The 144,179-nt window shown below is 41.7% G+C and overlaps 1 protein-coding gene across 1 annotated transcript; it reads left to right on the top strand.

Moving 5' to 3' along the window:
• Positions 1–69,712: 69,712 nt before the first annotated feature.
• On the top strand, positions 69,713–123,615 carry LOC115138279 (calcipressin-2-like). The gene is made up of 4 exons (XM_029674968.2): positions 69,713–70,026; positions 104,675–104,848; positions 118,489–118,660; positions 122,239–123,615. The coding sequence occupies exons 1-4, from the start codon at positions 69,940–69,942 to the stop codon at positions 122,403–122,405; spliced, it is 600 nt and encodes a 199-aa protein (XP_029530828.1). The 5' UTR covers positions 69,713–69,939; the 3' UTR covers positions 122,406–123,615.
• Positions 123,616–144,179: the final 20,564 nt, after the last annotated feature.

The following is a 144,179-nucleotide window of genomic DNA, read 5'->3' as shown; positions in this document are numbered from 1 at the left end:
AGAGGGTAGCAAGTTTTAAGTTCCTCGGCATACACATCACAGACAAACTGAATTGGTCCACTCACACTGACAGCGTCGTGAAGAAGGCGCAGCAGCGCCTCTTCAACCTCAGGAGGCTGAAGAAATTCGGCTTGTCACCAAAAGCACTCACAAACTTCTACAGATGCACAATCGAGAGCATCCTGGCGGGCTGTATCACCGCCTGGTACGGCAACGGCTCCGCCCTCAACCGTAAGGCTCTCCAGAGGGTAGTGAGGTCTGCACAACGCATCACCGGGGGCAAACTACCTGCCCTCCAGGACACCTACACCACCCGATGTTACAGGAAGGCCATAAAGATCATCAAGGACATCAACCACCCGAACCACTGCCTGTTCACCCCGCTATCATCCAGAAGGCGAGGTCAGTACTGGTGCATCAAAGCTGGGACCGAGAGACTGAAAAACAGCTTCTATCTCAAGGCCATCAGACTGTTAAACAGCAATCACTAACATTGAGTGGCTGCTGCCAACACACTGTCATTGACACTGACCCAACTCCAGCCACTTTAATAATGGGAATTGATGGGAAATGATGTAAATATATCACTAGCCACTTTAAACAATGCTACCTTATATAATGTTACTTACCCTACATTATTCATCTCATATGCATATGTATATACTGTACTCTAGATCATCGACTGCATTCTTATGTCACTAGCCACTTTAACTATGCCACTTTGTTTACTTTGTCTACATACTCATCTCATATGTATATACTGTACTCGATACCATCTACTGTATGCTGCTCTGTACCATCACTCATTCATATATCCTTATGTACATATTCCTTATCCCCTTACACTGTGTATAAGACAGTAGTTTTGGAATTGTTAGTTAGATTACTTGTTGGTTATCACTGCATTGTCGGAACTAGAAGCACAAGCATTTCGCTACACTCGCATTAACATCTGCTAACCATGTGTATGTGACAAATACAATTTGATTTGATTTGAAACAAAGCTAAAGTCTTCTCATGCTTTGTTGATTTCAAAAAAGACTTTGACCCAATTTGGCATGAGGGTCTGCCATACAAATTGATGGAAAGTGGTGTTGGGAGAAAAACATACAACATTATAAAATCCATGTACACAAACAACAAGTGTGCTGTTAAAATTGGCAAAAAACACACACATTTCTTTCCACAGGGTCGTGGGGTGTGACAGGGATTTGGACTAAGCCCCATCCTCTTCACCATATATATCAACAAATTTGGGAGGGCACCAGAACAGTCCGCAGCACCCGGCCTCACCCTACTAGAATCTGTTGTAAAATGTCTACTGTTTGCTGATGATCTGGTGCTTCTGTCACCAACCAAAGAGGGCCTACAGCAGCGCATAGATCTTCTGCACAGATTCAGCCAGACCTGGGCCCTGACAGTAAATCTCAGTAAGACAAAAATAATGGTGTTCAAAAAAGGTCCAGTCGCCAGGACCACAAATACAAATTCCATCTAGACACCGTTGCCCTAGAGCACACACAAAACTACACATAACTCGGCCTAAACATCAGCGCCACAGGTAACTTCCACAAAGCTCTGAACGAGCTGAGAGACAAGGCAAGAAGGGCCTTCTATGCAATCAACAGGAACATAAACTTCGACATAAATCTGACTAAAAAATACTTGAATCTGTTATAGAACCAATTGCCTTTGGGGTTTGTGAGGTCTGGGGTTCGCTCACCAACCAATAAATCACAAAATGGGACAAACACCAAATTGATACTCTGCATGCAGAATTCTGCAAAAATATCCTGTGTACAACGTAAAACACCAAATAATGCATGCAGAGCAGAATTAGGCCGATACCCGCTAATGATCAAAATCCAGAAAAAATACGTTAAATTCTACAATCACCTAAAAGGACGCGCTTCCCAAACCTTCGATAACCAAGCCATCACCTACAGAGAGATGAACCTGGAGAAGAGTCCCCTAAGCAAGCTCTGTTCACAAACACAAACAGACACACAGAGCCCCAGGACAGCAACACATTTAGACCCAACCAAATCATTAGAAACAAAAAGATAATTACTTGACACATTGGAAGGAAACTGAGCAATCTAGAATGCTATTTGGCCTTAAACAGAGAGTACACAGTGGCAGAATACCTGACCAGTGTGACTGACCCAAACTTAAGGAAAACTTTGACTATGTACAGACTCAGTGAGCATAGCCTTGCTATTGAGAAAGGCCGCCGTAGTCAGACCTGGCTCTCAAGAGAAGACAGGCTATGTGCACACTGCCCACAAAATGAGGTGGAAACTGAGATGCACTTCCTAACCTCCTGCCAAATGTATGACCATATTAGAGACACACATTTCCCTCAGATTACACAGATCCACAAAGAATTTGAAAACAAACCCAATTTTGACAAACTTCCATATCTACTGGGTGAAATACCACAGTGTGCCATCACAGCAGCAAGATTTGTGACCTGTTGCCACGAGGGCAACCAGTGAAGAACAATTGTAAATACAACCCATATTTATGTTTATTTATTTCCCCTTTTGTACTTTAACTATTTGCACATCGCTACAACACTGTATACAGACATAATATTCTTTTGGAACTTCTGTGACTTTAATGTTTACTGTTCATTTGTTATTGTTTATTTCACTTTTGTTTATTATTTATTTGACTTGCTTTGGCGATGTTAAAATATGTTTCCCATGCCAATACAGCCCTTGAATTGAATAGAGAGAGAGTGTTCCCTTTCTCTTGTTACAGGTTGAGGTGTTGAACAGGCCTCTGGCGGACCTACAGATATTTGTTCAACAATTCAACCTGTTACACACTCTGTTCGATGAAGATTAGAGTTGAGAAGAATCTTAGGAGACTTGAGTGCTCTGAGATAAAGCGGTAGGAACATTTGAAAGTGCTCCACAGTGACTGTCCATCATCCCAACCCTGGTAAAAAAAACGAATGAGTGGTGGTGTTATTCTCTGAGAGTGTGGAGGTGTTAACGGCCCCAATCAAGACACAGATCAAGTCTGCAGCTCAGCTCCACTACAGGGTGTGAATAGAAAAGGTGTGCTCCCCTTTCACGCCTTGAAACTGCACTACCAACTGTTCGGCGCCATCTGTCTATCCGTCTGTCCGACCTGCCTGCTTTACTTGCCTGTCTGTGTGTCTGTCTGGCGTATGTGTGCGCACACATGCGTATTTATGTGTGTGTGTGTGTGTGTGAGTGCAGTCATGCATGAGTACAAGCAAACAGACATGTCAGGGGGTGTCTCTACGCCCCACTTCCGCTGAGAAGGGGCTCTCTCATCGCCTTTCCCTCCCGCTCTATCTTCCCCTCTCTCAGTAACTCTTCCTTTCTCTTCCTTTCTTCAGTCCTTCCACTGCTAAAGACAACAAGCACCCACTCTCCCACTAAGCCTTGTCTGAAATGTAGAGCTAACCTCTAACCCTGTACTATTTATTATGAATGACATTTTTTACTTTAGTTTAGTTTTGAGTATTTTTTAACATTTTATGATATTTTGTGGAAAGCTGTACAGAGGCCTATAACTTCTTTTAGAACAGAACTCATATATTTTTCTAACAAATTAGGTATTGTATATGCGAATATGAAACACAATAATATACAAATAACTGAAAGAAAAACCTTTGCAAAGGTTAAAAGAGCGACATTCACATGTGGCATATTAAGCTATCTAAGGGGCTGGATTCAATCCGTATCGCGTAAGATCTGTGTTAAAATGTAAAGGTCATTTCCTTTTAAGCCGACATATGCACCGTTTAGCGTGAATGCGGTCTCATCGAACACGGGAACATTGCCTTTCAATTTCAATCCAGCTATAACGCAGATCTTCAACAACACTTCTGCGATACGGATTGAATCCAACCCTACCTCTCAATCAATTTTAAAGGGTAGCTTGTCAAGGAGGCATTTGTGCAGATAGTGGTGTACGACGCTAGAACCCTGGAGCATGTCATTCCCTCTGGTGAGGACAATGTGTGCACCTGTTACCTTAAGCTAAAGGAATTGACCTGAATACCAAAACTCCTTCTTTCCCTCTCTCCTTTCTTCTCTGCCCTTTTCTTAGTTATCAGCAGATCTGTGGTTATCAGTCCCTGTATCTATTCGACCCTCGCTTACAAGACAGTGGTAATCCAAAAAACGCCACCGCCCTGAATGCTGGACCCCGCTGCACCCCTTGGGGCCACCCACGGGGGTGTGTGTGTGTATGGAGAAGACAGGGGGTCTGCTATCGTGACCCCTGGCAGGTGCTTTTGGCACTACGGTGTGTGTGATTGTGTGCATGCACTCTCAGGTAGAGAGCTGTCTTGTCAATGTATTTGCTTTAGCCAAGCACAGAGTCCTGAGAGAGAAGACACGACAGACCCTACTAGCACCCCTCTCCAACCCCTGCTCTCCCTCCCAGGCTCCCAGCAACCCCACATGGGCTCCAGAGAGTTGGGGGAAGGATGAAGGATGGATGGATGGATGGATGGATATTTGGGGGGGGGGGGCTGCCACTTACCACTTCAACTCCCCAACCATTGCAACACATTATGGCTGTTGAGTATCCATGGGGAATGTATGTAGTTTAAATACAGTTGTTGGTGTTGCCCAATACTGCCACATGCATTTCTATTAGACTCATTGAAAATCAATGGAGAAAAGGGCCTATGACTCACCTTAGCGTTAGAACAGGATAGGCTTAGCCATGCCCCGCAGGCCTCTCGAACCAACCATTCTGTGACAGTGCTAGAAATACAGTCCATGACCAAAAGGATGTGGACACCTGCTCGTTGACCGTCTCATTCCAAAATCATGGGCATTAATATGGAGTTGGTCCCCCCCTTTGCTGCTATAACAGCCTCCACTCTTCTGGGAAGGCTTTTCACTAGATGTTGGGACATTTCTGCAGGGACTTGCTTCCATTCAGCCACAAGAGCATTAGTGAGGTCGGGCACTGATGTTGGGTGATTAGGCCTGGTTCGCAGTTGGCGTTCCAATTCATCCAGAAGGTGTTCGATGGGTTTGAGGTCAGAGCTCTGTGCAGGCAAGTCAAGTTCTTCCGCACCAGTCTCGACAAACCATTTCTGTCTGGACCTCGCCTTGTGCATGGGGGCATTGTCATGCTGAAAGAGGGGAAAGGGCCTTCCCCAAAGTTGGAAGCACAAAATCGTCAAGAATGTCATTGTATGTTGTAGCGTTAAGATTTCTCTTCACTAGAACTAAGGGGCCTAGCCCGAACCATGAAAAACAGCCCCAGACCATTCCGACGAACCGTTCTTGTGACGTGGCTTCCAGAGGCAATTTGGAACTCGGTAGTGAAAATTATGGCACCGAGCCTTTTTCTAAAATGTTTTATGAGTTGGAGAATACATTGCGAGGGATCGTAGAACAGTCGTCCATACAGAATCCTTCCAGATCCTTGATATCCTTTGTCTGTGCTTATGGACTGCCCTCTGCAATTCAACCACAGGTTTTCAATGGGTTTCATGTCCGGAGACTGAGATGGCCATTGCAAAATGTTGATTTCGTGGCAAATTAACAATTTCTTTGTGGATTTTGATGTGTGCTTGGTGCTGTCTTGCTGGAAGATCCATTTGCGGTCAAGTTTCAGCCTCCTGGCAGAGGCAACCAGATTTGGGCTACAATGTCCTGGTACTGGATAAAGTTAATGATGCCGTTGACTTTAACAAGGGCTCTAGGAACAGTGGAAGCAAAATAACCTCATAACATCAAAGATGCACCACCATTTTTTACACTAGGTAAGAGGTTCTTTTCTGCTTATGCATTCTCTTTTCGATGCCAAACCCACCACTGGTATGGATGGCCAGAGCACTATTTTAATGTCATCTGACTAAAGCACTGGTTCCAATCCAATTGCCAATGCCGTTTAGCAAACTCCAGGCATTTACATTTGTTGGATGACGTGACGATAGAGCACTTTGGCCACGCACACCCGTTATACACTTTTTTTGTTATACAAATTTATTTGTTTGTTTCTTTTTATTCTATGCTTGATATTATGTTTTTTTTATATAATGTTTCTGTGTTTTGCCTGCTTATATACACTACCGGTCAAAAGTTTTAGAACACCTACTCATTCAATGGTTTTTCTTTATTTTTACTATTTTCTACATTGTAGAATAATAGTGAAGACATCAAAACTATGAAATAACACATATGGAATCATGTAGTAACCAAAAAAGTGTTAAACAAATCAAACTATATTTTATATTTGAGATTCTTCAAATAGCCACCCTTTGCATTCTCTCAACCACCTTCACCTGGAATGCTTTTCCAACAGTCTTGAAGGAGTTCCCTCATATGCTGAGCACTCGTTGGCAGCTTTTCCTTCACTCTGTGGTCCAACTCATCCCAAACCATCTCTATTTGGTTGAGGTCGGGGGATTGTGGAGGCCAGGTTATCTGATGCAGAACTCCATCACCCTCCTTTTGGTAAAATAGCCCTTACACAGCCTGTAGGTGTGTTGGGTCATTGTCCTGTTGAAAAACAAATTATAGTCCCACTAAACCCAAACCAGATGGGAAGGCGTATCGCTGCAGAATGCTGTGGTAGCCATGCTGGTTGAGTGTGCCTTGAATTCTAAATTAATCACAGACAGTGTCACCAGCAAAGCACCCCCACATCATATTTTTATTTGATTAGATTATTTTACCTTTATTTAACTAGGCAAATAATTTAAGAACAAATTCTTATTTTCAATGATGGCCTAGGAACAGTGGGTTAATTGCCTTGTTTATAACACCTCCTCCTCCATGCTTTATGTTGGGAAATACACATGCGGAGATCATCTCACAAAGACACGGAGATTGGAACCAAAAATCTCCAATTTGGACTCCAGACCAAAGGACAAATTTCCACCGGTCTAATGTCCATTGCTCGTGTTTCTTGGCCCAAGAAAGTCTCTTCTTCTTATTGAAATCAAATCAAATCACACTTCATTTGTCACATGCGCCGAATACAACAAGTGTAGACTTTACCGTGAAATGCTTACTTACAAGCCCTTAACCAACAGTGCAGTTCAAGAAGAAGAAAATATTTACCAAGTAGACCAAAATGAAAAGTAACACAAGAATAACAATAACCAGGCTATATACAGGGGGCACCGGTACCGAGTCAGTGTGAGGGTGTACAGGCCAGTTGAGGTAATCTGTACATGTGAGTGGGGCGAAGTGACTATGCAGAGGTAACAAACATCGAGTAGCAGCAGTGTACAAAAGGGGGAGGTGGGGGGTGGTCAATGTAAATTGTCCGGTGGTGATTTTATGAATTGTTCAGCAGTCTTATGGCTTGGGGGTAGAAGTTGTTGAGGAGCCTTTTGGTCCTAGACTTAGCGTTCCGGTACCGCTTTCCGTGCGGTAGCAGAGAAAACAGTCTGTAACTTGGGTGACTGGAGTCTCTGACAATTTTATGGGCTTTCCTCTGACACCACCTAGTATATAGGTCCTGGATGGCAGGATGCTTGGCCCCTGTGATGCACTGGGCCGTTCACAATACCCTTACGGTCAGATGCCGAGCAGTTGCCATACCAGGCCGTGATGCAACCGATCAGGATGCTCTCGATGGTGCAGCTGTAGAGCCATTTGAGGATCTGGGGACCCATGCCAAATCTTTACAGTCTCCTGAGGGGGATAAGGTTTTGTCGTGCCCTCTTCACGACTGGTGTCCTTCAGTAGTGGTTTCTTTGCAGCAATTCGATCATGAAGGTCTGATTCACACAGTCTCCTCTGAACAGTTGATGTTGAGATGTGTCTGTTACTTGAACTCTGTGAAGTGTTTCTCTTTGCTTATTTGAGCTGTTCTTGCCATGGACTTGGTATTTTACCAAATAGGGCTATCTTCTGTATACCACCCCTACCTTGTCACATCACAACTGATTGCCTCAAATAAGAAGGAAAGAAATTCCACAAATTAACATTTAAGAAGGCACACCTGTTAATTGAAATGCATTCCAGGAGACTACCTCATGAAGCTGGTTGAGAGAATTCCAAGTGTTTGTAAAGCTGTCATCAAGGCAACGGGTGGCTATCTGAAATATCTGAAATATAAAATATATTTTGATTTGTTTGACACATTTTTGGTTATTACATGATTCCACATGTGTTATTTCATAGTTTTGATGTCTTCACTATTATTCTACAATGTAGAAAATAGTAAAAATAAAGAAAACCCCTTGAATGAGTAGGTGGTCTAAAACGTTTGACTGGTAGTGTATTTTGTAGGCTTACTATATACTTTTACTATATTTTTAAATTTTCCCCAGGTTGTTGCTGTAAATGAGAATGTATTCTCAAGTCAACTCAAGAGTGGAAGCTGAAACTTGGCTACAAGTGGACCTTCCAGCAAGACAACCCTAAGCACAACCCTAAATCCACAAAGAAATAGATAATTAGCCACAAAGCAAGAACCCCAAACAGATATAATATTTGACAAACACAGAATAATTTCAAACCCCAATTACATTGTGATATGATCACATATGCCTCCCTGAATTAAAATCACTTTGAGCTGATTTCCTGGTGCTCTAACAGTCTTTCATGTCCAACAGTGGAGGCTCCTCGGAGGAAGAAGGGGAGGACCATCCTCCTCACTGAATTTCATAAAAAATAAAAATGGTAAAACATTGAAAAAGATAAAACTATACTAAATATATTCAAGTCACCAAATAATTGATTAAAACACACTGTTTTACAATGAAGGTCTACAGTAGCGTCAAAAGCACTCTGTAGGGTACCACCATAGTGTAGCCAGTGGACAGCTAGCTTACATTGACTTCACTACAAAACCTAGGAGGCTCTTGGTTCTCACCCCCTTCCATAGACTTACACAGTAATTATGACAACTTCCAGAGGAAATCCTCCAACCTATCAGAGCTTTTGCAGCATGAACTGACATGTTGTCCACCCAATCAAGGATCAGACAATGAATCAAGTACGGGAAACATGAGCTACAGCTAACTAGCACTGCAGTGCATAAAATGGAGTGAGTAGTTGACTCAAAGAGAGAGTAAGACAATATTTGAACAGTTTTCAAAAAATGTATTTCTTCAAAAATGAAAGAGAAGCAAGAGAGAAAAAGAGTGTCATTTTTTATTAGCACTTTCATTTTCACTTATTTACAGTAGCTAGCAAATGCAGCTGGCTAGTTTAGCCTACTCAAACACCCGGCTCAAACAGAGGGATGCTATGTTAGCTAGCTGGCTATGACTATTCAACACAACACTGGAACTCTTCCAAGTCAAGGTAAGCTTTTGGTTTTATTAATTACAACATGCTCGTTCAAAGTAAACATTCTCCAGTGAATTCATTAGACCTTTACCAAACCCGCCTGCAAACCTAATCAATGGGATTTAGACTTAACACCCCTAATCTCTGAATATTTCAGAAAACACACACTTTTTAACAGCTTCGGGAGCGTTTGAGTCGGTCACACCCAGAGAGCGAAGCTTGATTAATCTCTCTGGCTGGTTTCAGTCCAGTGCAGAGCCATAGAGCCCTCCCTATTACAGCCCTAAAGGAACTTGGCTCCAGGCTGCAGTAGTTAACATGATCCAAGTCAGCAGCCTGCAGCCACAGGCCCAATCTGGCAACCCTGAGGGCAAAATGCTGTGATAGCACAGACAACTAGCTACAACAATTACTACCAATTTTCTGCTTGGTTTTGCAGCAGCAGATACTTAAAATATATTGTTCTCTAAGTGAAATGTGAGAGGGACAGCTGGTGTTTCAACACACACTCCACTGAGAAAAAATATAAAATTCCAACTACATGCAGGAATTTGGTGAAATGACCTTTTTGACAGTTGGCATGTTTGAAGCGTTAAAGGATATGGAAATGAATCGTCCGTGCATTTGTTTCCTGTTATGAGTTTAAAAAAAACATGCCTTGTGTGTGTGAGTACATGTGTATTTACATGTTTGTGCACAGAAAGGGAGATAAACAAAAACTTTACAAATGACCAGATGTGTTATGGAATAGACAGTGTAATCATCTTTCTGGGAAATGGCTGTAAATCAGGCGTGTGGGTGTGAGTGCTGTGTGAAACTCCTTATCACACTGTCAAATGGACCAAAAGCAAGACCCACTGATTCAGACATAGCGTGCAGTACTCTGCACTTCCTTCTCTCCCTCTTACGATAACCATCTCCCTCCTCCTTCTCTTCTTCTTCCCCCCTTCCCTCCCTCCACCCCTCCACTTTCTTTATGGATGACTTGCGATATTCCCGTGGGATAGTGAGGCCAGAGTGCTTTCCAGGCTTTCCATGGCCTCGTTGTTGCCTCATCCCAAATCACCTGCAGGGAACATGTTCAGTCAGACCACCTCGCCATCTGGAATAGTACAGTATCACTGCTCGAAACCGGGCCCTTACCTGGCCGTGGGACACAGGTGATCCCCTCCTCCTCCTCAAACAGACACTTTATACTCTCTCTCTTTCGCTCTATCGCGAGGGCTTCTTTCGAGATGCTCGCACCCAGTTTCAGTCTACGTGTCTCGTCTTGTCCTGAAGTCGAATGAGAAACACACTCCCTTTCTTCTCAATCTTGTTAAATAAATCTGTGTGTACGTGTGTGTGCGTATTAATCGTACTCCTGGGCCACAGTGGGGCGCGACATCTTCATTGTTCATTCACAAAAGCTGATGTCATTATTTACTATTTTCTACATTGTAGAATAATAGTGAAGACATCAACACTATGAAATAACACATATGGAATCATGTAGTAACCAAAAAAGTGATAAACTTCTTCGGGATCGCTGTTCCTTCCACGGGACGGTTGAGCTAACGTAGGCTTATGCAATTAGCACGAGGTTGTACAAGACAACAAGACAATTTCCCAGGACATAGACATATCTGATATTGTCAGAAAGCTTAAATTATTGTGTTAACTTTTTGGTGAAGGCGCAGTATTTTCACGACCGGATGAAATGCATGCCCAAATTCAACTGCCTGCTACTCACCCCCAGAAGATAAGACATGCATATCATTAGTAGATTTGGATAGAAAACACGCCAAAGTTTCTAAAACTGTTTGAATTATGTCTGTGAGTATAACAGAACTTATATAGCAGGCGAAACCCAGAGGAAAAACCATTCAGATTTTTTTTTATAGGTCACTCTCTTTTCAATGGGTTTCATTGGGAATCCAGATTTCTAAGGGACCTTCTTGCAGTTCCTACCGCTTCCACTGGATGTCACCAGTCTTTAGAAATTGGTTGAGGTTTTTCCTTTGTGTAATGAAGAAGTAGCCCTGTTCAAAACGAGGGTCACTTCAAGTGTACTGTTAGATAGAGGCACGTGACAAGAAAGGTAGCGTCAGTTTGTTTTCTTCCTGTATTGAACACAGATCATCCCGTCTTCAATTTGATCGATTATTTACTTTTAAAAATACCTAGAGTTGTATTACAAAAGTAGTTTGGAATGTTTTGGCAAAGTTTACAGGTAACCTTTGAGATATTTTGTAGTCACGTTGCGCGAGTTGGAACCGGTGATTTCTGGATCAAACTCGCCAAATAAATGGACATTTTGGATATATATCGACGGAATTAATCGAAGAAAAGACCATTTGTGTTGTTTATGGGACATATTGGAGTGCCAACAAAAGAAGCTTGTCAAAGGTAAGGCATGATTTATATTTTATTTCTACGTTTTGTGTCGCGCCTGCAGGGTTGAAATGTTTTCTCTTTGTTTACGGAGGTGCTACCCTCAGATAATAGCATCGTTTGCTTTCGCGGAAAAGCTTTTTTGAAATCTGACACGTTGGCTAGATTCACAACACGTGTAGCTTTAATTTGGTATCTTACATGTGCGATTTTATGAAAGTTAGATTTTTATAGTAATTTATTTGAATTTGGCGCTCTGCATTTTCACTGGCTTTTGGCCAGGTGGCGTCCCACATATCCCAGAGAGGTTAATCTAACTGCACTGTCCAATTTACAGTAGCTATTACAGTGAAATAATGCCATGCTATTGTTGGAGGAGAGTGCACAATTTTGAACATGAAGTTATTAATAAACAAATTATGCACATTTGGGCAGTATTGATACAATATTTTAAACAGAAATGCAACGGTTCATTGGATTAGTCTAAAACGTTGCACATACACAGCTGCCATATAGTGGCCAAAATCTAAATTGCACCTGGGCTGGAATAATACATGATGGCCTGTCACTTGCATTTCAAAGAGGATGGAACAAAAAAATACAAAATAACGTTTTTTTTCCTTTGTATTATCTTTTACCAGATCTATTGTGTTATATTCTCCTACATTCCATTCACATTTCCACAAACTTCAAAGTGTTTCCTTTCAAATGGCACCAAGAATATGCATATCCTTGCTTCAGGGCCTGAGCTACAAGCAGTTAGATTTGGGTATGTCATTTTAGGCGAAAATGGAAAAAGGGGCGTAAACAAGTCAAAATATATTTTAGATGATAGATTCTTCAAAGTAGCCACCCATTGCCTTGATAACAGCTTTGCACACTCTTGGCATTCTGTCAACCAGCTTCATGAGAAATGCTTTTCCAACAGTATTGAAGGAGTTCCCTCATATGCTGAGCACTTGTTGGCGGCTTTTCCTTTATTCTGCAGTCAACTCATCCCAAACCATCTCAATTGGGTTGAGGTCGGGTGATTGTGGAGGCCAGGTCATCTGATGCAGCACTCCATCACTCTTCTTCTTGGTCAAATAGCCCTTACACAGCCTGGAAGTGTGTAAGGGCTATTGGTAGTCAAATGGTATACCCATTAAGCACAGACCATATGGGATGGTGTATCGCTGCAGAATGCTGTGGTAGCCATGCTGGTTAAGTGTGCCTTGAATTCTAAATAAATCACAGAAAGTGTCACCAGCAACACCACCTCCTCCATGCTTCACGGTGGGAACCACACATGCGGAGATCATCCGTTCACCTACTCTGCATCTCTCACAAAGACAGCGGTTGGAACCAAACATCTCAAATTTGGACTCATCAGACCAAAGGACAGTTTTCCACCGGTTTAATGTCCATTGTTCTTGTTTCTTGTTCAAAGCAAGTCCCTTCTTCTTATTGGTGTCTTTTAGTAGTGGTTTCGTTGTAGCAATTCAACCATGAAGGCCCGATTCACAGTCTCCTCTGAACAGTTGATGTTGAGATGTCTCTGTTACTTGAACTCTGTGAAGCATTTATTTGGGCAGCAATCTGAAGTGTAGTTAACGCTAATTAACTTATTCTCTGCAGCAGAGGTAACTCTGGGTCTTCCTTTCAAAGTAGGAGCAGTCCTCATGAGAGACAGTTTCATAATAGTGCTTGATGGTTTTTGCAACTGCACTTGAAAAAACTTTCTGGAAATGTTCCGCATTGACTGACCTTCATTTCTTAAAGTAATGATGGACTGTTGTTTCTCTTTGCTTATTTGAGCTGTTCTTGCAATAATATGGACTTGGCCCAGATAGGGTTATCTTCTGTATACCACCCCTACCTTGTCACAACACAACTGACTGGCTCAAATGCATTAAGGAGGGAGAAAATTCCACAAATGAACTTTTAACAAGGCACACCTGTTAATTAAAATGCATTCCAGGTGACTACCACATGAAGCTGGTTGAGAGAATGCCAAGTGTGTGCAAAGCTGTTATCAAGGCAAAAGGTGGCTACTTTGAAAAATCTCAAATATATTGTCATTTGTTTAACACTTTTTTGGTTAATACATGATTCCATATGTGTTATGTCATAGTTTTGATGTCTTCACTATTATTCTACAATGTTGAAAATAGTCAAATAAAGAAAATCCCTTGAATGAGTAGGTGTGTCCAAACTTTTGACTGGAACTGTATATATTTGACAACTTTTACTTTACTACATTCCAAAATAAAATATTGCCCTTTTTACTTCTTACATTTTCCCTGACACCCCCAAAAACCTTTTTGAATGCTTAGCAGGACAGGTTAATGGTTCAATTCACAGTTATCAAGAGAACATCCCTGGTCATCTCTACTGCCTATAATCTGGCTAACTCACTAAACACAAATGCTGCGTTAGTAAATTATGTCTATAGTATGCCCATGGCAGTTGGAGTATACCCATGGCTATCCGTAATATAAAAATAAAAAATAAAATTGTGACATCTGGTTCGCTTAATATAAGGAATTTGAGATGATTTATACTTTTATTTTTGATACTTAAGTATATTTTTAGCAATAACATTTACTTTTGATACTTAAGTATATTTAAAACCAAATACTTTTATACTTTTACTCAAGTAGTACTTTCACTTTTATTTGAGTCATTTTCTATTAAGGTATCTTTACTTTTACTTAAGTATGACAAATTGTGTACTTTTTCCACCACTGCTTACATTTGACCTTTGACCTCCTGCAGATGGAAACACAGTCGTCACAAACAGGAACCAGTAGTTTCCATAAGCTGCTCTTGTCAACTGCTGAACGCATGGCTGACACAGGAAGCTCTCTTTTGATTCAATTGTTACTTTTCCCATTAGGGAACTTCTTTTTTGGATTGGTTCAATAAACAAAGAAAACAGAGTAGACCCACTAGGCACAAATAATAGTCTTACCAGACACATATAGCCTGCAGGCAGAGGTTACACATATAAACAGGACAGTACAATAATATCATCATAAACATTTGTAAGTGCAATATAAAGCAGGACTTCCCCAGCAGATTTCTGAATGAGCGATGTTGCTAGCCACGCCTCAGAATCATGACCATGCATTCGCTGCCCACATTTATAGTGGTAGTTCATAAAGTTCACACAGCAGCATTATGGAGATTATGTTTGGTTGGTTCATACCACAGGCATAGCCATGGTAGCCAAAGTAATGGGAAACTGGGCCTGCCCAGCATTTTCATACATGACCCTAAGCATTATGGAATTGTTAATAGCTTAGGAATTGCTCAGGAACCAAACCTTTGTGGAATCACCTACTTTCAATGTACTTTGTTTCCCTCATTTACTCAAGTGTTTCCTTTATTTTGGCAGTTACTTGTACATACAGTGGGATCCGGAATTATTGGATCCCTTGATAAAGAGGAGCAAAAGAGACTAGAAAATAAATAATACAAATACTGAGCTATATTGTATGTTCCAAAAATGTTTAAAAATGTTATTTTATACTAATATAAATTCTCAGAGAAAGAGATTTTTTTAACAAGTAAAAGATAGGGGTCAAATTATTGGATCCCTTATATTCAATACTCCAGCACCCTCTCCTTGCGAGGATGAGATTAGAGAACACATTGGGAGGGATCTTAGACAATTCTAAGCCTTCGAAAGAACAAGGCATATGTAGGAAATACCTCATCCCTAATGTAAAATATGGTGGTGGATCTTTGATGTTATGGGGCTATTTTGCTTCCACTGGTCTTGGGGCCCTTATTAAGGTCAACAGCATCATGAACTTTACCAAGAACCAGGACATTTTAGAACAAAACCTGATTGACTCTGCCAGGAAGCTGAAACTTGGCCGCAAGTGGATCTTCCAGCAAGACAGTAACCCCAAGCACACATCAAAATCCACAAAGAAATGGTTAATTGACCACAAAATCAACATTTTGCAATGGCCATCGCAGTCTGCGGACTTGAACCCCATTGAAAACTTGCGGTTTGAATTGCAGAGGGCAGTCCATAAGCACAGACAAAGGATATCAAGGATCTGGAAAGATTCTGTATGGAAGTTCCCTCCCAATGTGTTCTCCAATCTTATCAAACATTTTAGAAAAAGACTCAGTGTCGTTATCCTCGTAAAGTGGGTGCTGGATTATTGAAAACGGGATCCAATAATATTAACCCCCATCTTTTTTTCTTTTTTAAAAAAAAATAATTTGTTAAAACAAAATCTATTTCTCTAAGCAATTGTATTAGTATAAAATAATAGTAAAAAAAAGAATTGGTGGAGGATCCAATATGTCTTTTTTGCTCATCTTTATCAAGGGATCCAATAATTCGGGCCCCACTGTATTTCTCTATGGGAATGAAAGCATGCACCTCAGCTCAGCTTGAACAAAAAGGGAATCAGATGTTCAACTCGGGGACTATCTCAAAAAGCGTTTTATTTTTTTACACCAGGACATTTCAACAGGTGACTGTCCCGGAAAGAGTAACGAAAAAGGAGCACGCTGTGTCTGCATTTATTTACAGGACAAACAAACAGGCTTTGTTTTCTGTTGAAGTGTCTTCGGGGTAAGAAAATATTTTTGGGGATCGCTATTCGTACCAGAGGTACACATTTTATGTCATGTAAAAACTCTGACATGTAAGAATTTGACAACTTAATTAATAGAAATTGTTTTTATGTGTGGTAAATAATGTGAGGAGCATGTAGGTAACCTGAGTGGAGCAGCCAACACCAGCTGGCATAGGGTGACATCAGGCATGCACTTGCTATTGTGTGACTCAAGTACCTCCTGAATGAATGCACCTGTCAGGGAGAGAGGGAGGGAGAGGGATGGAGAGAAAAATAAGAAAAAAAAGGGAGGGGAGCGAGGGACTACTGCCTTCAAGACAAATGTGTCCTGTCATTATGTAAAACACCCCAAATCAAGATGGAGGCTGAATGAAAGTTTGGAGGAGATGGGAGGAGGACGACAGGGTGGGGGAGACTTGGAGGAGAGGAAGGAAGAGGGGTGTTCACTTGTCCTTTGCTCTGCAACAAGTTAAACCTGAATCTAAAACTAACAAAAGGCAGGGATTGTAAGGTGCTGAAAATATGAAGGAACAAGCAAACAAAACACACTTTTTAAAAACTTTTTTTTTTTTTTACAGTCTTTTGTTCACTCCGCTCTTCTCTTTCTTCTCAGGTTTCAGCTGAGGTTTTCTGTCCAGAAGCAGTGTCTTCAGTCCCCGAAACAAGTACAGATTGACAGGATAAAGTGTCACTGGCCGACCCTGACAAAGTTTATACAGCCATACTGGCAGCGGGCAACAAGCATGCAGGCGGCATCCGCACGTGCAGACACACACACACACACACACACACACACCACCGAATCCCGCTCCCTAACACCTACACTTAAATATACAGTCACTCGCTCACTTTGGTATATACATTCAAAACAGCCATACTAAATCAAGCACTAAGTAACACTCTACACACACAAACCCTGATACAAATGACCTTCTGCCCCATTATGAAAGTGTTATGAAGAAATGGCAAAATAGGAGTTTTCAGATTAGGATGTATGTACGGATAGGCTAAACACAATCCACAATGTATGAACACCTCCACTCCAAACATGTCTTAGAGGATGCTGCCAGAACCACATACAGGTGTTTAACATCTACGCTAAGGTCAAAAGGTAAGACGGCGAGTTTCTCTTCTCTTGTCATGGCTTGAACCCAGAGAGAACCCTATCCTTGATCTGTGCATTGTTTCGGATCAGGGCCCTCAAAACACTGTCATAGTGTTACAGTGGTACAGTTATGGCAACACCGTGCCGTTGCTACTGTGACAGACATCTGGACAGACACACACACGCGCACAAACACATGCAAACGCATGAGAACGCACACACACAGAAGACGCAAGACACATCCCTTAATTAAACCCCAAAATCTCACATTTGTACTCAGCCTAATTATAGTACTTATGCCATTAAGAATCTCCAGCCCGTTGACCCCTCTGTTCCTAATGAGCAGGTATGGCTGCATGAGCTCACTATCGCTACGCCAGAACAATACATTGTGGGGCTTATGGACCTGACAGGTTAACTAAGTGCAATAGCAGGAATTTGAGTGGTTTTGTCAAAGTCGTAATGGTTACAGTTTAGGGGACTAATGATCCATATCATGTTCTATGTGGCAGGGTGCTGGAATTGTGCTGCCTTTAGAAATATGTGTTTTGTGTGGGTTTGTTTGGTAACTCAATACGGTCAAGACAATTGGGTTTTATTATGAGGCAGGCCTGGCATTTGATAGGTAGTGTACTCTATTGTAGGGCCAGTGATATGGGGGCGTTGAGGTTGCACGTTTCTACTTATAATAGACTGTACTGGACTGGCATAGCAGCTATTGAGGAGTAGAAGGAATGTAATAATGAATTCTACATTCAAGACATCAAGGAAAATATGCTAGTTCGATAGTGAGCAGCATAGTGAGCAGCAACTGTCCTAAATGCTTGTGTAACGTCCACTCAATGGGACTTTTGACTCCTCAACCAGTAAAAGTTATGAGACCCAAAAATCCCAATTTAATTACTTGAGCGGTCTAATAATAATAATAACACATTTCAAAGAGTCAGTGGCACATACCACCGAAACCAATGTTCCCGATAGGTGCATGCCCAAAAAAACGAAATAATGATTCAATCAATAAAGTCACACTCAAGTCATAGGTATGCATCAAATCCCACCCAAATCACTCATCCAACGTTTCTGGACTTCCTCCTAACATTGTCACTGTCGCCGTCACCTTTATAAATCAAAGCCTCCATGTTCCCAAACGTGCAGGGAGACGAGCCTGGGCAGGTAGAGAGGACTGAAGAAAACGCCTGCTCTGCTCTGCCATGACCTAACCTCATAATGACACAACATTCTCCGCAGAAAGGAGTATCACCTCATTGCTCAAAAAGAAACTAACCAGCCTTCCTGAAAGAGTGACATGTAGACAGTAATAAAGCTTTCCTCTTGTTCTCCTAACGTATTATGCATTCTTGAGCCGTGATTAAGGGACGTATGTACTGGCCGCCCGCAGGCTTGTTTGCTTTTTGAAACTGGTTTGTCGGATACACTTTAGAGACACTTGTCATTAACACCAACGTTCGTGCATTCCTCTGGAGATGGTGGGCATCGCCCACGCATGGCAAGGAACTGACAGCCGTGGATGAGTGACTTACATGTAGTTCTACATGAGAAAATATGAATAATATGGAGAACACACACACACACCAGAGGCACGCGTACACTCACGCGCACACACACACTGCATGTCAAAGGTCATGACAATCACATGCTTTATTTCCCAAACATACCGAATAAAACACAATATGTCACCCCCCCAAAGATTGTGTTAAATAATAGATGCTCTGAAATAGACACACTCAAAGTTGCAAAAATCTGGTTTCTCCCTCTTGTAAATGAGAGGAATCCCACACATTTTCCCTGATCCCAACACTACTTTGACACTGCATCTGTCAAGTGCATAAGACCAAGACATTTATGCACCACATTTATGCACTACAACCATGACCCTGCGAGTCACAGCTTCAACTAGGGCTAAAGAAATGACACAGCCCTTCTCCAGCCCTCCCAATCAAACCCCCAGTCATAAAACCACCTGCAGCTTGCTTCTAACCTCAACCAGGAGGAAGTTGTTAGCATTTGAAGCTAATACAATGACAGGATATTGGAGGATTTTGGGGATTGGCGGATTGATGCATCCTTAGCCTAAGCCCCTGGAGGCTGCCATAAGCAAGTGCTGTAGAAATTCCAACGGTTATTATAGGTGGGCGGATACAGGTGGTGAACTGAACTGGTCGGTCCACTATGCAGTATGAATGAACCTCTAAGGCCCCCCGGGTAGGATGCACCCTCTCCCCTTTGGCGCATAGCCCCTGGACACCAACCCCTCCCAGCCACAAATTCATATATGCACACACACACACACCAGGTCTCAGTACGGAGACCAAGCCTCAAAGCTCCTCCTGGCTCTATGGAGATCAATGCCTGTGTTGTGCACCTGTAAACAACCTCTGAAGAACGCTGTCTCTTATCTCTCACCGGGATACATATCTGTGACCCATAATGATATGTTCCATTTGGGGCATTCACACAACTCATGTTAAGTGACAATATAGTTTGACAGGTGTGATTTGCTCAGGGGGAACAGCTTTGAAGTTTTGGAGGGAGATATTTGCATCACAGGAGGCTGCTAAGGGGAGGACAGCTCATAATAAAGGCTGGAACGGAGCAAATGGAATGGCATCAAACACATGCAGACCATGTGTTGGATGTATTTGATACCACTTCACTTATTCAGCTCCAGCCATTACGTTGAGCCCCTCCTCCCAAATGAAGGTGTCACCAACCTCCTGTGATTTGCATGATGTCTTTTGTGGGTCATTTTTAGCCAATCCCATGATTATTTCATATAGAGCAGGTATTCCCAAACTGGGAGTATGCCAACTAAAAACGCGATTCCCATTTCCTTTTTTAAATATATATATTTTAAACATTTTTTTCTTCACATTTTCAAACAGTCCATTAATATTTCATCACCTGTGTAGCCTTGTTCCACTGCCAAAAATTAAATTAAACCATCTAGTGTTCAGCGAAATAACAACACAATGTCAAATACAGGTAGTCTCGTCAAATAATTAACATCCAAATCACATGAACTGTTACTCTCTCACGGGAATTCCACTAATGGTCTGTATGCAGCCAAACGTAGCTGCTGCTCATGTTGGTACTGATGTACTGATGGCGCAAATACCATAACAGGGAGACATAGTGGAGTGGGTGCAAGCAGTTGCTCCCGACGTCACTTGGGTACACCGCAGCATCCACCGAGAGGCTCTTGCTGCCAAGGGAATGCCTGACAGCTTGAAAGACGTTTTGGACACTACAGTGAAAATGGTTAACTTTGTTAAAGCAAGGCCCCTGAACTCTTGTGTATTTTCTGCTCTATGCAATGATATGGGCAGCGATCATGTAACGCTTGTACAACATACAGAAGTGTGCTGGTTAGGGGCAAAGTATTGACATGTTTTTTTTTAATTGAGAGACGAGCTTAAAGTTTTCTTTACTGACCATCAGTCTGACCGCTTGCATGATGACGAGTTTCTCACACGTCTGGTGTTGTTTTTTCTCCCCTGAATGATCTGAATCGAGGATTACAGGGACTCTCCACAACTGTATTCAATGTGCGGGACAAAATTGAGGCTATGATTAAGAAGTTGGAGCTCTTCTCTGTTTGCATTAACAAGGACAACACACAGGTCTTTCCATCATTGTATGTTTTTTTTGTGTGCAAATTAACTCAAGCTTACGGACAACGTCAAATGTGATATAGCGAGGCACCTATGTGAGTAGGGTGCGCAATTACACAGGTACTTTCCCGAAACAGATGACACAAACAACTGGATTCGTTATCCCTGCTAGCCCTGCCTCCAGTCTACTTACCGATATCTGAACAAGAGAGCCTCATTGAAATTGCAACAAGAGGTTCTGTGAAATTTTAATTTAATCAGAAGCCACTGCCAGATTTCTGGATTGGGCTGCGCTCAGAGTATCCTGTTTTTGGCAAATCGCGCTGTTAAGACACTGATGCCCTTTGCAACCACGTACCTATGTGAGAGAGGATTCTCGGCCCACACTAGCATGGAAACTAAATACAGGCACAGTGTCACGACTTCTGCCGAAGTTGGTCCCTCTCCTTGTTCGGGCAGCGTTTGGCGGTCGTGTTTATAGAATTTCCTGAGTTTTCCCCGCATTCCCAGCATAAGGCGCTAGTAGAATCAGGTGCAGCTGAGAACTTTATTGACTGTTCATTTGCACATAGTTTAGGGATCCCCATTGTTTCTGTTGATATGCCCTTCCCTGTACACACCTTAGATAGTCAACCATTAGGGTCAGGGCTGATTAGGGAGGCCACCGCTCAACTATGCATGGTTACGCAGGAGGGTCATGAGGAGAGAATTATTCTCTTCCTTATTGATTCTCCTGCGTTTCCCATGGTGCTGGGCCTACCCTGGTTGGCCTATCATGACCCCACTATTTCGTGGTAACAGAGGGCTCTCAAGGGATGGTCACGAAAGTGCTCAGGGAGGTGTGTAGGTGTTTCCATCGGTGCGACTACGGTGGAGAGTCCAAACCAGGTCTCCACTGTGCACATCCCCTCAGAATATGCCGATTTGACTCTCGCCTTCTGTAAGAAGACTCAACTATCATCCCATCGACAGGGTCATTGTGCAATAAATCTCCTGGTAGACACAGCACTTCCCAGGAGTCACGTGTATCCTCTGTCACAGGAGGAGACGGTGGCTATGGAAACATATGTCTCCGAATATCTGGGGCAGGATACATTCGGCCTTCCACTTCACCTGCCTCCTCGAGTTTCTTTTTTGTGAAGAAGAAGGATAGAGGTCTGCGCCCGTGTCTTGACTATCGAGGTATCAATCAGATCACTGTGAGGTACAGGAGATTTCTCTGCCTCCTCTGGACATCGAGGGGGCTCCGGCGTATGCTGTTCGAGCCATCATGGACTCAAGGCTTCGGGCGAGAGGCCTTCAGTACCTCATGGAGTGGGAGGGGTACGGTCCAGAGGAGAGATGCTGGGTGCGGTGGAGGACATCCTGGACCCTTCGTTGCTGCGGGAGTTTCATGGTCTCCACCCGGATCGCCCTGCGCCTCGTCCTCCGGGTCTTCCCCGAGGCCGGTGTCGGGACGCAGCTGGAGCCGAATGTCAAGGGGTGGGTACTGTCACGACTTCTGCCAAAGTTGGTCCCTCTCCTTGTTCGGGCGGCGTTCGGTGGTCAACGTCACCGGTTTTCTAGCAGCCACCGATCCACTTTTCATTTTCCATTTGTTTTGTCTTCATTGTACTCACCCGGTTTCCATTCCCATAATTATATGTTCCTTATTTAACCCTCTGGTTCCCCCATGGTTTTGTTCATGTTTGTTCATTGTAAGTTTGTCTGTATTTGTGAGCTTGATTATTTTCCTTATTGGAATATTTGTTGTTTTCAGTAAAGTTACGTGCATTACTCATCTCTGTGTCCTGCGCCTGACTCCACCTTACCTGCTACACCTAGTCTGGGAAATTATTTAAGACAGACTCTTGCGAGCCGGATTGTGACAAAAACTCAATCATTCTTATGTTTAATACATGTATCGTATAGTGTGTGTGTGGCAGGCTTACAATGATGGTATAAAACAACATTTGAGAGTGCGCTGACCCTGATGCTACAGGGGGAACACAGCTGGAGGTTGAATGTTTGAAGGGGTACAGGGCTATAAAAAGTCTGGGAACCACTGATATATAGAGGGTTACCTACTGATCATAGCATATTTGTGTTCGAGACTATGTCCAATCTGATATCCCGAAGTTGTGGCCTTGGACTGATTCATGTAAATATCAGAAGTTTGATTTCATTTCAGACTTGGTTAAAAAATTATGTTCCATACTCTGATGTGTCTGAATGGTTCTAATGTTTATAGATCTGACAGAGCTGGCAGGGGTGGGAGTGTCACCATATGAATAAAGAACAACTACTGTGTGATTTGCTGTATGTATTACCACCTCTGTCCTCAAGCAATATGAATGTCTTGTCCTAAATGTAAGGCTTGGTAATTATCAGGTTTGAAGGTAAGACCCAGATGCAGACTGTGTTGGAGTGACAATGTTTATTACAGCAACAGGGCAGGAGATAGACAGTTCAAGGCAGGCAGGGGACAATAACCAGAGTAGTGGGGGAAAGGTACAGGAAGACAGGCAAGCTCAGGGTCAGGGTCAGGCAGAGTGATCAGGCAGGCGGGCTCAGAGACAGGACAGGCAAGGGTAAAAACCAGGAGGGCGAGAAAGAGGAAGACTGGGGAAAAGCAGGAGCTGAGACACAAAACGCTGGTTGACTTGACAAACAAGATGAACTGGCAACAGACAAACAGAGAACACAGGTATAAGTACCCAGGGGATAAAGGGGAAGATGGGCGACATCTGGAGGGGGGTGAAGACAAGCACAGGTGAAACAGATCAGGGAGTGACAGGTAATAATGCCCAACTAACTTTAGTGGGATTGCCCTCCCTCGGTCATCCCATTTGCTCTTTGCAAATTGTCTGACATGCAAAATCTGAATTACTAATATTGGGGGTTAACCTGAATTGGTTGATGCCAGTATCAGATCAACTGATCATCAGAGACATTTTAAAACTTTCAATGAGCAACATTTGCTGTATGATTGGGAGGGTGTGTCCTCTATCTCTGATTCGGATCAGGCTCCTAAATGTTTTACCGCTCTGTTTAACTCTATTGCAGTTAAGCATGACCCATATAAGAGATTAAGGGTAAAGGACAGATCTAACCGATGCTTCACACATGATTTGTCTGAAAGATTTCATGAAAATAATCGCAGTTGAGGCTAAGGCTAGATTGACTGATTCTACCTCTGATTGGCAGTCCTTCAAACATTTGAGAAATCAAATTCTATTTGTCGCGGAAAACAACAGCTATAGAACTTACGTGACATGCTTACTTCCAAACCCTTAAAACCTCTTAAGGATTGGCCCCTTTTTTTCAATTTTCACCTAAAATGATATGACCCAAATGACCCAAATCTAACTGCCTGTGTTCAGGCCCTGAAGCAAGGATATGCATATTCTTGCTACCATTTGAAAGGAAACACTTTGAAGTTTGTGGAACTGTGAAAGGAATGTAGGTTATTAGATCTGGTAAAAGATCATACAAATGTAAAAAAACATTTTGTTTTGTATTTTCTTGTACCATCATCTTTGAAATGCAAGAGAAAGGCCATATTGTATTATTCCAGCACAGAATAGAAATTAACCAACAATGCAAAAAAATAAATAAAGTAAGAACATGTTTATTAAAAAAATACAAAACTAAAAAAAAATTAAGAAAAAAATGAATACAATAAAATAATGAGGCTATATACAGGGGATACCGGTACGCAGTCAATGTGAGGGGGTACAGGTTAGTCAGTGTAATTGAGGTAATATGTAAATGTGGGTAGGGTTATTTATTGATAAGCTGTATGCATTGATAATAAACAGCGAGTAGCAGCAGCATAAAAAAGGAGGTCAATGCAAATAGTCTGGGTACTGTTTAGCAGTCTTATGGCTTGGTGGTAGAAGCTATTAATGATCCTTTTGGACCAAGACTTGGTGCTCTGGTACCGCGTGCGGTGCAGTAGCAGAGAGAACAGTCTATGACTATAAATTGCTTAGATCTCAGGAATCACTGTGCTGCCATATTTATAGACCTATCCAAGGCCTTTAATACTGTCAACCATCCCCTACTCATTCAAATGGGGCTCGACCAGGCATCTTGGAAGTGGTTTGGGGAATATATGTCAGACAGGACACAATGTGTGCTTTTTGATGATGATTTCAAGTCAAGTTACCTCGATGTTACTAAAGGTGTTCTGCAGGGGTCAATTTTGGGACCCATCCTCTTTACTATGTATATACAGTGTATTCGGAAAAGTATTCAGACCCCTTGATTTTTTCCCCCACATTTTGCCAAACTGACCAATCAGGGGAGAAGGGCCTTAGTCAGGGAGATGTGTCACGCTGCATGAGGCAAATCAAAAGGTTGGCTGGTCCTCATTAAAGTCCCGTAGATCACTTCATTACTCCCTTTTTGATTACAAAGCTCTACCACACACGCTTTCGACCTACCTCACTTCACTGTTAAAATGTCTAAATATCAGAGAGCAAACACTTTCACGGGGATGGTTAACTCTTAAGGTTCCACTAGTACGTACCAACCTAGGCAAATTCTAATTCAGTTTCAGTGACCCTCCCCCCCATTTGTTGTATTGTTGTCCTCAGGGAACCATTGTAAATGAGACCCTGATGTCAATGGGCTCCCCTGAATGAATTCAATTCAAATAAAATACATTAGAACGAGTGAAAAATTGACACGGGTCATGTATTTATAGAAACACTCTCTCTGGTACATATTGATCAAATTGAGTCCTAACTATACATTTAACTATGCATGCATCAAGTCATAAATATGCAGGCATCCATCCACCTCTCTCTCTCAAACTACCCACCTAACTACCCACCCAACCATCCATTCACATGGGCTTTAGAATTGGCTGTGGAAAGGAGGCATATAAAGTCCTGAAAGCCAAGGCAATCTTTTCACAAATCTTTTCCAAATTGTCAAATGTTGCCAATGCAAGGACATACGTCACTGCAATGACCCTGTGTATTGTCCTCAAAATGTCACAATAAATATGTGATTACCTAAGAAGCATTACCCATATTGAGAATAGGAGGGGACAGATGATGAATCCAGCCCATCAAATTATGCAGCTACCTACCTGAGGGTTGTCGGGATGATGTAACATCTGGGCTCTTTCTAGAAGAGATGGCATCTTTCATTTTTATTTATATTTCTTCAGATGTGTTGATTTCTATCCTCTGCATTGAGATGAAAAGACAAGGATTACTGACATTTTTTCATCCATGTCAGTATCCCAATTACACTGGGATACATATCTGGCAGGCTATGTATCCTGCTGTGGAAACAACAACAACATATTTCATCCATGTGAATATGCCAATTTTTGTGTTTTGTGGTTGTTATTCACTGTGTCTCATAGTATCATTGTCATGGGCTTTGTCAATCATTGTCAATACTGGCTTACATGTCCCCACTGACTGGAAGAGTCTATGGGCAATTTCTGTGTAAAAACTCTCTATGCAAAGTGATAGTACACTTCAAACTGCAAATTGAAAACGTATGACATCATCCCCATGTGAGCGAATAGCCTTCCTATGTTCTTGTTGTGCTAAACCCAAGACACAGGATAGTTTTGATTATTAGTATAAATAATTGTTTGCTTCAGAGGTGTTATTATCACTTAAACACATCACATTCTTTTTTATTTGTCTGTTCATTATGCATTTATAATGGTATTCAGCTACTCAAGTTAAGGAGGATACTTTCCATGATCAAATAGTCTACAAAATAAAGACCAGGAAAATAAACCATGTAGCTTCACTCCCTCTACTGGATCAAACAAATACTGAAGATATTGTGTGTGGTTGAAATTGAGGATGACAATGATCCGTTCTTTTTTTCCTCCTTTTTTTGTGATCAGCTTTTTACTTTATAGTCTCTTTTCAAGGGGGGCTTACAACTTTTTTTTTTTAAGTCAAAGAAATGCCTACAAAGATATCCCCAAACCATTCCCTCCCTCACTCCTTATCCACATCCCCGACCTGATGAAAGCATGCCTCCCACAGTTTCTCACCCAGAAACAGAGGTTGCCCATCAGTCCCCATCCTACCCATTCATTCTCGCTGTCAATAATTATAATGTGATAAGTTCCAATAGTAACTGTATCCACTTGTTAAATGGGAGAGTGAGGTTTTTTCCATCTTAGAGGCAAAAACTATTTGCAGCAGTAACCTTCTCTGACTGATTGAGAGATTCAAGGAGATGTCATCATTAAGTAACATAAGCATTGAATATTTAAGTACATACAGTTGAAGTTCGGAAGTATACATACACTTAGGTTGGACTCATTAAAACTCGTTTTTCAACCACTCCACAAATTTCTTGTCAACAAACTATGGTTTTGGCAAGTCGGTTAGGACATCTACTTTGTGCATGACACAAGTCATTTTTCCAACAATTGTTTACAGACAGATTATTTCACTTATAATTCACTGTATCACAACTCCGGTGGTTCAGAAAAAGTTGACTGTGCCTTTAAACAGCTTGGAAAATTCCAGAAAATGATGTCATGGCTGTAGAACATTCTGATAGTCTAATTGACATTATTTGAGTCAATTGGAGGTGTATCGGTGGATGTATTTCAAGGCCTACCTTCAAACTCAGTGCCTCTTTGCTTGACGTCAAGGGGAAATCAAAAGAAATCAGCCAAGACCTCAGAAAAAAAGGTGTAGAGCTCCACAAGTCTGGTTCATCCTTGGGAGCAATTTCCAAACGCCTGAAGGTACCACATTCATCTGTACAAACAATAGTACTTACAATAATAAGTATAAACACCATGGGACCACACAGCTGTCATACCGCTCAGGAAGGAGGTGAACGTACTTTGGTGTGAAAAGTGCAAATCAATCACAGAACAACAGCAAAGGACCTTGTGAAGATGCTGGAGGAAACGGGTACAAAAGTATCTATATCCACAGTAAAACGAGTCCTATATACACATAACCTGAAAGTCCGCTCAGCAAGGAAGAAGCCACTGCTCCAAAACTGCCATAAAAAAGACAGACTACGGTTCGCAACTGCACATGGGGACAAAGATCGTACTTTTTGGAGAAATGTCCTCTGCTCTGATGAAACAAAAATAGAACTGTTTGGCCATAATGACCATTGTTATTTTGGAGGAAAAAGATCATGTTGTGGGGGTGCTTTGCTGCAGGAGGGACTGGTGTGCTTCACTAAATAGATGGCATCATGAGGCTGGAAAATTATGTGGAAATATTGAAGCAATAACTCAAGACAACAATCAGGAAGTTAAAGCTTGGTCACAAATGGGTCTTCCAAATGGACAATGACCCCAAGCATACTTCCAAAGTTGTGGCAAAATGGCTTAAGGAAAACAAAGTCAAGGTATTGGAGTGGCCATCACAAAGCCCTGACCTCAATCCTATAGAACATTTGTGGGCAGAACTGAAAAAGCGTGTGCGAGCAAGGAGGCCTACAAACCTGACTCAGTTATACCAGCTCTGTCAGGAGGAATGGGCCACCTGAAACATTTGACCCAAGTTAAACAATTGAAATGCAACACTACCAGATACTAACTGAGTGTATGTAAACTTCTGAACCACTGAATGTTATGAAAGAAATAAAAGCTGAAATAAATCTCTCTACTATTATTGACATTTCACATTCTTAAAATAAAGTGGTGATTCTAACTGACCTACGACAGGGAATGTTTACTAGGATTTAAATGTCAGGAATTGTGAGAAACTGAGTTTAAATGTATTTGTGTAACGTACTGGGTGTAGCGGGTGAGAAGTCAGGCGCAGGAAGCAGAGTTCAGGGTAGTGCTATATTTAATGCACAAAACAGCGAACATAAGCCAACCCCACGAAAACACAGGGTGCACAACAAAACAAATGCCCCAAACACGGGGACTTAAACTGTCCAGCAAAACCCACAAAAAATGGGAACCATGTAACCCACAGACGTACACACAAGTTACACAAAACAATCCCGCACAAAGAGCAGGCGGGCCTACTGGTAAATAAAGCCTGACTAATCAGCCTAAAACACAAACAGGTGAAACCAATAAACAGAAAGGGGAAAAGGGATCAGTGGCAGCTAGTAGGCCGGTGACGACGACCGCCGAGCGCCACCCGAACAGGAAGGGGAGCCACCTTCGGTAGGAGTCGTGACAATTTGCCTAAGGTGTATGTAAACTTCCGACTTCAACTGTACATTTCTTAATTCATTTTGTAACTTTGCCCCAGAAATATTTTGCTGCACTCCCACATCATATGAAGGAATATGCCTACCTGATTTAGGGGACACACACAGTTGGGAGTTGTGGCCAATTTTATTGTACATGGTTTCCTTGGTGTTAAATGCAGTCGGTGAACAAACTTAAAATGTACAAGTTGATGGTTGGGATTATGGGATACCAAGGATTTTTCAAAATTCTGTTCCAGTTAAGGGGTTGTTCAGAATCAATTAGATATGTGGACCATACTTTAATAGCTAACTCAGAATATGAGCTTTCCAAAAGTAGTTTATATATTATAGAGATTAGTCCATTCAGGAGCCCAGATCATTTATTTATAAATCCCATCATTGGATGGTTCGGTAGTTGTATTTCCCAAGGGACTCCATAGGCCAGCATAGCTGACCTAAGTTGCAAATATAGAAATAAGGAGTGTCCTAGTAAAGTGTATGTATCTTTCAAATCTTGGAACGTTCTCAAACCACATTGGGACCATTGGGTGCATGCAAAAGGCCACCCTCCAGATCGCACGACATTACCGTGAAATATTAGAGTATGGGCATGCCATTTTGATACCCAGTTACATTGTTTTTCCAATGTTGTGCCAAATAGAAATTGTGTGACCAATCATAGGACCAAAGAATAGTTTACATTGTTTAAAAGTGATATATCAGTGAAGACCACCTCTCCAGGGGCAATAGGAGGCACCATATTTCTCTTTATACTCAGCCAGGGGGAAGAATAATTATGTCTAAACCAATTTAGGATGGGGCAAAATGCTGGTGGCTGGAAATACAATTTAGAGTTTGGTACGCATAGTCCACCTACGTCTTTCCCTCTTTGTAAATGGGTTAATTTTTTAATCCAGGATCATTTACCTTATCATATACATTTTGAAACCACACTATGAATTTTATCCCAATAGGCAGAAGGAGGGGCCATGGGAAACATTGAACTACAGCTATTTAGCCGTGGTAATATAACAGATATTCTGTTGGTTAAAGCAACTGGGACATTATTCCATCTACTGAGGTTGGATTTAATAGATTTTTTTCTGAAAAACTAAATATAGGTTACAACCTGAATATAATTTATTTGCTTATTCGCCACAATTAAACAAATACTACACCCTCACATTAAGCTCCCGCCTGTCTGTCTGAGATTCTGAATCTTATCATAATTGTGACATGAGTAGCCTATTGTATCTCCATCATTCATTGTTTTGGTGCTACTTTACCATGGCTTTTCTCCAATCCCCTGACAATGTATTTTTACTAAACAAACTTGTCCGTCACCATGACTAATCATATAGAACAAGTGGACTGGGGTGATCCCTGTGTGTTCTTAAAACAAGAGGACACAAATAGTTTTATCCTCTGTCATCAGCAGGCACAACACACCCTCCCCCCCTGACCTGCCTTAAAGCTACAATAGCAGGGAATGTGTATGGAACCAGTAGCTTTGACGCAATGCGGGGTCTGTCAAATGCCTGTAGGAGTGTATGACACAAAAGGAAAGCATTCGTTTCATTCAGCAAAGTTAGAGATGACTGATGGCATCAGATTATCATTATCTTTCTCCATTTTACCACCCAGTTTTTAATAATAGCTACCATGGAAAAGTACAACGCACAGGCAGAACACTGTGTCATACCATTCATTACAAGTCACAGGTATGTTGTGTGTGTGTGGATAGAAGAATTGGGATAACACTTTATGAACCTCTGGTTTGATAGGGTTTAGCTTTGGTGTTGTGGTTATGTCATTTGTTCTCCCATATTGATGAATATGGTTTTTATATAGGTAAAAACCTGGAGTACTTCATACTGTATATAATAAACGCACCTGCCTTCATTTAGGTCTACGGTAGCTCTCAAAAACCCAAGTGGGGTATACCCAGTTTACAGCCGCCTCCCCTTGGGTTCTCAGTTGATGTTACTGATTACAGCTGGCTCTCTCGTGAACTATAATCCCGACGCTCTGTTGAATCTCGACGCTCTGTCTAAACGTAAATACACTTCACTTGCGATACAGTTTTGGAAACCTTTGGAACTAACTTTTCATATAAGCGAGAAAATCTTTAAAACACAAAAGATACAGTACACTTACTGAGCTCAGTTAAGCAAAGTTGCACCCGTCTATTTTTCTTGAGGCAAGATTTCTTGAGTCTACCGCCTCTTCATAAGAGATTGGTTAGCAGTACTACTCCTAGTAGAAGTGGGAATTAGGGGAAGGAGTCTTCAACAAAGAGTTTGCCATTCAACGAGAGACGACTAGTTTTCATGCACATTTTGTCACTTGAGAAATACTGCACCAAACATCTTGGTTAGATGTAAAATTGCGCAACTAAGACCACCTCGGAAAAAAAAAAACGTAAAATTATATACTGTATGATTTATCTTCGATTAATTCATACTATTTTGATGAAGTGTTAAAGCGATGCAGTTACGGTGGCTCAAGAGAGACAAACAGCAGTAATATAGCACTTTGGAGTCTGGAAGGGCAAAGGGGCATATGCTCTGCACGGGTAGACTGCGTTTAGACAAGAAGCCCAATAATATTTATTTTTTTCACAAATTGCATGGTGTTTTGACCAATCTGATCAACCCCGTGAAAACATTGGATGTAATTGGTCAAAATACCAATTAATGGAGAAAAAAACATCTGAATTGGGCTGCCTGTGTGTTACGGATACAGTTATCCTGTGTGTGTGTTTCTTTTCTCTCCTTCTCCCCTCATAGGTGAAAATCATCACTCCCCAATCAATCATCAATCAGAAGACACACCTCCTCCTATTTCCTACCCTATCACAGTTCCTTCCCCATGGTTTAAAAACCCCATCATTTGTTTGCTCTAGCTCAATCTCTAGAGCAATCTCTCTGTAAATGCCATGTCTGTAGGTCTCTGTGTTTCACTCTCGCTTTGTGTCTTAACCTCTCTTTTGTTTAAGCACCTCATAGCACTTTGTCATCACCTGTGAGTATTGTTTTTGGTTATGGTGTTTGTTTGTTGCTGGTGGGAAAAGGGGGAAACCAAGACAAGTCGCCCATGGGCATACACTACCCGTAGGTGAACTTTGTTAAATACACTAGTTAGAACTGGGCGGACCACCAACTGTATTTTTGGTTAGTTAGCTGTTGTTAAAGTAGGCTAGTCTAGCTTAGGGGTGTTTTTGAATACTTATTGTTTCTTTTCTTGGGTCCAGCTCAGCCCCTTTTCCTGCTCCCCCCATTACCGTGTGTTTATAAATAATCCTGGAGTTTGACGGTAGATTTCTGTTGTCGTGGTTATTTCGTTCACACTTTTACTTTGTCACAATAATAATTTACATGAGTTATGTTACGGGTCTCATTTACCATCCCCCCTAGACTGTCGGGCCAAAGGGGATTCGTAACACTGTGTAAATGCAGCCAGCCATAGAGCCCTATCTGTGCATGTGCCTGGTTTAGACTGTCATGGTTCCACCTGTCACCAGAGGGCGGCAGAGACCTGTCATCTTTCACCTATCACTAGAGGGCGGCAGAGACTGTTTTAGACTTATGACAGGTGTTTTCTATTTAAGCAATAAGGCACGAAGGTGTGGTATATGGCCAACATACCGTGGCTAAGGGCTGTTCTTATGCATGATTCAATGCGGGGTGACTGGATACAGCCTGTAGCCATGGTATATTGGCCATATACCACAAACTTCAAAGGTGCCTTATTGCTATTATAAACTGGTTACCAACGTAATTAGAGCAGTACAATTACATGTTTTGTCATACCCATGATATACTGTCTGATATACCATGACTGTCAGCCAATCAGCATTCAGTGCACGAACCACCCAGTTTATAATACTAATTACCACCTGCGAAATATGACTTTAAAATGCCGACTTACTCTGTTTCATCTGCTGCGCAATCCACTGTCTCATCAGTCCAGCCAGGCACTTTATAAACGTGATCTCCACTATAAAAAGCATCTAGACATTATCTCACATTTCTTTTAGACTAACATTCTGTTTTCAACAGCGATTTGTATAAACCTTGCTGTCTATCTCTCTCTCTCTGACATTTGCAACATTGTTTCAATATACCAATTCGATCTCCAGCTGTCCCATAGTAATGGACGTGTCTGGACGAGACAGGCAGAGTTTCTCAGCCAGTCGAAATCATGAATCAGCTGGCATCTTTATGGATATACAAAGAAATGTCAATTGAAAAAAGGTCAAATGAAACAAAGTGCAGCTAGTTTGCAGTCTTTCCAGCTTCAGTTTGAAGTGATTGTGTTAGCTATGTTGTTGGCTAGCTCCTCTGAAGAACAGTGTCCTGAGGAGTGAGCAAATTTTCTATGCCAGGTGAAATCGTGCCTCATTAGCTCATTTTTATGGATGTATCCAAATAAATGTCACTAGAAAACAGCTTAAACAAATGTTCTTCGCTGTTATTCTGGCTCGACTTCGGCCTAACACTCGTGCCAATATATCCTCCAAACACCGGCTTCTCGGGCATTTTTACTTAATTATGATTCCCTTTTAAGAGAGGTGTGTTTCTCTTACCCTTTGAGGAAGCTTGATTCGTTTGCCGTGTGCGCTTATCTCCTGAGTACGTTTTCGAGTCCTAGTTGTTTCCCCAGTGTTTCTTTGTACCTTCTGTTTAACTGTTTTCCAGTAAAGTATTTATGTGTACCCTATACCAGTCAGGCGGCAGCCAGCGTTCTTGAATAGACGGTATAATGTTTAATAACAATTACTACCTATTTGAATGGGCTAGGTCTGGTTTCCTCCCTTTATGTAGCCTTTTTGTTGCCTATTCGAAGAAAGGGCGTGTTAGCGTGGCCTACTGTACGCCAACAGCATCTAATCATATCCTGCAAAATATACACCATAGGCAAGAACACAATGTGTTGTTCAATTATTGTCAATCCTTTCCATTAGCAATTACTTTCTTAAGTGAATTTGTCATCTTTATTTGCAAGCTGCACAAACAATTTGGGCATGCAACTTCAATCTGGTATAAGGTGCTGTAAGGCGATTTCACGACTTCTACGGAAGGTAGCTCCTCTCCCTGTTTGGGCGGAGGTCGGAGTCGCCCGGTCTACTAGCCATCACCGATCCCTTTTTCCTTTTCTGTTTTTTTTGTCTTTGGTTCTTTTTCACACCTGGTTTCATTTGCCTTAATTTATGTGTGTATAATAATCGTAACCTGTTGCCTGCCTAAATTTGTGCGGGATTAGTTGTTGATTGTGAGGTGCTCGGTTAAGTATTACCGTTTGTTTTCACGGGTTCTGAAGTATGAGTGTCGGAACTTTGTTTGTTGCGTGGAAAACGGAATGGGGTGGTGAAATAATTTTCTGTCATGGTCCATGACTATTTCTAATGTGTCCATAATATTTGTGATTTCCTTAAGGGCACGGGTGATAGTTTGTTGAGTGATTACCTTTACGGTCCATTGAGGTACTTAACACTGTGTTATAGTCTCCTACCATAATGATTAGATCATCTGTTGCCTGTAAATTCAATAAATTGTTGTTTTTGAAGAAGTGTGGAACATCCTAATTTGGACCATATAGATTAATGAGCCAAATCTCTTTTTCATCCACTTTCATATTCAAAGGGATCCACCTTCCTTGCGAATCATTCCTGACTCACATCTCCCTCACTAGCTTTAAGCACCAGCTGCCAGAGCAGCTTACAGATCACTGCACCTGTACATAGGCCATCTGTAAACAGCCCATCTATCTACCTACCTCATCCCCATACTGGTATTTATTTATTTAGCTCCTTTGCACCCCAGTATCTCTACCTGCACATTCATCTTCTGCCGATCTACCATTCCAGTGTTTAATTGCTATATTGTAATTACTTCTCCACCATGGCCTATTTATTTCCTTAACTTCTCATTTGCACTCACTGTATATATAATTTTTGTTTTCTTTTGTTCTACTGTATTATTGACTGTATGTTTTGTTTTTTCCAAGTGTAACTCTGTTGTATGTGTCGAATTGCTACGCTTTCTTGGCCATGTCGCAGTTGTAAATGAGAACTTGTTTTCAATCTAGCCTACCTGGTTAAATAAAGGTGAAATAAATAAAAAATAAACATTCAGATCAAGATTTTTGTTAATTAATATCATCAAACCCTTTGAGTTCCTTTGTCCATGACCCGTGCCCTTAAGGAAATCACAAATATTATGGACACATTAGAAATAGTAGATATTTGGAGACTAAAAAAACCCGACCTAGTGGCTATACTTACAAGGAGACCTAATCAAGCAAGTAGTCTTGACTACTTGTCTCGTTCTCTCTTCCATCAAAGGTTTAAAAAGTTTTAATAGGAGAAAGAATGCGATCGGATCATCATCTAATTGGCATTCACTTAACTCATAGATTTTCCACGTGGATGGGGATATTGGAAATTTAATCAAAGTTTACTGGAGGACAACTTATTTTTAACTAAGACAAAAGATTTTATAACTGAATTTTTCCAGTATAATATACAGTGGGGCAAAAAAAGTATTTAGTCAGCCACCAATTGTGCAAGTTCTCCCACTTAAAAAGATGAGAGGCCTGTAATTTTCATCATAGGTACACTTCAACTATGACTGACAAAATGAGAAAAAAAAAATCCAGAAAATCACATTGTAGGATTTTTAATGAATTTATTTGCAAATTATGGTGGAAAATAAGTATTTGGTCAATAACAAGTTTCTCAATACTTTGTTATATACCCTTAATTGGCAATAACAGAGGTCAAACGTTTTCTGTAAGTCTTCACAAGGTTTTCACACACTGTTGCTGGTATTTTGGCCCATTCCTCCATGCAGATCTCCTCTAGAGCAGTGATGTTTTGGGGCTGTTGCTGAGCAACACGGACTTTCAACTCCCTCCAAAGATTTTTTATGGGGTTGAGATCTGGAGACTGGCTAGGCCACTCCAGGACCTTGAAATGCTTCTTACGAAGCCCCTCCTTCGTTGCCCGGGCGGTGTGTTTTGGATCATTGTCATGCTGAAAGACCCAGCCACGTTTCATCTTCAATGCCCTTGCTGACCTAGCCAGTCTCCAGATCTCAACCCCATAGAAAATCTTTGGAGGGAGTTGAAAGTCCATGTTGCCCAGCAACAGCCCCAAAACATCACTGCTCTTGGTCTTCTTCTTCAGACGATCTTCACAATAATAGAACATCATGAAACATAAGAAGCCAGGAATGGTATTTATAGGGTTTTTTGAAAGGGCATTTGATGAAGAAAGACTGGATTTTATTCATAAATGCCTGGATTTTTTTCAAGTTTGGTAATTCTCTCATAAAATGGGCAAAAATAATGTATAGCAACCCCAGGTGTAAAATGGTAAATAACGGCTACTTCTCAGAGTTTTGAATTGTCAAGAGGAGTTAAACAAGAGTGTCCGCTGTCACCATATCTATTCGTTATGGACATCGAAATGCTAGCTATTCAAATCAGATCCAATAACAGCATTAGAGGATTAGAAATCCAAGGCTTAAAAACAAAGGTGCCCATGTATGCCAATGACTCAATTTTATATTAAGTCCGCAAGCTAGATTCTTGCAATGTCTCATTGAAGATAGGTTTTAGTCCAGAGAGTACAGAAAAGTTAATTATGATAAGTGTACAATATTACGTATTGGATCCTTAAAAAAATCTACTTTTACATTACCCTGCAGTTTAGCTATAAAATAGGCTGATGGTGAAGTAGACATACTCGGTATTGATATCACAAAATATATAAATAAGTTTTCCCCAATGAATTTCAATAGAAAACTTGTAAAAATAGACAAGATACTGCAACCATGGAGAGGTAAATACCTGTCTATTTATGGAAAAATTGCCCTGATTACTTAGTCATATCTCAGTTAACTCACTTACTTATGGCGCTGCCTACTCCTGGTGATTTGTTTTTCAAATCATATGAGCGAAAAATATTTAGCTTTATCTGGGACCCTAAACCAGACAACATAAAACGTGCTTATCTATATAATGAATATGAATTGGGTGCATTGAGATTAAATATAAAAGCACTCAAACTCTCTCTAAAAGCTTCACTCATTCAAAAGTTTTATTTGAACCCTAAATGGTTCTCAAAGATTACTAAGAAAAGCATTGTTTAAAATGGCCTTTTTGCCTTTGTGCAGATTGCCATGTCTCATTTTTGATTAATTGAAAATGACACTTTTTTTCAAAGTATCTCTCTTTTTCAAACAAGCATTGCAGAGCTGGCTACAATTAATTGTATCCCCCTGAAAAGGTAGAACAAACATTACAACAAATATTATGGCTGAACTCATGTGCTTGTTGATAAAATACCTGTATTTATGGGAAAGATGTTTGAAAGGGGTATTTTGTTCTTAAACTATATTGTAAATTGTAATGGTAGAGTCATGTCCTTCACGGAATTGTACGGGAAGGTCTGCTCAATCCATGAGTACAACCAATTGATTACAGCATTACCCCAAAAATGGAGGAGGTAGGTGGCAGCGGGAGGAGGTAGGGAACTGGTCTGTCTGCTCAATATAAAGGATCAACTTGCAGAGGAATAAAAAATAACATAAATGGGAAAGTATACCAGTTTAATTTGAGGACCAGAATGTTGACAACTCTGCCATACAGATTGCAAAATAGCTGGGAAGAGATTATTGATGTACCGATTCCATGGTACAGGGTGTATGAGTTGATATATAAAACAACCCAAGATTCAAGACTTTATGCTTTTCAGCTAAAACAATTATATAGAATTCTTGCAACCAACAAAATGTTGAATGTTTGGGGCAAACAATCATCGAAGCTCTGCAGATTTTTTTTTGTGAGGATACAGAATCAATAGACCATTTGCTTTGGTATGGGGAAGGCCAGCATGCCGGAGTTGCCTCTTCACTGTTGACGTTGAGACTGGTGTTTTGCGAGTACTATTTAATGAAGCTGCCAGTTGAGGACTAGTGAGGCGTCTATTTCTCAAACTAGACACTCTAATGTACTCGTCCTCTTGCTCAGTTGTGCACTCCTCCCACTCCTCTTTCTATTTTGGTTAGAGACAATTTGCGGTGTTCTGTGAAGGGAGTAGTACACAGCGTTGTACGAGATCTTCTGTTTCTTGGCAATTTCTCGCATGGAATAGCCTTAATTTCTCAGAACAAGAGTAGACTGACGAGTTTCAGAAGAAAGTTCTTTGTTTCTGGCCATTTTGAGCCTGTGATAGAAGCCACAAATGCTGATGCTCCAGATACTCAACTAGTCTAAAGAAGGCCAGTTTTATTGCTTCTTTAATCAGAACAACAGTTTTCAGCTGTGCTAACATAATTGTAAAAGTGTTTTTCTAATGATTAATTAGCTTTTTAAAATTATAAAATTGGATTAGCAAACACAACATGCCATTGGAACACAGGAGTGATGGTTACTGATAATGGGCCTCTGTACGCCTTAAAACTGCCGTTTCCAGCTACAATAGTCATTTACAACATTAACTATGTCTACACTGTATATCTGATCAATTTGATGTTATTTTAATGGACAAATAAATGTGCTTTTCTTTCAAAAACAAGGACATTTCTAAGTGACCTCAAACTTTTGAACGGTAGAGTATGGTAACGTAGAAATCCGAAGAGGGTGGCCAGCAGAGATAGATGGGATGTGCTGAGGGTTGGGATGTGGAATTGGAGACAAATGGGAGTGGAGTTTCTGGGCGGGGGACAGAATGATGGTCAAAATAAAAAAATCAAAATAAAATAAACAAACGGTAAGTTTAAATGGCACTGAGGGGGGAGTGTTTTACAGCTAATGCCGGTTTGCCTGAGGCTGATGCCGTGCAGGTGTTTGTACAAGTGTATATACACACACTCATTCAAATGCACACGTGCACATACATGGACACACACACACACACACATGTAAATAGTGCCATACATGCACTCAAACATATTCAGTTGACCTTGCTGTTATGATTTTTGTTTTTAGTTTTTTGCATTGTTTTCTGCTTTCCTTTGTCTCTTTTTTTCTCTTTTGTTAATTTTCTTGGTCATGGGGGGTGGGGAATGTTTATATTTTTCTCTGGGGGGGTCTCGGATGGTTGAGGGTCAGCTCTTGGGGAACTGTGTGTGTGTGGGGGGGGGATCTTGGAGGACTGGTAGCCTGGCGGTTGGGAGTTTGGGCTGATGGATCGCTGGTTCGGGTCCTTGTTTTTGACCTTGTGGGAGATCTATCGACGTGCCCTTGCGCAGGGTGTTGACCCTGGTTGCTTCTGTGTGTCGCTCTGGAGGGAGTCTGTTAGATGACTAATGTGATGTAGTTGTTGAGCGGCTTCACTGCAAGTATATTGTATATTTTAGATACTCAAACAACAACAAATAATTACCAAAAGGGTTATAAACTGTTATTTATCTTTTGTTTTAACATGTTTTGTTAACATGCTTGCATCGTCAGGTAGTAGTTGGCGATATGGTCTAAAATGCACAATGATTCAATGTGTGGGTTTTATTTAAAACTGAAGGAACTGGGGGAAGATGTACGTAGAATAAAGCCATATTTATTGGGTTTGAAAGCATAATATGATAACGGTTGAAAGGCTTTATTCGAGTGGTCTTGGTGTTGAGGATGGATTTGACACAATTTTCTGCTCTTTTAAAGTACAAATATTTAAGTAGGGATCTAGTTGCATTTGTTCTGTGGACTACTGGGCTATTGAACGTTTTGCGTTACATAGATATTATTACAATTTCTATGTATCGCTGTGCAAGCAAACCCAATATGAAAACAATTCTATGAGTAATTAGAGAGGTGAATTAGAATAGACTACAGACTTTACTGGTCAAAGCTTATTGTTTGGCAGAATTAGTCTTTTTTTCTCAAAAGAAAATCCAGTGGCACTGGCAGAACCATGAGCTCACAGAATCCCATTGTGTTTGCTTCTTTTAACCCTTAACCTCATTGCCATATTGCTGTTGTATTGTGTGCTGGGTAAAGCTAATAAATATTATACTACTGATGTTCATTCAAAAGATTAATGTATGACCATATAAAACATCAAATCTATGAGAGGTTTCCCAAATACAAAGATTATCCATTATATTGACCAGATACTTTAGTGGCCGCTCTAACAATGAAAATAAAAGACTTCAAAAATGGAATGCAGTCGGGAGGAGGCATGATCAGGTGGGACCATTCTAGCCAATGAGAGGGCACAACCGTTTCCACTAGTTACCACAGCTAGAAAGTCAAATTGGCCATTGAAAAAAAAAAAAAAAAATGAAGCTAACATTAGCTTTTTAGTCTTCATTTAATGTTATCGTTAGGTATAAGGTTAGTAGTGTGTTTAGGGTTATGTTTAAAATCACATTTAAAGAAGATCAATTGTAAAAATAGGCAGGGTTTATGACCTTGTGGCTGTGGTGACTAGTAACGATTTGGCCCAACTCCCATATAAAGTGTTTTTTATTACTTTTATAGATAACTTTGACACCTTCTGGAAACAGAAGATACTCTACAGGAATGACGGAGTACATCCAAATCATCTTGGCTCTTGGGCACATTTCAAGGCTGTGTTGAAACAATGACTTATCAATGACCCAAGACCAGCTCAGCTAATCCCTACCATTGTGACAATGAGTCGTCATAATGCTGCATTAAATGTGCATTATCCTAAGGGCGTTGGCAGACACAATGTAATTAACTTAATTTATGTCCCCCTAATTGCCCTGAATACCTTTGCTAATCCTACTGCTATTTGATGCAGTAATCATGAGCCAATGAACCAGAGTTACACTGTTAGCACTGTGCCCTAGTAGGTAAGACCACTTTGTGCAGCTCACCCTGCACTATCAAGTCTACTTCTGAGAAGCTTCCCAGTAAAGCATTAAAAACAATCAAACAACGCAGGAAAGTGCTAAAAGAATTGCCCATATTAACATATGCAGCCTGAGAAACAAGGTACATGAAATGAATAACTTGCTTGTAACAGATCTCTGACTATCTCTGAAATTCACTTAGATAATACATTTGATGATACAGTGGTAACAACACATGGTTATAACATCTACCGAAAAGACAGAAATGCCAACGGAGGCTGTGTTGCAGTCTATATTCAGAACCATATTCCTGTAAAGCTTAGAGCAGATCTAATGTTAAATACTGTTGAAGTAATATGGCTACAGGTTCATCTGCCTCACCTAAAGCCCATTCTTGTGGGAAGCTGCAATAGATCACCAAATGCTAACAGTCAGTATCTGGATAATATGTGTGAAATGCTTGATAATGTATGTGATATCAGTACAGGAATGAAATCATCTACATGTACTGATCACATCTTTGCTAATGCTTCAGATTTTTTCTTTAAAGCACTATCCAAATCCATAGGATGTAGTGATCAAAATATAATAGCCATATCTAAGAACCAAAGTTCCAGAGGCTGGGCCTCATAAGAGGTCAAACAATATAATTTGGAGTGATTCATATGATGTTTAGAATCTGTCGTGTGTAATGAGGAGCAACCAGACTCTACACTTGACACATTTATGAAATTGCTTATTCCAGTTACTAATAAGCACGCACCCATTAAAAAGGTATTCAGGATCGATGGGTCCGCCACGGGACGGTTGAGCTAACGTAGACTAATGCGATTAGCACAAGGTTGTAAGTAACAAGAACATTTCCCAGGACATAGCCATATCTGATATTGGCAGAAAGCTTAAATTCTTATCTAACTGCACTGTCCAATTTACAGTAGCTATTACAGTGAAAGAATACCATGCTATTGTTTGAGGAGAGTGCACAGTTATGAACTTGAAAAGTTATCAATAAACTAATTAGCCACATTTGGGCAGTCTTGATACAATATTTTGAACAGAAATGCAATGGTTCAATGGATCAGTCTATAACTTTGCACATACACTGCTGCCATTTAGTGGCCAAATTATAAATTACACCTGGGCTGGAATACAAAAAAAACTGTTATCTCCTACATTCATTTCACATTTCCACAAACTTCAAGTGTTTCCTTTCAAATGGTATCAATAATATGCATATCCTTTCTTCAATGCCTGAGCTACAGGAAGTTAGATTTGAGTATGTCATTTTAAGATAAACGTGGAAAACGTAAGCTCATTCGTAGCTCATTCACAGCCATATAAGGAGTCATTGGCATGAGGCGGTTTTAAAAAATGCGGCACTTCCTGATTGGATTTTTATCTGGGTTTTTCTGTAACATCAGTTCTGTGGCACTCACAGACAATATTTTTGCAGTTTTGGAAACGTCAGAGTGTTTTCTTTCCAAAGCTGTCAATTATATGCATAGTCGAGCATCTTTGACAAAATATCTTGTTTAAAACGGGAACGTTTTTCATCCAAAAATTAAAATAGCGCCCCCTAGTTATAAAATGTTAAGAAATCACGTGACTAAGCTAAATAAAAATAAACTAAACTATGAAACAAAGATGTAATGAATGATAGCCAAACCCTTCGGAGCACCTTAAATACATTTTTTTGGGGAAAAAAATCCAACTCGGTTCCATCATTCATTGAATCAGATGGCTCATTTATCACAAAACCCACTCATATTGCCAACTACTTTAATGGCTTTTCATTGACAAGATAAACAAACTTAGGGATGACATGCCAGTGACAAACGCTGACACCACACATCCAAGTATATCCGACCAAATTATGAAAGACAAGAATTGTACTTTTGAATTCCGTGAAGTCAGTGTGGTAGAGGTGAGAAATTATTGTTGTCTATCAACAATGACAAGCCACCGGGGTCTGACAATCTGGATGGAAAATTACTGAGGATAATAGCGAACAACATTGCCACTCCTATTTGCCACATCTTAGCCTACTAGAAAGTGTGTGCCCTCAGGCCTGAAGGGAAGCTAAAGTCATTCCGCTACCCAAGAATAGTAAAGCCCCCTTTACTGGCTCAAATAGCCGACCAATCAGCCTGTTACAAACCCCTAGTAAACATCTGTAAAAAATGGTGTTTTGCCAGATACAGTGCTATTTCACAGTAACCAAATTGGCAAAAGATTTTCAGCAAAGACACTCAACAAGCACAGCACTTACACAAATTACTGATGAGAGAAATTGATGATAAAATAATTGTGAAGGCTGTCTTGTAAACAGCTGCACTGAAGTCTAACATTATCGATCATAGTCTGCTGCTGGAAAAATGTATGTGTTATGGCTTTACACCCCCTGCTACAATGTGGAGGAAGAGTTACTTGTCTAACAGAACCCATAGGGTGTTCTTTAATGGAAGCCTCTCAAACATAATCCAAGTAGAAGCAGGAATTCCCCAGGGTAGCTGTTTAGGCCCCTTGCTTTATTCAAACTTTACTAACGACATGCCACTGGCTTTGATTAAGGCCAGTGTGTCTATGTATGCGGATGACTCAACACCATACACATCAGCTACAACAGCAACTGAAATGACTGCAACACTCAACAAAGAGCTGCAGTTAGCTTCAAAATGGGTAGAAAGGAATAAGTTAGTCCTAAATATTTCCAAAACTAAAAGCATTGTATTTGGGACAAATCATTCACTAAACCTTGAACCTCAACTACATCTCGTAATGAATAATGTGGAAATTGAGCAAGTTGAGATGTCATGGTCAAAACATATTGATGCAACAGTAGCTAAGATGGGGAAAAGTCTGTCCATAGTAAAGCGATTCTCTGCAATCTTAACAACACTATCAACAAGGCAGGTCCTACAGGCCCTAGTTTAGTTGCACCTTGACTACTGTTCAGTTGTGTGGTCAGGTGCCACAAAAAATTGCAATTGGCTAAGAACAGGGCAGCACGGCTGAACCTTGGATGTACACAGAGAGGTAATATTAATAATATACATGTCAATCGCTCCCTGGCTGAAAGTGGAAGAGATTGACTTCATCACTACTTTTATTTGAGAGTTATTGACATGTTGAATGCACCGAGCTGCCTGTCTAAACTACTGCTCGGACACCCATGCATACCCCACAAGAGGTCTCTTCACAGTCCCCAAGTCCAGAACAGACTATGGGAGGCACACAGTACTACATAGAGCCTTGACTACATGGAACTCTATTCCACATCAAGTAACTGACGCAAGCAGTAAAATAAGATAAAAAAAAACAGATAAAAAAAACACCTTATGGAACAGCGGGGACTGTGAAGCAACACAAACATTGGCACAGACCCATGCATACACACACACAAACACGATAACATACGCACTATACATACACATGGATTTAGTACTGTAGATGTGTGGTAGTAGTGGAGTAGGGGACTGAGGGCACACAGTGTGTTATGAAATCTGTGAATGTATTGTAATGTTTTTACATTTTATAAACTGCCTTCATTTTGCTGGACCCCAGGAAGAGTAGCGGCTGCTTTGGCAGCAGTTAATTGGGATCCATAATAAATACAAATACAAATAGGGTGAAGCATGGTGGTGGCAGCATCATGCTGTGGGGAGGTTTTTCAGCGGCAGGGACTGGGAGACTAGTCAGGTTCGAGGGAAAGATGAACGGAGCAAAGTAGAGATCCTTGATGAAAACCTGCTCCAGAGTGCTCAGGACCTAAGACTGAGATTAACGTTCACCTTCGAACAGGACAACGACCTTAAGCACACAGCCAAGACAATGCATGAGTGGCTTGGGGACAAGTCTCTGAATGTCCTTGAGTGGCCCAGCCAGAGCCCGGACTTGAACCCATTCTAACATCTCTGGAGAGACCTGAAAACCGCTGTGCAGCGATGCTCCCCATCGAAACTGACAGAGCTTGAGAGGAACTGCAGAGAAGAATAGGAGAAACTCCCCAAATACAAGTGTGCCAAGCTTGTAGTGTCATACCCAAGAAGACTAGAGGCTGTAATTGCTGCCAAAGGTGGTTCAACAGTCCTGAGTAAGTAAAGGGTCTGAATACTTGTGATATTTCATAAGAAAAATATATTTTTATTTTATTTCTAAAAACCTGTTTTTGCTTTGTCATTATGGGGTATTATGTATAGATTGAGGGGGGGAAACGATTTAATCCATTTTAGAATAATGCTGCAACATAACAAAATGTGCAAAAGTCAAAGGGGTCTGAATATTTTCCCGAATGCACTGTAGCACAGAACCATCCTGTCAGCTGGCCTCAGATCGACATAAGTCAAAGTTTGCGACTGGATGTGTAGTTCTGTATGATAGCTGCTAATGTGGCTAACTAGCATTTAATTTTGGGGGGATAATTACAGCCAAATATATTGATAAAAGTTACCTTCTCTGAGAGAGATTTGCACCGTTATCAAAACATCACGCCAGGGTAAGCCTACACCAAACACAGAATTTATATGGTTGGTTTTGGTTCAAAAATCCCAGACACAAAAGGGATGGTGAAAAAATGATTGGAACCACTTCCGTGTTTTACCGCTAGGTTTTATGGGTATTATGACTCACTCTGTGGTCCTCAATATGGCCGAGTCTAACCGAACTACAGACTGAATGGCAAACACTTCCAGCTGATTGCAAGGAAATGTGCTTCGGTTGACTACATTTGGCTATTGTTTACATATTGTAATGTAACAGGCAGCAAGCTCTGCTTGAACCCTCAACCTATCCCAAAGCCCAGTGCACCATCGACTGTGCCACAAAAGCATGCTTGAGTAGCAGAGTCGATATCCACGCTTATAAACCAGGGTCGCTACAATATTGTGCATCATGTGCAATGAATCGAGAGACAAGTGACAGAACCTACCAGCGGCGCAAAAAGTCAGGTAAGCAACACTTTTTAGGGGAGATCATTTTTTTGTGCCCACGCAGCTGAAACAGGACTAGTAAAGGCCCATTCTGATTTTTCAGGCTCAGCATCCCTACTTCCCGCGGCTGTCCACCTCCTACCACCAAAAGGAACAACAACATGTACAACCGGTAAAGTAACCTCAAATGCCATTTTATTCAACATTCTGGCTTGTTGAGACTATTGCAGCCTTTTTTTACAGCGACTTCTTTCAGACTGAAATCCATGGTGCAACCATGGTAACAGTCTGATGTTTAGACAAGGATAAAACGTGAACCACTTTCCTGATAGGACTATCAGTTATCACAAGTTGAAAATTTAACTCCTCAATCCTGTTTCGAAGTATATGGCTCAGAATGGCCCGGTTCCAAAATGAATACATTTTTCACCCCTCGCAAACTACGCCTACCTGGGCGCCAGGCCAGATTAATATAATCCCCTTGTGGATGGAGTTAACCTCCTTTTGTTTAAACTCAGCTCACATTAAACTTTTCTGGCAGCTCTGTAACAAAAAACGGTATACATTGTAGCTTTTAGAGAGAGATTACATTGTTACAGCATTGCGTTGTTGACATGCTGTGCAGTTTTGACAAGGCTACACAATATTGTTGTTGCCTATATAGGCTATATTCTGCGCTTTGGAAAGAAACGTACCAGTATGTCAGTTGTATTTAATCACACATTGTGTGATTAAATTGTATGAATTGTAAATACATAAGGACTAATCATGTATTCAGGCTGGGTAGTGTTTCAAATATATCTTATCATCCACCAGGGGTCACCCTATCCGACCACAGCGTTTGAAATGACCCTCTATTGACTTATTCATGAAGGGCTACACGCTTAGAAAAGAAGAGTTCCTCGGTTGTCCCCATCGGAGTACCCTTTTTGGTTCCAGGTAGAACCCACCCTTTTTGACTCCAGGTAGAACATCTACCTGAAACCAAAATAGTTATTCAAAGGGTTGTCCTATGGGGACAGTCGAATAACCCTCTAACCTTTTTGGGATAGGGGGCAGCATTTTCACTTTTGGATGAATAGCGTGCCCTGAGTGAACTGCCTCCTACTCTGTCCCAGATGCTAATATATGCATATTATTATTATTATTGGATAGAAAACACTCTGAAGTTTCTAAAACTGTTTGAATGATGTCTGAGTATAACAGAACTCATATGGCAGGCAAAAACCTGGAAAACAATCCAACCAGGAAGTGGGAAATCTGAGTTTTGTAGTTTTTCAACTCGGCCCCCATTGAAGATACAGGGTGATATTAGTTATGTTTCACTTCCCATGGCTTCCACTAGATGTTAACAGTATTTAGAACCTGTTTTGAGGATTCTACTCTAAAGGAGGGGCTCATAAGGGCTCTTTGAGTGAGTGGTCTGTCAGAGTGCCACAGCCTTGGTCTGGCGCGCTCATGTGAAAGGTAGCTATGTTCCACTTCATTTGTACAGACAAAGGAATTGTCCGGTTGGAACATTAATTACGTTTTTATGTAAAAAAACATCCTAAAGATTTATTCCATACTTAGTTTGGCATGTTTCTACGGACTGTAACGGAACTTTTTTAACTTTTCGTCCGGCGTTCGGCGCGACCTGAACGCTCTTTTGGATTTGTTTACCAAACGCCCTAACAAAAGCAGATATTTGGACATAACTGATGGACATTATCGAACAAATCAAACATGGTGGAACTGGGATTCCTTAGAGTGCATTCTGATGAAGATCATCAAAGGTAAGTGATTAATTAAAGTGCTATTTCTGAGTAATGTTGACTACCCAATATGGCGGGTATCTTTTTGGCTGCTTTGTTGTTTAGAGGCTGTACTCAGGTAATTGCATGGTTTGCTTTCACCGTAAAGTTTTTTTGAAATCTGACACAGCGGTTGCATTAAGGAGAAGTTTATCTAAAGTTCCATGTATAATAGCCGTATCTTTATCAATGTTTGTTTATTATGAGTATTTCTGTAAATTGATGTGGCTCTCTGCAATATCACAGCATGTTTTAGAACTACTGAACGTAATGCGCCAATGTAAACTCAGATTTTTTAAAATATGAACTTTATCAAACAACCGACATGTATTGTGTAACATGAAGTCCTATGAGTGTCATCTGATGAAGATCATCAAAGGATAGTGATTAATTTGATCTCTATTTCTGCTTTTTGTGACTCCTCTCTTAGGCTGGAAAAAATGGCTGTGTTTTTCTGTGACTTGGTGGTTACCTAACAATCGTTTGTGGTGCTTTAGCTGTAAATCATTTTTAAATCAGACATTGGCTGGAATAACGAATTTTATCTTTAAAATGGTGTGAAATAATTATGAGATTTTTGTTGTTTTGAACTTGGCGTCCTGCACGTTCACTGGCTGTTGCGGGGGGTTCCGCTAGAAAGGTTAACATTCTAGATAGCACTTTTTCCCCCTAAGAACGTAGTTTAAATGCTAGTGTTGAGGTCTTATAATGGGAAACATGTATACGGAAGAAAGGAATATCTGTAGCATTTGGTTCGATCAATATCCTCATCACTTGTTGTCTAGTAGGCCTACTGCCTGACTGACATAATAATAGATAGGTGATAAGGGAATTATATGCTTAATGGTAATGATTAAAATATTCCACCCTGAAACCATATAATTGTATTAAATGTATTAGAATCATAAAACTATAATCTGATGTGTGTAGTTTTAGTCAGAATTAGAACAAGGACTTTTTGTTCCTTTTTAGTATGTAAGCAGGGTGCAAGTGTGAAACAAATGATAAGAGGAGCTATCGACAGACAAGTGGTACTACTGTGTTCCTTACAGGACATTCTGTCTCCACCCGTGGAGGGGAATAACTGTTAGGCTTGCAGAAAATTATGAAATATGTTGCAGATTAAAGAAACAATGTATCTGTGTAGTGGAAAAACAGACTGCCTGAGCAAGGCGTAGCTTAAGATTTGAACTTGTTTGTGTGTGTGCTATAAATACCGTTCTGAAGTCCATAATACAAACATTCTCTGTTAGTTATTATCATTGTGATTGAAAATTCTCCTGACACTAGGTTAGAACAGTAAGACCATGCAAGGAGCAGGGAAATTACATCAATGTCATATAAATACATTTTTTGATTACTTAAAGAAAAAATCTATACTTTATTTCTGTATCTCTCTCTTTCTTTCTCTTGAGTCTTGTCCCTGCTAGTGCCCCAGTAGGGGGCCCTCTCCCACTAGCAGCTCACCTCTACCCCTCTGTTCCCTGTCCCTGGGCCTGGTTGGCCATGCTGCAGGAGGGGGCCAAAGCCTGGAGCAATGGCTCGGAGGCCTACAGCATAGACCCTGAAGAGACGGAGGAAGAGGACATGGTATGTGGGGAGGATGAAGATGAAGTGGAGTAGATGATGGACCTCAGTGACCTGCCCAAGCCCTGTTCGCCTTCAGGGTCCACACGGCCTTGTTCGAGGAGGACCACTACCTGGTGAGACTAGTGATGATGTCACTTCCTGTTTCAGATGTGCCACACCCCCTGGTTGAATTGTAGGCTAAACTAAATTAAGGCCGTTAGGAAGCAATTCACCCAAAATGTTGTTTTGATTTAGCGTGTGTGCATGCATGCATGCATGCGTGTGTTATGTATCTGACTATCCATGCATGTGTGTGTTACCTTACATGAGTTCTGTCCGTCTCCCAACCACAGATTCAGTTCTCCACAAATAGCATGATATCATTACCTATCGAGAAATTGCACCCCACACAGCCTATCCCCAGCCTGGCCAAATTCAGTCATCTCTCCCACAGTGGCTGCCAATGGCCCAGGAAGTACACCTGCTGCTACAAGGTTTATTTGTGACACATATGCCAGGAAACATCCCATGCTGGGGTCTGATATGACTCACACCCTATCCCGAGATGAGCCACTTGCCATATTCAGTCACATTCTATCATTGTATGCATGCACATGTGGTTAGCTTGGCCTTAGCAAGGCTCACACACAGGCACAATCAAGCACACACGCATTCAAGCACACAGACACACACACACCACCTAAGCTGAACCTATGGGCCCTATGGGACACAGTTGGTGGATCAAGGCCTGTCACATCTTTATCTACCAGGGATGAAACACAACCCAGGCTGTCTAAAAGAAAATACTTTTTAATTTTCTGCCCCTCTAATCCAATTAGGCTGTCCCAGCATCCATCCCTCCATCTGGCATGCCTCACATCCCTCTCTCTTTCTCACCCCCTCTCTCTCTTAATTCTTTACCTCTATATTTCACTCACCCAGTTCCCGCTCTTGTTACCTCACTCGCTCCTTTCAATTCCCCCTGCACTCTTTTTTTTTTCTTCTCTCAATCCAACATGCACTCTTTTTTTCTCTCATTTTCATTCTCTCGCCCTCTCTCTGTCTCCTTGGACAAATGATAACAAACACAAGCAGGCAACAACAAAAATGGCACACATAAATGAATCACTCTCACTTTGTGAATTTGGTTGCTTGTACACCCTTTGCTCCTTGCAGTTGAATCCGCCCCCCTTCCCTCCCCATCCTTTGATTCCTTTTAAGTAGAAATGCCACCCCCTCACACTTCAATTAACGGATATCAATACACCATACACTGCATTTGAATAGGCCTGACTAAAAAAAGAACCATTTCAACACTTATTTGAATATTTGTAAACTGGTAGCGAAATGAGAAGCCTTTCAAAGGTTAAGGAAAAAACTCTCGATGCCCCCACATGTGAATGTTGTAAGCAAGAGAGTAGGTGGTCATTTTTGGTCATTGTATCCATGAACACACAAAATCACACAGACGTGCATTAACATACAGTTCAAGCACACACACATAAACCCACACACATGCGCTGTATGTCCCAAATTTACAGTTGAAGTCAGAAGTTTACATTTACATTTAAGTCATTTAGCAGACGCTCTTATCCAGAGCGACTTACAAAGTTTACATACACTAAGGTTGGAATTATTAAAACTGTTTTTTCAGCCGCTCCACAAATTTCTTGTTTACAAACTATAGTTTTGGCAAGTCGGTTACTTTGTGCACCTACTTTGTGCATGACACAAGTCATTTTTCCAACAATTGTTTACAGACAGATTATTTCACTTATAATTCACTGTATCACAATTCCAGTCAGTCAGAAGTTCACATACACTAAGTTGTGCCTTTAAACAGCTTGGAAAATTCCAGAAAATTATGTAATGGATTTAGAAGCTTCTGATAAGCTAATTGACATAATTTGAGTCAATTGGAGGTGTACCTGTGGATGTATTTCAAGGCCGACCTTCAAACTCGGTGCCTCTTTGCTTGACATCATGGGAAAATCAAAAGAAATCAGCCAAGACCTTAGAAAAACATTTGTAGACCTCCACAAGTCTGGTTCATCCTTGGGATCAATTTCCAAACGTCTGACGGTACCACGTTCATCTGTACAAACAATAGTACGCAAGTATAAACACCATGGGACCACGCAGCCGTCATACCGCTCAGGAAGGAGACGTGTTCTTTCTCCTAGAGATGAAAGTACTTTGGTGCGAAAAGTGCAAATCAATCCCAGAACAACAGCAAAGGACCTTGTGAAGATGCTGGAGAAAACAAGTACAAATGTACAGTAAAACGAGTCCTATAAACGAGTCCTATATCGACATAACCTGAAAAGCCACTCAGCAAGGAAGAAGCCATTGCTCTAAAACCATTAAAAAAGCCAGACTACAGTTTGCAACTGCACATGGGGACAAAGATCGTACTTTTTGGAGAAATGTCCTCTGGTCTGATTAAATAAAAATAGAACTGCTTGGACATAATCACCATCGTTATGTTTGGAGGAAAAAGGTGGAGGCTTGCAAGCCCAAGACATCATCCCAACCATAAAGCATGGGGGTAGCAGCATGATGTTGAGGGGGTGCTTTGCTAAGGGAGGGACTGGTGCACTTCACAAAATAGATGGCATCATGAGGTAAGAAAATTATGTGGATATATTGAAGCAACATCTCAAGACATCAGTCAGGAAGTTAAAGCTTGGTCGCAAATGGGTCTTCCAAATGGACAATGACCCCAAGCATACTTCCAAAGTTGTGGCAAAATGGCTTGAGGACAACAAAGTCAAGGTATTGGAGTGGCCATCACAAAGCCCTGACCTCAATCCTATAGAAAATATGTGGGCAGAACTGAAAAAGTGTGTGAGAGCAAGGAGGCCTACAAACCTGACTCAGTTACACCAGCTCTGTCAGGAGGAATGGGCCAAAATTCACACAGCTTATTGTGGGAAGGTTGCAGAAGGCTACCTGAAACATTTGACCCAAGTTAAACAATTTAAAAGCAATGCTACAAAATACTAATTGAGTCTATGTAAACTTCTGTGATGAAAGAAATAAAAGCTGTTATTCTGACATTTCACATTCTTAAAATAAAGTGGTGATCGTAACTGACCTAAGACAGGGAATTTTTTACTAGGATTAAATGGCAGGAATTGTGAAAAACTGAGTTTAATGTATTTGGTAAAGGTGTAATTTTAGTGTAATTTAAATTTAATGTATTTGAATTCAACTGTAATATCTTTGTTGCTTCCATTCCCTGTTTAAATCTCTGGTACATTGATTCTTTCTCATCTGTAAGAACTCACATCCCAATCCCAGCCTTTCTCCTATTTACCAGCGAGACAACATTCTAGAGTCAGTCACACACCCCCCTTTCTTCTCCCCACACACACACACACACACGTGGCATGTGTGGGCTAGTCTGCCACTGTAATCAGGTACTGTAGGGCTCTGTAGTCGGAGCAAGACGTGCCATAGCTTTATCAAATGCTCTTAAGAACTGCTGGGACTGCAAAGAGCTCCCCCCCCCCCCCCCCCCCAGCTGCATTAGCAAAAGGAAAAACCTAGTGACACACTTTCTTTATCTGAATTATATTTCCGTGACCTACTCTCAGCAAAAATGGAAAGGACTTAAAAAAAAATAATCTAACGCTTCCTAATTCTACCTAGAAGTTATGGCGGCCCAGTCTTTCCTCCCCATCATTATGAAGTGATAGCCTCATGGTAGTTCTTTATTTTACAGCCCAATTTCAGCTGGTACTTACCTGATATTTACATACAAACTATGTGGGAATAATGTCTAGTGCTTACCTCAAAGAATTCAACACAATTGGTAACTACCAGTCCCAAATGGTACATAGAATAGAAAATAATAAAAATAGAGAATAGAATACATTAAGTAAGCAGTGGGCTGTAAAACAAAGCTCTACCCAACTCGTTTATTTAGTTTGTATTTTATATTAATTGCCCTCGATTTGCTGCACTTGTTATTACACCGATATAAATTTCTGTCGAGGGAAGGTCCCGCATGATGAGGCTATGCTGATGAGGGGTGTGTGAGGGATTTTTTTGGTTAGTAATGAGAGACAAGAATGGGAGGGGTGGTGGTGGAGGGCAGGAGGTAAAGGTCAGTGAGGCTATTAAGACTTCTCATTTCTTATACAGTCCATGCCAGCAGGCTAATCGGCCTACCGCAAGGTTTTCAGATGCTCTCAGTGCGGCTGACAGGAACGATACCAGTAGGTTCCTTTCACTCCCTATCATTTCACCTTTATTTAACCAGGTAAGCTAGTTGAGAACAAGTTCTCATTTGCAACTGCGACCTGGCCAAGAAAGCATAGCAGTTCGACACATACAACAACACAGTTAGTTACACATGGAATGAACAAAACATACAGTCAATAATACAGTAGAACAAAAAGAAAACAAAGTCTATATACAGTGAGTGCAAATAAGGTCAAATAAGGAAGTTAAGGCAATAAGTAGGCCATGGTGGCGAAGTAAATACAATATGGCAATTAAACACTTGAATGGTAGATATACTCTGGTGCAAAAGGAGCAAAATAAATACAGTATGGGAATGAGGTAGGTAGATGGGCTGTATACAGATGGGCTATGAACAGGTGCAGTGATCTGTGAGCTGCTCTGACAGCTGGTTCTTAAAGCTAGTGAGGGAGATGGCAATCTCCAGCTTCAGTGATTTTTGCAGTTCGTTCCAGTCAGTGGCAGCAGAGAACTGGAAGGAAAGGCGACCAAAAGAGGAATTGGCTTTGGGGGTGACCAGTGAAATATACCTGCTGGAGCGTGTGCTACGAGTGGGTGCTGCTATGGTGACCAGCGAGCTGAGATAGGGCGGGGCTTTACCTAGCAGAGACTTGTAGATAACCTGTAGCCAGTGGGTTTGGCGATTGAGGATGAAGCGAGGGCCAGCCAACGAGAGCGTACAGGTCGCAGTGGTGGGTAGTATATGGGGCTTTGGTGACAAAACAGATGGCACTGTGATAGACTACATCCAGTTTGCTGAGTAGTGTTGGAGGCTATTTTATAGATGACATCGCCGAAGTCAAGGATCGGTAGGATGGTCAGTTTTACGAGGGTATGTTTGGCAGCATGAGTGAAGGAAGCTTTTTTGCGAAATAGGAAGCCGATTCTAGATTTAATTTTTGATTGGAGATGCTTAATGAGAGTTTACAGTCTAGCCAAACACCTAGGTATTTGTAGTTATCCACGTATTCTAAGTCAGAGCCGTCCAGAGTAGTGATGCTGGATGGGCGGGCAGGTGCGGTTGAATAGCATGCATTTAGTTTTATTTGCGTTTAAGAGCAGTTGGAGGCCACGGAAGGAGAATTGTATGGCATTGAAGCTCGTCTGGAGGTTAGTTAACACAGTGTCCAAAGAAGGGCCAGAAGTATACAGAATGGTGTCGTCTGCGTAGAGGTGGATTAGAGAATCACCAGCAGCAAGAGTGACATCATTGATGTATACAGATAAGAGAGTCGGCCCGAGAATTGAACCCTGTGGCACCCCCATAGAGACTGCCAGAGGTCCGGACAACAGGCCCTCCGATTTGACACATTGAGATCTATCAGAGAAGTAGTTGTTGAACCAGGCGAGGCAATCATTTGAGAAACCAAGGCTGTTGAGTCTGCCAATAAGAATGTGGTGATTGACAGAGTCGAAAGCCTTGGCCAGGTCGATGAATACAGCTGCACAGTAATGTCTCTTATCAATGCCGGTTATGATATCGTTAAGGACCTTGAGCGTGTCCCAGAACTTTTTTGAGTTTGTACTGCAGGATGCACATTTCTGTTTAAAAAAGCTAGCCTTAACATTCCTAACTGCCTGTGTATATTGGTTCCTAACTTCCCTGAAAAGTTGCATATTCTGCTAATGCAGAACGCCACAGGATGTTTTTGTGCTGGTCAAGGGCAGACAGGTCTGGAGTGAACCAAGGACTATATCTATTCCTGGTTCTACATTTTTTTGAATGGGGCATGCCTATTTAAGATGGTGAGGAAGGCACTTTTAAAGAATAACCAGGCATCCTCTACTGTCGGGATGAGGTCAATGTCAATCATTCAGTGATTTAATCAATCATTTAATCATGAATCATGATTAAAGTAGAACCCCCATCCCAAAACCATAAGACAATGCTCTTTGTGGTACAGACATTGCAATGAAACAGTAGCGCAGCATTGGTAGTGCAAAAAAAAGTTATTTATTAGTATCTCCATACAATCTAGTGCTTTGAACACCAGGAAAATCCAATACATTGTAGTTATATTAAGCTTAACTATACTGAATACATTTTCCATCTGCACAAAAAGCTTATTTCTCTCAAATTTTGTCCACAAATTTGTTAACATCCCTGTTAATGAGCATTTCCTCTTTGTCAAGATAATCCATCCACCTGACAGGTGTGGCATATCTAGAAGCTGATTAAACAACATGAGCATTACACAGGTGCAGTAAAAGGCCACTCTAAAATGTGCAATTTTGTCACACAACGCCAGAGATTTCTCAAGTTTTGGGGGAGCGTGCAATTGGCATGCTGACAGCAGGAATGTCTACCAGAGCTGTTGTCAGATAATTTAATGTTCCTTTCTCTACCATAAGCCACCTCCAACATAATTTTTGAGCATTTGAGCAAACTGTCAGAAACAGTCTCAAGGAAGTCTTGACCTGACTGCAGTTCGATGTCGTAACTGACGTCAGTGGGCAAATGCTCACCTTCGATGGCCACTGGCATGCAGGAGAAGTGTGCTTTTCACTGATGAATCCCGGTTTCAACTGTACTTGGCAGATGGCAAACAGTGAGTATAGCGTCGTGTGCATGAACAATTTTCTGCTGTCAATGTTGTGAACGGAGTGCCACATGGTGGCGGTGCGGTTATGGGCAGGGATAAGCTAAGGACAATGAACACAATAGCATTTTATTGATTGCAATAGGAATACACAGAGATATCGTGATGCGATCCTGAGGGCCATTGTCGTGCCATTCATCCGCCCCGCCATCACCTCATGTTTGAGCATGATTATGCACGGCCCCATGTCACAAGGATCTGTACACAATTCCTGGAAGATGAAAATGTCCCAATTCTTCCTTGGCCTGCATACTCACCAGACATGTCACCCATTGAGCATGTTTGGAATGCTCTGGATCAACGTATAGTTTGGGATGCTCTGGATTGACGTGTACGACAGTGTGTTCCAGTTCCCACCAATATCCAGAAACTTTGCACAGCCATTGAAGAGGAGTGGGACAACATTCCACACGCCACAATCAACAGCCTGATCAACTCTATGCGAAGGAGATGTGTTGAGCTGTGCATGAGGCAAATGGTGATCACACCAGATATGGACTGTTTTCTGATCCACGCCACTACTTTTTTTTTTTAAGGTATCTGTGACCAACCGATGCGTATCTGTATTCCCAGTCATGTGAAATCCATAGATTATGGGCTCATTCATTTATTTCAAATGACTGATTTCCTTATATGAACTGTAACTCAGTAAAATCTTTGAAATTGTTGCATTTATATTTTCGTTCAGGAGTAACATCATCCCCCTGATGGCATTGTATTGTCATTGTGCACTGTGCCATGTAACCCTCAACTCCGAATTTACAATTGGTCAGAGTGGTTAGGGTCAATTCGAATTGAAAACAGTCAATTCAGGGAGTAAACTGAAATTCCAATTTAATAATTGAAAACATTGCTTCACAACAGACCGAAGAGGATAAACAATTACAAAAGTTCATTCATTATTTTTATTTCATCACTTCCCGATTTGATTGAAACCCTGCAATTCGTGCTATAGTACACTATGGTGAAAGCACAGCATTGACTGTTTGTACAGTTGGGGAGCAGCAGAGCAGAGGTTAGTGTTGTGGCCTCTGTTTGTTTGTATCTAGAACCGAGAGATTAAAGCCAGTCTGAAGGAAAAAGATCATATTGGATGGAGCTGCTGTGCTGCGCGTGTTATGTTGTCCATCTATTTTGGGGTCTCTGTCCCGTAGGGGGAACGTGCGGGAGGGCGCACAGAGAGCTGAAGGTCACCCATGATGCACTGTTGCAGAGTGTGTCCATCGTCCATTCCTCTGGAAGACTTCTGGAAATCTTTGGTGAGGTAAGCCTTACTCATAGTCAAGTTCATGGTCTTGTAATGGCTGATCTCAGCATCCACAGGGACATTTTTTGCACGTCTGTCACAAGATATAATGACTGCCCTTACAACAACAAAAAACACTTCAAAATTGCAGTTTAGAATAACGTTTTCACCTCAATTGTAAATTGCAGTTTCACATGGGAAATTTCAATAAATGCTACCTTGTTGAAGTTCGATAACCAAAGTTTTATGCAGGTTGTTGTTTTTGGAGGAGGGGATGACATTTAAAGTATACTGTTATTGTGTCCTTTGGAAAGGACATCGTCTTGTTCTTTGCTTATGCATTTTGCCGCTGCAATTTGCCTGGCAGGGAGGCTTGCTGGAGGATGAAAAATCTATGTATTACACTCTCTGTTCCTCTCTTTTTCTTTCTTCCCCAATGTCTCTTTCTCTCCACTTATCCTTGTCTTTATCCATCTCTCTTGCCCTTAATTACTCTCCATCTCTCTTTTATCCCTTCTCTCTCAAGCTCTATTTATTCCTCTCCTGTCATTTATATCTCTCTAAAGGTACAGTCTATTTTTATTTCCCTGGCATGTTAGCTACAGTTGAAGTCGGAGGTTTACATAAACTAAGGTCGGAGTCATTAAAACTGGTTTTTAAACTACTCCACAAATTTCTTGTTAACAAACTATAGTTTTGGCAAGTCGGGTTAGAACATCTACTTTGTGCAGGACACAAGTAATCTTTTCAACAATTGTTTACAGACAGATTATTTCACTTATGATTTGCTGTATCACAATTCCACTAAATTGACTGCCTTTTAAACAGCCTGGAAAATTACAGAACATGATGTTATGGCTTTAGAAGCTTCTGATAGGCTAATTGACATCATTTGAGTCAATTGGAGGTGTACCTGTGGATGTATTTCAAGGCCTACCTTCAAACTCCGTGCCTCTTTGCTTGACATAATGGGGTAATCAAAAGAAATCAGCAAGCCCATAGAAGAAAAAAAAATGTAGACCTCTGGTTCATCCTTGGGAGCAATTTCCAAACACCTGACGGTACCATGTTCATCTGTACAAACAATAGTACGCAAGTATAAACACCATGGGACTACGCAGCTGTCATATCGCTCAGGAAGGAGATGTGTTGTGTCTCCTAGAGATTAAACTTTGGTACTTTGGTGCGAAAAGTGCAAATCAATCCCAGAACAACAGCAAAGGACCTTGTGAAGATGCTGGAGGAAACAAGTACAAAAGTATCTATATCCACAGTAAAACAAGTCCTATATTGACAACCTAAAAGGCCGCTCAGCAAGGAAGAAGCCACTGCTCAAAAACTGCCGTAAAAAAAGCCAGACTACGGTTTGCAACTGCACATGGGGATAAAGATCATAAAATGTCCTCTGGTCTGATGAAACAAAAATAGAACTGTTTGGCCATAATGACCATCGTTATGTTTGGAGGGAAAAGGCGGAAGCTTGCAAGCCGAAGAACACCATCCCAACCGTGAAGCATGGGGGTGGAAGCATCATGTTGTGGGGGTGCTTTGCTATAGGAGGGACTGGTGCACTTCACAAAATAGATGGCATCATGAGGTAGGAAAATGATGTAAATATATTGAAGCAATCTCAAGACATCAGTCAGGAAGTTAAAGCTTGGTTGCAAATGGGTCTTCCAAATGGACAATGACCTCAAGCATACTTCCAAAGTTGTGGCAAAATGGCTTAAGGACAACAAAGTCAAGGTATTGGAGTGGCCATCACAAAGCCCTGACCTCAATCCCATAGAAAATTTGTGGGCAGAATTGAAAAAGCATGTGCGAGCAAGGAGGCCTACGGACCTGATTCAGTTACACCAGTCATGAGGAATGGGCCAAAATTCACAACTTATTGTGGAAAGCTTGTGGAAGGCTACCTGAAACGTTTGACCCAAGTTTAACAATTTAAAGGCAATACACTCAATTGATATTTGGTAGCATGTAAACTTCTGACCCACTGGGAATGTGATGGAAGAAATTAAATCTGAAATAAATGATTCTCTCTACTATTATTCTTACATTTCACATTCTTAAAATAAAGTGGTGATCCTAACTGACCTAAAACAGGGATTTCTTTACTTCGATTAAATGTCAGGATTTGTGAAAAACTGAGTTTAAAAGTAGTTGGCTAAGGTATATGTAAACTTCCGACTTCAACTGTAGATCTCGTAACGGCATTGTAAAAATAGGAGAGAGACTAAAAAGGAATAGGAACACATTCTATCCTTAAGCAAAGTTCCATCCCTTGCATTTATGAGCCTGTGGGTTTCGTAAATAACAATGCTACTTCTATCTGTCTGCTTGCCTCATGGAAATGACACACTTAAGTCTTGGAACACTGTGCTGTCTTCAATATTTGTTTATCCTCTTGTCTTTCCAGCTGCTGGCTATTCAGGCTGACATACAGCGCATTTGGAAAGTATACAGACCCCTTACAGACGTTACAGCCTTATTCTAAAATGGATTAAATAAATAAAAAATCTTTATCAATCTACACACACTACCCCATAATGACTAAGTAAAAACAGATTTTTAGACATTTCTGCAGATTTAGTCAAATAAACAGAAATACCTTATTTACGTAACTATTCAGACCCTTTGCTATGAGACTCGAAATTGAGCTTGGGTGCATCCCGTTTCCAATGATCATCCTTGAGATGTTTCTACAACTTGACTGAGTCCACCTGTGGTACATTCAATTGATTGAACATGATTTGGAAAGGCACACACCTGTCTATATAAGGTCACACAGTTGACAGTGCATGTCAGAGCAAAAACCAAGCTACAGTATGAGGTCGAAGGAATTGTCCGTAGAGCTCAGACAGGATTGTGTCGAGGCACAAATCTGGGGAAGGGTACCAAGAATTTCTGCAGCATTGAAGGTCCCCAAGAACACAGTGGCCTCCATCATTCTTAAATGGAAGAAGTTTGGAAAAACCAAGACTCTTCCTAGAGCTGGCCGCCCGGCCAAACTGAGCAATCGGGGGAGAAGATAGTCGCTCTGACAGAACTCCAGAGTTCCCCTGTGGAGAGGGGAGAACCTTCCAGAAGGACAACCATCTCTACAGCACTCCACCAATCAGGCCTTTATGATAGAGCAACAAGACAGAAGCCACTCCTCAGTAAAAGGCACTTGACAGCCCGCTTGGAGTTTGCCAAAAGGCACACAAGATTCTCTGGTCTGATGAAACCGAGATTGAACTCTTTGGCCTGAATCCAAAGCGTCACGTCTGCAGGAAACCTGGCACCATCCCTACAGGATGTCCTTGAGAGGCACAGCCAGAGCCCGGACTTGAACCCGATCGAACATCTCTGGAGAGACCTGAAATAGCTGTGCATCGACGCTCACCATCCAACCTGACAGAGCTTGAGAGGATCTGCAGAGAAGAATGGGAGAAACTCCAAGTACAGTTGTGCCAAGCTTGTAGCATCATACCCAAGAAGACTCGAGGCTGTAATCGCTGCCAAAGGTGCTTCAACAAAGCACTGAGTAAAGGGTTCTGAATACTTATGTAAATGTGATTTTTTTTTTTCTTCTTTATATATAGATTTGCAAAAATTCTAAACATGTTTTGCTTTGTCATTATGGGGTATTCTGTGTCGATTGAGGGAGGGGGGAACAATTGAATCCATTGTAGAATAAGGCTGTAACATAACAAAATGTTAAAGGGTTCTACATGGAACCCAAAAGGGTTTTTACCTGCAACCAAAAAGGGTACTTAAAAGGGTTCTCCTATGGGGACAGCCGAATAGCACTTTAAGGTTCTAGATAGCACCTTTCTTTCTAATAGTGTACATCACGCGTTATAATGCATTTAAGGAATACTCTTCCTATCATTTGTTCAGTACTGGTCTTCCTCGGCTGTGCTCTCATCCAGGTTTGTCCTCTGCACCTGGCTTCTCGCTATCTCTTTCTCGTTCTTGATTTTTCCCTGTTCCCCATGACTCTTTCTCTCTCCCCCCTCCTTTCTCTGTTTCTCTTCCTTTCTCTCTCTTGTTCACTCCTCTCTTTAACGCTCTGTTCTTTCTCTTTCTGCTCTCCATTCACTCTCTTTCTTATTCCCTTACCCTCTCTCCCCACATGCTCCCTTTCTCTCTCGCTGTCTCCCCCTGGCTCCCTATGCCTGTACTTGGCTGCTTTGTTTTATTATTAGCTCGGCCTAAATTACGGCAGCTGCAGTGGCGCCAGGGGGTGGCTGAGCAGGGCCGAGTGAGGAAGTGTGGCACTGGCAGCCTCCATCGCTGCGAGGGCACAGTGATTGTGTGTGTGTGTGTGGGGGGGGGGGGGGGGAACAGTGCTATTTTTAGGCATTAGCGACATACGGGAGCCCCCAACCAAGAAAGGAAGTCAGTCGGGGTCTCAACTTACTGTTAGTTAGGATAGTAGAATACACAACGTTCAATTTTTAAATTTGGTAGCACATCAGCAGTTTTCCTCTTTTGTCAGTCTCTGACTGTCATTCAATTAGCCCATGTTGGCAAACAATTTATAGATTGCTAGGTAAGCTATCCTAACCAGCTATCTACACCTTGTAGTAATCATGGCCAAATTACTGACCGTGTTCCTGACCTCCAGGGGGCCCCCAAGTCACTCTCACTCAGATATCATATGAACATGGCAAAATGTGTAGAATTGCAGGAAATTGGCTTTAAAACGGCCAATATTTTTCTCCATCCTATGGCGAAATGTGTAGAAATGCAGGAAATTTGCTTTGAAACTGTGAAATTTTCTCGCCATCACATGGCCAAATGTGTAGAATTGCAAGACCAAAGAAACACCTCAGGGGGTCGTGTGTGTGTGTGTGTGTGACCCTGTACAGACAGACTTTACCGGTAAAAAATAAATATTGCCGGTAAAAAAATAAATAATCTGGCAATGTTTTTAAGAGCCCAGTTCATACAGTCTCATTTACCACGTTATTGCCAGGATAAGCCCATTATATCTCCAGTGCACATGCCTGCAAGTTTAGGAGTGGGAGTAGATAAGGGCCGTTGTGGGTGGACATCTATTTGAATAAATCCATTGAATATACACCATAACAAAGAAATCCATTATTCATTTGTTGTAGGCAGGTCATAGGAAATATTATAAGACTAATCAAATATATTTTCAAAAGAATAGAATGGCATATTTTGAGTTGAATGATGTTTCTGGTCTGTGCAGCCTATATGCTAAATGTCTGCACCATGCATATGAAATCAATAGTTAAACTATTCCGTTTATTAAACAGACAAGAATATAATGGAAAATAACAGAATAAAATACAAATAATATTTTTTTCCACGGAACCGCAGTCATACAGTAATAAAGAAAAGGTGATATTTTGAAACCGAGCCCAAGCTTTTTTGATCCATGTTTCATCTCTTTCATACCCTCACTCTGTTTTGTTAAGGAGCAGGCATAGGGTCTTACGTTGAGAGTAGGCTTATCTTCATCATGATACCAATAGAAAAGAATAAGAATCTACACTACCGTTCAAAAGTTTGGGGTCAGTTAGAAATGTCCTTGTTTTTGAAAGAAAAGAAGAAAACCCTTTTGCAATTACGTTAGCACAGCTGAACATGTTGTTATGAATAAATAAGCAATAAAACTGGCCTTCTTTAGACTAGTTGAGTATCTGGAGCATCAGCATTTGTGGGTTGGATTCAGTGTAGACATTGTAAATGTCTTCCAGAGGACGTCCTCCAACCTATCAGAGCTCTTGCAGCATGAACTGACATGTTGTCCATCCAATCAAAGAATCAGAGAATGAATCTAGTACTGAAAGCATAGGCCACAGCTAGCTAGCACTGCAGTGTATAAACTATGGTCAGTAGTTGACTCCAAGAGAAAGACAATACTTGGAACAGTTTAACAAATGTATTAAAAAATGAGAGATATTTTGTTCACTTTGACTTGGCCTACTTAACTAGCGAATGCAGCTAGCTAGTTTATCCTACACAAACACCCAGCTCAAACAGAGAGGGATGCAATGTTAGCTAGCTGGCTATGGCTATCCAACACTAGAAGTCTTCCAAGTCGAGGAACAATTTTGGTTTTATTCACTTATTGCCACCGTGGTCCGCCGGTGTAACTGCTAAACTACTTGCTGCTGACCGTACACTGTATTGCATGATTGTAGCGGGTTTACTAACGAGTTAGTTCTAGTAGCTATGTTTTTTGTTTTTTGAGTGAGTTCTTAAAATTGTAATGTCTTAAAGTAATGATGGACTGTCATTTCTCTTTGCTTATTCGAGCTGTTCTTGCCATAATATGGACTTGGTCTTTGACCAAATAGAGCTATCTTCTGTATACCACCCCTACCTTGTCACAACACAACTGATTGGCTCAAACGCATTAAGGAGGAAAGAAATTCCACAAATGAACTTTTAACAAGGTACACCTATTAATTGAAATGCATTCTAGGTGACTACATGAAGCTGGTTGAGATCATGCCAAGAGTTTTTGCAAAGCTGTCATCAAGGCAAAGGGTAGCTACTTTGAAGAATATAAAATATATTTTGATTTGTATAAAACTTCTTAGGTTACTAAATGATTCCATATTTGTTATTTCATAGTTTTGATGTCGTCTACAATGTAGATGTCATATATTTTTTACTTTGCTGTTTCACAAAAGTTCGGAACCTATATACATTTTACGGACACAGTATACAGTTGAAGTCGGAAGTTTACATACACCTTAGCCAAATACATTTAAACTCAATTTTTCACAATTCCTGACATTTAATCCTAGTAAAACTTCCCTGTCTTAGGTCAGTTAGGATCACCACTTTATTTTAAGAATGTGAAATGTCAGAATAATAGTAGAAAGAATTAATTAATTATTTATTTTTTCATCACATTCCCAGTGGGACAGAAGTTTACATACACTCAATTAGTATTTGGTAGCATTGTCATTAAATTGTTTAACTTGGGTAAAAACATTTTGGGTAGCCTTCCACAGGCTTCCCACAATAAGTTGGGTGAATTATGGCCCATTCCTCCTGACAGAGCTGGTGTAACTGAGTCAGGTTTGTATAGGCCTCCTTGCTCGCACACGCTTTTTCAGTTCTGCCCACAAATTTTCTATGGGATTGAGGTCAGGGCTTTGTGATGGCCACTCCAATACCTTGACTTTGTTGTCCTTAAGCCATTTTGCCACAACTTTGGAAGTATGCTTGAGGTCATTGTCCATTTGGAAGACCCATTTGCAACCAAGCTTTAACTTCCTGACTGATGTCTTGAGATTGCTTCAATATATCTACATCATTTTCCTACCTCACGACGCCATCTATTTTGTGAAGTGCACCAGTCCCTCTTATAGCAAAGCACCCCCACAACATGATGCTGCCACCCCCATGCTTCACGGTTGGGATGGTGTTTTTCGGCTTGCAAGCTTCCACCTTTTCCCTCCAAACATAACAATGGTCATTATGGCCAAACAGTTCTATTTTTGTGTCATCAGACCAGAGGACATTTTATGATCTTTATCCCCATGTGCAGTTGCAAACCGTAGTCTGGCTTTTTCATGGCAGTTTTGGAGCAGTGGCTTCTTCCTTGCTGAGCGGCCTTTCAGGTTGTCAATATAGTACTCGTTTTACTGTGGATATAGATACTTTTGTACTTGTTTCCTCCAGCATCTTCACAAGGTCCTTTGCTGTTGTTTTGGGATTGATTGCACTTTTCGCACCAAAGTACGTTCATCTCTAGGAGACACAACACATCTCCTTCCTGATAGATATGACGGCTGCGTAGTCCCATGGTTTTTATACTTGCATACTATTGTTTGTACAGATGAACGTGGTACCGTCAGGCATTTGGAAATTGCTCCCAAGGATGAACCAGACTTGTGGAGGTCTACAAGTCTTGCTGATTTCTTTTGGTTTTCCCATTATGTCAAGCAAAGAGGCAGTGAGTTTGAAGGTCGGCCTTGAAATACATCCACAGGTACACCTCCAATTGACTCAAATGATGTCAATTAGCCTATCAGAAGCTTCTAAATCCATGACATTTTCTGGAATTTTACAAGTTGTTTAAAAGCACATTCAATTTAGTGTATGTAAACTTCTGACCCACTAGAATTGTGATACAGTGAATTATAAGTGAAATAATCTGTCTGTAAACAATTGTTGGAAAAATTACTTGTCATGCACAAAGTAGATGTCCTACCCGGCTTGCCAAAACTATAGTTTGTAAACAAGAAATTTGTGGAGTGGTTGAAAAACAGGTTTTAATGACTCCAACCTAAGTGTATGTAAACTTCCGACTTCAACTGTATTTTACGTTAGTTTTCTTGTTGTTTTTAGTCCAACCCTTCAGCTCCACTCAACCCTCATCTATTTCTTAACATCATCCATTTTTGTATTAAATTTGCCATATATGTTTTAATTGAGCTGAGATGTTTCACAAAAGTTTTGAATCTTTCTATTCTCATAGTTTCTACAGATTGTAAAAAATATATATATATTATTATATTGTTGATCAATTAACTATGACTTTTAGAATCACCCAGGAGTTAGCTCCAGGTAAATGTTGCAATTCTTCAGCTATTCTTCAGGACAGTACCAAAACAGACCCAGCAAAATCTGCAGAGCTGGGATATATATATATATATATATATATAGCGTTCTTGTCACGCCCTGATCTTAGAGAGCTTTTTATGTCTCTTTTGGTTTGGTCAGGGTGTGATTTGGGTGGGCATTCTATGTTCATTTGTCTGTTTTGTATTTCTTTGTTTTGGCCGGGTATGCTTCTCAATCAGTGACAGCTGTCTATCGTTGTCTCTGATTGGGAACCATACTTAAGGTAGCCTTTTCCCACCTGTGTTTTGTGGGTAGTTGTTTTCTGTTTAGTGTTCTGCACATGACAGGACTGTTTCGGTTTCTCACTTTGTTATTTTGTTCTAGTGTTCAGTGTTAATAATAAATCATGAACACTTACCACGCTGCACTTTGGTCCGATCCTCCTTCAGCATACGACCGTTACAGTTCTATTGATTGCAAGAATTTTGTATAATCATTTAAATTGAAAAACTCTTAAGTTTTGAATCCGTCGTCGTTTTGCCAATCAGTTCATATTTCAAGTGCCATGGAATCGGCAAATCGAAAATCTATTCCCAACTATTTTGCAATCCATATGGCACAGCTGTAAATGTTTTGGTCCTTAAACTTTTTTTTATTTATCACAATTTTCTTCAACCAATGTTGGTCTATAACGCAGGGCCGACAGAAGCTCCTTACTATTTCCCCCTTGCATGTTCCATTTTTGGTAATGTTGCAATTCGTTGGTTCTACTTTTGAGTAGAGCAGACATTTCCATATATTTTTGTTAGCTGCATGTGTGGCATAACTCCACCAGTCCTATTTAGGATATAATTTACAAAGATTATACCGTCCTAAAAATTGTAATTCCCATTATATATATATAAAAAAAAAAATTAGTTTATTTGAGTTTAACCATCATTTTTGTTGTACTATTCAAAGTATTTAGACCCCTTGACTTTTTGTTACGTTACAGCCTTATTCTAAAATGGTTTAAATTGTTTTCCCCCTCATCTACACACAATACCCCTTAATGACGGAGCAAAAACTGTTTTTTTTAGATTTTTGCAAATGTATATAAAAAAACTGAAATTACATTTACATAAGTATTCATGACCCTTTACTTTGTTGAAGCACCTTTGGCAGCGATCACAGCCTTGAGTCTTCTTGGGTATGCCGCTAAAAGTTTGGCACACATTTTAATACATTTTAGAATAAGGCTTTAAAGGCTTTAAAGTAACAATGTGGAAAAAGTCAAGGGGTCTGAATTACTTTCCAAATGCACTGTAGATAAACTGGGTTATTACTAAAGAGTTAATCAGGGTGATTTTTCCACAGACAGGTATTTTCCTTTCGGTGGTAGCAAGATCTTATCAATTCTTGCTCAATTTCTAATAAAATGTATTGCAGTGAGAATTTCTTTCCTACGGGATATGAAAACTGAGTATGTCCACATCAACACCAGACCATTTTGTTGGTAAACTACACAGTAATGTCAAAGTTGTATTTTTTGTGATCCAATACATAATATAGTACACGTATCATAATTTGGTTGTAATCCAAAGAGGTTACAAAAAGTATCTAGATCAACCTCAGTTCATGAACTGATCAACCTCAATTCATCTTTCAATCACCCACGTGGGTATAACCAATGAGGAGATGGCCCGTAGGTATCTGCTTCTATAAATAAACCAATGAGGGGATGGGAGAGGCAGGACTTGCACTGCGTTCAGCGTCACAAATAGAACTAACTTCTATTTTAGCGCATGGCAACGCAGACGCCAGTGGTGCTCGCGGGCAGTGTAGGTGCAATGATTGAATAACATGCATCTGTACACTTATTTTGCAACGCTCGAAAATGCGACACGAGCGGTGTGGTTAGCATGTCAGCCAAATAAATAATCAAAATTTTATTTGGAATGGCAAGGATGATAACCCTGGTACAGTCAACTTTAGGGACAGTTCTTTGTGTACTTCTGTGGTCTGAAGTAACCTTTTATGAGTGGATGTAACGGCTTTCTTCCGCTGAAGGAGAGGAGGACCAAAATGCAGCGTGGTTAGAGTTCAACATGTTTAATAAAGACCATACGAGAACAATACAAAATACAAAACAACAAATGTGAAAACCCAAACAGTCCTATCTGGTGCAATGACACAAAGACAGAAGACAATCACCCACAAAATACCCAAAGAACATGGCTGCCTAAATATGGTTCCCAATCAGAGACCACTATAAACACCTGCCTCTAATTGAGAACCAATCTAGGCAACCATAGACTTCCATAAACACCTAGACTAGATAACACCCCATAAACATACAAAACCCCTAGACCAGACAAAACACATAAATCCCCCATGTCACACCCTGACCTAACCAAAATAATAAAGAAAACAAAGATAACTAAGGCCAGGGCGTGACAGTGTGACAATTTTAGGTCCCCTATTAATCAAGGATCTGGTGAGGGGAATGACGGTTGAATATCCAGGACACTCTCAAAATATATATAATTGCAATTCATAGAGTAAAAATATTAATTTCACAGATATATTTGCAAGGAGGATAAACCTCTCTGAGAACACTGGATTAATGAGGGTAGATGATGGTTTTATTACAAATAGATTTTAAGATGAGTTTAGAAAATGCTGACAGATCATTTGAAATTAGTAAGAAACTCTAAAGGGGAGCACATCCTCAATCTACTCATATTTTATAATAATTGCATGATATTACTAATAGAAAGTAGTACTATGATAATGGATCAAAAAGTGTAACACCATCCCATTCGATTATATTATATTCCATTCTACTCTAGCAACATAGTGCTTCTTAGTCAATTCACACTAACAGCGGGGCCATAGCCTCAGGCCGGTCAGAACCAGATTGAGCCACCCCAGTTAACAGTGGATAATATCTGGCTCGCATGGTTGCCTGTCTCTCTGGACAATGTGCCCTGTGGTAAATTACATGACACACAGACAGACAGCCCACTCCCTCCAGCCTATTGCCTACTCATCATGGCTTATGACAATTTTTATTGTCTTAGCTAGTGAATGATGAAACTGAGAGCTTGTGCTGGAGTTGAGGAGTGTGAGTTAATGCAATACTGAAGTCTGTCAGAAGTTTGGGCCAATCAGATGAAGTTGAGAGTGAGAATGCACATGTCACATGGCATCATCATAATGAGTAAGGGAGATATGACAATTGTGGTAAGTTATTGTACTACAGGCTGCTTCTGCAAGGTCCACAACATATTAGCAGACTATACTGGATTTGTCTGGATTGTTCTGTATTTGCACCAGGCACTTTACGATCAAATGCACTGGGAACATTATAATGACAAAAGACTACTGAAGCATACAGACAGCCTACCCCATAAATACATATTCAATAGGGTCACTACACATGTTGTGGGAAAGGATGGGTATATAACATGAGCATGCATATCACTTTGAACTTGAGTAAACACAAACTGACTTATTTCATTTGATTGAGCATGGTGCGTTCCATGTCAGAGAGAAAGTAGCCTAGGCCTATTCTATGGAACCAAGACATTATCAAATTCAATTCCAGGCTATTTTTGTGGACTGTGCTTATAGGCAGTCCTGATTATTATTGTTGGGAGAAGTAGGCCTAGGATACATCATTTCAGAGTTATTTTCGCAGTTATGTTCATTGGCTAAACGAGAAGGAGAAAGAAATAAAGGGAGGCAGTTAGGGAGGCAGTAGAAACGCTCCGTGGGCTACAAGCTGCAGTGCCTCCTCCCTACAGCATCGCTAAACGAACAAATGAGGCATGACGTCAATGTTGTGCCTGAGCGCGCGCTGGTTGGTGCGCTCGCGAGCGCTTCTGACGGTCGTTCTGTATTGAAGCGGAGAGTGAGAGTAGGAGAGTGAGAGTTTACAGCTGCAGCATCACTTCCTATAGCGCACCCAAACTGCGAGGACACCACTTCATCCGAAGCAAACCCATTGGAGTGTACAATCACCTGCGAGGCTGTGACTGCACTTTCTCTGAAGCAGACAAGAACCCAACGAAATATTTTATTTATTTATTTATTAGCTACGAAAGGGAATGCCATCTATAAATATGAAACTGGAGATGGTGACCATTATCGCCTGCGAGGTAGATACCGACGTGTTTACGTCCGACAAAATGCAGGTAGGCTAACAGTTTCATAAAACCGTACGTTCAATATTTTGATTATATTTTTCGTTTTGTGCTCCGAATTACGCATGACCGGATTTTCTGCATGGCCCAAAGTGCCTGTCTTGATGACGTTTTATGGAGTCACCCGTTCAACATGGATATTTATCAATGAAACCGCAGTTCGTCAAGATGCACGTCTTGAATGCGCATAGTTGTCCTCGATTTCATAATTGATTGACGTTTGTGGGGTTGCAGAAGTGGGGACGGGAGGGCGGACAAAAAAGCCTCATGCAGTAGCCTATACTTTTTTCACTGTATGCGCTTCAGACCACATCTCACCACAGGTCAGTTTTGGTACGCAAGTTACATGGTTAAATGCGAAGGGGGGTTATCGAATTGAATTTGAGGAGGAGCGCTGAACGAAATTCAGATTTATTTTAGACGCAGTGTCGGAGTCGGACCCCCCTCAACCCTCCCTTTTCAGCATTGCAGGGGCGCCAGATAGCTAGACTGCTACTTTAGGGAGCGCATCGATCGAATCCAACCGTCACGGGGCAGACGATGTCGGTACTTATATGCCCAAACGTTGTAGCCTTGGAATAAGAAAGTGCTAATAATTCATTGAAATGCGGCACATGTGTTGTTCAAATGGTTCTTTGTGGATCAAGGCTGGCAATTGTATTGTCCATTGCAGAGAACAGCGCGTGCCAACAAGGTATTAGGAGACTAAGTCTTTCCTAAATACAGTTATGTAGTCTGAACAGAGGTCTTATGCTATGAAAAAGTAAACAGTAGCTCTGCCATGGCCTCAATAAACACAGACATTATGCATCTGTGCTCGTGCACACACTCACACACACACACACACATCTCCGACTCCAAAAACAAAGCACCTTTATTTTTTTGACATTCAAACCTAAGCTCTACATATCCTAACTCTTCACCTCACTGACTCCAAAAACCCTACTACCACCTTTTGCCTGGGGATGCTCGTGAAAACATGCAATGCAGGGGAGCGCGCGCAGGCTCATGTTGGAATAGGATGGCACAAAGAACAAGGACTAATCCGTGTTTCTGGCAGTCTGGGCACGAGAGGACAGGGGTTTGGGGGGAAAGATTAGCGGGGCATGCACGTGGTTGGGGAACACTGATTGAGATCATCTCTCCCAGGCAGCTTGCGGTTTGGTTCATTGTTTTCAAATATCATTCAAGGAGGCCTCATCTGTTGTCTGTGTGTTCTTTCTCTCTACCTTTATTCATCCAAAGCAGTGGTCAACAACCTTTTCTGAGTCAAGATCATTTTCGCAGTCAAAAAGCAAGCTGAGATCTACTGCTCAGATTTGTACTTTTACATTAACCTCACACAAACAGTTTTGTAGAAATGAGGTTTGGGCAGTAGGCCTAGCACATTACCATTGGCCATATTGGCAGGCTATATGATTGGCCTGCCAATATTGTTAATCAGACCATATTATATTTCAAAACTCGAGCTTTGATAACAAAATAGATCACAGTGAGTCACTGTGGAGCATGAATTGAAATGGCTTGCGAAAGTTTTCATCCCCTTTGGCATTTTTCCTATTTTGTTGCCTTACAACCTGGAATTAAAATGGATTTTTGGGGGGTTTGTATCATTTGGTTTACACAACATGCCTACCACTTTGAAGACGCAAAATACTTCTTTATTGTGAAACAAACAAGAAATAAGACAAAAAAATAACTATTCACCCCCCCAAAGTCAATACTTTGTAGAGCCACCTTTTGAAGAAATTTCAGCTGCAAGTCTCTTGGGGTATGCCTCTATAAACTTGGCACATCTAGCCACTGGGATTTTTGCCCATTCTTCAAGGCAAACTTCTCCAGCTCCTTCAAGTTGGATGGGTTCCGACTGGTGTACAGCTATCTTTAAATCATACCACAGATTCTCAATTGGATTGAGGTCTGGGCTTTGACTAGGCCATTCCAAGACATTTAAATGTTGCCCCTTAAACCACTCGAGTGTTGCTTTAGCAGTATTCTTAGGGTCATTGTCCTGCTGGAAGGTGAACGTCCGTCCCAGTGTCAAATCTCTGGAAGACCAAATACAGGTTTCCCTCAAGAATTTCCCTGTATTTAGCACCATCCATCATTCCTTCAATTCGGACCAGTTTCCCAGTCCCTACAGCATGATGCTGCCAACACCATTCTTCACTGTGGGGATGGTGTTCTCGGGGTGATGAGTGGTGTTGGGTTTGCATCAGATATAGCGTTGATGGGCCAAAAAGCTACATTTAGAATACCTTCTTCCATATGTATGTGGAGTCTTCCACATGCCTTTTGGCAAACAAATGCGTTTGCTTATTTTTTTCGTTAAGCAATGGCTTTTTTCTGGCCACTCTTCCATAAAGCTCAGCTTTGTGGAGAGTAGGGCTTAAAGTGGTCCTATGGACAGATACTCCAATCTCTGCTGTGGAGCTTTGCAGCTCCTTCAGGGTTATCTTTGGTCTCTTTGTTGCCTCTTTGAATAATGCCCTCCTTTCCTGGTCCGTGAGTTTTGGTGTGTGGCCCACTCTTGGCAGGTTTGTTATGGTGCCATATTCTTTATTTTTTTACAATGGATTTAATGGTGCTCCGTGGAATGTTCAAAGTTTCAGATATTTTTTTTTATAACCCAACCCTGATCTGTACTTCTCCACAACCTTGTCCCTGACCTGTTTGGAGAGCTCCTTGGTCTTCGTGGTGCTGCTTGTATGGTGTTTCCCTTGCTTAGTGGTGTTGCAGACTCTGGGGCCTTTCAGAACAGGTGTATATATATACTGATATCATGTGACAGATCATGTGACACTTAGATTGCACACAGGTTGACTTTATTTAACTAATTGTGTGACTTCTGAAGGTAATTGGTCGCACCAGATCTTATTTATGGATTTCATAGCAAAGGGGGTGAATACATATGCACGCACCAATTTTCCGTTTCACGGTCCCTGCTCTCTCCTTCCTTTCCTTCAGTGAGACTGGCCAGAGAGAGGGGACACAGTCTTCCACCTGATGGCGAAGCTCGAGTCACACCGCATCTGCCTCATGCACGAAATCATGTTGTTCCTATGACCAGAGAAAGTTAAATATTCCTTAATATTAAAAATAGTCATGACGAGCAGCTAATAATAACAATACAACGCAGGGCTGTCGATACTTGGCTACTCATTCATTGCAGCTTCAGCCCGAGCGGAAGTACGGAGAAGCGCGTTTTGTAATAGTGTTGAATGAAACAGTGACAGTGCTGAATATAAACTTAAACATGAACTCACACATAAAAACAGCAGCTCTTTGCTGTATTTGTTGAGTCTCTCTGTGGTCATAGTTTTAAAAGTTAGGCTACTAGCCTACGTAATTTCATATTAAACTTGGCTGTGGCCAGGGTCATGGAAGTTCTGTAGCCACGGTGATTTGAGCTATCCGATTGGGCAGCGCAGTAGGTGCACTCGATTTAGTCACAGATTTGCCGTTCCGCCGGGTAGGCGGAGTTTGTCTCATGGGAACACTTTACTTACTCGGTTGGCGACCACTGATCTAAAGTAACATAAATATTATAGCATGGAGTTTGAAGCTATAGCTGAGATATAAATGTTAGCCAGCTAGCACAATCTAGAGGCGAAAGAAACGCACACCTATTTAGGCGAGGTGCTGGCTAGCGGAGTGGAACACTTAAAAAATAAATAAAGGAGAGCCGCACACTCTAGGAGCTCAGATGCAAAATGATTTATGTCCAACATTTCGACAGACAAGCTGTCTTCATCAGGGTATAATGACAAACACTGCGGAATGACTCATTTATATAGTGTCAAAAGACACACACAGGTGTCTGTAATCATGGCCGGGTGTGGCCTGATATCGTTGGTTAATTCTCATATATTAAAATAGGATACAAAAAATATAAATGAATAGATACAATTTGACTACATGAGCCTACAAACATTTACAATAGCAAAATCACAATCATCAGAAGAATGGCTTCAGATCAAAGTTTACGTTGAGACAGCTAGCACAAAACATTCCTGTAACGTTTCCTAAACAACTTTCCCGTTACGTTCTGGGAACGAAAATGTGTTAGCCGGGTAGGCTATCTTGTTGAGGTGTCTTGCCTTGAGCCAAGGAGCCCGTGTAGGAATTGAGGGACAGTGTGTGATGATATTGTTGCTGGTTAATACTGATAGTGTCTGGTTATGCATGATACTATGCTGTCCATCTGGAAGTGTGGTTCATAGCCAACCTAGAACTGAGACTGTTCTGATTCTACCATGCAGACTATGAAATATTAAGGAATTGCTACCTACAATATCCTACTAAGAGTATATCTAGCTCTGGTCCAGGCAGGTGTTAATGTACGTTCTTTTACTAACAGTGTTTGTAGAGGAATATGCAATAATGCCCCTGGACCATAGCTAGCTTTTAGCTTGCAGTCTGTTTCGAGATGATTATACTATGTATTTCCGATTGCCACTGGTCTAGGATTAGTCAGTCAGAAGGACCGGTTGGGTCTTTTCTCAATAATATAGGCTGAACCTGTGGCTTTAGGTTAGTAATGCCAATTGATAGCCTGGTCCCTGATCTGTTTGTGCTGTATTGCCAACTCCTATGGTTATTGTCATGCCATCGCAAACAGATCTGGGACCACGATAGTTAATTGAGTGCTGTGCCCGGTGTTTTTATGCGAGTGACTCTAACGGGTGCTTACAGGGTTAGTTTAAGTATATGGCTGGCCTTAGCAGTTGCTATAGGACTTGCGATAGCTGATGCATTAGTCTGTGTGGTGGTTTGTAACACTGTTACCTGGAGAATATAGAGCAACATCAGCAGATTAAATGTGAAGATCACAGGAATGAGCTACATGAACAGGCTCTCTCACATGTTAGACAGCATATACACATACAAACATGCACACACGCGCGCACACAAATGAACATAGAAAGTACAAACACACAGACACATGCAGATGGGCAGTAATTCTGTTACAATGTATTTAAATGACTTCTGAGTATTTTGTAACTTGAATTACATTGGGCTGAAATACACTCCACGGTATTTTGTAACAAGATACCTTCGAGAGCTGTAATTTCTATACCATTTTCTTTTTTTTGGCAGTTCACATTTTGTGGCTCACTTTCATGGTATCAAAGGTCTGATGACACTATGGTGTGATAAAAGGGTCTGCTAAATTAACTAAATATACATGTACACTACCGTTCAAACGTTTGGGGTCACTTAGAAATGTCCTTGTTTTTGAAAGAAAAGCAGATTTTTTTTGTCCATTAAAATAACATAAAATTGATCAGAAATACAGTGTAGACATTGTTAATGAAAAAATGAATGTTGTCTATCAACAATGACAAGCCACCGGGGTATGACAATCTGGGTGGAAAATTACTGAGGATAATAGCGGACGATGTTGCCACTCTTATTTGCTATTTCTTTTTCAATTTAAGTCTAGTGTGTGCCCTCAGGCCTGGAGGGAAGCAAAATTAATTCTGCTACCCAAGAATAGTAAAGCCCCATTTACTGGCTCAAATAGCTGACCAATCAGCCTGCTACCAACCCCTAGTAAACTTCTGGAAAAAATAGGGTTTTACCCTATTTTTACCCTAGTTTTAACTATTTTAGGGTTTGTTTTGGGCTGCTCTGGCCCCCCAATGGTGGAACAAACTCCCTCACGATGCCAGGACAGCGGAGTCAATCACCACCTTCCGGAGACACCTGAAACCCCACCTCTTTCAGGAATACCTAGGATAGGATAAAGTAATCCTTCTCACCCCCCCCCCCCTTAAAAGATTTAGATGCACTATTGTAAAGTGGCTGTTCCACTGGATGTCTTAAGGTGAACGCACCAATTTGTAAGTCGCTCTGGATAAGAGCGTCTGCTAAATGACTTAAATGTTAAATGTAAATGTACCAGATACAATGCTATTTTATAGTAAACAAAATTACAACAGCACTCTCATTGAGAAGGACATTCAACAAGCACTTAAACAAATGCTTTGTTAGACTTCAGTGCAGCTTTTGACATTATCGATCATAGTCTGCTGCTGGAAAAAGTTGTGTTATGGCTTTACACCCCCTGCCAAATTGTGGATAAAGATTTACTTGTCTAACAGAACACAGAGGGTGTTCTTTAATGGAAGCCTCTCCAACATAATCCAGGTAGAATCAGGAATTCCCCAGTGTAGCTGTTTAGGGTCCTTACTGTTTAGGCCCCTTACTAACGACTTTGAGTAAAGCCAGTGTGTATGCCAGTGTGGATGACTCAACACGATGCATGTCAGTTACTACAGCAACTGAAATGACTGCAACACTAAACAAAGAGCTGCTGTTAGTTTCCGAATGGGTGGCAAGGTATAAGTTAGTCCTAAATATTTCCAAAACTAAAAGCATTGTATTTGGGACAAATCATTCACTAAAACCCTAAACCTCAACTAAATCTTGTAATAAATAATGTGGTAATTGAGCAAGTTGAGGTGACTAAACTGTTTGGAGTAACCCTGGATTGTAAAACTGTCATGGTCAAAACATATTGATACAACAGTATCAATGGGGAGAAGTATGTCCATGATGAGGTGTTGCTCTAACTTCTTGACAGCACTGTCAACAGGGCAGGTCCTACAGGCCCTAGTTTTGTCGCCCCTGGACTACTGTTCAGTAGTGTGGTCAGGTGCCACAAAGGGGGACTTAGGAAAATTGCAGTTGGCTCAGAACAGGGCAGCACGGCTGGCCCTTAAAAGTACACAGAGATCTAACACTAATGATATGCTTATCAAACTCTCATGGCTAAAATGGAAGAGAGATTGACGTCATCACTATTTGTTTTTGTAAGAAGTGTTGACAAGCTGAATGTACCAAGCTGTCTGTTTAAACTACTGGCACACATCTCGGACACCCATATGCATACCCCACAAGACATGCCACTAGAGGTCTCTTCACAGTCCGCAAGTCCAGAACAGACTATGGGAGGCGCACAGTACTACATAGAGCCATTACTGCATGGAACTCTATATGGAACTCTTTTCCACATCAGGTATCTGATGCAAGCAGTAGAATCAGATTTTTTTTCAACAGATAAAAATATACCTTGTGGAACAGCGGGGACTGTGAAGAGACGCACACAAATGTACAGACACACGCATACATTGTAATATTGTTGTATGGTGGTATTATACATGTTGTATATGGCAGCAGCTAATGGAGATGCATTTGAACATCTTTTTTCTTAATCATAATTTTTTGTTGTTGCAATAATGCATTCTGGAACATGTACAATTTCATGTGCCTTAATAACTAACTTGTATTCCATCTGTAAATACAAATAAAATTGTTAAATTACGAGCCTAGTTCGTTTAGCCACGGAAAAAGACAGGAACCTTTCCGCTAGTTGTGATTTACTGACATAATGGATGGGTTGGACATGCCAGGAGATGAGTGTGGATTAGTCTGCCATGTAGCATGCTTCTGTCTATAACCTGAGCTGCTCAGTATGTGTTGATAGTCCTTTCTACTGCAGCGTTTTTGAAAGATATAACGTTCGCCATCGAGAACTACAAAAGTTTTACTACTTTCTCAACAACATTGATGCCCTGTATTTAGCAGGCGCTATCGACAGATCAGTTGGAAAAAGTAGTGATGGGCTACTTTCTGCACACGCCACGGTCAGTGTGACCCGGAGTGACTTGACACAACGCTGGCCAAACAAGATGTAGCTTGAAACAAAACAGAGATCAATGGCCGTGAAGCCATTTACATGGGTAAGAGTCTAGCTACATTTTCCGATATTATACGTTTCAAATTCTGGCAATAAGTCGTTTTCATTTCAAGTTAAAGCGTACTGTTAGCTAGCAAACGTTATTTTGCTGGCTCGCTAGCTAACATTACATGTATGATCTGTGTAGTAATATTATTCGAATCAGAAACAGTTTGCATTGATAGTTATAGCCTAATGTTAGTTAGCTAACATTGAACCTTGCCAATTCATACTACAGCTATGACAATGTTTGTATTGGTAGTAGTATGAGTTGAGATTATTCCGGTTCATTGTTTAGCTAGCTAGCTACATGTCTAAACAAAAGACTCCACTTTACCAGATTATTACATGACCATCAAGTTAGCCAGGTGTGTCTGGGAGTGATTATGGCCATCTATTGTATTTCATGAACATGTGTACATGTCTAGACAATAATGACCCATCCACTTAGCTAGCTGTGGCTGGGGGATGGTTAAAGCATTTCTTTCACATGACCCATCAATTTAGATAAGTATGTCTGGGTAAGCATCATCTAATAATGATAAAATGTTTATCAAATATTTTTATCTGGACATTTTCAGTTTTTGATATTGATACTTTAAAAGTAACCATTTCAATGTACTGTTTACACCTTCTGTATCCTGTTAATGTGAATTTGATATTATGTGTGTTTACCAGAAACGGTAATGTGAAGAAGAACATGGCCTGCACCAAAGTCAGATTAGGATATATGCTAAGGACTAGTGTATTTTTACCTGGAGTTTTACCTTATTTGTAGGCTACTACTTTTAGTCTTGTTAACTACACTACTTACTCTGTTTAGCATATGGCCTCACATGTGAATCCTTAAAGAGATGGGGGAGGATAAGATTTAACAGGGTGTGAACGATGCTGAATGGGTGGAGACAATGGAGAGCTCTGCAGTAGGTGTACCGGACCATTCAAGGGCCTTTTTCTCAAAAGTGGGGTCATAGTTTATCAACTTTCAAAGCAGAATTATTTTCACATTGTTCCTCAACTGCAGTGCATGATATACTATTTTCTAGTCTTTACTTTTATCCAATGTAAAAAAAAAACATTAAAAATGTTGCTACATAGGACTGAATCCAGGCAGAGGGTCACAAATAACTTCCCCTTATAGTGTGGCTCAGTTGGTAGAACATGGTGCTTGCAACTCCAGGGTTGTGGGTTTGATTCCCACGAGGGACCACTATAAAAATGTATGAACTCAATACTGTAGATTGCTCTGGACAAGAGTGTCTGCTAAATGACTAAAATGTAAAACAAGTGAAAAAAGAAACAACACTCTGTGACCTTCCCACACATGCACAAACACACTCCACATACATTATATAGGATCACGTGCACATGCTCTCTCTCTTTCACAGTAGTGACAGGATGGAAAAAGGTAATTGTTGTATATTCCCTCTGTCAGCAAACCTCCATCCTTCCAGACTAAATCCCAGGCCTGTACAACCCTACTTTCTTTCCATCAGCATTTGTGGTCTGCCTGTCTGTTCCCAAGCCTATCATCATAACAATGGCAGCCGTCTGTGTCACTTGTACCTCTGCCTACCGCCCTGGAAACTCAGGGGAGAGCTTTGAGGAGCCACATCTTTTTTTGATGCCTGTTTTGCTCTCTTGCCTATTTATCAGGATATACCAATGGTATATTCAATGTGGATGTGTCAAAACGTCACATATGAAATTATATTTGATTGAAAACATGGAACATTTGGATTGCTGTTTGGCTTGCTTTAGTACGGTCATCGTATCATCTTCAAAAACCTGCATTGATTTAAAAAAAATCTATCCATATTTCAAACAATCAGCAACCTATCAGCAAGGTTGCACTCAGCAAGCCCTCACAAAGCGCAGGCACTTGCTCGATGATATAACTATTCTGAAACAGCTCTGTAGAGGTTTGCATTGCTACAGTAGAAATATAACAAACGGCGTGTGTCAGTCAAACAGGTATAGCAGAAGGGGAAAGAGTGGAGGATGAAGCAGATGGCCATATTATGTTCTGTCCAGGTGGGAAACCAGATCTGGCCCTGGCAGGTGGACAAGGCCTAGGCCCCTGGTCCACCTGTGTATAACTCTGATAGCCTAGTCCAGAGTAGGGGGCTCAGGTGTTCACCGCTCTCAGTCTGTGGATATGTCGATCTGGGCCACGGTCGTCTCACATTCCCCGAAACCTTAGAGAGACTCTGGGTCTCAGGTGTCACGTAAAAGGTTAGGACGATGTCCGCTGGAGTGACATAGAAGAAAAAACCCCACAAAGAATAGAAGTCTTGTCTCCAACTCCGACTTCTATCGTTGGCGTTGCATAGGGATACAAGAGCCAAGACAACAGGGTTGTGAGATGCTAAGGTGAAGGCTAAAGGGAAAAGCTTTTTATCCACTGAAGTGGAGAATTTTTGGGATCAATGGCAGGATGACATTAAGTCTAGTCACTTGATGTTTTATTCATGGCTACCACTTTGTTGCCATGTAAAAGCATAATCTGAAATTAACGTTTCAGAGCTTTCATTTGGATAAGGCATCAGTGCCTTTACATCACACAGTATGCCAATATAACCAGCCCCATTTTTAAAAATGTCATTCAAGGAGCAAATTCTATTTTATATTTATGAAAATGTTCATATTTTGAGTCTCCGCTAGCAAGGGCCATTGTAAGCTCAACGGAGTCATTCAATTTGTGTAGTTGGAGTCCTACCATCATGATAGGTGCAATACTTAATAAATAATATCAAGTGAACGATGGCTTAGAGTAGGCGTTAATGATGTGGCCGCGGATATGGATCCTGGATATAGTCGTCTGTCAATCTGTCAGTCGGTCAGTCTGTCAGTTAAATAACCTCTACAGCGTTCCATAGTCCTGAATTACCGCGTTAAAAAGAGACGGCACAAATCTTCAGACCAGGCCATTACTAGATCTAGCTCACAACCAAGGTGACACAAAGCGACACGCGAGGGAGAGAGCTTCATTACATTTGCTGCTGAGGCGTAAGGTGAGAGTGACCCACCATCACAGCATCTTCTGGAGGATGTTGTCAGGGTTATGTCAACCATTGGAAGTTTGGGAAGGATATTGATGATGAAGATTATGAAAGAAATTGTCTTCCACAGTGAAATACCTAAATGACAGATTGGTAAAAGGATTAATTTCTCCCCACAGCTATAAACTGATTTCAATCTATGAAGTACAGAGCGAGCCATTACGTCTCACTCGTCAATACCATCAGCGTTTACAATTTAACAACTTTGTTTCTATATTTAGGGAGTTTTCATACCCCTCCAATTACTTTTATTGGTAAAGGATTCTATCGACAAAATGTAGCTACTTTTCAGGCTGCCTTTGGGGAGTTTTGACAGAGGGTTTCTATGGTTTTGATAGCATTTAGTGAATTTTCCCACTAAATTCTGCCTCAAACCAGAGTGGGAGAAGCTGTTTGTGCAACAGAAGTCACAGCAACGGCACACACAGGCAGAGAAGCACAAGGGGAGGGGGTGTGCGGCGGGAGAGGGGGGCGAAAACGGACTGCAGCAGCAAGGCAAATTGGTGCAGTGACGTTGTCGCGGCAACAGCTAAACGTAATCTAGCAATTTCTAGCGACAAAAATAAAGGGGCCAATAGCGGATCTCACTGAAAAAAAATGGTTGGCAATACTGGATACTGTTCCCACTCCCGTATTGATCCCATAGCAATTACATGGCCGGTTTTGGCTGCTTTTTAGTTGCCCGCTTTGCAGCGCTGAAGGCTAGGCTAATAGCATAGTGCAGCTAGGTCTGAAGCATTAGCATATGAGGCTCTAGGTAGCCTTACTGTCATTTGTCATGAGTTGTTTTGCTGCATTGTTGTTTTGTAGCGCTGGAGACTAGACTAACATGGTGACTACACTGGCCACACGCACCAGACGCGATCATGACACTCGGGTTAAAATACAAAAAACAACTGAACCAACTATATTAATTTTAGCGGCAGGTCGAAAAAAACATGAAACATTCATGGACATTTAAGTAGCTAGCTATCTGTTGCTAGCTAGTTTGGCCTGGGAGATTAATATTGGTTTGTTATTTTTACCTGACATGCATATGGTCCTCTTTTTTAGCTGGTTCTTTTGTAAATTTTTGACTTGGAGTTATACAAAATCGTGGGGTTCTCTACGACGATTAATACACACATATAAAAAAGAAAATGAGTTCGTTTTTAGTTATTAATTAATCTTTCAAGCATCCACATGGGTTTGTGTCTTCCTGATCCGTGTTCTATTTTAGCGTTTAGCTACACATACGCTCTTTCACGTGTGTGGGTGAAATTATGGAATAACATGTATGTGCACATTTATTTTGCAACAGTCCAGACCAAATCTGAACCAATCATAGATGTCTATGTATCACAGGTTTGGACAGCACATTAGAGCACTGCAGAGTGCAGTACAGTTCAATACATTATAGTCATGTAGAGTATAGTACAGTACGTTACAGAGGACAGTAGTAAAGTATAGTTCAGTACATTAGAGTAAAGTACAGCATATATTGTACTGTACTGTACCCCACTTTACTGTTCTGTTCTCTAATGTACTCTACTGAACTAAACTCTACTGTGCTGTACTGTAATGTATGTAATGTGTTGCCCAAACTTGTGAAACAAATACTTCCGGTCTGGACTGACCAAATTTGGTCTTGTTTGTGGGCAGAGCTCATTCAAATAATACCCAGCTTGCTTTGCAAGTGTTGTTTTTTACATGTATTTTTCTACATTTCATTTGACATTTTGTGCTTTTAGCAGATGTTATTTTTCAGAGTGACTTACAAGTCAGTGGATAAACAACCACATATCACAGTCAGAGCAACAAAAGCCTTTCTGTAACTGTTACTGAGAATGTTATTATAGTTGTGTGTTCTTTTTTATAAAAAAAATGTTGGTCTGAAAACTTTGAAAATGATCATTGCTAGTTTTAAAGCTTTAAAAAAAGTTACATAAGTGCATGTGACAGATGGGAGGCAACCTTTCCTTTAAGCTGCGCGGGTGCGCCCACCTCCTCCTGGACTGCTGCACAGAATAAATGCCATGTTGCGCAGAGACGCAAGAGTTCGAACTTTACTGAGTTCACCCCATTAGCTTGCACTACATAGATCAATGTTTTTTTCTGTGATCGAATCAACATGATATCTGCCCCTTTTCAATGCAACAAACCAAGACAAAATCTAACTTTGCAAGATTGAGGATGTGATTTTGCTGTAGACAGAGCCAGAGCAACGGAGTAGAATTCTATTGACAGGGGTGGCCCCATGAGCTGTCTTTCAGTCACCCACGATTGAATGCACTTTTCAGATCAGATCAAATTGTGCGTGTGCACATTTGTTGATATTATTTGCTCGTTAGTGAGTTATTAGCCCAGTTATAGATAAGTATTGGTCAGCAATGGGGAGTTACTGCTTCCTACAAGTGCAAGAGGTAAAAGGAGCAGTGTTGTGTTTTGAGACAGAATATGCAAATAAGCTAATAGGTAGAGGGGTAGCCTACATTGTCTAATTCTCTGTATGGTAATAATAATGAATTGTCTTTTGTAAAGTGGTGTCTTGCATCATGCAACACAATGCAATGTACAGTCACCTATTTGGCACATGGTGTTACAGACCAAGTAAAAAAATCATGAATTAATGTCAAGCCCTACATAATGTAAGAACGTTTTTAAAAGTCTCATGCAATCAGTGGCGACCAGTCATTCATGGCCCCACATTTTTTTTGCCCCCTCCCCCGAAAAAAATAATAACAAATTGGGGGGAGATTGCCTGTTTTGCATGTTATTTTGGTATTAATACGTGTCGCATATCAGTTTGCAAACAATGTCAAAATGATATATCATTGAGTTAATAAAGCCTCATACAAACATGGTCTCTTTTTTGTTTTCTTGAGTAAAGCAGCTCCAAAATGCAGGTGTTTCAGCCTAGCTCAGTGTGGTGGGGCAAGCCAGCAGAAAATACGGAGCGTTGCGACGTGATCCTTTTTAATCCTTGTCATATGATGAGAAATAATTAAGAGAAATTATAGATAAAATGTATCGGTGCTCGTCGGCCATTGGACATAAACATTATACAACAAGTTGGAAATCGTAAATTTAACAATGAGTGGCTTGGAAGGAGTCAGTGGCTAACTGATTTACATGCTAAAATCGCCACTCCATGCAATGTAGGCAGTGAACACCACATATAGGCTACTGTAGCCTATATCATAGAAATCAAAGCTGTTTCCATGTGAAAATTTCATGGGATTTGCTCCATTGGTTTAGTTGGTAGGCCTATTATGCTCAAATAGCCACAATAGCCTATTGGCTACTGTCTAAAACTGTAAGGGTAAAGCCTCCGTGTTAACTGTAAACACGCGCCGGAAGTTGAAAAAAAATTCTCACAATGTTCAAGTTTCCGCTCCCAAGACCAAACATTTGCTCGGTGCCCCAAAACATTACAGGGAACATTGATGGGAGGAATATAATGTTTTCTGCATTGACATGTAGAAATAAATGATTGTATGTACTGTTGAAATTTGGCCAAAGAAACAATGACCCCAAAAATATGTACTGTATTTTCAACGTCTGTAAAATACGTTCGTTAAAAGTCGGGAAGAGATGTATTTTCAACTTTCAATCAGAACCAAAAAATAAATGTGATTTTAACGTTTGGAAAACTATTTTTAACTTAATTTTGCTCACTGGGTAAGGCTTAAGTGCTGCTAGGCGAAGGTGTGTTGTTGGTTTGTTATAGTCTGTAGCATTAGCATATGAGGGAAAAGCTATCCACTCTGAGGTAAATGCTCATTATAGCGTCTGTTGGAGTTATCCAGACTAGTCTTTGGTTAGTGGTTCCCAGAGGCGCCAACCTCAGGCCTCACCCAGTGTGTCGATCTTCCCACTGGAAGACTCAGACAGTAAACAAGCATTAGTCTGGGCACTAACACCCTCCTCCCTGCTCTACAAGCCAGTATCAGGGGATAACATTGTGCTAACACCAAACAAACACTCCCATCATTCATTATGACATGCATTATTTTCCAACTGTGAAATTCTAATCTAGACTCTTTCAAAGCTACCCTTTTCTACCAACTGCCACCTTATTGTCTGGTAGGTGAGATTAGAGATATCTCCTCTGACTTGAGGAAGTGTAGTTTGTATGGGTGCATGAGAGAGTGTGTGTGTGTGTCCGCACACACAAAGATAACAGGTGGATCACTCAACTGCTCCCATCATCCCCTGACCTGCTTTGATTGGCTCCAGCTCAGCCGACAGGGGGACTGTAATTAAAAAAGATTGTTGGCACACTTAAGAGATAGATTTCCTTAATTATTTCAGCACACTCTATTTTTAGTTTAAAGTCCTTCCTGAATCCCTCCGGGCGGCATGGCCTAGATTGTTGGTTTTCACCCAAATCTCCCGCAGTGGATGAGAGTCTCTTCAGTTTGTCCTTAAATAAAGCCCTGCCTCAAGGGAACGCTCTGATTACCAGCTGACTTGGCGGATATCGGTTTTTGGCTAGCCATCCAGGGTCATATTAGGGCACACTATAGCAAAATGGTTTGCAACTGAAAACTAAAAACCAGTGTTTCTTATTGGACATGTTCAGGTAGGCCCTCTCTGTTTCAGTCCGCTTTCTTCCATTTGGTGCTTAAATGAAAACAACCCGGGCTATAAACAAGTTCCAAACTGGTAGACTACAGCCAGCGACTGCTCTCTCCACTCTCTTGCTATTGAACGCTCCCCTGCCTGCTGATTTAACTCCATTATGTAACGTGTCAGCCGATGGAGTGTGCAGCCGCGGAAGGGTTTTACGATGTCTCACATTGTGTGATCTATAAAATGACAGTAGGCCCATTAGTCGAGAGGGCTTTTCTTTGGATGAGTGTCGCTCATGCATTTATCAGACATGGAGGATCAAGGCAATGTTATGGTGAGATGACAACCATCAGTTTATCTCCACCGATAAAGCATGTTCAAGGCTTATGTCATCAGAAAATATTTAGTCAACATTATGTTGACCTTGCAAATATTAAATGTCTGAGGATTTAATACAGATGATATTTTATATATATATATATATATTCAAGAAGTAGGGATAATTACTGCTTGAACTTTGCTATATACTTCTATGTTTACAGAATCCAGTGCAGCCCTGCAGTTTCTGTATTATCCTGGTTTGGCTGCTGCATCTCTGTGTGTGTGTGTTTACTATCCTTGTGGGGACCAGAAGTCCTCACAAGGATAGTAAAACAAAGAAAATTCAGACAAGTGGGAACATTTCGCCAGTCCCCACAAGAAGAAAAGGCTATTTTAGGTTTAGGGCTTACGGTTACAAATATGGTTAGAGTTAGGAGTTAAGAGTTAGGGGTTAAGGTTAGGTTAGGTTAAGGGTTAGGGTTAGAGAAAATAGGATTTTGAATGGGAATCAATTGTTTGGTCCACACAAGGATAGTAAAACAAACGTGTGTGTGTGTGTGTTTACTCGGCTAGCAAAGCAGTATGGGCCCGGCTAATTGTCACTGAGCCATATGCTAATCTAAACAAACTCACTCATACTTTTACATAACACAGCATACAGCCACATAGTGAGTGTTTGTGTGTTCCTCTCTCATCCACACTAACACCGTAGAGACCGCTAATTTAAATTCCATTTCTAACTAATTTCCTGTCTTCCTATCTGTGTCATCTTGGTGCTGATGAATGTGAGTCAAGGCAGTGTCCCGTTGTTACAGCCGTGACAGCTTTTCCATTACCATCAGGAAAATGACCGTCTCATTACCCACAGGGCAATCTGCTAAAAGATTGGATTGTGTCACTCGCCTCTGTCTGTCTCTCGCTCGCTCTCTCTCTTGGCTAATTTGGGCCAGCTCATTGGCCAGCCGAAGTAACCTGGAGTGTTTCATAAAGGTGACATGGGGAGGTAGTGGAGGAGCGTGGGTAATGCGGTAATGGCCATCTTTCCTCTTGGAGCTCTTGAGGAGCTAGACTTTGGCCACGTTTCAATGTCCAATGTCCATACTACCATAGGCTACTACTTAGAATGGATGCCAAATGGATTGCTTCATATTAAGTGTTATAATCTAGTGTGGCTATTGGCTATTGTAACAGAGCCTTTTGTCTGTCTCTGACTTGGCTTTTTCTGGGGCTATTCCCCCTCCATTATAGAGTAGGAGACCCAACTCATTACTCATTGACCTTGTGGTCTGAGTGTCCACGCTGAGATTGGAAGGTTGGGAGTTTGATCCTCATCTGAGTCATACCAATGACTTGTAAAAATGGGGACCTGGTGAGTTTCTGTTTGGCACTCAGCAATAAAGAGCTAGATTGGGGGTAAGGCCCTGCGATAGACTAGCGTCCTGTACTTGTACATCAACCTGGCCTCACTCTACAGCACGTGTCAAACTCATTCGACGGAGGGTGGAGTGTCTGAGAGTTTTTGCTCATCCCTTGTAATTGATTGACGAAATAAGGTCACTAATTAGTAAGGAACTCGGCTCACCTGCTGTCAGAAATCAGCAGACACTAGGCCCTCCATGGAACAGGTTTGACACCCCTGCCCTACAGAAACAGGCTCCTACTCCTAAAAGCCATTTCGGCTCGCTTAAGCCAAGCCTTGTGCAGGACTACTTACTTATGTACAGTACAGACATATGATCTGAACAGTCATTTAGCCTTACTTGTTTTGTCCCGTTACTTCATCTAGTGACAAAAAATGTACCCCAATTTCCTGCACAAACTTACCTCCATGAAGTTAGAGGAACAGGGCCCACAGCGGCCATCTCTGATAAAAAGTCACCTTTGAGAGAGTCAAAAACAAGAACAGCTTGTTCTGTTTTCCTCAGACTCATCCTTTGTCCACCATGTCTTCATGCTTCTCTCTTACTGTGGATAGCAGGTTCAGTGCGGTGTGTGTGTGTGTGTGTGTGTGTGTGTGTGTGTGTGTGTGTGTGTGTGTGTGTGTGTGTGTGTGTGTGTGTGTGTGTGTGTGTGCGTGCGTGCGTGCATGCTCGAGTGAGTGAGTGAGTGGTTTTGTGTGTACTTATGTGTTAGCGTGTGTGTGTTTTACACCTTGGATTAAAAAATCCCGGGTCAGTCTTCCTTTACAGGCCCCACGGTCGTCCGTCAGCTCCAATTGGGTTTGAGGTGCATTACCTGTCACATTATTTTGCCCGTGCCCACATGCGGACATGACCCCTTATTTACGAGAGAACAAATCCTCAGGTTACATCAGAGCCCAGATGAGAAACAAAGTTATCAGTACAGGCACCACCGCTGCTCTGGAGCGTCAAAATGACACTTGGTCTAATATGCAAGTCCTCTTTAGCTCAGTTGGTAGAGCATGGCCCTTCGGTTCAATTCCTGGGACCACCCGTACGTAAAATGTATGCTTGCATGACGGTAAGTCGCTTTTGATAAAAGTGTCTGCTATATGGCATATTGCCCTTCGTAACGCAAGGATAGTGGGTTCAATTCCCGTCACCACACTTATGTAAAATGGATGCCCACATGACTGTAAGTCTGCTAAATGGCATATATTATTATATTTTAAGTTGCTCTGGATAAGATTGCCTTTGACTGTAATAAGGCGCTCTGAAGAAGAGCGTCTGCTAAATGACTAAGACGCAAATGTAAAATGTATGTTTGAGTACCAGTCTGATCATCCTTGTCACTCGTTTTCATGGCAAACTATTTTGTCTTGACAATGACAGCCTACAGCAATGGAGTTGGCAAGAGCACAGACATATCTGGGACCAGGCTACTCAGACTTAACACAGAGCCATTGATTCCATAAGTGTGTTGTAATACATCACTAAGATATTAAGCTTGATGAACTCTATGACATTGGCGAATAGGTGGCTCGTAATACTATTACAGTGCACATGCACAGTCCAGCCCTGGGTCTCGTCCACCGTTGCAATGGGGTTTAGACTGCAGTTTGCTATGAAGCCACCCATTTTCAACAGAATTCTGGATTCAGTAGCAAGTGATGACTTGGCTCGCACATTTGTTTTTACCTGTCACGCCCTGACCATAGAGAACCCTTTTATTCTCTATTTTGGTTAGGTCGGGGTGTGACTAGGGTGGGTAATGTAGGTTGTTTTATTTCTATGTTGGCCTGGTATGGTTCCCAATCAGAGGCAGCTGTTTTTCGTTGTCTCTGATTGGGGATCATATTTAGGCAGCCATTTCGTTAGTCATCTTGTTTATGTGGTCCGAATGTTATTTCGACGATCGTGACAGAAGATCCCACCACACCAGGACCAAGCAGCGTGCCCAGGAGGAGAAGGTATCCTGGGCTTGGGAGGAGATCAAGGAGGAGAAGATATCCTGGACTTAGGAGGAAATAATGGGAGGACACGAAAGCCTTCCTTGGAAGCAGACGCAAGGAGAGAAGGGAAGACAGCAACAACGCCGGGGTTCGCGGCCACATAGAAAGCCCAAAAGAACAGCCCCAAGGGGGGGCATGGGGTGGTCGGCGGAGCCGAGGAGTGAACCAGAGCCAATCTGGGAGAAGATGGAGAAATTGGAGGAGAGTGAATGGAGAGAGTCAGAGACCGTCAGTGAGTTGATGGAGAAATTGGAGGAGAGAGAAATGAGGCACGACATTCGCCCTAAAGAGCATGTCATCAGTTTGATGCCACCTGAGTCAGCTCTCCATACTCGTCCTGAGGAGCGTGATAGCAGTCTGGTAAAAACTGTGCCGGCTCCATGCACCAGGTCTCCAGTACTTCTTCACAGCCCAGTACGTCCTGTGCCAGCTCCCCGCACTCGCCGTGCGAAGTGTGTCATCGTTCCGGTACAATTTGTGCCGGCTCTACCCACTAGGTCTCCAGTACGCCTCCACAGCCCAGTACATCCTGTGTCAGCTCCTCGCACTTGCCCTGAAGTGTGTGTCACCAGTCCGGTACCACCTGTGCCGGCTCCACGCACCAGGCCTCCAGTGTGCTTTCCCAGCCCGGTACGTCCTGTGTCTCCTCCTCGCACTCGCCCCGAAGTGCGTATCACTAGTCCGGTGCCACCTGTGCCGGCACCAGTCCAGGGCTTCTGGCGACGGTCCCCAGTCCAGAGCTTCCGGCGACGGTCCCCAGTCCAGAGCTTCCGGCGACGGACCCGAGTCCAGAGCTTCCGGCGACGGTCCCCAGTCCGGAGCTTCCGGCGACGGTCCCCAGTCCGGAGCTTCCGGCGACGGTCCCCAGTCCGGAGCTTCCGGCGACGGTCCCCAGTCCGGAGCTTCCGGCGACGGTCCCCAGTCCGGAGCTTCCGGCGACGGTCCCCAGTCCGGAGCTTCCGGCGGCGGTCCCCAGTCCGGAGCTTCCGGCGACGGTCCCCAGTCCGGAACCTCCTGCGACGGTCCACAGTCCGGAACCTCCTGCGACGGTCCACAGTCCGGAACCTCCTGCGACGGACCACTTTAAGCTGTACACTACACAGAGCTGGGCTTTACGGAAGAGTGGCCAGAAAAAAGCCATTGCTTAAAGAAAAAAATAAGCAAACACGTTTGCTGTTGTGGGAGACTCCCCAAACATCTGGAAGAAGGTACTCTGGTCAGATGAGACTAAAATGTAGCTTTTTGGCCATCAAGGAAAACGCTATGTCTGGCGCAAACCCAACACCTCTAATCACCCCGAGAATACCATCCCCACGGTGAAGCATGGGGGTGGCAGCATCATGCTGTGGGGAAGTTTTTCATCGGCAGGGACTGGGAAACTGGTCAGAATTGAAGGAATGATGGATGGCACTAGATACAATGAAATTCTTAAGGGAAACCTGTATTTGGTCATCCAGAGATTTGAGACATGGACAGAGGTTCACCTTCCAGCGGGACAATGACCCTAAGCATACTGCTAAAGCAACACTCGAGTGGTCTTGGAATGGCCAAGTCAAAGCCCAGACCTCAATCCAATTGAGAATCTATGGTATGACTTAAAGATTGCAGTACACCAGCGGAACCCATCCAACTTGATGGAGCTGGAGCAGTTTAGCCCTGAAGAATGGACTTAAATCCCAGTGGCTAGATGGGTAAACATACCCCTAGAGACTTGCTGTCAAGTCCTGACCTTAATTCCTTGTCTCTATTTTAGTTTGGTCAGGGCGTGAGTTGGGGTGGGCATTCTATCTTTTGTTCTGTGTGTTATATTTCTATGTGTTTGGCCTGGTATGGTTCCCAATCAGAGGCAGCTGTCAATCGTTGTCTCTGATTGAGAACCATACTTAGGCAGCCTGTTTTCCCACTATGGGTTGTGGGTAGTTGATTTCTGTGTCTGTGTTTTCACCATACAGAACTGTTTAGATTTTCATTTCTTTCCTTCACTTTGTTATTTTGTATTTTTCGTGTTCTGATATAATAATTTATCATGGACACTTACAGCGCTGCATTTTGGTCCTATCCTTCCTACTCCTCATTAGACGAAGAAGAAGTTCGTTACACTTGCAGCTGTAATTGCAAAAGTTGTGAATAGTTATGCACGCTCAAGTTTGCGTTTTTTAAAACTTATTTCTTGTTTGTTTCACAAGAAAAAATATTTTGCATTTTCAAAGTGGTAGGCATGTTGTGTAAATCAAATGATACAAACCCCCCAAAAATCCATTTTAATTGCAGGCTGTAAGGCAACAGAATAGGAAAAATGCCAAGTGGGTGAAAACTTTCGCAAGCCACTGTATCTATTGTGCTTGAGGCCATATCACAGCAGCCTTTCGAGCCAATGGAAAGTATGGAGATGAAAAATCTCTCCTTCAAAACCGCTTTACTGATTGTCCTTACATCTGCAAAGCGGGTGAGTGAGCTGCATGCACTGTCAGTCCACCATTCGTGCCGACAGTTTGCCCTAGGTTTTCCAAGGTGACTTTGTTACCCAACCCAGCCTGCTTGCCTACTGCCAGCAATACTTATTATTTCCTCACCTTAGAGCTTTTGGCCTTCCATGCGCCTCCCCTCTCTTCTACTGGAGGAATAGTGTCTCCACCGTTTGTGTCCGGTACGCACTTTGCGCATTTACTTGGATAGAACGAGTACATTGCGAAAGAGCCATCAACTCAGTATCCTGGGCACTCTCTCTCGTCAACGGCTATCCCGTTGGATAGTGGAGGCTATTATACTTGTTTATAATAGCAAGGCCACTGTAGGGCCTGAGGGCTCATTTCACTAGAGGTATGGCTACCTCTTGGGCACTGTTCAAAGGCATCTCTGTACAGGAGATTTGTGATGTGGCATGTTGGGCCACCCTGCATACATTTGAGTTTTTTTCAACTGGAGGTGGCTGCACCTTTTTTGGCGCTTACTGTCCTCAGTATCAGAGCCTCTGATGCGTGATGATGTTGGACCCTGGCTTCGAAGAGCTTGTCTGCGATACGGAGTTGGCCAAATCCCAAGGTGAGACATGGGAACGAGTATTTGAAAGAGAACCTAAGGTGACTTGTGTAACCCCAATTCTCTGAGAATATGAGTGAGATGCTCGCAAGAGCGCAAGGAAAAGAGAGACATGCTTGAGAATGACCAGAGGGTGTATTGAGTGGCGCCTTATAAAGAGGGAGGGGCTCACCTCATTCAACACTCAACCTGTCCGTCTCCGACAGATGTTGTGTGATTGGTTCTTCCGTAGTGATCCGCCTATCCAGCGATACCATAGTGAGACATCTCAATCATATTCTCAGAGAACCGGGGTAACTTTGAGTTTCGTCTCAAACAGTGCCAAGGAATCAGGTTTAGTGGATTCAAGTCCCACATTGAGTGGCAGTTTTGTCGAGTCGCCTGCCAAGTGACTATCCTCTTGCCAACATCACATATATTTTGTAGGAGATATGTTTTGTTGCTATGGAACTACTGTGCGTGGCTGCTGAGGGCTAGGACTGGTACTGGAAGGATGTATCAAAGTCTGTGTGGTCCAGGATGTAGAATTGAAATGAGTGTTGTCATTGGCTGGAAGGATATTGGCTGGAAGGATGTATAAAATTTGTGTGGTCCAGGAAGTGGAATTGAAATTAGCGTTGTCATTGGCTGGGAGAGGTTGTCTGTCAAAGTGCTGCCCACGCAAACACGCAATTCCTGGCCCACTCTACCATGACAGCTTTTGAGTGGCACTGCATTATGCAATATTTAGCTTGAGTTTCATCTATTTATATTTGACTACCACTGGGAGAGATTGACTCACAGGCACAGCCATAACAATATTATGTGATCACCAGTCTTACAGTGAGGTAAATGGAACTGTGAACTGAGGAGTTGAACACCGTTGTTGGGTCGTAGATGGGGTGATGTGTGTCACTGTTTTCCGTCAGGGTAGTGGTTGCCTATGCTAGTTTCAAGTGCTAGTTATCAGGTGTTACTGACAGTCTGCGATTTATATTTATTGAAATTGAAAGTGGATTAAGCTGGTAAAGTCAAACACCACAACACTTTCTAAACCACTCGGGCGACAAACACTTTTTTCTTTGTCGCCATTCGTCCACATGGCTGCTGGATTTGCTATCACCAGAAAGATTGCCAATTAGGACCCCAAAAACAGAGGTAGTAGGAGAACCTATTCAAGTAAGTAAATACATTTGTTCCTTGTAAAACAAACCCTTTTATTATTAGCTAGCTAGCAGGTTACAGTAGGCCACTTTGTAGACTGACTCAACTGAGCTGCTAACTTAAAACACACTGTTCAGCTAAATTAATTAAATATCATCAGCTAGCTGTCTTGATGTAATCATTGTAAATTAAAAACACCATCTTCAAATGCATTTGTAGATAACAGCCATGGAAGAGGCTGAAATTGCAGCTCCAGCTATCAGTAAAGCGAGAGTGTAGGCTACTGGATAGTGCAGGTAATTTTGTGGGAGGACATTATGAAAAGATTCTCCAGTTCCGGTCCCTAGAGGGGAAAACTTTGAGGACAGAGCAACATAATATTCAGTGCTGTCTAATTTAAGTATAATGAAGTATGTTTCTTTGTGATCTTTTCAGTCCTCAAGATATGTTAAGCTGCGAAAGCCTGTTTGCAGATGAAAAAAAGAGGTCCCAATGAATGTCCCAAGATACTAAGGGTATGGCCTATATGCCATGGGTTATACGTGTAGGCCCATGTTAGCAAACGTTGCATACAAAAATACAGTTAAATACATCACAAACAATGTATGAACCTATTACAATTGGAGCAAGCCAACCATGCTGGAGGTCTGCTGGATGTGCAATGTTCTGCTTCAGCCCAGCTATAACATACCTGATTGAACTTATCAAATCTAATGAGTTGATAATCAAGTGTGCTATTGCTGGGCTGGAATTGAAGTGTTCTCACCCAGTAGATCAGGGATCAGTGGAGCAAGGTTGGCCACATATGGAGTTTTTTTTGTTAACCAGAAATGATGCTTTAGTAATAAAAGCCTACTTGTTACTACTCAATTATATATATTGTTGTTTAGACTAAGATGTCTAATCTTTACATACGAGTTAGCTTATTTGTACACTTTGAAGTGATGACGTGTTGATTCTTTGAAGTTTTAATTGTTGAACTATTATTCAAAATGAACTAATGTCAATGTTGATGAATCACATATCTCAATCCTTTAATAAAGAGGGGAAGGGGTTCTTTCTCTAATGTGTCTGTGTTTCTGTGTTGTATTATCAAATGAACATGTCCTTTTTGTCTAGTTGTAAGATCTTCAATCTCTTTTATTTTATTGACACTCTTGTATATCCGCTATGTGGATCCATTTTGCAGCTTAACTTCTTAGTGATCCCTTCGCGCGCCAATCTCGTTAACGGAATTGATTTGACAACACCCAGTGTAATAGCAGTGCGCCAAATTCAAAAACAGAAATACTCATAATAATAATTCATAAATCATACAAGTGTTATACACCGGTTTAAAGATGTACTTCTTGTTAAGCAAACCATGCTATTATCTGAGGACAGCACCCCATCAAACAAACACATGAAAATCATAATTCAACCCGCCAGGCGCGACACAAAAGTCAGAAATAACATATAATTCATCCCTTACCTTTGAAGATCTTCTTCTTTTGGCACTCCAATAAGTCCATTAAACATCACAAATGGTCATTTTGTTCGATTAATTATGTCGTTATATCCCCAAAATGTCCATTTATTTGGCGCGTTTGATTCTGAAAATACACCGGTTCGCAACATGACTACAAAGTATCTAATAAGTTACCTGTAAACTTGATCCAGCCATTTCAAACAACTTTCCTAATCTAACTTGAGGTATTTTTAAACGTAAATAATCGATCAAATTTAAGACGGAATAAACTTTGTTCAATAGCGGATAAAAACAAAGTGGAGCGAGCTTTCAGGTCACGCGCCCCAACCACAACAGTACACTTCACTCGACGCTCGTTCTGAACTGCCCTACTTCTTCATTTCTCAAAGGAAAAACATCAACCAATTTCTAAAGACTGTTGACATCCAGTGGAAGCGATAGGAACTGCAAGCAAGTGCCTTAGAAATCTAGATCCCCATAGTAAACCCAAACTCAAATCCTGGATGGTTTGTCCTCGGGGTTTCGCCTGCCAAATAAGTTCTGTTATACTCACAGACATGATTTTAACAGTTTGAGTGAGTGTTTTCTATCCATATCTACCAATTATGCATATCCAGGCTTCTGGGCCTGAGTAGCAGGCAGTTTACTTTGGGCACACTTTTCATCCGGACGTGAAAATAGTGCCCCCTAGCCTTAAGAAGTTTTAACATATAGCATGTATTGCCAATGCAGCCATAGGCCTACAGTATGATGGCGTTACTGGCCTTATGGGCATCTCTCATCTGAAGCAGAGAATAGCTAAACTCACCACTATATGTTCGCAATTTAAAATAATACCAGTAGATGAACCATATACCAGATTTTGTACATGCCTTATAAGCTCTGACATATAAATAGTTTAGTGCAAATCCAACCCTTGTAATTAGGTACAGTATTAAAATAAGGCAACAATTAGGGTACAGGAAAGGGAATTAGGCCTTCACGATGAGCATTCCAGGTAAATAAAAAAATGTACGTTCATTTTATTTCATTCATTTTAAATTTAAAAAAGGCACTAGCACATCTGAGCAATCTCTTTGCAGGTGCATGACAACAATTGAACAAGATGAACGGATGTGGGTGGGGCTAGGTCTACATAAGGGTGCTAATTTAAAAAGATTCACAAAAGCTCTGACGAAGGCCGTGAGGCCGATACATAAGCTTATTAAATATCAGTGATACTACCAAGAGCAGTGTGCGGTTTCCTTTTTCCTTCATTTCATTCATTTTAGAAATGTTGCTTGCGAGATTATTGCAGTTGTCCCCATAGACTGTACATGGTTGCTCTATGTACCATTGACCCTGGATAAGCTAGTGACTGGGCTAACACAGTTAACCTTTTAGGTGAGGCTGGGCAATATGGGCTAAAAATCATATCTACATGCATTTTAAAGTTTTCTCTAAATAAGCTTTATCGCGCAATTAAAGGTCAATACACTGCATATAAAATTATACCTAGGTTAAATGTAAGCCTTCCACACCCATAAGACCCACTAATAATAATCTGGCTTTCAAGTCTGTCAATGAAAATGCAATTTTTTGTTCCAAATTTAACCAGAACCATGCATTTAATGAAACACGGACAGGAACAGAATAGGGACAGCGTCTGGACAGGGGGAAACAAAAACGACAATAATGCTGACATGGGGATGAAACAGAGGAAACGGACAGATATAGGGAAGGCAATCAAAACGTGAACGAGTCCAGGGGAGACAAATGAGCGCAGATGCGCGTAATGATGGTGACAGGTGTGCGTAATAAAGGGCAGCCTGGCGCCCTCGAGTGCCAGAGAGGGGAAGCGTGAGCAGGCGTGACAGTACCACCCGGACCTGACATCACCAACAAAACAAAAAACTAAAACCTCTCTGATGCTTAAAATATTGGTGTCAGCATTCTGTGAGGACAGACGCTGGAGATGTGAAACAAGTACAGGAAGCGAACATTTAATGAAACACGGACTGGAACAGAATAGGGACAGCGTCTGGACAGGGGAAAACAAAAACGACAATCAAAACGTGAAGTAGTCTAGGTGAGTCCAATGAGCGCAGATGCGCATAATGATGGTGACAGGTGTGCGTAATGAAGGGTAGCCTTGCGCCCTCGAGCGCCAGAGAGGGGAAGTGGGAGCAGGCGTGACAATTATAGAAAATGAGCACTTGTCTCAAAAATGAAAAATCTCAAAAATCTCGAGCTTGTCTCAAAAATCTCGAGCACAAGCCCACGTGCTAGTGAGTAGCCAGCTAATCTTTATATTTAAAGTCTAGCCAACTTGGAACTATTTGCTTGCTAACATGGTAGACGAGTTAAACATTATGAATACACCCATCTCCAGCTGTTTGAACAGCATAGCCTATTCACTTTAAGATTTTGAAATCAAGTGGCTTACCTGCTTAGGAAGACACTTGTTTCATAGAATGAGAACAAGTTGCCTATTCCTGATGTAAATAAAAGATTGGTATGCTCATTGCACATGTATAAAACACAGACAGAACATGACAGTCTGTGGCTAAAATGCTGCTAGCGGTACGTGGTACGAGACAAACTGAGCATCCATTTTCCACAATCATGTTCATTGATACTCTTGTTCTAGTAGTGTCTGCTCTATTCTACATGGGAGTTGAGACATAAAAAGGGTGTCGTTAGAAAGGTTAGGTTCTCGTCTGTTGGACCAAATCTCAAATGCAAATAGCGAGTTTAAACTGCTTGTTTAAAGTTATCTTTCGTCGTTGTGAGTGGCAGGGGGAGGGGCTTGGTGTCTGTGTGCGAGTGGCCTGCCCAGAGCCCTGACCTCAACCCCATTGAACACCTTTAGGATTAATTGGAACGCCGAATGTGATCCAGGCCTAATCGCCCAACATCAGTGCCCGACCTCACCAATGTGCTTGTGGCTGTGTGGAAGCAAGTCTCCACAGCAATGTTCCAACATTTAGTGGAAAGCCTTCCCAGAAGATTGAAGGCTGTTATAGCAGCAAAGGGGAGACCAACTCCATATTAATACCCATGATTTTGGAATGAGATGTTTGACGAGCAGGTATCCACATACTTTTGGTCTTGTAGTGTAGCTAGTAGCTAGCTAGTTATACCTAGGTAGCTTACAAGGTTAGCTGACTTCTCAAAACAAACCTCGTTGTGGCTAGCTACTTCTTGTCCCTCATGCTAGCCTTTACAGGCAAATATCACTTCAGAAACATCAAAATGTTAAAATATTGATATGGCCAGCATTGAAGACCATTTCTCCCCTTTTCCTTGAGCTTTAGCTAATCTCGAAATGACAGAGAAATATTGTGAAAACTAGTGTTCTGCAAACATTCTAAAATGGTTTGTCATCAGGGCTTGTTATGTTGACATTTTCTGTCCTCACACACTGGTGCTCCTACGGCACTCTTATGGTGAGCACCTTTGGAACTGCACCCAAGCAAGGCATTTGATTTTTTTTTACGTATTGTGGAAAAAGTACCCAATTTTCATACTTGAGTAAAAGTAAAGATACCTTAAAGGAAAAGGACTCGAGTTAAAGTGAAGGTCACCCAGTAAAATACTACATGAGTAAAAGTCTAAAAGTATTTGGTTTTAAATGTACTTAAGTATCAAAAGTAGAAGTATAAATCATTTTAAAAATGTCTTATATTAAGCAAACCAGACTGATTTCTTGTTTTTTAAATTTACGGATAGGCATGGGCACACTCCAACAACTGAGACATAATTTACAAACGAAGCATTGGTGTTTAGTGAGTCTGCCAGATCAGAGGCAGTAGGGATGACCAGGGATGTTCTCCTGATAAGTGTGTGAATTAGACATTTTTCCTGTCCTGCTAAGTATTAAACATGTAATGAGTACTTTTTTAGGGAATCCTGTTTTCCCGTTTTAGGGAATCCTGGTTCGCGACGAGGCTAACCACAGCATAACAGCATATCAGGTGATTGGTGACAGAGCTGAAACTGACAGGGGTCACAAAACAGCCATAACTCAAGTACTGGATGAATGTAGCTTACTGTAAATAGGGTTTGATATGCAACCCACTTCCTGGCAGCTCAACATCAGGAGGACTTTGGTATATCCATGATGTTTTTGTGTGTGTGTGTGTTTTCCACATGTTAGTCATGGGTGTTGATGATGGTAGTCTAGAATTAACTGCAGGGGGTTCATCACTACTCGTTCAGTACAGAGGCTCTGAGTGGAAAAGTAGTCCCTATGTCAGGGGGTTGGCACGGCTACAGACTGAAGGGCGGAGTCAAGACACAGAAACAAAAATTGAACAATTTTCTTGGTTTATGAATGGAAAGGCCCTTGTATGGTGAGTTAAACACCAATCCGATGTGCCGCCGATAGTGAATCTAGCTCTGGCTGGAAAGCAGATAAGGAAATTCACATGGGGATTGAGGAGTGCTCATCTTTTACAAGCAGCTTATTCACTTTTCCACAGTTTACGCTCTTTATCAACCTGTTACTGTCAGTGTCTCATACCTTCACACTTCCGTATCCCCATAGCAACGCGGTACAAACGTGTATGTGTTTGACGATACCTTTGGAACAAGAGGTGAATTACGTCGTATGCTCTTGTACCAATAGTAAAGTCTGACACATACGTGTACCAGTACCAATATTATTGTTATTTGAGTAATTATTATTTAGTGTGATAGTAAAGGCTTCCTTCATTCAATTGTGTCCTTTCAGGAAAACTATGATATGTATGTGATTGAGAGCCTTTCTGTTTAGCTGAATTCAACTACAGTTGCTCTAACCCAAAATGGCATCGCCGAGCCGACCAAAAGGAAGTCAGCACCAGTTCCTTTTAAACGATGCCTATAGTTTCATGGCTACCTTTCTTCCCTCTCTCAAAAACAGGTCTCCTTGAATGCTCTGTCTTTGGAGCGTGCTGTGAGAAAGCCCCCTGTATCAACTAGCCAGCCTCCACCTTCCCTGGTCTCTTCCCAGTTACTGGCTCCCGACAGAGTCCATCGATTGAATTCACAGCTAAAATGTCACTCTGTCCAAGCAGTGAGAGAGAGAGAGAGAGAGAGACAGAGGGATAGGGGGAGAGGGAGAGAGAGAGAGAGATGGATGAGGGAGAGAGAGGGAGAACATTGAGAAAAAGAGGGCGTCGGAGGGAGAAAAGAGAGAGGTTGGGAGATAGGGAGAGGAGAGAGATGATAGCATCTGGAGGGCCAGAAGGATTCCGATGGGAAATCTAATTTCCTTACCAAACACAGCAGTGGATCGGCAGAGGAACAACATGGTTACCCCTGAGATATATATGTATATATATATATATATATATATATATATATATATAGGCATAAACTAATACCACCATTCTGAATGTTGACACTGAATGACAGTGGAACTCCCTGAAACAAGCTTTTTGTTTTGCTAAATATGACACACACATCTGACCAAGGGCCATATGTATGGCTCTGATCATAATACTGTAAACACAGGCTTGGGTAGGTTACTTTCTAAATGTAATCCATTACAGTTACTAGTTACCTGTCCAAAATTGTAATCAGTAACGTAACTTTTGGATTACCCAAACTCAGATTACCCAAATGCCGACAGCAGTTGCACCATTGGAAGACATAGCCTGGACTGTAGCCTATAAAAGCCTATTCCTGCTCTTTTCCCGTGATACACCAAATGTGTTTGTGTCATCATAGTGGTCTCTGACTTGTGGTCAGACTCGCTCAGGTGGAACAAACTTAAACTTTTTTCAATGCTGATTTAAATGTCATTGAGAAAACAGAGAAGTGTTGAATATTTTTTCCCGCAAGCATCCTTTCTGAATTTCAAAGTAATCTTCGAGGTAATCATCACATTTTTCAAAATATCTATAATCTGATTACATTATTTTAGCTGGTAACGTAATGGATTACAGTTACTGTTTTTTGTAATCCTTTACATGTAACGGATTACATGTACACGGATGACATGTAATCCGTTACTCACCAACACTGTGTATACCTTAAATACACTGAGTGTACAAAATAATAGGAACACCTTCCTAATGTTAAGTTGCACCCCCTTTTTCCCTCAGAACAGCCTCAATTAGTTTGTGCATGAACTACAAGGTGTCGAAAGCGTTCCACAAGGATGCTGGCCCGTATTGACTCCAATGCTTCTCACAGTTGTGTCAAGTTGACTGGATGTCCTTTGGGTGGTGGACCATTCTTGATACATACAGGAAACTGTTGAGTGTGAAAAACCATCAGTGTTGCAGTTCTTGACACGCTCAAACCGGTGCACATGGCACCTACTACCATTACCTTTTCAAAGGCACTTCAAATCTTTTGTCTTGCCCATTCACTCACTGAATGGCACAGATACACAATCAATGTCTCAATTCTCAAGGCTTAAAAATCCTTCTTTAACCTGTCTCCTCCCCTTCATCTACACTGATGGAAGTGGATTTAACAGGTGACATCAATAAGGGATCATAGCTCACCTGGTCAGTCTATGTCATGGAAAGAGCAGGTGTTTTTAATGTTTATAACAGTCTCCACCCTTCTGGGAAGGCTTTCCACTAGATTTTGGAACAATCCTGCGGGGACTTGCTTCCATTCAGCTACGAGAGCATTAGTGAGGTCTGGCATTGATGTTGGTCGATTATGCCTGGCTCGCAGTCGGTGTTCCAATTCATACCAAGGGTGTTCATTGGGGTTGAGGTATGGGCTCTGCGCAGGCCAGTCAAGTTCTTCCACACCGATCTCGACAAACCATTTCTCTATGGACCTCCCTTTGTGCATGGGGGCATTGTCATGCTGAAACAGGAAAGGACCTTCCCCAAACTGTTGCCACAAATTTGGAAGCACAGAATCATCTAGAATGTCATTGTATGCTGTGGCATTCAGATTTCCCATCACTGAAACTAGCCCGAACCATGAACAACAGCCCCAGACCATTATTCATCCTCCACCAAACGTTACAGTTGGCACTATGCATTCGGGCAGGTATCGTTCTCCTGACGTCTACCAAACCCAGATTCGTCCGTCGGACTACCAGATGGTGAAGCGTGATTCATCACTCCAGGGAACGCGTTTCCTCTGCTACAGAGTCCAATGGCGGTGAACTTTACAGCCCTCCAGCTGACGCTTGGCATTGCGCATGGTGATCTTAGGCTTGTGTGCGGCTGCTCAGCCATGGAAACCCATTTCACGGATCTCCTGACGAACACTTCTTGTGCTGACATAGCTTCCAGAGGCCGTTTGGAACTCCTTAGTGAGTGCTGCAACCAAGGACAGATGACTTTTATGCACTTTAACACTTGTGGTCCCATTTTGTGGCCACAAGCTCACTCCACAATCCCCCGACCTCAACCAAATTGAGTAAAAGAAAAGCAGCCAACAAGTGCTAAGCATATGTGGGAACTCCATCAAGACTGTTGGAAAAGCATTCCAGGTGAAGCTGGTTGAGAGAATGCCAAAGCTATCATCAAGGCAAAAAAAATTGTTTGATTTGTTTAACACTTTTTTGGTTACTACATGATTCCATATGTGTTATTTAATAGTTTTGATGTCTTCACTATTATTCTACAATGTAGAAAAATACTTGAATGAGTAGGTAGGTGTGTGCAATCTTTTGACTGGCACTGTATATTCATGTATATAGAGTCAAGAAACAGCTTATTTTCTTAAAAAGTTCATAATGTCACGATTTCGAAGCTACAGTGCATTCAGAAAGTATTCAGACCCCTTGACTTCTTCCAAATTTTGTTACGTTACAGCCTTATTCTAAAATGGATTCAATATATTTTTCCCTCATCAATCTACACACAATACCCCATAGTGACGAAGCGAAAACATGTTTTTGACATTTTTGCAAATGTATTAAAAATAAAAAACAGAAATCCCTTATTTACGTAAGTATTCAGACCCTTTGCTATGAGACTCGAAATTGAGCTCAGGTGAATCCTGTTTCCATTGATTATCCTTGAGATGTTTCTACAACTTGATTGGAGTCCGCATGTGGTAAATTCAAATGATTGGACATGATTTGGAAAGGCACACACCTGTCTATATAAGGTCTCACAGTTGACAATGCATGTCAGAGGAAAAACCAAGCCTTGAGGTCGAAGGAATTGCCCCATAGAGCTCCGAGACAGGATTGTGTCGAGGCACAGATCTGCAGCATTGAAGGTCAGCAAGAACACAGTGGCTTCCTTCATTCTTAAATGGAAGAAGTTTGGAACCACTAAGACTCTTCCTAGAGCTGGCTGCCCGACCAAACTGAGAAATTGAGGAAGAAGGTCCTTGGTCAAGGAGGTGACCAAGAACCCGATGCTCACTATGACAGAGCTCCAGAGTTCCTCTGTGGAGATGGGAGAACCTTTCAGAAGGACATCCATCTCTGCAGCACTCCACCAATCAGGCTTTTATACTACAGTGGCCAGACGGAACTCACTTCTCAGTAAAAGGCACTTGACAGCCTGCTTGGAGTTTGCCAAAAGGCACCTGAAAGACCATCCCTAAGGTGAAGCATGGTGGTGGCAGCATCATGCTCTGGGGATGTTATTCAGTGGCAGGGACTGGGAGAGAGATCCTTGATGAAAACCTCAGGACCTCAGACTGTGGCGAAGGTTCACCAACGACCCTAAGTACACAGCGAAGACAACACAGGATTGGCTTCGGGACAAGTCTCTGAATGTCCTTGAGTGGTCCAGCCAGAGCCCGGACTTGAACCCAATCTCTGGAGAGACCTGAAAATAGCTGTGCAGCACTGCTCCCCATCCAACCTGACAGAGCTTGAGAGGATCTGTAGAGAAGAATGGGAGAAACTCCCCAAATACAGGTGTGCCAAGCTTGTAGCATCATACCCAAGAAGACTCAATACTGTAATCGCTGCCAAAGGTGCTTCAACAAAGTACTAAGTAAAGGGTCTGAATATTTTTAATACATTTGCACACAAAAAAACCATCCTGTTTTTACTTTGTCATTATGAGGTATTGTGTGTAGGTTGATGAGAAATAAACAAAAATTGAATTCATTTTAGAATAAGAAAAATGTTGAAAATATCAAGGGGTCTAAATACTTTCCAAATGCACTGTATAATATATCTGATATACACTATTTTTTCAAAAAAGTCAAGGGGTCTGAATACTTTCCAAATGCACTGTATAATATATCTGATATACACTATTATTTTTTCAAAAATCAAGGGGTCTGAATAGTTTCCAAATGCACTGTATAATATATCTGATATACACTTTTTTTTCAAAAAGTCTGCCTTTTCCAGTCTGCTTAGTGAACAACAGGGGAGGGTGAACCTGGAAAGTTGAAATCCTCAAATTTCACAATCCAACATGTCCGCCAGTCCAGAAAATCCAATACGCGTAGCAGATGCCGCTAGAGTGCTACCACAACAGAGGATGGGCCACAAGAGAGGAACTATGACACAGGACACCCCTATGTCCCCTATTGCTCAAATGACAAGATCATATTCTGTTTCACCCACCCTTTTCACTACTCCCCTCTCTCCCACTGTTTGTCTGCTTCCTTTCATTAATTAATAGAATATATACTTTATTGTCCTTTTTTTATTTCAGCCTAATCTTAACCCTCCCCAAAATGCACACATTCACGTGTATCACACACACAAGGCACAGGGTCAGCCATGGAGCAGCATCTATGGATGTAGATTTATATATGTAGGTTTATAATAATTACATTAATTGATTGCATTTATATAACACCTTTCCAGATGCTCAAAACCTTGTAAGGGGAGAACACACCTCTAGAGCTATGCTGCAGTGTAGGGATATGCTACCTTACATAAAATGCCTGAAATGCTTAATGGTGACATTTCAGGACAGGAGCAGGATCAACTCCAGTCTAAAATGGCCAATTGTTCTTTCTTTCTCTCCCAGGAGCGGTTTGAGGCCTTATTCAGGATCTATGACGAGCAGACGTCCTTCCAGATGTTCAAGAGCTTCAGGCGAGTCCGCATCAGCTTCAGCACTCCGGAGGCGGCCGCCCGCGCTCGTGTCGAGCTCCACGAGACCGAGTTCAATGGGAAGCAGCTCGAGCTTTACTTTGCCCAGGTGAGTGAACTCTTCCTGGTTTAAGGTTTGTTTTGCAATGGAAAACTGAAATGAATGTTTTTAAAGTCTAGATTGGATAGTCCCTCCATTTTTCAGTGTTTCTTTTTCAATTTGGTACCTAGTAAACACGACCCCAGGTGTTACAGAAGCCCCGTTTATACATGGTTCTAACATGCATCCTTTGTCCTGATCTTTTCCACATTCTGATTGTGCCCACATTTTCAGACAGGTGAAGACGATTAAAAAACGCATTGTGAACTGTTTGTGATCAGATCTTCCTGACCACTTCCGGAGGTAGTCAGGCACGCATTGTGTTTGGATATCTTACATGTATAGATGGATCAGGACAGTTAAACCATTTAAATCATCATTATCCCACCTTATAAAAATCATTGACAGATGGCACCATTGACTTATGCATCAATATGCATCTTAAAATAAATAAATAAATATTATTTTTGAAATAATAGCTGTAAAATCATTTGCATACAGGGAGGGACCAGGAAATCTGGTCACAATCCAGACACTATTACGCAACAAAGCCTCCTTCACTCACGCCGCCAAACTTACCCTAGTAATACGGACTATCCTACCGATCCTCGACTTCGCAAATTGGATGTAGTCTATCACAGTGCCATCCGTTTTGTTACCAAAGCGCCTTATACCACCCACCACTCCGACCTGTATGCTCTAGTCGGCTGGCCCTCGCTACACATTCGTCGCCAGACCCACTGGCTCCAGGTTATCTATAAGTCTATGCTAGGTAAAGCTCCGCCTTATCTCAGCTCACTGGTCATGGTAACAACACCCACCCGTAGCACGCGCTCCAGCAGGTATATCTCACTGGTCATCCCCAAAGCCAACACCTCCATTGGCCGTCTTTCCTTCCAGTTCTCTGCTGCCAGTGACTGGAACGAATTGCAAAAATCGCGGAAGCTGGAGATTTACATTTCCCTCACTAACTTTAAACATCAGCTATCTGAGAAGCTAACCGATCGCTGCAGCTGTACATAGACCATTTGTAAATAGCCCACCCAATCTACCTACCTCAGCCCCATCTTGTTTTTATTTACTTTGCTGCTCTTTTGCACACCAGTATCACTACTTACACATCATCATCTGCTCATCATCATCTGCTCATCTATCACCCCAGTGTTAATCTGCTAAATTTGAATTACTTTGCTACTATGGCCTATTTATTGCCTTACCACCTCATGCCATTTGCACACACTGTATATAGACTTTCTTTTTCTTCTATTGTGTTATTGACTGTAAGCTTGTTTATTCCATGTGTAACTCTGTGTTGTTGTTTCTGTCGCACTGCTTTGCTTTATCTTGGCCAAGTCGCATTTGTAAATGATAACTATTTCTCAACTAGCTTACCTGGTTAAATAAAGGTGAAATACATGAAAAATAATGTTTAAAAAGACACAGTGGATGGATATGAAACACATTTTAATGTGTAGACATGTTTCAGAAAATGTGGGCACAATATCAGAATGAGGACAAGATCAGGACAAGAGGACACTTGTTAGCACCAGGTATAAATTATGCTAAAGCATAGACATTAAGACCAGTAGATAGTGATGTCATCCACGTATTTTTATGGAAAACTCCAGATGGCATGTGAAGCTGGAAATATGTGAATTTGAAGCGCGCCATATTGTGGAATGGAATGGCACCACAAAATCACTAAGCATCATGGTGAAAGTGGCCGTAAGAGTCAACCTATGGCATGAGGGGGTGAGCTTCCTCGTAGCCTGCTGGCCCTCGATTGGTCTATGTCAGCACGGGGTACTGTGTGACAACAAAATAGTAGTCAGAAAGGATCACTATTTAACCCATATGAGTCTAAGCCCTGTCTAAGTCGAGGTAGGGGAGGGGGGGGGGGGTTCTACTATGCTATAAGGAATTGTTTTAAGAAGGTCATACCAAGGATAATTTTGCTATTTGATTTTGAATTGTAAAATTCCTTTAAGTATAAAAAAAGTATAATTTTTATATAATTGGCTGACCGCTATTAGCCAATACAAACACATTGAATAACATATTCACTACATGGACTAACAGAATCTAAAGGAAATTTGTTCTGAAGTGTTTGACCTCGATCTGAGAGATATAAGAAAGATCAGGAAACTTGTTTTAATTTTTTACATGTACAATTGAAGTCAGAAGTTTACATACACTTAGGTTGGAGTCATTAAAACTCGTTTTTCAACCACCACAAATTTCTTGTCAACAAACAATAGTTTTGGCAAGTCGGTTAGGACATCTACTTTGTGCATGACACAAGTAATTTTTCCAACAATTGTTTACAGACAGATTATTTCACATATAATTCACTGTATCCCAATTCCATTGGGTCAGAAGTTTACATACACTAAGTTGACTGTGCATTTAAACAGCTTGGAAAATTCCAGAAAATGATTTCATGGCTTTAGAAGCTTCTGATAGGCTAATTGATATAATTTGAGTCAATTGGAGGTGTACCTGTGGATGCATTTCAAGGCCTACCTTTAAACTCAGTGCCTCTTTGCTTCACATTATGGGAAAATCAAAAGAAGTCAGCCAAGACCTCAGAAAATAAATTGTAGACCTCCACAAGTCTGGTTCATCCTTGGGAGCAATTTCCAAATGCCTGACGGTACCACATTTATCTGTACAAACAATGGTACGCAAATATAAACACCATGGGGCCACGCAGCCGTCATACCACTCAGGAAGGAGACGCGTTCTGGAGACGCGTTCCTAGAGATGAACAAACTTTGGTGTGAGGAGTGCAAATCAATCCCAGAACAACAGCAAAGGACCTTGTGAAGATGCTGGAAGAAACAGGTTCAAAAGTAACTATAACCACAGTAAAACGAGTCCTATATCGACATTACCTGAAAGGCCACTCAGCAAGGAAGAAGCCACGGTTTGCAACTGCACATGTGGACAAATATCGTACTTTTTGGAGAAATGTCCTCTGGTCTGATAAAACAAAAATAGAACTGTTTGGCCATAATGACCATCGTTATGTTTGGAGGAAAAAGGGGAGGCTTTGCATGCCAAAGAAGACCATCCCAACCGTGAAGCACGGGGGTGGCAGCATCATGTTGTGAGGGTGCTTTGCTGCAGGAGGACTGGTGCACTTCACAAAATAGGTGGAATCATGAGGTAGGAAAATTATGTGGATATCTTGAAGCAACATCAGTCAGGAAGTTAAAGCTTGGTCGCATTTGGTCTTCCAAATGGACAATGACCCTAAGCATACTTCCAAAGTTGTGGCAAAATGGTTTAAGGACAACAAAGTCAAGGTATTGGAGTGGCCATCACAGTGCCCTGACCTAAATCCTATAGAAAATGTGTTTACAGAACTGAAAAAGCGTGCTCTGTAAGGAGAAATGGGCCAAAATTCACCCAACTTATTGTGAGACGCTTGTGGAAGGCTACCCGAAACGTTTGACCCAAGTTAAACAATTTAAAGGCAATGCAACCTAAATACTAATTGAGTGTATGTGATCTTCTGACCCACTGGGAATGTGATGAAAGAAATGAAAGCTGAAGTAAATCAATTTCTCTACTATTATTCTGACATTTCATATTCTTAAAATAAAGTGGTGATCCTAACTGACCTAAGACAGGGATTTTTTTCTCGGATTAAATGTCAGGAATTGTGAAAAACTGAGTTTAAATGTATTTGGCTAAGGTGTATGTAAACTGACTTCAACTGTATTTATCCCCATATTTCTGGTACTAAACAGTCAGCCACCAATTGTGCAAGTTCTCCTACTTAAAAAGATGAGAGAGGCCTGTAATTTTCATCATAGGTACACTTCAACTATGACTGACAAAATGAGGGGGAAAAAATCCAGAAAATCACATTGTAGGATTTTTTATGAGTTTATTTGCAAATTATGGTGGAAAATAAGTATTTGGTCACCTACAAACAAGCAAGATTTCTGGCTCTCACAGACCTGTAACTTCTTCTTTAAGAGGCTCCTCTGTCCTCCAATAGTTACCTGTATTAATGGCACCTGTTTGAACTTGTTATCAGTATAAAAGACACCTGTCCACAACCTCAAACAGTCACACTCCAAACTCCACTATGGCCAAGACCAAAGAGCTGTCAAAGGACACCAGAAACAAAATTGTAGACCTGCACCAGGGAAGACTGAATCTGCAATAGGTAAACAGCTTGGTTTGAAGAAATCAACTGTGGGAGCAATTATTAGGAAATGGAAGACATACAAGACCACTGATAATCTCCCTCGATCTAGGGCTCCACGCAAGATCTCACCCCGTGGGGTCAAAATGATCACAAGAACGGTGAGCAAAAATCCCAGAACCACATGGAGGGACCTAGTGAATGAAAGTAAAAAGTAAAGTAACAAAGCCTACCATCAGTAACACACTACACCGCCAGGGACTCAAATCCTGCAGTGCCAGACGTACAATATATATACAAAAGTATGTGGACACCCCTTCAAATTAGTGGATTCGGCTATTTCAGCCACAACCGTTGCTGACAGGTGTATAAAATTGAGCACACAAGAACTGTTCGTTGGTAACTTAATGTAATTGGTTTCCATGGCCGAGCGTCCGCACACAAGCCTAAGATCACCATGCGCAATGCCAAGCGTCGGCTGGAGTGGTGTAATGCTCGCCACCATTGAACTCTGGAGCAGTGGAAACGCGTCTGGAGTGATGAATCATGCTTCACCATCTGGCAGTCCGACGGACGAATCTGGGTTTGGCGGATGGCAGGAATATGCTACCTGCCCGAATGCATAGTGCCAACTGTACATTTTGGTGGAGGAGGAATAATGGTCTGCGGCTGTTTTTCATGGTTCGGGCTAGGCCCCTTGGATCCAATGATGGGAAATCTTAATGCTTCAGCATACAATGATATTCTAGACGATTCTGTGCTTCCAACTTTGTGGCAGCAGTTTGGGGAAGGCCCTTTCCTGTTTCAGTATGACGATGTCCCTGTGCACAAAGCAAGGTCCATACAGAAATGGTTTGTCGAGATCGGTGTGGAAGAACTTGACTGGCCTGCACAGAGCCCTGACCTCAACCCTATCGAATACCTTTGGGATGAATTGAAACGCCAAATTGAAACAGCAACATCAGTGCCTGACCTCACTAATGCTCATGTTGCTGAATGGAAGCAAGTCCCCGCCGCAATGTTCCAAAATCTAGTGGAAAGCCTTCCCAGAAGAGTAGAGGCTGTTATAGCAGCACTGGGTGGACCAACTCCATATTAATTCCCATGATTTTGGAATAAGATGTTTGACGAGCAGTGTCCACATACTTTTGGTCATGTAGTGTACCTCCATTAATCTTTTCAACTTGTACCGAGGACCTTCAGACAACTTTCTTTAGGAAAACAACTGACAGGTACGTATTCGAGAGAGTGTCACCTTTCCACAGAGGGATCATGTTGGTGTGTAGCCCAAACTGTTCGACTGTTCGATTGTAGTCATAGAGCAAAACGGAGCACACCATCATGTTCGTGAGAGTCTTCCCTTTCGATAGAGTAGTCATAATAGTTTGTAGGCCAAACAGTTCCGGATGCTATAAATGATTTTGTGATAAGATCTATATTCAGGATAACTCATGGTCTGACAAACACCGCTCTAGCTCTGTCAGATTTCACCGCAGATGCGGAAGTGTGACTCATCCAATGCATAGAAACAGATATCTCTAGCTTAAACTGACATATTTTTATGGGGATTTATGTATTATACTAGTTATACTGAACAAAAATATAAACGCAAAATATAAAGTGTTGGTCCCATGTTTCATGAGCTGAAATAAAAGATCCCAGAAATGTTTCCATACGCACACAAAGCTTATTTCTCTCGTATTTTGTGGAGACATTTGTTTACATTCCTGTTAGTGAGCATTTTTCCTTTGCCAAGATAATCCATCCACCAGGTGTGACATATCAAGAAGCTGATTTTTTTTATTATTTTTTTTATTTCACCTTTATTTAACCAGGTAGGCTAGTTGAGAACAGGTTCTCATTTGCAACTGCGACCTGGCCAAGATAAAGCATAGCAGAGTGAACAGACAACACAGAGTTACACATGGAGTAAACAATTAACAAGTCAATAACACAGTAGAGAAAAAAAAGGGGAGTCTATATACAATGTGTGCAAAAGGCATGAGGAGGTAGGCGAATAATTACAATATTGCAGATTAGCACTGGAGTGATAAATGATCAGATGATCATGTACAGGTAGAGATATTTGTGTGCAAAAGAGCAGAAAAGTAAATAAATAAAAACTGTGGGGATGAGGTAGGTGAAAATGGGTGGGCTATTTGCCAATAGATTATGTACAGCTGCAGCGATCGGTTAGCTGCTCAGATAGCTAATGTTTGAAGTTGGTGAGGGAGATAAAAGTCTCCAACTTCAGCGATTTTTGCAATTCGTTCCAGTCACAGGCAGCAGAGTACTGGAACGAAAGGCGGCCGAATGAGGTGTTGGCTTTGGGGATGCTCAATGAGATACACCTGCTGGAGTGCGTGCTACGGATGGGTGTTGCCATCGTGACCAGTGAGCTGAGATAAGGCGGAGCTTTGCCTAGCATGGCCTTGTAGATGACCTGGAGCCAGTGGGTCTGGCGACGAATATGTAGCGAGGGCCAGCCGACTAGAGCATACAAGTCGCAGTGGTGGGTAGTATAAGGTGCTTTAGTGACAAAACGGATGGCACTCTGATAAACTGCATCCAGTTTGCTGAGAAGAGTGTTGGAAGCCATTTTGTAGATGACATCGCCGAAGTCGAGGATCGGTAGGATAGTCAGTTTTACTAGGGTAAGCTTGGCAGCGTGAGTGAAGGAGGCTTTGTTGCGGAATAGAAAGCCGACTCTTGATTTGATTTTCGATTGGAGATGTTTGATATGGGTCTGGAAGGAGAGTTTGCAGTCTAGCCAGACACCTAGGTACTTATAGGTGTCCACATATTCAAGGTCGGAACCATCCAGTGTGGTGATGCTAGTCGGGCAAGCGGGTGCAGGCAGCGATCGGTTGAAAAGCATGCATTTGGTTTTACTAGCGTTTAAGAGCAGTTGTATGGCATTGAAGCTCGATTGGAGGTTAGATAGCACAGTGTCCAATGACGGGCCGAAAGTGTATAGAATGGTGTCGTCTGCGTAGAGGTGGATCAGGGAATCGCCCGCAGCAAGAGCAACATCATTGATATACACAGAGAAAAGAGTCGGCCCGAGAATTGAACCCTGTGGCACCCCCATAGGGACTGCCAGAGGACCGGACAACATGCCCTCCGATTTGACACACTGAACTCTATCTGCAAAGTAATTGGTGAACCAGGCAAGGCAGTCATCCGAAAAGCCGAGGCTACTGAGTCTGCCGATAAGAATATGGTGATTGACAGAGTCGAAAGCCTTGGCAAGGTCGATGAAGACGGCTGCACAGTACTGTCTTTTATCGATGGCGGTTATGATGTCGTTTAGTACCTTGAGTGTGGCTGAGGTGCACCCGTGACCGGCTCGAAACCAGATTGCATAGCGGAGAAGGTACGGTGGGATTCGAGATGGTCAGTGACCTGTTTGTTGACTTGGCTTTCAAGACCTTAGATAGGCAGGGCAGAATGGATATAGGTCTGTAACAGTTTGGGTCCAGGGTGTCTCCCCCTTTGAAGAGGGGATGACTGCGGCAGCTTTCCAATCCTTGGGGATCTCAGACGATATGAAAGAGAGGTTGAACAGGCTGGTAATAGGGGTTGCGACAATGGCGGCGGATAGTTTCAGAAATAGAGGGTCCAGATTGTCAAGCCCAGCTGATTTATACGGGTCCAGGTTTTGCAGCTCTTTCAGAACATCTGCTATCTGGATTTGGGTAAAGGAGAACCTGGAGAGGCTTGGGCGAGGAGCTGCGGGGGCCGGAGCTGTTGGCCGAGGTAGGAGTAGCCAGGCGGAAGGCATGGCCAGCCGTTGAGAAATGCTTGTTGAAGTTTTCGATAATCATGGATTTGTCGGTGGTGACCGTGTTCCCTAGCCTCAGTGCAGTGGGCAGCTGGGAGGAGGTGCTCTTGTTATCCATGGACTTCACAGTGTCCCAGAACTTTTTGGAGTTGGAGCTACAGGATGCAAACTTCTGCCTGAAGAAGCTGGCCTTAGCTTTCCTGACTGACTGCGTGTATTGGTTCCTGACTTCCCTGAACATTTGCATATCGCGGGGACTGTTCGATGCTATTGCAGTCCGCCACAGGATGTTTTTGTGCTGGTCGAGGGCAGTCAGGTCTGGAGTGAACCAAGGGCTGTATCTGTTCTTAGTTCTGCATTTTTTGAACGGAGCATGCTTATCTAATATGGTGAGGAAGTTACTCTTAAAGAATGACCAGGCATCCTCAACTGACGGGATGAGGTCAATGTCCTTCCAGGATACCCGGGCCAGGTCGATTAGAAAGGCCTGCTCACAGAAGTGTTTTAGGAGCGCTTGACAGTGATGAGGGGTGGTCGTTTGACTGCGGCACCGTAGCGGATACAGGCAATGAGGCAGTGGTCGCTGAGATCCTGGTTGAAGACAGCGGAGGTGTATTTGGAGGGCCAGTTGGTCAGGATGACGTCTATGAGGGTGCCCTTGCTTACAGAGTTAGGGTTGTACCTGGTGGGTTCCTTGATGATTTGTGTGAGATTGAGGGCATCTAGCTTAGATTGTAGGACTGCCGGGGTGTTAAGCATATCCCAGTTTAGGTCACCTAACAGAACAAACTCAGAAGCTAGATGGGGGGCAATCAATTCACAAATGGTGTCCAGGGCACAGCTGGGAGCTGAGGGGGGTCGGTAGCAGGCGGCAACAGTGAGAGACTTATTTCTGGAGAGAGTAATTTTCAGAATTAGTAGCTCGAACTGTTTGGGTATGGACCTGGAAAGTATGACATTACTTTGCAGGCTATCTCTGCAGTAGACTGCGACTCCTCCCCCTTTGGCAGTTCTATCTTGACGGAAGATGTTATAGTTGGGTATGGAAATCTCTGAATTTTTGGTGGCCTTCCTGAGCCAGGATTCAGACACGGCAAGGACATCAGGGTTAGCAGAGTGTGCTAAAGCAGTGAGTAAAACAAGCTTAGGGAGGAGGCTTCTAATGTTGACATGCATGAAACCAAGGCTTTTTCGATCACAGAAGTCAACAAATGAGGGTGCCAGGGGACATGCAGGGCCCGGGATTACCTCCACATCACCCGCGGAACAGAGAAGGAGTAGTATGAGGGTGCGGCTAAGGGCTATCAAAACTGGTCTCCTAGAGCGTTGGGGACAGAGAATAAGAGGAGCAGGTTTCTGGGCATGGTAGAATATATTCAGGGCATAATGCACAGACAGGGGTATGGTGGGGTGCGGGTACGGCGGAGGTAAGCCCAGGCACTGGGTGATGATGAGAGAGGTTTTATCTCTGGACATGCTGGTTGTAATGGGTGAGGTCACCGCATATGTGGGAGGTGGGACAAAGGAGGTATCAGGGGTGTGAGGAATAGGACTAGGGGCTCCATTGTGAACTAAAACAATGATAACTAACCTGAGCAATAGTATACAAGGCATATTGACATTTGAGAGAGACATACAGCGATGCATACAGTGAACACAGGTGTTGAATTGGGAAAGCTAGCTAAAACAGTGGGTGAGACAACAGCCAACAGCTAATCAGCTAGCATAACAACAGCAGGTGAGATGGCATTGACTAGGCAACTCGGCCGACAGATAAAACAAACAAGCAGAAAGGAGTATCGTGATTAATGGACAGTCCAGCGTGCATCAGCTATGTAGCCAAGTGATCAGAGTCCAGGGGGCAGCGGTGGATGGGGCAGGGGGGCTGGGCTGGCGAGTGTTATTCAGGTTAAGAAAACTAACAATGACTAAATAGCTTGTAGCTAGCTAGCTGGTTAGCTTCTGGAGGTTCTTGAGTGTGTTCTAAAAATAAAGATAATAGCGATTCCATATCACATTGGGTGAGGCAAGTTTCCGGAAGGTATAAACAATCTTTTTTTTAAATCGGGAAGAGATAGAGTACATATGGGCCACTGCGTTTTTGGGACGCGGCGGGACGGTTAGCAGGCCTGTGCTAACAAGCTAACAGATTAGCAGGCCGGGGTAAACAAGGTAGTAGTTAGCGGACCTGGGCTAAACAAGCTAGCAGTTAGCGTGCCGAACTAGCAAGCAAGGAGATAGCGAGGGCTAGAGAGTTAGTGTTTTTAAGGATATGCGAAGAAAAAATATATATATATATATCTAAAACGAAAAAGAGACGATATTTACAGAGAGACAATACGACAGGACAACTACTGCTACGCCATCTTGGAACTCTCCCATCAAATTAAACAGCATGATTAAACAGCATGATCATTACACAGGTGCTCCTTGTGCTGGTGACAATAAAAGACCACTCTAAAATGTGCAGTTTTGTCACACAACATTTTGCCACAGATGTCTCAAGATTTGAGGGAGCATGCAATTGGCATGCTGACTGCAAGAATGTCCACCAGAGCTGTTGCCAGACAAATCGATGTTCATTTCTCTACCATAAGCCGCCTCAAATGTAGTTTTAGAGAATTTGGCAGTACATCCAACTGGCCTCACAACCGCAGACCACGTGTAACCACGCCAGCCCAGGACCTCCACATCTGGCTTATTCACCTGCGGGATAGTCTGAGACCAACCACCAGGACAGCTGATAAAACTGAGGAGTATTTTGTGACTTCACACTCCAGACCGGACACCGGGGGCCTGCACTTACATTTTACACTTTAGTAATGAAGCAGACTCTCTCATCCAGAAGACTTATAGGACTAATTGGGGTTGAGATTTTTCACCTAGTCGGCTCTAGGATTCTTACCAGCGACCTTTTGGTTACTGGCCCAACGCTCTTAACCGCTAGGCTACCTGCCACACGTCAGTACACTGTATCCTCAGGCACATACCTTACTTTACTGTACTCTCCAACGCTGTGTGAGGAAGTGATTTGCTCATCCCAAATGTTCACACCGTCCATGGCCCCGACAACAAAAAACGTACACTCTGCTATCGTGAATGCGCTTTCTGTAATTGTTGTAATCAACTGCTTAGAGTGATCAAATCGTCCAGAACAAATGTGATCACTATATGTGGAGTGCAATGTACTACTATAGAGCCGGCACATGCCATTGGCAGCTGCTCCCATTAAGTACTTTCCCAAGTACTTTATTTGCACTGGTTCCACGAGAGAGATGTTTCATATGCAAGATACAAGACACATAGCCTTGTGGTGCAGGTTGAATCAAAGCACTCGGGAGCAGCATATTTGTGTGCAGCCTTTCTTTCTCTATTTCTATACTGTACTCTCCCCATTGAGAATGTAGTGGCCTCTGAGCTAGACCTGACCTCGTCCTCCACTCACAATGGGTTCAAGTCCCTCAGTCTGAGGTTTTTCTGAAGCGTTGTCATTAATTCCACATTTTTTCCCTTTTGTGTCATTGCAAGTGTGTGTGTCTTTGTATGTCTCTCTACAGGCATTGTGTATGTGTGCGTGAGTGTGTTCTGTGTTTGTGCGTGAGTGTGTGTAGTCGGGAATGCGTCCTTGTGTGTATTGTGGGTGTGTGTGTGTGTGAGTGAGTGGGTTCTGCTAATGACTATGATCCTTGGTTGTGCTCAGCATGTGTTTGTTCGGAGTGTGTTTTCTACGTGGGTGGGCCATTAAGGGGACTACCTATGTCACAACTTCCGCCGAAGTCGGTTCCTCTCCTTGTTCGGGCGGCGGTCGACGTCACCGGTTTTCTAGCCATCGCCGATCCACCTTTCATTTTCCATTTGTTTTGTCTTGTTTTCCCACACACCTGGTTTACATTCCCTCATTTTGTGATGTGTATATAACCCTCTGTTCCCCCCATGTCTGTGTGTGGAATTGTTTGTTGTAAAGTGTTTTGTGCACTTCAGACTGGTTTGCGACGTGTTATTTCAACCCATATTTTGTTGTCCTGGGTGCCGTTGGTTTTGCATCATTAAACTGCTCCAGTTATTACCCAGTTCTGCTCTCCTGCGCCTGACTTCCCTGCAGTTTACACACCTCTTACAAACCAAGGTGTTTAAGGATGGGCATTTGACATTTTTACTCACTTTTTTTTGTGCAACAATGCCTCATATATCATAAACATTACAGGGAACAAATCCTAATTGCTAAATTGCCCCATATATATTCAGCCAATCAAAAAAGCAAGTGCCATTTAAGATTAATTTATTGAAACCGTAATATCAACTGGTTATATTGTATAGTGAAACACAATCTTCAAAAAGGCAGTAACCTCAGTGGGTTGTAGAAGCCTATGGCTGTGCAATGGCATAACCTTGTTTTGTTAATTGAGCAGACAAGAAGCTCTTATTTTCCAAGGCCTTATCACAGTCAATACAAACCTATTTTATAGTTAAAAACAAAACAAACAAAAATGATGTAATATAACAGAATAAAATAGAACATACTTTTTTTTCTCCAAATTAAACAAGTTGCCAGTGTGATGTGATATGCATCTCGCGCTTCTGGAACATTCTTTCTCACAGGGTGATCATTTGAAGCAGGGCTCAGTTTGGTGAGTTGAAAGACCATTTTTTTTCAAGGTTACAAACCAAAATGTGTCTACAGTTCGATTTAGTTTATTCTGCCTCGTTGGAATTTTCAAAAAGGATGAACAATTCCACATTGAACACTGCATGATGATGAATTCCCTATGTAGGCCTATGCTTAATGATTCTGATAAAAAAAAAAATACACTCTGTCTTTATCAAACTAGAGTTTTTGCTTATTTTCAGTGTGGAATCTGTCTATGGGTTATAGCCTAGGCTAACCAATCGGGAAATGGCACTAGCAGTTGGCAAAGTAGCCTAAGAGGAAAATAGACGGGAAGCAATTATTCCAAAACTGCAGCTCATTGTTGGAACACATATTTTCCTACTTCAATCAACCAGTCCATTTTCAATTTGTGATGAAACTGTCGTCATTTGGCAAGGAATGTAGCTTGTGTAGTTTCCCATCAGTTAGATGCATTTATCTCTGTATGCGTAACAGGAGCTTGTGTGCGCACGCAGCACACGTGTGTAGAGGGAGCGGTCGGAACGCAATTGAGTGAATGAGACATGGAGGGGAAAGGAAATGTAGGGAGAAGAACTGTCTAATGCTTGGCTTGGTATCTTTTTTGTTGTTGTGCCCTGCAAATGCACATGTACAATTGGAACACCAGAGTCAAAGCAAATTAACATCGTCTTCAAGACAAAATGTATTTTTTTCAGACAGGCACTAAGCACATTCCACCAAATAATTATACAGTATTTGAAAAAGAATGTGATCTCTGGTTTAAAAAATCGAACTTTGACGTCCGTTCGAGTACTCGATTACTCTTGTCCATCCCTACACCGAGTGCGTGTATTATATAGATATAATCCAGTACATAGTGTTCCAACAGGAAGAGCCAACGGGAAGAGAACACAGTGTGCTTCCTATACAATAGCAGCCGGGATGTATTCATTAATGCACAACGTATCTTTAATGTTTTCTACTTTAATGTTTCCAGCATTGCAATGTTTTAACATTTTTCCATGGTGTGTCCAAATGAACATGATCCGTTCTGACATGCCCCCCTGTCTCCTCTCCTCCTTTCCCCCCCTCTATAGGTTCAGAACTCTGGGGAGGACATAGACAAGTCGTACCTGGCCCCTCCCGCGCCCGTCAAACAGTTCCTCATCTCGCCCCCCGCCTCGCCGGGCGTGGGCTGGAGCCAGAGCGAAGACGCAACGCCTGTCATCAACTACGACCTGCTGTGTGCTGTGGCCAAGCTAGGCCCAGGTCAGTACACACACACTTTACACACACTCTTGTGCACACACACACACATAAAAATATATATAGACACATACACAAATGCACGCACACATACGTACACATAAATACACACCATTTTACATTTACATTTAAGTCATTTAAAGCACACACACACTCTACCCTTTTATAAACATTTACTCAAATTGTTAACTGAACTGAGTTCACCAGCTTTATCTGCTGTGGTATCGTGAGAATCATAGGACAACAGTAAGGTCACAAAAAGGGCACCAATTAGCATTCAAGCATACAATTGCTTTGTGCGGCATGCTGGGTGGTTGACGAAGTATGAATGTCCATCAGAAAAAGAGATGAATCCTCAGACTATATATTATGTTCCCTTATGCCTCTCTCTTATGGCATCCACACTTCTCTGTCTGTCTGGCTGAGTAGAGGGCTAGCGTTTGCAGGCAGACTGTGACCTTTGAGAGATGCCAGCCATATCAAACAGGGAGTAATGACACCTGTGTTTGGCGTAATGACACCTGTGTTGGAGTAATGACACCTGTGTTCTTTCATACTGGGGTCAGGAGGGTCACATGGTTTACTAGGTCACCAAGCTCCCAGGATTCTTCACTGTGTGCGTCCCAGTAACATGTCCTTTCTCCTGATGTGTGCACCCATACACAACTCCCCACAAATGTTAAAGCATTGGGCTCGAGGGAGTTTCTACTGTTATTCTTACGCCAGTTATTTCCTTCTAAGTCCATGAAGGGAAGGGAACCAACAATTTGCACACTTCAGGAGGAAGGACAGATTCATTGTTTTATGATGCTAAAGACCCTTGTCATCTGTAAAAAGGAGACCCTTCTAAGATATGGTCGTCAGTTACACCATAATATGTTTTTAATAGGCCCACGTGACCTGATCCAAGAAAAACTCCTGGCCTGTTGTCAGGAAAAGGTCTGGTCCCTAGTTCTATTATAGGTGTGTGTTCTTCACTCTACATGTGCGTCAATACGTTTGTGTGTGAAGTGTCTTTTCATCTAGACATCAGGACATGCAGTACCATTTTGAGTGCTTCTCTTATAGTCTACCAGGGAACATTAAGGGCTGTTAAACGAGATATAGCCTATGCCATGTAGCCTCTGACATGGCTTCATTTCAAATGCACCACCACAACCCCCTCTAATGCATTACAAGAACAATCATGATTCCTACATTACATGATTTACCATGTTGAAGCCCAGACCACCGCTGCACTCACTGTTACTATGGTAACAGGAGGAGGCATCAGGAAATAGAGCTGACGCTTGTTTGGGCTTCTTTAGCCTGCCTCGGATTCAGATTAGTGCTTTGCTGCAGTGTGGCGCCCTAGCACTCTCTGCTGGCCGCCTATGGTAGTGACCTTCCCGGGACAAAATAGGGCCTTGTTTTTCCTGTCAGACAGTGGTGTGGGAAACCTCTTATCACGTTTCCCTCTGCCCTGTCTGGTCTTCATGGCAACCGTGATACAATCTGCATGCATATTTGAGGGCAGTTGTGATGTGAGCATTGGTGTTGCCTAGTCGGTATTAAATAGAACATTGAGGCCCTGCCCACCTATGGGAAAACAACATGTGGTTACCTTGGTTACCCAATTGGCTCACAGCAAAAACAAACAACCTTTTTCAGACACAATTTTCTTGTTTTATGCTTGTTTTAGTCAATAACAAAACTACATTTAAGAAATGTACAAAATGTCTAGATTACTTTTCAACATTGCCGGCTCCCAAGCATTTTCACTACTTAGAAAAATGTAATATTGTAGGGCTTTCTTCATGCCCCTTTTCATGACGGTGCCAACATTAAGCCACGTGAGGGCTTCCTTCATGCCCCTTTTCATGACGGTGCTAACATTAAGCCACGTGAAGCTAGCTATCTACCAAGCAGAGCTTTAAGCTGTTGAAGAAGATGGGCAGGCCCCCTGGTCATGGCATTCTGCCAGGGTATGGAGTCCCTACATAAGACATTGCAGTAACTCCTTGTCTTCCAAAGGTGGTTCCTTACAGGGAGACAGCATTGTGGAGCTGGTCTGAGTCTGCTGGGTCAGTCATGGCCAGTTCGTACTATCAGAACTGAGGGTAAGACCCAGATGCAGACAGCTAGAGTCACAGATGTTTACTGACCCAAATAGGGGGCAGGCAAAAGACAGGTCAAAGGCAGGCAGAGGTCCGTATCCAGGTCAGTGTCAATAAGGTACAGAACAGCAGGCAGGGTCAGGACAGGCAGAATGGTCAGAACCGACGAACTGGCGACAGACAAACAGAGAACACAGGTATAAATGCACTGGAGATAATGAGGAAGATTGGCAACACCTGGAGGGGGGTGGAGACAAGCACAAAGACAGGTGAAACAGATCAGGGTGTGAAAGTACCCTACAATTACATCTGCAACCATGTGCATGTGAGTAATAAACTCATCTAAAAACGAATATATTCTAAACTAGCCAAGACCAACAACACAAACATAAAGACTATAAAGCTACAAGTAGTAAGTGGAGTTACAAACAGACTATACTAAACAAGCTATGATTAAATGTTTTCCACACACATAGCTATGTGTAGCTTACTTGGACAATGTGTCCCCACTTTCCCACTCTTCCACACCGAATAGCTTGAAGCCAGAAGGCTATTCTCGTAGGCTCTATTTCCTTACATGGACGCATTGCGAACCAATGGTCAGGATTTTTTTACCTGTTTACACTCACATTGAACAACCCAGCAGCTTTTCTGGAAGTTTTGTCAATTCTGTATAGCAAAAGATCGACGACGAAGTTGGCTCTTTTACAATGGGGGTCAATGGGAAAGAATGTTTGTTTTTCCAAATTTGTGGGTGTGGTTGAGGAGAATTGCTTCTAATGACATGAATACCGAAGTATATCAAATCTTGATATCTGTATTATTCCACCTCTATTTGATATATTATACTTGCTGTATATTTTAAGAATCATATAACGTTAGTAACATTTGTTCCATGCCATCTAACATTTATAACGTGTTATATATTCTCTAGTAGCCAATTCACTAGTTGTTTGGCACATGATAGCAACAGACAGTTTGACCCTCTCCTATCTTGAGGTACATTTCATTAGGCTGCAGCCAGCCAGTGTTGCAACAGCTGATAACATTGGCCATTGGGAACCACCGGCCATTGCAGGGGAGTTCCGTCTGTCAGGAAGGGTTCTACATGGACCCCTGAAGAGTTCTACCTGGAACCAAAAGGGGTTCTTCAAAGAGTTATCTTATGGGGACAGCTGAAGAACCCTTTTAGGTTCTAGAGAGAACAATTTTTTCCTGGCTTTTGCATCTGTTCCTGGAGTGGGTTGACTCGCTTCAATCTGCTTCAGTGGGAGATCCGACATTCAGGGGCTCATCTAATCAAAATATTTAAACTGGAATGCTGATGTAGGCCTGTTGATGCATGTGTAGCACTGTAAAGGCAAATAAAGTCTGGTATATTAGTCTCACTTTTTTTTCTCTCCCTCACTCTCTTTCTCTCCCTTTCTCTCCCTCCCTGTCTCTCTCCTCCCCCCCTCCATCCTTCCCTCCCCACTCCCTCTCTAGGGGAGAATTATGAGCTGCACGCGGGCACGGAGTCGACCCCCAGTGTGGTCGTGCAGGTGTGCGACAGCGACGCCGAAGACGACAACAACGCCGAAGCTCGCCCCAAGCAGAAACAGCAGATTGTCCAAACCCGGCGCCCGGATGGACCACCGCAAGTCCTCAACTAGGACCCTCCACTTCGGACCCCACTCCTACGACGCCCCAAAACACACACCTAGACCTGTCTTCTCTGTCTCTGCACTCGCAGAGACACAACGAGACAACGCCCCTCATTTCAATTCAACCAAAAACAAACAAACGACAAACATTTGGTGGTGTTTGTGGACGGAGCGTGGCTATTGGATGGAATGAGGCGGCCTGGCCTGTATGGATGATGGAGGATGGATGAGATTCACACGCACACTCATCACACTCAAAGGAAAGAGAGGGAGGGATAACGGAACCCTTGACCCTTACTCAGCCAGGGGCGGTAATGTAACACCGTGTCCCCCCTAAAGCAGGCACACTGTCATAGAATCATACACTCAGCTCTCATATGTGCTAGTACTGTAGTAGTTCCGCTAGTCTGACCTCTCCTTCTTCTTTCCTTCATTTCCGTCATCGGTTAGTTGTGTGCAATGGACTTCGGGGACATGCAATACCTCCGAAGAGAGATTTTGGTTGTTTACATCGGTTCTTCTTCTGCTCTTTTATCATATCAGCCGATTGGTTGTTTCTGCTATCACAGGAATCAGGAGTGATTGCCTGGTATTCCTCTCGTCTGCATGTATATATGAGTTCTTATGAGAAAAATACTTACTACAGAGACTCAAACACTAAACTACTGTACGAAGCAAAGGAACCTATCGAGGTCACACACGACATAACAAAAGGTCGCCATGTGGTAACAACAATGTTGCGGTGGTGTTCGCACTTTCTTTTTTTGGTTCTGCTTCTGTCCTTCTTTTTTTTAAAATCAGAGATGTGTATGTTGGTTTTTGCTGAACTAGATGTGTGTTCTTCCTCTTAACATGTATTTGATACCACAAACGATCGTTTTTTTTGCATGCTTACTTACTATAGTCGGCAGCTGATGCGTTTTATACTGGTCCAGACGACAGGGAAATGGAATGACTCTTTTGACGACACGCATATCTATAATTTTATAGTGTCAAGGGAGAGGCTGGCTGAGCAAGATATAAGACTGAGAGTGAAACGAAACCTTTACAGTGTGAGTAAAGGCCTAAGAGTAGGTCTCTCTCTTAAAGCCTAATAGTTGGGCTTTAGGATAGGAGTAAAAGCTAGCGTTAATCTTCAAGAGTGTTGATGTTTTTTCAGGGGGCATTTTTATGATTCCCATCTTTCCGGTAATGGTTTTTGGTTCTTGTTATGATATCAACCCAGTTTATATATATATATATATATATATATATATATATATATATATATATACCTATATATATATGTCTGTTTTTCTTCTTCTGAGACCTATATTGCTCGTTTTGCACTGAAAATCTCGAGATCTCTGGAGCTACACTGAAGGAATGTCCTGAATTTCCTCTGTCAGCTCTTGAGAGTTTAAGGCCGCTTCTTCGTTCTCGCTGTAAATAGCTGAATAGTCAGTAGGTTGAAATAGTCCATTAGGTTTTAATGATTGACATTAAGCGATGCTGAGAAAGTGAAAATTGTTAATTGGCCTCCTTGCCTCTGGAGATATCAACCAACGCCTTCGTCTCACCTTGCAGTCACAACACAAATCATTGGAAACTCAAGAAACTTAAGAGAAAGCATTGATTTGATTCACTCCAATTTGGAATACTGCTGCATTCACAGTTGTTACTTTCCTCCTCCAGAAAAAAAAGCTATTACCAACTCCTAAATAAATAAAGTGTGCTTTTAGCCATTTAGCCAATTATTTTCAGAGTAACTCTTTCCAGAAAGTTTGATTTTTCTCCCCACTATGCACCTTGAATAAAAGAATATGTGATGCCAAGTGTCTGTCATTACAATGATTTCATGCCATAAAAAGTCCTTATGTTTTTGTTTTGTCACAGAAACATATTCCATATAGTGAGACTGTCGAATACAGACTATTCCATGTCGAGTCCTTGATTTTATTCCCATCCTGAAAAGGTGTTTTGAATCTAGTCAGGTTTTTATTCTTCTAAATTAAAGCCCAACCATTGAGGTGGAGTGTTCAAGTGTTCAATACAGTACATTTGGCCTCAGTGGTGAACGTAAACCTTATCCGTGTTAGAAAGCATTAAAAATGCATTATGGTCTCTGCATGCAAGCACTTTTTCTGCATTTTCTTTTTATCCTTGTAAGATGCAGTCTTGCTAGAGAGAACGCTCCTCATCGACATTCTTTTTGTCTGTTATTTTTTTATCTTCTGTTTTTCAAGATGAACACCTGGCAAGCCTTCTCACCAACAGAGCAGTGTGAGTCCCGACTCTCAAATGATCTGAATTCCACCTCTCGCTAATGGGGGTTTGAAGGCTCGGGAGTCCTTTGGATATAAGTGTACCACTGAATAGGTGTGGAAGGAAGAACAGGGAAACTTGTCTTTTGACAGGATAGATGGTTGCAACCACAGAACGAATGTGTGTTTTTGTTTCAGGGCTTGTCTTCTGGAACATACTTCCATGTGCAAAGCGTTGTCCTTTCAGAGGTGACTTCTAAAAACGAAGCCGGCAGCAAGTGTTGAAACGCACCATAATGGCATAAGCAGTTTTTAGTTGTGCTGACTGGTGAAAATATTGATGATTGATGACAATGACGATGATTATGTTGATGATGCTTATCTGATGTTTTTTACAGTCTTTGAAACTGGGTGCATTTTTGGTCACTGTTGAAAAGAGAAAACGTATATTTATGTATATATGCCAAGTGTTTTTGTTGCCGAGACCAATTCCAGCGTGCATCAACAAAAATTGTGGCTTCTACTTTTATGTTGATGTGAAGATTTTTAAAAAACGAAGTCCTGAAATGCTCGATCAAATAAATTCTCATTTGTGTCGTGTTGAAAATTGACTCTGTTTGAATGTTTTTTTTGGAAAGTCTACAATACAAAAAGGTCAATACCGTCCGTTATTGTTGTATACTGTTCTGTTGAAATCTGAATATTGTGTATTGTACTGTAGTTATCCAAAAAAACAAAGTAGCAATCAAGCAATAATTTACAGTTATATACTGGTATCTGTATTTCATGTTATGTACTAATTTCCAGAGTGGTTTTCTCTGACTGTTACAACAGTACTTGCTTATTTGTGTAGTATGATTGTCATTTGTTTCACATAGAGAAATATATAAAGAACTATTCTTAAAGAAGTTTGGCGTTTGTGTGTTTTTTAAGTTCCGGTATGATGTATTTTTTCCTTTTGCTCTGAATGTATCTTCAAATATTTCACATATAGTATAGTACTTGTACTATATACTACCAGTGGTGGGAAAAGTACCCAATTATCATACTTGAGTAAAAGTAAAGATACCTTAAAAGAAAATGATTCAAGTAAAAGTGAAAGTCACCCAGTAAAATGCTAGTTCAGAAAAAGTAAAAAAGTATTTGTTTTTAAATATACTTAAGTTTTAAAAGTAAATGTAATTGCTAGAATATACTTAAGTATCAAAAGTAAAAGCATAAATCATTCCAAATTCCTTATATTAAGCAAACCAGACAGCATCATTTTCTTTCTTTTTTAAATTTACTGATAGCCACTCCAACATCTTTTACAAACAAAGCATTTGTGTTTAGTGAGTCCGCCAGATCAGAGGCAGTAGAGATTACCAGGGATGTTCTCTTGATAACTGAATTGGACCATTTTCCTGTCCTACTAAGCATTCAAAGTGTAACAATTATTTTAGGGTGTCAGCGAAAATGTATGGAGTAAAAAGTACATTAGGACTGTAGTGAAGTAAAAGTTGTCAAAAATATAAATAGTAAAGTACAGATACCCCAGGAAACGATTTAAGTTAAGTAGTACTTTAAAGTAAATATACTTAAGTACTTTACACCGCTGTACAGTATACTACTAAACTATAGTACTACTGCAAATATACTGCTACAAGTATAACGTGAAAGATGGATCACATTTCATGTTTTGAACCAGTAGCTGCTGCACAGACAGTCAACAGTGCCAACTGTTCTCTTTTTTGAAGGTCAATATTGTCATGGTTAACCTTTTCAATCGCTTTCCTACTTAACAGTTAGTTAGCCCGTTACCTGAATGTCTTTTCTAAAGTGACTGAATTCTCAATGGATTGATTACTCTAAGCTGAACATCAAAATGTCTTTAGCACTGCAGTGCAGTGTCTGGTAGAACTATCCGGATGACTCAGTCTTTTTTTTTAGATTCAATTCATATTCAAATACATTTCCCAACACATTTTTCACAGAAGGATTTTTCACAGATGCTCAATTCACAGGAAGAAATATGTATGTAAACAAATATGTCCTACTTGTTACATGTAATGGGTATGATTGGTCTGGCTACTGTTCTTAATAGTGAACACTGCTTTAACCTATGTTTTATCAAAAGCGTAAAAAGGCTGCTAAAAGCTATAGCGTTGCATTTTTACATCACAGCTCAAAATAAAGTGGTGTTAACATGGTAATAGTATGGTAACATGTTATAGTTTACATTATATTATACATTATACAGTACATTATATTGCCCAGATACACCTTAATTTCAGTGTAATTATATTCTTGTTTTAGAGTAATACCCTGTACAGTGCCTTCAGGAACTGCTCACACCCCTTTACTTTTCCCAAATGTTACTGTTACAGCCTGAATTAAACATTTACTACATTTAGATTTTGTGTCACTGATCAACACACAATACCCCATAATGTAAAAGTGGATTTTTTTGTTGTTGTTGCTTTTTTTTAAAGCAAATGATTTAAAAATGAAAAGGTCAAATGTCTTCAACCCCTTTGTTATGGCAAGCCTAAATAAGTTTTACAAACATTTGCTTAAAGGAAAGATAAGCCCATTTTTAATGGTATATTGTTTTTGTGCATCTCTGAGCTATGTTCTATTGATTCCTATTGCCATTCAAGCAGGCAGAATATAGCCGGTATGCTTGAACAGGGTTGGATACACACATGAAAACATTAAATGAGCCGGGGAATCGATAGAACATTTCTCAGAGATGCACAAAAACAATATAACATTCAAAATGGGTGAATCTTTCCTTTAACAAACCACAAGTTCCAAACCAGAAGCCATGGATTACTGGCAACACCGCACTGAGCGAAAGGCTCAGAAAGCTGCTGCTTTCAAGGAGTTGGACACTAATCCGGACACTTATAAGAAATCCATCAAACAGACGAGCTAAATGCCTACCAGAGGAGCTAAATGCCTCCAGTGCAACACTGAAGCATGCATGAGAGCTGTTGGGGAATAATCAGAATTAGGTGGTAACATAGGTAAGATGTTTTATATTCATCATCATCAAGTTACTTCTCATCAGAATGTTATTTTTGTATAATACTGTCGCGGGGTTGCAGTATCTGTTCTATGTCAGGACTAAGTTGTTTGGGCCGGAGAGAGGGGAGAGGTCAAGGTGTCATCATGTGTAAACATATCTCTTGCTCCACTGTGTCTGTGTGCCAGTCACTCCCTACTTTTCCCATCGGGGAGAGGAGGATGGCAGTGTCTGGAATCATTCTATGCTCCCTCTTTTGTTGCTCCTATCTTAACCTATAGCCTCACTCTCCTCTCCGTGAGCTTGTCCGGGATTGGTTGTATCTAAATGACAATTTGATATATATCATAGGGTGGGGGTAATGTCTTGGTACCATTTTGTACCAAGGACGAAATAAGAGCTTTGTTTAGGAGACCAAACTGAACGATAATGTATAGCCAACTCTGTCTGGCTAGGGGATACTCCTCTCTGAAGTAAAGTCTTTCTTTGTGTAAGTTCCTAAGACCTGTGGTTTGTCATGTCGTCTAGGGGGGGTGGATCTTTGCTATAAAGGATCCCATTTGCCATTATGTTGGGACTCTCAACTTTTCATTAGAGATACTGAACTGTTGAAAGTCAAAATGCTATTGCAAAAGCTTAATTATTATTAAAGGTGAAGATGAAGCATAACTCTGACTTGTGTTGTGGTTTGCTCCCATGATTTGGTAAATAGAGGAAATTTCCACGACAGAGCACCAGCTGTTTCGGACGACTGTGTGATCACGCTCTCCGTAGCCAATACGAGCAAGACCTTTCAACAGGTCAACATTCACAAGGCCATAGGGCCAGATGGATTAAAAGGGCATGTACTCACAATGCAGAGAGAACAAAAATAGCAAAACAATAGAAAAGTAAAACACAATATTAAAAATAATTAATAGATACACAATGCGTAATGACAACTTGGCTATATACAAGGGGTATCAGCACCCAGTCAATGTGCAGAGGTAAGAGGTAATTTAGGTAAATACACTACATGACCAAAAGTATGTGGACACCTGCTCGTCACACATCTCATTCCAAAATCATGGACATTAATATGGAGTTGATCGGGGGGATCTAGTTGATCGTTGCTGCTATAACACTCTTCTGGGACAGCTTTCCAGTAGATGTTGGAACATTGCTGGGTGTCTTGCTTCCATTCAGCCACAAGAGCATTAGTGAGGTCGGGCACTGATGTTGGGCGATTAGGCCTGGCTTTCAGTCGGCGTTCCAATTCATCCCAAAGGTGTTTGGTGTGGTTGAGGTCAGGACTCTGTGCAGGCCAGTCAAGTTCTTCCACACTGATCTCGACAAAACATACAGCAAAAAAGTATTTAGTCAGCCACCAATTGTGCAAGTTCTCCCACTTAAAAATATGAGAGAGGCCTGTAAGTTTCATCATAGGTACACTTCAACTATGACAGACAAAAAAATCACATTGTAGGATTTTTAATGAATTTATTTGCAAATGATGGTGGAAAATAAGTATTTGGTCAATAGCAAAAGTTTATCTCAATACTTTGTTATATACCCTTTGTTGGCAATGACAGAGGTCAAATGTTTTCTGTAAGTCTTCACAAGGTTTTCACACACTGTTGCTGGTATTTTGGCCCATTCCTCCACGCAGATCTCCTCTAGAGCAGTGATGTTTTGGGGCTGTTCTATGGGGTTGAGATCTGGAGACTGGCTAGGCCACTCCAGGACCTTGAAATGCTTCTTACGAAGCCACTCCTTCGTTACCCGGGTGGTGTGTTTGGGATCATTGTCATGCTGAAAGACCCAGCCACGTTTCATCTTCAATGCCCTTGCTGATGGAAGGAGGTTTTCACTCGAAATCTCACGATACGTGGCCCCATTCATTCTTTCCTTTACACGGATCAGTCGTCCTGATCCCTTTGCAGAAAAACAACCCAAAAGCATGATGTTTCCACCCACATGCTTCACAGTAGGTATGGTGTTCTTTGGATGCAACTCAGCATTCTTTGTCCTCCAAACACGACGAGTTGAGTTTTTACCAAAAAGTTATATTTTGGTTTCATCTGACCATCTGACCCAATCTTCTTCTGGATCATCCAAATGCTCTCTAGCATCCAAATGCTCTCTAGCAAACTTCAGACGGGCCTGGACATGTACTGGCTTAAGCAGGGGGACACGTCTGGCACTGCAGGATTTGAGTCCCTGGCGGCGTAGTGTGTTACTTATGGTAGGCCTTGTTACTTTGGTCCCAGCTCTCTGCAGGTCATTCACTAGGTCCCCCCGTGTGGTTCTGGGATTTTTGCTCACCGTTCTTGTGATCATTTTGACCCCACGGGGTGAGATCTTGCGTGGAGCCCCAGATCGAGGGAGATTATCAGTGGTCTTGTATGTCATCCATTTCCTAATAATTGCTCCCACAGTTGATTTCTTCAAACCAAGCTGCTTACCTATTGCAGATTCAGTCTTCCCAGCCTGGTGCAGGTCTACAATTTTGTTTCTGGTGTCCTTTGACAGCTCTTTGGTCTTGGCCATAGTGGAGTTTGGAGTGTGACTGTTTGAGGTTGTGGACAGGTGTATTTTATACTGATAACAAGTTCAAACAGGTGCCATTAATACAGGTAACGAGTGGAGGACAGAGGAGCCTCTTAAAGAAGAAGTTACAGGTCTGTGAGAGCCAGAAATCGTGCTTGTTTGTAGGTGACCAAATACTTATTTTCCACCATAATTTGTAATTAAATTCATAAAAAATCCTACAATGTGATTTTCTGGATTTGCTTTCTCATTTTGTCAGTCATAGTTGAAGTGTACCTATGACGAAAATTACAGGCCTCTCTCATCTTTTTAAGTGGGAGAACTTGCACACTTGGTGGCTGACTAAATACTTTTTTGCCCCACTGTATCTGTATGGACTTCGGTTTGTGCACGGGGGTGTTGTCATGCTCAAAAAAGAAAGGACCTTCCCCAAACTGTTGCCACAAAGTTGGAAGCACAGAATCGTCTAGAATTTCATTGTGTGCTGTAGCGTTAACATTTCCCTTCACTGGAAGTAAGGGGCCTAGCCCGAACCATGAAAAACAGTCCCAAATTTTACAGTTGGCACTATGCATTATCCTGGCATCCGCCAAAACCAGATTCGTCGGACGGACTGCCAGATGGTCAAATGTGATTCATCATTCCAGAGAACGCGTTTTCACTGCTCCAGAGTCCAATGGCGGCGAACTTTACACCTCTCCAGCCGATGCTTGGCATTGCGCATGGTGATCTTAAGCTTGTGTGTGGCTGCTCAGCCATGGAAACCCTTGGCCAAGCAGTCCCAGATGAACAGTTGTTGTTGTGGGGATGTTGCTTCCGGAGGCAGTTTGGAACTCGGTAGTGAGTGTTGCAACTGAGGACAGACGATATGTACACCCTTCAGCACTCAGCGGTCTCGTTCTGTGAGCTTGTGCGGCCTACCACTTCGCGGCTGCTCCTAGACATTTCCACTTAAGAATAACATTTGACAGGGGCAGCTCTAGCAGGGCAGACATTTTACGAACTGACTTGTTGGAAAGTTTGTATCCTATGATGGTGCCACATTGAAAGTCACTGAGCTCTTCAGTAAGGCCATTCTAGGGAGTAAAGCCTTTCTAGGGAGTTTTATATATATGTATATATAAATATTTAGGTAATTGAAAAAAAGTATAAGTATAAAGTATAAGTATAAAAGTATAATATTGCACAATATATAATGTGCAAAGTTCTTACAGACTTACCCAAAAGGATTCACAGCTGTAATCGCTGCCAAAGGTGTTTCTATCATGTATTGACTCAGGGGGGTCAAGACAAACCGAGTATACTAAACATTAAGAACACTTTCCCTGACAAACTGACCAGATGAATCCAGGTGAAAGCTATGATCTCTTATTGATGTCAGTTGTTAAATTCACTTCAATTAGTGTAGATGACAGTTTTTTTTTTTTTTTTGACTAGGCAAGTCAGTTAAGAACAAATTCTTATTTTCAATGACGGCCTAGGAACAGTGGGTTAACTGCCTGTTCAGGGGCAGAATGACAAATTTTGTACCTTGTCAGCTCGGGGATTTGAACTTGCAACCTTTTGGTTACTAGTCCAATGCTCTAACCACTAGGCTACCCTGCCGCCCCTTAAAGAAGGAGTTTTAAGTATTGAGACAATTGAGACATGGATTGTGTATGTGTGCCATTCAGAGGGTCACCAGGCAAGACAAAATATGTAAGTGCCTTTGAACGGATAGTAGGTGCCAGGCGCACTGGTTTGTGTCAAGAACTGCTGCTGGGTTATTCACGCTCAACAGTTTCCTGTGTGTTCAAGAATGGTCCAACAGCAAACTTGACCAAACTGTGGGAAGCACAGGGGGTGCAACTCAATAGGTCAAATCAAATTGAATTTGTCACATGCCCCAAATACAACAGGTATTACAGTGAAATGCTAACTTACAAGCCCATAAAACAAGTCAAAATGAGGCTCAGTAGTATGTGTGGCCTCCACGTGCCTGTATGACCTCCCTACAACGCCTGGGCCAAACCGGTCATGCTGGAGGATGTTGCAGGCAGCAGAACAATCTCCATGGCGTCTCCAGACTGTCACGTCTGTCACATGTGCTCAGTGTGAACCTGCTTTCATCTGTGAAGAGCACAGGGCGCCAGTGGCGAATTTGCCAATCTTGGTGTTCTCTGGCAAATGCCAAACGTCCTGCACGGTGTTGGGCTGTAAAGCACAACCCCCACCTGTGGACGTCGGGCCCTCATACCACCCTCATGGAGTCTGTTTCTGACCGTTTGAGCAGACACATGCATATTTGTGGCCTGCTGGAGGTCATTTTGCAGGGCTCTGGCAGTGCTCCTCCTGCTCCTCCTTGCACAAAGGCGGAGGTAGCGGTCCTGCTGCTGGGTTGTTGCCCTCCTACAGCCTCCTCAACGTCTCCTGATGTACTGACAGACACAGCAACAGACACAGCAAACCTTCTCTCCACAGCTCGCATTGATGTACCATCCTGGATTAGCTGCACTACCTGAGCCACTTGTGTGGGTTGTAGACTCCGTCTCATGCTACCACTAGAGTGAAAGCACCGCCAGCATTCAAAAGTGACCAAAACATCAGCCAGGAAGCATAGGAACTGAGAAGTGGTCTGTGGTCACCACCTGCAGAACCACTCCTTTATTGGGGGTGTCTTGCTATTTGCCTACAATTTCCCCCTGTTGTCTATTCCATTTGCACAACAGCATGTGCAATTTATTGTCAATCAGTGTTGCTTCCTAAGTGGACAGTTTGAGTTTGATTTCACAGAAATGTGATTGACTTGGATTTACATTGTGTTGTTTAAGTGTTCCCTTTATTTTTTTGAGCAGTGTATATATATTTTGTTGACTTTTTTTTTTGCAATTTGCAATTTGCAATGAAGTGTGTGATGAAATGTGTAAAGTACACATTGGATATGGCGTGTGTGTGTGTGTATGTATGTGTACAACCCATAACCTGAGTGTGAGTGTGTATTGTTTGTTTGTTTGTTTGCTTGCGTGTGTGTGTGTGTGTGTGTGTGTGTGTGTGTGTGTGTGTGTGTGTGTGTGTGTGTGTGTGTGTGTGTGTGTGTGTGTGTGTGTGTGTGTGTGTGTGTGTGTGTGTGTGTGTGTGTGTGTGTGTGTGTGTGTGTTGGTTTGTTTGGGTGTGTGTGTGTGTGTGTATGTATGTGTATATATTCAAATGGTATGGAGTAGAACAGCAAACACACACATGGCCACTGCGCCTGCTACTCCTCCTTATTTCCATATGAAATAGCCACAACAATGGCCGGAGTTGAATGGAACAGCACTTCACCTTAGTGACTGTTCCCTCTGCTCTATACAATACATATCTGTTTATTTTATGTGATGATAAAAGGCTCACACAATACAAATATTTTTGTAATGTTTTCTTTCACGGTGATAGCGACTCCGACTGGGAACCCCCGGTGCCAAGCTGCCCGCTCTACCTCTGCCCCTCTACTCCTGCCTGCAGTGGTGTTCATATGCCACAGTTCATTACTGCAGGCATGACTGTGCCTCCGGGCCAAAAGGGCACAGCATGGAGGCATCGTTGTGTTCTGTGTCACATGAAGTCCCCCATCACCTGCACCACTTGTTCAGTTTGCCTCTGCTTTACATCAGAAAGAGACTGCTATGGGACATGGCACAGGCAGCAAAATATTGTGTAGAGGACTTCCAAACGGTCTACCCCTGTTTTTTCTCGAATATTTTTTAAAACATTTTAATATTGTTTTTGTGTGTGTTAGAATTGCTTTTTGATATGTTGTATATAGTTATTTGCACTGTTGTATTTAGTTATAGGTCATTTCACCAATTCGCCCACTTGGGTACATTTGGGCCCCTTGTGTGGGACACCTGGGTGACTTCATGCTAAATGTCATGTAGCTCACCCATTCCTGAAGTTATCAGTCTGAAACTTTGCACACCTACAGTTGCCCTCTTGTGTTATCCATCAAAATGATCTCCAGCATCCTATCTGACTGTTTGGCCATTCTAGTACATGCGAAAGATGATGCTACAACAATAAAAAACAACTTTCTTTCTCTTTTCTTCCACCAGATCTACGGTGTTATATTCTCCTACATTCAATTAACATTTCCACAAACTTCAGAATGTTTCCATTCAAATGATACCAAGAATGTGCATATCCTTGCTTCTGGGGCTGAGCTACAGGCAGTTAGATTAGGGTATGTCTTCAGGCGAAATTGAGAACAAGGGATGCAGCCTTAACAAGTTTTAACCAACAATGCAGTTTTAAGAAAATACAACAAAAAAAGTAATTAGAGAGCAGCAGTAAATAATAATAGCGGGGCTATATACAGTACAGGGGGTACCGGTACAGAGCCAATGTCAATCTGCAGGGTCACCGGTGTCGAGGTAAATGAGGTAATATGTACATGTATGTCATGGTCGTCATATAGAGGAGACCAAGGCACAGCGTGGTAAGCGTACATACTTCTTTTAATGGAAGAACGAATACTGAACAAAACAACAAAATTAACCGTGAATCTATTATGGCTAGTGCAGACAGGTAACTAAACAGACTAAGAGCCCATAAACTACCCAAGGAACATGGCTACCTAAATATGGTCCCCAATCAGAGACAACGATAAACAGCTGCCTCTGATTGAGAACTAATCTAGGCAACCATAGACATATAAACACCTAGACTACCAAAACCCCTAGATATACAAAAAACCCTAGACAATACAAAAACTTAACAAACCACCCTCGTCACACCCTGACCTAACCAAAATAAAGAAAACAAAGATAACTAAGGTCAGGGCGTGACAATGTAGGTATAGTTATTAGGTGTTCCTAATGTTTGGTATACTCAGTGTATATTAGTGTTTTAGTTTTGATGAATACAAAAAAAGGTTAGAACTTTGCACCCACTTTTACATTACAGAGTATTTTGTCTAGATCGTTGACCAAAAATTACAATTAAATCCATTTTAATACCACTTTGAAACACAACAAAATTTGGGAAAAGTCCAAGTGAAAACTTTCTGAAGGATCTGTACGTAAAAAGAGTAACAAGAGTAACAATATCTGAACAACAGCAGCGTGAGTAGAGTTCCACATAATTCTAATAAATCGAAACTCACTGAACAAAACAACAAACAATCAAACAAAACAACAAACAATCAAACAAACAAAACATGATGCTACTGCTGTGCACTAAGGCAACTATACATAGACAAGATCCCACAACACAAATGAGGAAAATGGCTTCCTAAATATGATCCCCAATCAGAGGCAACGATAAACAGCTGTCTCTGATTGGGAACCATAACAGGCCAACATAGACATACAAAAGCCCCTAGACATACAAAAACCCTAGACATACAAAAACTAGAGTACCCACCCTAGTCACACCCTGACCTAACCAAAATATATAGAAAAACAAAGATATCTAAGGTCAGTCACCAATGGGGACTTTAAAACAGTTACAGAGTTTCATGGCTGTCATAGGAGAAAACTGAGAATGGATAAACAACATTCTAGTTACTCCACAATACTAACATAAATGACAGACTGAACAATAGGAACCAAATACAAATTCCAAAACATGCATCCTGTATGCAATGAGGCACTGAAGCAAAGTGGCAACGAAAGTAACTTTCTGTCCTGAAAACAAAGCATAATGTATGGGGCAAATCCAACACAAACCAGCACTGACGACCACTCTTCATATTTTCAAGCATGGTGGTGGCAGCATCATAATGGGTATGGAGTTCTTTAGGATAAAAATTAATGGAACAGAGCTCAGCACAGGCAAAACCCTAGAGGAAAACCTGGTTCTATCTGCTTTCCAACAGACACTGGGAGCCAATTTCAGGACAATAACCTAAAACACAAGGCCAAATATACACTGGAGTTGCTTACCAAGACGACATTGAATGTTCCTGACCGGCGTAGTTACAGTTTTGTCTTAAATCGTCTTGACAATCTATGGCAAGACATGAAAATGGCTGTCTAGCAATGATCAACAACCAACTTGACAGAGTTTGAAGAATAAAAAAAAGAATAATGTGGGGGCCTCCCGAGTGGCATGGTGGTCTAAGGCACTGAATCGCAGTGCTTAAGGCGTCACTACTGGGTTGGGTTCGATCCCAGGCTGTATCGTAGCCGGCCGTGACCGGGAGACCCATGAGGTGGCACACAATTGGCCCAGCGTCGCCCGGGTTAGGGGAGGGTTTAGTCGGCCGGGATATGTCCCTGTCCCATTGCGCTCTAGTAACTCCTTGTGGCGGGTTGGGCGCATGCACGCTGATTTTGGTCACCAGTTGTATGGTGTTTCCTCTGATACATTGGTGCATCAGGCTTCCGGGTTAAGCAAGCAGTGTGTCAAGAAACAATGCGGCTTGGCAGGGTCGTGTTTCGGATGACGCATGGTTCTCGACCGTCGCCTCTCCCAAGTCCATACGGGGTTTGCAGCGATGGGACAAGACTGTAATTACCAATTTGATATCACAAAAAAGGGGGTAAAAAGTCCATTTTTAAAATGAGGTGCAAATATTGTACAATCCAGGTGTGCAATGCTCTTAAAGACTCACAGATGTAATCGGTGATCCTAACATGTGTTGACTGAGGGGTGTGAAGACTTAATTAAGTAAATTAGATATTTATTTATTTTATTTTCAATACATTTGAAAAAACATTTCTAAAAACATGTTTTCACTTTGTCATTATGGGGTGTGTGAGATAGAGAAAATCTGAATTTGAATTCAGTCTGTGACACAATAAAATGTGGAATAAGTCAAGGGGTATGAATTACGCCATATATTATGGGGTAACTGTGTGAATGATATCTACCTTTCCCAGTTAGGAGATGGATTATGACCTAGTGGAAAGACCCGGGTGTGTTTACCCTCATGCATTGAGACAGCTGGTCATTGATCAGCTCCATTTCTATTGCGCTACAGGACTGGTTGTACTTTCCCCACACACACATGAAGGCATGCGCACACACACACACACATCACCTTTCCATGCTATGCCTCAAAGGACCAGTGTACAACAGAGGTATGACCACTTCCACCATGAAAAACATCTGTGTCGTAGTTTATACACTTGGAAGAATGTGAGCTTCTCCCTCCTTTCCAGCAGGTGTAGAAATCCAGTCTGTGTGGAGGCCCGTTCTGCTTCATGTCTTCTAAGATACACCCCCAAGTGACAGTCGCCCTATGGGCCCTTGTCAAAAGAAGTGCACTACATCTGGAATAGGGAACCATTTGGGACAACGCCTTAGTCTTCACCACAGCCCTTCTCTTCGTTGTGGGGAATTCCTCAGCACAATAACCCCTCACAGTGTTTTACTCAGAAGGAAGATATGCTGAATGTGATAGTTCACTTGCACCAACTATGAGGATCGTTGTATCAAATGACAAGCAACGGGTGTCAATGTATTGTGCTCATAATCACTACATTTTAAAATCACAGGCAAAATATACAACAGATTGAGCCTATGACACTTTTTTTCAATGGAGATTCTCCTCCTCTTGCTTTTTAGTCAGGGAGTAGGCTTACTGTAATCTGTGTCCTGGAAACTGGCCCATAGTGTTTTGTAGTAAGAATATAATCTTTTAAGGCCTAAATTAGTATAATGGGGCAAAGGAATTGACAGAACACATAGGCCCTATATCGATTTATTTATTCCAGGTCCTTATCATATCACACCTCTTCTGTCTGCCTTGGCCATGTTGAAAATAAGCTGTTAATGCCATAAAGAGATAAAGGCAGAGGAAGGAGGCTAATGTCAACACTGGAGTCTATACCTCATGATGGGAGAAGTGCACGAAGGTTGCCTTGCTATTGTAAAGACGCTTTGACTCACCTTTGACCGTACTGAAGTAGCAGATTTCTGTTTGTCTAGAATATATGTAAACTTGAATGGGGAACATCATATCTGTACTGTATGGAATACTTTGTACTCTCTGTAGGGGCTAAACTAGCAATCAATTGAGCCATATAGTGGTGTGATATCTCAATGGCACCAAACCAAAAATGGATACAGATAAATAGTCAGGAATATGGCATAACCAATCTCTGCAGAGCAGCATGGTGTTCACTGTCAATGATTCATCGTTAACTCAATTCAACCGTGAAAAGCAATTAATCAGTTATTAATCGGTAATAAATCAACAAACAACAGTCACTGCATCCCCTACCGACTGTTTGTATTGGAGTGAGATCAAAACAAAAGGGATACCATTTTGAAAGATGCATTCATTCTTCTTCTGTGTCTGTATGAAATCCGATCCAAATCTTAAGTAATGATTCCTGATTATAAAAACATTTTTTCCACCTGTGAATTTGGGGAATGCGCAAGCAGGCAGGCAAACAGAGTTTATCCTTTTGGGAGCAGGCAGCAGAACAATACCTGTCCACTAATGAAGCTTAGTTACACCTTCTCATAAAAGAGGGAAAGTAATTAGCTACCCTTAGAGAAAAATCCCATGATTTTGCATGTCATTTCACATGTGAAATCATGTGAAAGCGTGTTTTTGGAACACTTCACATGTGATCATGTTTTCACATGTGTAGTTTCATGTTATCACATGTTGCCTTACATGTTGTCACGTTATCACATTAACTTCACATAAGATCACACGTGATCACATTCATGTGTTTTTTCCGTAAGGGTAGAGGCTCAACCTAGCCTCCACAGGTAAACAGACTTGGGTTCAAATACTATTTTAAATCATTTCAACTACTTCATCTGGGCTTGATTGAGTTTGCCTGGTTTAACGGATCAATAGAATAGTTACCAAACTGAAAACCCCACCCATTTTGTACTCCAGAAAGGTTAGAGGAAACGCTAAAAAGTTTTTGAAATATTTAGAATAGTATTTGAACCCAGGTCTGCAGGTAACATGAGGCTAACAGCTAGCATGTCTTTTGAATAGTTGGCAAGGCTAGGAAAGCCATTGCTGCCTGTCATTGGATCTGGTGAGAAGAGAGGAGAAAGGAGGAGAGAAAAGACAATTCTTCCCAGAGAGAGAAAACATGTTTCCATTCAGCGAGACACTTCTTGGGCAAGCCTTTCATTGAGGCTGTTTGTCTTAGTAATGAATATCCCCCATGGGGTGAGGGCTGTGGCTTTCTGAAAGGGAACAGGCATGCCATTACATGCAGTGCCTTCAGAAAGTATACACACCCCTTGAGTTTCTCCACATTTTGCTTTGTTACAGCCTGAATTTAAAATGGATTAAATTGATATGTTGTATCACTGGCCTACATACAATAAATACTCCATAATGTAACCCCATAAATTAAAGAAGAATAGCTGAAATGTCATGAGTCAGTAAGTATTCAGCCATGTTGTTATGGCAAGCCTAAATTCAGTAAGTTCAGGAGTAAAAAGTTGCTTAATCAGTCACATAATAAGTTGCAATGTTTACAATTACTTTTTTAACGACTACCCCATCTCGGTACCCCACACCTACACATGCCTCGCAAAGAAGGGCACCTATTGGTAGATGGGTAAAGACACAATAAAAAGCAGACATTGAATATCCCATTGAGCATGGTGAAGTTATGAGTTATACTTTGGATAGTGTATCAATACACCACGTGACAAAGATACGGACATCCTTCCTAACTGAGTTGCTGAAAAGGAAGGAAACCACTCAGGGATTAAAACGGTTAAAGAGTTTAATGACTGTGGTAAGAGAAAATAGGATGGATCAACAATGTTGTAGTTACTCCACAATACTAACATAAATGACAAAGTGAAAAGAAGGAAGCCTGTACATAAAACAAATATTCTAAACGATGCATCCTGTTTTGCGATAAGGCACTAAAGTAAAACTGCAAAATATCTGGCAAAGAGATTAACTTTATGTCCTGAATACAAAACGTTATGTTTGGGGCAAATCCAACACAACACATCACCGAGTACCACTCTTCGTATTTTCAAGAATGGTAGTGGCTGCATCATGTTATGTGTATGCTTGTCTTTGGCAAGGACTCGGGATTAGAGGAAAACCTGGTTCAGTCTGCTTTCCAACAGACACTGGGACACAACTTCAACTTTCAGCAGGACAATAACTTAATTAGAACACAAGGCCAAATATACACTGGAGTTGCTTACAGTTTTTACTTAAAACCGTTTGAAAATCTATGGGAAGAGTTGAAAATGGCTGTCTAGCAGTGAACAACCAACTTGACAGAGCTCAAAGAATAAAAACAATTATAATGTGCAAATATTGTGGTGTGCAAAGTTCATGGAGACTTACCCAGAAAGACTCACAGCTGTAATCGCTCCCAAAGGTGATTCTAGCATGTATTGACTCATGGGTGTTAATACTTATGTAAATGAGATATTTCTGTATTTCATTTTCAAGAAATGTACAGACATTTAAAAAAAAAAATGTTTTCACTTTGTCATTATGGGGTAATGTGTGTACTGTAGATGGGTGTATTTATAATATTTAATACATTTTCTATTCAGGCTGTAACACTGCAAAATGTGGAATAAGTCAGGTATGAATACTTTCTGAAGGCACTTTACATTATTTTGATTGTTTTAGTCATTTAGTTAGTGACCAATCCAAAACATCCATTAATTCCTTGAAGTTACGGGCAATGGAACGTTTCAGAGAGACTTCATACAATGAACATACAGACACACACACACACACAGACAAAGACACACGCTGCATTTACAGAGTTACAGCATAACTGCCATCCTTACATGGACTGTAATGGTTTTTGTCTTTCGAGGTTGGGGCACCTACACACACACACACACACACACACACACACACACACAATGATACACACACACAAAGCCGCACCCTCTGGATGCAATTGAGAACTCCAGGGATTTGAGACAGGCAGGCTGGAGCAGAGGTATATAGCTAGGCAGGCACCCTGAGACTGGAGGAGCGTCGCTTTAATCAATGCATGCAGCAGTGGCCAAGGCACGCCTAGGGCCAGGCAGTCGGACCTGAAAAACCAGCTGCTCAGAATTACAGTTACCATGCAGCGTGGCGTCCAGCCTCTACACACACTCCACCGAGAAGCAACAGAAACCATCCAACCAACCAACATTCTGTTGTGTTTTGTCTTCTTCCAACACTGTGCGTGAAGTGTGTCGTTTCTGCGGGTCGTCTGACTTTTTGAACGCTTTCCACTTTCAAATAAAACATTTTTTTCTACTTCGTTTGGCAAAGTAGCCCACTTCTCTCTGCTCCAATCCCCTCCCCCCAGCTTCGACGGATTCCTGAGTGGACTATGTCCCCTGTGGCTGAGGGAGTGGGGGGCAGGTGCTTCTTCTGAGGCTCCTGGAAGAAACGTCTGGGATAGAAAATCTGAGACAGGTGAGCAATCTGAAAGAGGGAAAGTAGTGATAAAGGTCTCTCACTTTCTTCCCCATATACTCTATCTCCACCAGTCTGCCGGGTCTCTGTGGTGTCTTTATGTGAGTTAGTTACTACACTGGCTCACAGACAAGCTAATCTGGGAGTGGGCTAGAACTCGTAAGGGGATGGGGGATGGGGGGGGGTAAGTCCTAGACGACGTGGCGACCGACAAGCAGCAGGTGAGTCTCAGGTGGAATGCCGAAGCCAGAATAGCTGACATTCCAAAGAGGGGTAGTAAGGATTTGGAATACTAGTTGCGCTGCTAATACGGCTGAAACAAAAAGTTTGATGTCTCGTTCTCACTCTTCCTGTCTGGGTCGGATGCCTGATTCATGGGAATAACGTTACTGGGGCGCTTATCACCACGTTGATTGTTGAAGGGGACTGGGAAAGATCAATGCTTTGGGATAGAGACTGACAAGGTAGCGTTATGAGATGACTTTTTCTGAAAATAAGTTTTCACTTCTTGGACATGACATATCATATCATTCACAGAGGGTGGAATATGTTGTGTTATTATTTTGTAAACATGTCATGACATAGGTCATCAAAATCAAAAACATACAGGGATGAATGAATGATGAAATCTTTCATTATTCATTCCAATTTTGGGGTCAATCTTTCTTATGAAAGCAGTAAAAATATTTTACAATCAACAATTATTCCCATATAGCATATTTGTTTCACATTGAAATGACAAGATGTACTGTGTAATTACAGTACATAGCTTAATGTGTACATTTTATTGTATATGAAGACTGCTTCCTCTCAGCATTGTTCTAAAAGTAGATCAGTGCCCTGCCATTCTGCTGTCCTTGGTTCTCTCCAGTTGCTACAGAAAAGGTAATCGAGTCCTTGACTTTTTTGAGGATGCCATTCTACACACAGTGCCACTATATTTCAGTGGTTTTATGAACTCATTATGTGCCTAATATCAAATGAATAGTGTTAGATCGTACCAGATGAACGTCTTGTTGGTGGCACAGTTCATCGTTGGAAGTCTCATTTTGTGGAATCCTATAAATATATTTTTGTCAGTAGTCAATTTCATATATATATATGACGGTGCCATGTTGAAAGTCACTGAGCTCTTCAGTAAGGCCATTCTACTGCCAATGTTTGTCTATGGAGATTGCATGGCTGTGTGCTCGAGCATATATATGTATATATATATATGCAGAAAATAGTAAAAATAAAGAAAAACTCTTGAATGAGGTGTGTCCAAATTTTGACTGGTACTATAAATATATATATATACATATAGTACCATATAGTACCATAGTACCAGTCAAAGTTTGGGCACACCTACTCATTCAAGGGTTTTTCTTTCTTTTTACTATTTTCGACATTGTAAGTGAAGACATTAAAACTATGAAATAACACATAGGTCAGTTAACCCGGAAAATTTCAAGCACTTTGAAAGTTTCTTCAAGTGCTGTCGCAAACACCATCAAGCGCTGTGACGAAACTGGCTCTCATGAGGACCGCCACAGGAAGAGCCAGAGTTACCTCTGCTGCTGCAGAGGATAAGTTCATTAGAGTTACCAGCCTCGGAAATTGCAGCCCAAATAAATGCTTAAGAGTTCAAGGAATAGACACATCTCAACATCAAATGTTCAGACTGTGTGAATCAGGCCTTCATGGTCGCATTGCTTCAAAGAAACCACTACTAAAGGACACCAATAAGAAGAAGAGACTTGGTTGGGCCAAGATACGTGAGAAATGGACATTAGACCGGTGGAATTGATGAGTCAAAATTTGAGATGTTTGGTTTCAACCGCGGTGTCTTTGAGATGCAGAGTATGTGAACGGATGATCTCTGCATGTGTGGTTCCCACCGTGAAGCATGGAGGAGGAGGTGTGGTGGTGCTTTGCTGGTGACACTGTCTGTGATTTATTTAGAATTCAAGGCTCACTTGACCAGCATGGCTACCAAAGCATTCTGCAGTGATACGCCATCCCGTATGGTTTGAGCTTAGTGGGACTATCCTTTGTTTTTCAACAGGACAATGACCCAACACACCTCCAGGCTGTGTAAGGGCTATTTGACCAATAAGAAGAGTGATGGAGTGCTGCATCAGATGACCTGGCCTCCACAATCACCCAACCTCAACCCAATTGAGATAGTTTGGGATGAGTTGGACAGCAGATTGAAGGAAAAGCAGCCAACAAGTGCTCAGTATATGTGGGAACTCCTTCAAGACTATTGGAAAAGCATTCCAGGTGAAGTTGGTTGAGAGAATGCCAAGAGTGTGCAATGCTGTCATCAAGGCAAAGGGTGACTACTTTGAAGAATCTCAAATATAAATATATTTGGATTTGTTTAACACATTTTTGGTTACTACATGATTCCATATGTGTTATTTCATAGTGTTATTTCATAGTTTTGATGTTCTACAATGTAGAAAATAGTACAAATAAAGATAAATCCTTGAATGAATAGGTCTGTCCAAACTGTTGACTGGTGCTGTATATATGTTAGATTTTATAGACCTGTCAGCAACGATGTGGCTGAAATAGCCTAATTCACTAATTTGTAGGGGTGTCCACATACGTTTGTGTATATATATTTGTTTACAAAACATTAAGAACACCTTCCTAATATTGAGTTGGATTCACCAGGT

This window comes from Oncorhynchus nerka, linkage group LG12 (genome assembly GCF_034236695.1).
Source record: "Oncorhynchus nerka isolate Pitt River linkage group LG12, Oner_Uvic_2.0, whole genome shotgun sequence".
NCBI classification, from domain to species: domain Eukaryota; kingdom Metazoa; phylum Chordata; class Actinopteri; order Salmoniformes; family Salmonidae; genus Oncorhynchus; species Oncorhynchus nerka.
The sequence above is the reverse complement of the archived record's forward strand: the minus strand, read 5'-3'. Positions and strand labels throughout refer to the sequence as shown.

What these genes read in the sequence shown, in the direction of transcription:
- LOC115138279 (XM_029674968.2), top strand. Translation starts at nt 69,940, where the DNA reads ATGCCATCTATAAATATGAAACTGGAGATGGTGACCATTATCGCCTGC. An exon ending in TTACGTCCGACAAAATGCAG is followed by an intron (nt 70,027 to 104,674) that starts GTAGGCTAACAG and finishes TTTCTCTCCCAG; the next exon opens with GAGCGGTTTGAGGCCTTATT. An exon ending in TGTGGCCAAGCTAGGCCCAG is followed by an intron (nt 118,661 to 122,238) that starts GTCAGTACACAC and finishes CTCCCTCTCTAG; the next exon opens with GGGAGAATTATGAGCTGCAC.